Source organism: Gigantopelta aegis, chromosome 6, assembly GCF_016097555.1.
Source record: "Gigantopelta aegis isolate Gae_Host chromosome 6, Gae_host_genome, whole genome shotgun sequence".
NCBI lineage: Eukaryota > Metazoa > Mollusca > Gastropoda > Neomphalida > Peltospiridae > Gigantopelta > Gigantopelta aegis.
In genome coordinates this window covers 9,623,949-9,768,127 of record NC_054704.1, presented here as the reverse complement: position 1 = coordinate 9,768,127, position 144,179 = coordinate 9,623,949, and the positions used below count along the sequence as shown (strand labels likewise).

Below are 144,179 nucleotides of genomic sequence, written 5' to 3'. Positions count from 1 at the left end.
ATGGCGGACTTCAATTTAAAGTTGCGTATAAAGTTTACCAAAACACGCTGTATTAAGCTTGAGATTATATGATAAAGATATTACCTTCGTGTGTTTCGGTATCGTCAATGTCATATATTATAAAAATAATCTCTCTCTCTCTCTCTCTCTCTCTCTCTCTCTCTCTCTCTCTCTCTCTCTCTCTCTCTCTCTCTCTCTCTCTCTCTCTCTCTCTCACACACACACACACACACACATATTTAATTTAAAGAATTTGTGTGTTACTTTATTTCAGATGCTCAAAAGCTACATATATCCCCACCCTCAGTATTCTGCAACAGAATTTCCAGCACAAAGACCTGGTCTTTAAAGTCTCCAGTTGGATTTTTCTTCCACGGTAAATGGTTGTCCACGTACTGTTCGAGCAGTATCGAAGATTCGGTGGCAGCTTATACAAAGTGCCTTCAAAACCGCCGTATTCAGCTAATAGGAGATTCAACATCACGGCAATGGCTTATGTATCTAGAAAAAATGCTTCATTTCGTCCGAGTAGGTAAATTTCGGCAACACAGACCAATCGTGACTTTTCAAAACACTCACAACATAACAATGTTGTGGTTTACACATGGGTTACCCTTCCTGCATCCAAAAACTGCCAATAACAAAGGCTTCAGCAAGCCCGCCCATGTGTATTTAGATAAACTTCCAAAAGGATGTAACGATATCATCATTATCAATTTATATGTTCATTTTAATGTATATAATCCTGACATACTTCAACGTCAGGCACACGCCTTGGTGAAGTCGGTGAAGAGTCCTGATGGCTCGCTCTCCAAATGTATCAATTGCATTTAAAGGATTCCATGCATTTGGCGACGGACGACCATTTGTAGATGATTACTGGGCATCCGTCTATGAATTAATTATTAAAAAGGAATTTACGTCAATACAAGATAAAGTTATGTATCTTAATTGTTGGGATATAACTTTGTCATCTGAAAATAAAGATTTTCATAATTCACAAGCAATTGACAAAGAAATGGTGTACAATGTATTTAGTCACATATGCAAATAGACATACTTAAATGCGTTTTATATGCAACTGTTGATCTTTCGAACCTGGTCAAATCTGTAATACATTGTATCTACAAAGATTGTATTTATATGACTATAGGCTATCGGCATACCTAATTATAAAATAATGGGAAAACAAGTTATGCAAATGTACAGCTGGAAAATAACTGAGTCCTTTGAAATTAAAAATGTTCATAGTTCAGAAGAAACTAACAAAGAAATCGTCCTTAGCGTTTTGTATCGTGTATACCCGAAGATATAATTTAAAGGTATGGTCAACTCAAACAAGAGCCTTATGTGTTGGAAAGATGCATACCCGGACCACCAACACATACTGACACTTTAACAAATAAAAAACGCGTAATTTTAGAGTTAATAAAAAAAACATGATTATCCTGCTAACTGGGGGGCAGCCATTTTGTTTCGTTTTTGTGACGACCGGTGGTATAGCATGGGGCGAAGTGACGTCAGCTCCGTTCATCTCCTCTATGCACAGTGTAAACAAACGCTCTAATTTACAAGGCGCTTCGCTTTCATCAACCTGACTTGTAAAACAACATAAATGACTTGGTAGTATAATAAACTATTTAACTAAATATATTTCAATTTGCATCAATAGAACGAAATCGAGACACAGCATTTTTCTTCTTTTTTTTTAAATCAAAAGAAAAAAATGCATATTATTAGACCTATTGGTAGGGTACGTTCGAGCAAAAACGACCACTCACAAAAAGAAACCCAAGTGATACTTTTCTTTTCTTTGAGACGACGTAATTGGTCGGTTTTGTGATTTTAGATGGGAAAGTCTACTTAATCAAGGGTTTTACAAAATTACTTACAGTAATAAAGCAGGACGGCTGGATAATGCCCATTACGATTTGAGGGATATCCGTGCGGTTACCACACAATACCCTATGATCTCAATAAAAGAGGCACGTCTTTTTAGTGTGTCTAGACACAGTATCTGGGGACAGTCTAAATATACACCTGCCAATCAGGAACCACAGGTACAGGCCACGGAAAGAAAAGACCAATTAACCAAGAAAACACTCCGATTATTATTTCAGTACATGGATTAATTTATATACAAAACATAATACAGTTATTTCAACCTTTGACAATTGTGGTTTATTTTGTATTGGAAAATAATATATAATTGTTGCTGGCTTACTGGAATGGCTATTATTACAGAACATTGCGATGCATTCGCAAAAATCAGGTATGTTTCGTTTCTTCAGTTCGAAGACTAATTCCTGACGTGACACGTTAGGTATTACGTAACCACCAGCTCACCAGAGGGCGTATTCACTGGGATGGTACAAAATGGCTGCGCCCGTTATATATAATAGCCGTCACATTTAACCGTTTTATTAATTAATTATACGATTATACTTGTTAATATTAAGCTATAATGTGCATTATATATCGTTGAATATGCATACCAGGCCAAATTTCCATAATTGTCCCCTTCTTTAAGGTTCCGTGTTTTCCTAAATTTTCAGTCAGGTAATTTATGCAGATCATAAATCTGACATATTTTACTTTTAAAGTACTATAACATTAGCTATATTGTGCTTACACTGAACTTTATGTTTGTGTTTTCAATTAAAAATGGCCGAAAGGTATTCACGATTGCTTTTCATGCTGAATTTCTGCGAATAACTGGCCTAATACTAGTCTAAAATGTCAAGAGGCACGTGCATTCTGTGTAGTCCAGTTAAGCAAATGTTGTCTCTTCTCTGGATATCCTGTCGAGACTGCATGGGACGCACCATTGATGGACATTTGGTGAGGAACGGATTGTTTTTGTTTATTTATTGCTTTTTAAAAAAATGTAACTCCTTACATAAATTATTTAATTTAGTTTAATTATCCTGTTTGTATAGTATAATTATATACATATAGATAACAGCCACCTGTCTTAAACGGCCGCCCTAAATCCCGCCCAATGCATTTCTTTATTTATTTCACCTGTAGGTAACAACCACCTTCGGAAACAATATTTTACGGAAATGAATGGTATAACCTGCTGTGACGGCCACAAGATACACTGACCACAAATTTTTGGTTTAAAATGGACAGCCGAACTAGCCATAACGACAAAACATATACACATATATATGTATGTATTGGTCTGTCCTTAAAAAATCAATGTGCTCTAGTGGCGTCGTTAAATAAACAAACTTTAGTCTCTTTTTTTTTTGGTCTGTCCCAGTTGCAATATAAAGTCATTGTTTTACTTAGTTGAAACAAAACAAGAACATGCTGCAGTGCATCATTAATCGTATTTGCATCACAGCCTATATCTGTGTTATGGTGTTGGCCATTTGCAAGGTGACTTCTCATTAGTTGAAGTAACGTTTGCACCAAAAATACATATACACCCGACTCATCAACATTGAAAGATAATGTATTCCAAGATGTGTGATTGCTGCTAGTCAGACATGACACAAGCAGTTTGCAGAAGGTTTCCACGATGCTTGTTCAGCCATTACACATTGGCAAACTTGCCCTTCTGTGAATGTATAATGATTTCTTACCTGCAACCTGTTTTGCGTCTCGTGGACTAGTTTAATAGGTAACAGAATGCAGCGAAAAGCAGTCAAAGATAAATGACTGTTACAAAAAGTGAATAATAGAATGCCTTTCAACAGAACGTGTTCAATGTATGCTTTCAATAAATGTAGTAAACATTATTTGTTATTTTTTCTCCTTTCTTATTTTATAATTTTGTGACGACTGTTGATACGTTCATGCATTCCAGTTTAGTAGTAGCTTTTATAGTAAAGTATTTCATATCAGTTTTTAATTTACCGTTATACAACAACCACCTGTCCATAACGGCCATATTTTCCGGGTCCATTGAGTGGCCATTATATATTATACAAAACGAATAACTGTTGATACTTAAAACGATATTGCCAAGCACAATGCATACGTGCTCCGTGGTCTAGTGGATAAGCTGATGGACAGTCTAGCTGACGACAGTGATTCAAATCCCGTCAAAGCTGGCTCACACATTCATACATCTTTCTCATCTATCACCCTCTGCCTATCATTATCGTTATCTTAATATACAAACAACTTTCCAATTTCTCCCATGATTTCAATCTGTTTCCTCCGACAACGTCTTCTGAGCTGTTCACATTATCGCCTTTGTCTTTGTGTACTTCCCTGCATCCACCTGGCATCCTAATCCCCTGCAGATAATAAAGATGGTCTGACCCAGGGACACTGACTACCGCTGGTAAAACTACATCCTATTTAAAACCAGTTGTTTTTATTGAAAAATCATTCGAACTTAGAAAAGCGACGTTAAATTTGAGGTTTTGTATTGAATACTATGCAAATCGAAATTTTAAAGCCACATTTTGTCTAATTCAGTGTGTTGTTTGTGTTTATAAGTAGTCCCACATACTAAAAGTTATGGCTATGAAGATAATATTTATGAAGAAAAAAACTCCAACTTTTTTCTTTAAATTTGTACCATCTTGACCTTTAATGACCTCTGGTGCTCCACTTTTCAAAACTGACCTCCGCTGGAATATGATGCAGTACATCATCCTACATGGAATAGGGGAGATTTGGGTAATTGCGGACATCGGCAAAATGCGGACAATCTCGATCATAGTGCCGTTACATTCCATTTTCGTACATTAAACGTTTCATTTTATTGTCAGTAAATTGATAATGAGACTACAGATAGTTCTTGAAAATCCATTTTTCAATTTTTATCCCGGTGTCACTTTAAAAACAAAAACAAACAGCATTCACAAACATAGTATGTCACGTCACATGCACAATGGCATCGGTCACGTGATAGTTTATTTCTTGAAACGTTTTCATTGGATATGTCTACCAAATTTCGAGTAAAACGTTTCAGAATGAGAGAATACATTTGTGATTTTAAGAATCTTTTATAATATGATATATAACTTAATTTTGAAAAACCAAAAACAATCGTATTAATAACAATAACTGTTTGATAAAATTAACAGAATAAACTCGTCCGGAGTTGAACGACTACATAAACCGCAGTAGTTAGTTTAATTGCGGACAACATAATAAGTACATTGCAGGGATGATCTATTCTAAATAAATATTTGTTTTATACAATAATAAACTCATTTTTATTTCATTTCAATTGTGTTTAAAATAGCAACATTTGGATCAATGCGGTTTGAATGGCACAAGAGACAAAAACTTGGGTTCGGAAAATAACTTTAACCCAATTGCATATAATTACTGTTTTACTCGGTTTATTTCTTCAGAAGATGATAAAAGATAATTTTAGAGATTTACGAGTTTAATTATTTATATTTTGTAACAAAATAAATGTTTAAAATGCTGTGGATTAAAAGAAAATTGTATCCAATGACCACGTCCACATTTTGCCGACGTATGTCCGTATTTCGCCTCCTCTTACCAGTCGTACTTTATTATAATTTACGGTAACAAAACAGAATCTACCCAATGGCTGATTGTGATATATAGTGACAGGAGAAACAGCCAATCAAGTTCATTTAAATTTGGGTAGGCGTTATCGTGCAGTGTTCTGTTGCCATGTGACAAATACAGCGGATACCAGAGTGTCCGCAATTACCCGAATCTCCCCATGCCATGGTGGTTGCTTTGGCTCTCTCAAGTAGAACGAAATCCTAAAATGTGGACTCTGCCTCCTGTAGAGTCATGATATATGTTTGGTTAATAGTATGACCAAGAACGGTAACTCTGTTTAGTTGGTTTTGAGTTGGCAATAAACGCCTTGTGCACAAGTCAGTGTGGTCTCCAAATTTGAATCCATAAACACAACATGATGGCAGCGGTAAAAACTCGGTAAGCCCAACAAAATCCCCAAACTACAATATTCCAGAATGAAGGTAATTTGGCCGGTGAAACTGTTCACCGCCATACAAACCTTCCGTTACCCAAACCGTTAGACGGCGTTCCGGCAAATTGGCCAAAATGGCGCCAACGTTTTGATAGATACCGAACTGGATCGGGTCTCGCAACAAAAGGCAGGGAAGAACAGGTTAGCACCTTTCTTTACGCAATGGGAGAATCAGCCGATGATATTCTATACACACTGACTACAGACGAAAACAGAGCAACTTACGATGAAATTAAAGGTGCACTCAACAATTATTTTTGCGCCAGGAAAAACATTATTTTTGAGCGAGCTAAGTTTAACAAAAGAAATCAAAAACCAGGAGAAAACATTGATAGCTTTATACAAGACTTGTATAGGAAGGCAGATGACTGTGATTATGGAAATCTGAAAGAAGAGTTAATTCGAGACAGAATTGTTGTAGGTGTATTAGATGACACACTTTCTGAAAATCTGCAGTCACGACCGGCACTTACCTTGACAGATGCAGTTCAGTTAAGCCGCCAAGCTGAAACCAGAAAAGAAAGTCAACCTTTTGTAAGGGACAAAACTCATGTTGGAACAGAGATCCAATATGTTAAACGTCACGGTCACTCGGGGTCAGCCTCTCCCTCTAATCCATCGAAAAGATACACGGGTTCGCATGCGCATTAAAGTCCTCAGTCTGAGGCAACCAATTACAGAAGAAATTGCAAATACAGTGGTAGAGTACCACATGATAGAGATAGATGCCCGGCTAAGAATGCAGTTTGCAACAATTGCAAGAAGAGGGGCCACTTCAAAGTTGTCTGCAGAAGTAGCAGAATAAATGGTAGAAAATCTGTAAATCAGTTAGATTACAATTTCTCAGAAAACCCAGATGGTTCGGACTCTAATGAAGACGTCCTTGGTTATATTAATACTGTCCAAGAAGATGACCTTTGGACTGCAGAAATAAAAGTTGATGGGGAACACATCACAGTCATAAAGTGAAAAAGGAAATTGACCGAATGCTGAAAGAAGGAGTTATCTCACCTGTTACAGAACCTACCAGTTGGTGCTCAGGCATAGTTGTCGTTCCCAAACCTAGTGGATCGGTAGGATCTGCGTTGATTTAACTCAGTTGAATAAAGCTGTTCAACGGGAAGTACATCCGATGTTCTCAGTGGACGAGAGCTTGGCAAAATTGGCAGGAAGTACCATCTTTTCAAAACTTGATGCTAAAAGTGGATTTTGGCAGATACCCTTAAGTGAAGATTCTCGACTCCTCACTACGTTTATCAGACCATTTGGACGATACTGCTTTAATCGTTTTCCCTTCGGCATTAGTTCGGCAAGTGAAGTGTTCCAACGAACTATGTTAGAAATTCTGGTGGATCTCGAGGGTGTCATTTGTCACATTGACGACATTCTTATTCATGCAGCTGATCAAGATACTCATGATCATCGTGTCCGGTTGGTCTTGCAACGACTGCAGGAAGCAGGAATTACACTCAACGAAAAGTGTGAGTTTTCAAAGTCATCAGTGACTTTTCTTGGACATTTAATTGACGAAATTCCCTGAGCCGACGACGGTAACTGAACTACGGCGATTTATGGGGATGGTATATCAACTCGCAAAATTCACTCCGGATCTGGCCGATATCAATGAACGATTGAGACATTTACTACACAAGGACATCTCGGAATTACAAAATGTCGAGCCTTGGCACGCTCATTGGTTTGGTGGCCGTACATTTCCGCAGAAGTTGAGGAAATGGTGAACAATTGCTGGACGTGTGCAAAATACAGACCAGAACGAAAGGAACCTCTTCTCCCTTCCTCCTTTCCAGAACGACCATGGGCTAGAGTAGGTATCGATCTCTTTGATTTTAAGGGGAAAACTTATGTTGTGTTAGTGGACTACTACTCCAGATGGGTTGAATTTCGACACCTGAAAACACAAACAGTGCAGTGACGATTGCTAAATTAAAAAGCATATTTGCTGTCCATGGAATACCAGATGTTGTCGTCTCAGACAATGGGCCGCAATTCTCCAGCCAGGAATTTCAAGAATTTGCAGTGCAGTACAATTTCACACACACAACAAGTTCACCTAGGTATCCTCAAGCTAACGGAGAAGCAGAAAGAGCTGTTCAGACAGTGAAGAAACTTCTCAAAAAGGCCAAAGATCCCCACTTAACACTGTTGATGTATAGAGCAACACCGCTAGACAACGGCTTATCCCCAAGCGAAATGTTAATGGGTAGAAAACTAAAAAGTAAAGTCCCAGTCCTTCCAAGCAATCTGTACCCATGACACAAATAAGAAACAAGGAAGAAAATAACAGGGAAAAACAACGTCAACACTACAACCATCGACATGGCGTTCGAGAAGCGACACCACTAGAATGCGGTCAAAATGTCTTCATCAAAGACATGAACAAAGCAGGGGAAGTAATTGGAAAACATCACAATCCCCTTTCTTATATCATCAAGACGGACTCTGGCAACATTCGTCGCAATCGTTGTCATAGTGTAGCTACTTCGGATCAACCATCAATGGCAATGCAAACACCATCACATCACCATTTGAACAGTGATCCAACTCCAAGCACTGAACAACAGCCACGTACTATACCTATGTCAGCACCTACCTTTGTTGACATTCCGATACCATCAACCAACTTGGAGAAAGTGTTTACTCGGTCGGATAGACGTGTGAAGAAAAATGACAAACTTAAACTATAGTATAAGTTAATGTCGCAGGTTAAAACTAACATTAACAATATAGGTATACACACTCACTATTAATGATAATTATAGTATTGTTTAGGCTTAATGTTTATTTGATGGCTTACCTTACATGTAAGTCCTTTATACAGGCAGTATAGATGGTGAAAGTGTTTATTTGAAGTCCTTTATACAGGCAGTATAGATGGTGAAAGTGTTTATTTAAACTCCTTTACATAGACAACAGACAGTTTCAATATTAGTTAGTTATTTATGACTGTCTATGGACACAGAAGACAAAAACAATGACACTGTTTTATAAGTAAATTTATTATATTTAGTAACATAAACAAATCTTAAAGGGGAGGTGTAAGATAAATATTAAAGGTGGGTATAAGTTAAACGTAAAGGGGAGGTGTAGAGTCGTGATATATGTTTGGTTAATAGTATGACCAAGAACGGTAACTCTGTTTAGTTGGTTTTTGAGTTGGCAATAAACGCCTCGTGCACAAGGCAGTGTGGTCTCCAAGTTTGAATCCATAAACACAACACCTCCAGACTATCTTATTTATATACTGACCCAATTTTTTCACAATTATTTTTTATAAAAAAATAGAACGCTTTTATTATTTTAAAAACAGGTTCCTTTTGTTTTAGGTAAAACCAAATTACCAAGGGAGACCAAAAAACAAAACAAAAAGAAACAATTTATAATTTAGCGCGTTTGTTGTTTTCCAGTGACGTCATAGGTTTTGAATTGTACACGACGTCACAGATTGTTCAGCTGTATAATGATTCCATGTGCCTCCTGGTCGGAAAGGTATAGTTATACTTAAATAGCAAGCGTGGATCCGGGATGTTTTAATAGAGGGGTCCAAAACCCGTTATTGTTTTTGTAAATATAATTTAAAAGTTCTTGACAGGTGGACGGGATATTTTGATCAAAAATAGGTGTGTGTGTGGTGGTGGTGTGTGTGTGTGTGTGGGGGGGGGGGGGGGGCACCCATGGGCCCCGCCTGAATCCGCGCCTTCATAGATTGATAAACCTATTACGTCATTCGCACACTAGTCTTAGCATATTTCAAGTTATCATAGCACTAGAAAAATGCAGATTTACTTATGCAGACCCGTAGAACTGGGGTGGGTGAGTATGAAGATATATCGTCTCGGTATGTAGGCCTATCCTGGACCTATCGAATTCCGTCCTATTAACAGGAAATCGCTACTGCGCATATTCAATCCAACAATCGGATAAATTTAACGACATCATTGTTTACCTTAATCAATACAAAGTAAAATAACAATACAAATTGTGTAATTACTTACCTTTGTTGTCAAGGAATGTAAAATTCCAACCAGGAAGTGAATATTTGTTTTGTTTTTTAACCCCATCGAAATCCGTCCCACATGAACGTCACAAACGCTGATTGTATGGAAGACTACATTCGTCATAAAACTGAGGTAACAACAACACAACTGATTGACAACGAAGCCAATGTAATTGAATTATGAAGATATATAAGTTTGTCAAGATTATAACATAATTATTCTTCGTGTAATTGGCAGTGTGGGCAGAAAAACGTGGTCTGGCATCTCACAACATTTTGGGGAACACAACTTCAGATGAACAAGCTGGGCACATGACATATTCTTTAACTGGACTGGCTCAAACACTCCACAGACACAACATTTTTTTCTGAATCAGCAATTTCAATGTCATCACTGCCATCGCTGTCACATGCCACATCCATACTTGTTTCTTTACAAGAGGGAGGGTTTATCTTGCTGGTACTTGGAACTGCATCACATACATCTTCTATAAGTTCTGCTATCTTACTAACTTACTTTGAAAGGTGGATTAAATCTTGGCAGCTTTTTCAATTTGTTAAATAATGGACTTTCGCTAATAGCCGTACCTGCTATTTTCATAGGTTCTTTGGTTGTTTCCTTCTGGGTATTCTCTGTAGCCTTGTTCATTGGATCCTTTTCTTTTCAAAAAATGCATCTGTGTTGCTACCTGAAGGCCAGTCTTGTGGATGGTGTCCTGTGAAGACCGACGACACGGAAAGTTGGCTTCTGTCAATACCTGACTTATTTAATGGGTATATCCCTGCCTTCTTGAAACGTGAAATTAAGTTCTTTGATGAAAGAGCAGTAGGATAAAAAAAGAGAGTAAAGTTTGTTTTATTTAACGACGCCACTAGGGCACATTGATTTATTTTATCTTATCATCGGCTGTTGGATGTTCAACATATGGTCATTCTGACTGGTTTTTTAGAGGAAACCCGCTGTCGCCACATAGGCTACTCTTTTACGACAGGCAGCAAGGGATCTTTGTTGAACCAAGTATGGATCACTGGTCGGTGCAAGTGGTTTACACCTACCCATTGAGCCTTGCGGAACACTCATTCAGGGTTTGAAGTCGGTATCTGCCTGTAGACCGATGGCCTAACCACGACGCCACCGAGGCTGATGAGCAGTAGGATACACTTTGCATACAAGTTCTCCCAGATCGTACTGTGTGATGGTCTGTGTGGTATTTGTCCTCATGAACGCAGCACATTCTGCGTATAGGTGTCTTTTGAATGGCTAGTATAGGTGGAAGAACAAACAAAACAATATTGTGTTCCCTGGCCCACTCTATCATTCCAATGTTGATAAGACTTGCATGCCCATCACAAAGTAGCAATTTGTAATCAGCATCACTTCCTATACTAAATTTCAGAAAATGGTTTTCCTAAAAGTCCTTAAACAGTTCGGTGTTAGACCACCCAGTTTCTGACATTCTGATTTCAGTTCCTGCCGTACATTGTTCAGATAATTCTGTTTACTTTCTCTTACCCTTGAATATGATGAAAGGTGACATGCATATACCCACTGCATTCCCACAAGCAATTACAGTGATTGTGGAAGATATGGATGACGTGATAGCAGCAGGCCTGCTACCCTCCAATGCAAGGACCTTGCCAGGTTTGTGATCAGTGTTAATGCCGGTTTCATCGACATTATAGATGCAATGTGGTTTTTCATGAAAGCTGTATTTGTCCATGACTGTTTTCAGTTCTGAGAAATATGATTGTATAGCCTCATGAGTCGCACACTTTGCTCGACACAGTTCCATACTTCTTGGTCTAATAAGTTTCAGTTCAGGTCATCTTTTAAAGAATCTGACCACCACCCCTCTGTGAGATCCTTGTTGTGTGGTAAAATTCCTAAAAAGTGAGCATAATCTGTAGCTACATGTAACTTCACAACTTCCACCCTCGAATAACCATATTCTAATGTAGCCAAGTAGGACATTTTTTGTGAACATTGGTTGCCGACCAGCACCACTGTGTTCAGGATTTGATAGTTTCCTTTGCTTCCTGTCCTTTAGAGTTTGTTTTGGAATTTTAAATAGTTTTTATGCTTTATAAACTGTCATACCACCCTTGACAGCTTTCCTGGCTGTCAGTAAATTGGCATGACTGTAGGAAACTGGTGTTCTTGAGTTACTAACTTTTATAGGTGGCTGTAAAAAACAACAACAACAACAAAAATAATAATTTAAAAAAAATAATACACCCCCCCCCCCCAAAAAAAAAAAAAAAAAAAAAAAACCCAGTAAAGCAAATATACTAATGTTATATTGCTCAATGAAAATTGTGGATCTGACTCAAACGGCCTTCCATAAATTTTCCCCCTTTAACAGTGTCAGTCACGTGACTAAATATAGACAAAACTCGTGCAGACGACATTCGCTACTGATCTGTCAAATCTAAGTCTCTTATATGTAATAAACCATGGGAATTTGGTCCTGTATGCAATAATTGAATTACCGCTACTCTACAATGCAGAGGAAAACAAATCTTACAAATTTTTTCTCCTCATTTTCTATTTCGATCGTCCGATGCTTGTTTACTTGGCACATACGTAGTGGCACCAAAGTTCGCGCTTGCGCAATGCAATTAAAAAGAATGCGGAAGTGACATGGGACGGAATTCGATAGTTTAGGATATTGTGACGCGGTATGTATTTTGGCGCACTATCTTTAAATAGCAATAATTTGTGCGTCATCAACAAAAAAGCTATGACGTCAAAGGCAGAAGTTTTTGTTGACGGAAGTATGTTTTATTGATAAGAATGAAGCCATGCTTACAATTTGCCAGTTTGCGGCAAGTATAAACAAGTAAAAATACCATATAACTAAAAGTACTATTTTCCGTAATACACTTTTTTAACATGCATAAACATCAGTCAAGGCAATTAGAGCACGCCTACGTCAATCTATTTTTATGGACGTTCGAATGAGTCCCCTGTCCTTATTTTATATGCACTGCATACGATTATATTGGGTCAGGATTAAACGACGTTCAAGTGCATATTACATTTTAAAATAATATCTATTTCACATAAAATGTATAGTGGACATAATTTTGAATAAAAGTAATAATAAATAAACAAACAAAAAACTCGAAGGGTTGCCAAATTTACCTCACCCTATCAACGTACAAATACACTGGTGGCACCTAAGTCTGCGCACCTAAGCATTTGTGTTATATTTTAAAGTTAAAATATTTCTTTAAAAATATTTGTTTCACCGCCACAGTAGAATGGAACAATAAACGTGTTACAACTAAAGTTATTTTAATTTTAATGTTTTTTAAACTCGAGTAATGAGCACATTTTTTGTGGGACCCCCCTGCATTTACTGGCCTGCATGACGGCACATAAGTCTGCGCAGCAAACATTAAAACAACCACTTCTGTCGCTAATGTTTACATAAAACAGCAACAAACAATGGATCCGACTTTTTAAAGTTATAAATAACAAACACTTCCTGTTATAGTCTTTTTCAGAAACATTTAGATTGTGCAAATGAGATAAATATAAATGGTGTTCCATGCTCCTTAGTTTGGACAACACAAAATGACAATATATATAAAAAAAAAGCCAATGTAAAGATATTTGATCATTATTCAACAAAAGTTGTCTGTTATTAACTGTGTAAATGAGCACAAATATTGTTCGTTAGACATATAGGACAATCAATGATAATTTTGAAACAGACTATAGCTAAAATAGGCCATGCTGTAAGTGCAATCTTCAAACTCTGTGTGCAGCCATTTTGCATTGTGTCACTCGGAAGGGAATTCAAGGTATGCTTGGATGTTTACGTCAACAGATAAAATAAGACATTCATTTCATTTATGGATTCATAAATTATAATACGGTATGTACTGAAGGTTCTATTTAAATTTATGTAAGTTGATATGCAAGGTTGATCATTACAACGTTGACAGACACGTGTTGACAGGTGATAGAAAAACACGTTGATCGAGGCTGGCAAAAGTATATTTTTAGTGCATTAATTCAGAGGTTTTTTTCAATAAAAGTGTTATCGACCAGTTTTATACATATATTCACAATCAAGATGTGATGTTTTAACAATGGTTTTGTGAATTAAATTAAAGTTCTTTGTTTGTTTACAAACATACCCCAACACTTGTTTCAAGACGTAATGTAACGTCATTAACGTGCGCAGACATTTGTGCCGCTCAGACTAAGGTGACATGAGTGTAGTGACTATGTTTGCACTGGGCTATATGGTTTTACATGTGACGATAGGGTTAAAATATATTTTAATTGTTCTTTTTTACGTTTATTATTAATATGGAATTTATGGACCACCACACATCGCTTCCAGTTGTTTGGAGGTAGTGTTCTTGAATATTGGTCATTCAGAAGTTATTTGGATGTTCCGCTTCAAAATACATACCGCACCAAAAAGGTTAGAATATTACAGTATACACAAGTAAACTAAAACTAAAAATCTCATGTTTATATTTTAATGATAACAAGAAAAACATTGTTATTTTTACACTACGCGAGATCGTTGCTTATTCGCGCCAAAACCCATACCGCGAGGATACAGTGGGTTTTTTTAATCTATATACGCAGGCGCGGATCCGGGATTTTTTTTAAATAGAGGTGGCCCAAAACCCGCTGTTATTTTTTAAAATATAATTTAAAGATCCTTGACAGGTGGAAGATATATGTAGAGGGGCGGCAAGGAGCAGAAAAGTGCTCCAGAAAATGGACATACCCCTACCGGAGATATAACAAGTTGAAAATGGAAATCAAAATGAAGCTTATGCTCTCTAGTTTCAGGAAATGATGTTGTACTTGGCAAAATTGGTGCACAACATGCTCGTTTAACCCCTTTAGTCCCAAAACGCACTTAAAAAATGTACATCCATGAATCTTCAAATTGTTTGATCCTAGTGACAGGAAATCACAATTAAGCCCCATATGCTGCAATTTTCTTGTTCAGAATAACATGTAGAAATAATATATAGTTGTTTGAGGGGTTGCATGCATTATCCGGGGGGTCTGCCACCCCCTACCACCCGCAAAAATGACATTTTGGACCCTTTTTCAGATTTGTTCTCAAAGTTCCCATCCTGATTATCTGTAAATGGGGTATAACAACATGGATGTAGAATTAAAATAACACTATTGGTGTTCACTTTCTAGAAAAATAAGATTTTGAATAAAGGTGCCACAATTAACATGGTTTTAACCCCTTATTACCGAAACACCAAAATCGCGTGATTGCGCATATTTCGTCATTTTGTGACTTTTATAGATGGATTGTCTCTCGTAACACCAATTTGATTTGCATTGCTGAGTTTCTTTGATGATGCATTTTTCCTATGGTGTAGTTGAGCTGGGGCACCTGGGGGACGGGGGGGGGGGGGGCAGCGTGGGGAGGGGAGGGAGGGGGCCATACCCCGATAAATAATGCCAATCCATTGCCTCAATACACTTAAGGAAGAGTTTGATGAATGTTAGCTACAACAAAGGAGGAAGGAGAGATCTGCCAGTGTTTTCAACATATTTGCTAATTCAAAGGGTTCTTTGGGATATTATTTTGAGCACTTTATCCATTTCTATTTCCGCTGGCGGTTTGTTGCAATTGGTGTGAATATTAGTTTTGTGTATGTGTCTGTGTGTGTCTGTGTGTGTGTGTGTGTGTCTGTGTGTCTATGTGTGTGTGTGTGTCTGTGTGTGTGTGTATATTGTGTGTGCGTGTGTCTGTGTTGTGTGTGCGTGCGTGTGTGTGTGTGTGTGTGTGTATTCTGTAATATAATTTATATTGTTTATAGCAAAAATAGGGGGGGGGGGGGGGGACAGGGCCCTCTTGAATCCGCGCCTGCCATATCTTAACAGTAAAATTTGGATTCCACACGAGAAACGTTTACTCCCGTGATTCCTGCAAATCCAATTAGAAAAGAAATGTAGCGTCAAGCACTCAGTTTTATAGTCATTAAAAACAGCTATTTTACGAAAATCGCACGAAAATACCCCCCCCCCCCCCAAAAAAAAAAAAAAAAATACAAGAAAGAAAACAACTTTTTTTTTTAAGGGGCCCATATTAAATCTGGCTTGTGCCCACCCACACCCCCACCCCAATTCAGACATTTTTCTTAAGAGTCATATGTGTCGGGAGCTGAACACTAGGGGAGGGGAGGGGTGTGTGTGTGTGTGTGTGTGTGTGTGTGTGTGTGTGTGTGAATGTTACATGTACTGTTTAGGTCTCCACGAGTACTCGAGTACTCGGGCACGGGCCGAGTCTAGCAAGACTTGAGTCCGTTCACAAGACTCGAGTACTCGGGCACGGGCCGAGTCTAGCAAGACTTGAGTCCGTTCACAAGACTCGAGGACTCGGGCACGGGTCGAGTCTAGCAAGACTTGAGTCCATTCACAAGACTCGAGTACTCGGGCACGGGTCGAGTCTAGCAATACTTGAGTCCATTCACAAGTACTCGAGTACTCGGGCACAGGCCGAGTCTAGCAAGACTTGAGTCCGTTCACAAGACTCGAGTACTCGGGCACGGGACGAGTCTAGCAAGACTTGAGTCCATTCACAAGTACTCGAGTACTCGGGCACAGGCCGAGTCTAGCAAGACTTGAGTCCGTTCACAAGACTCGAGTACTCGGGCACGGGTCGAGTCTAGCAAGACTTGAGTCCATTCACAAGTACTCGAGTACTCGGGCACAGGCCGAGTCTAGCAAGACTTGAGTCCGTTCACAAGACTCGAGTACTCGGGCACGGGTCGAGTCTAGCAAGACTTGAGTCCGTTCACAAGACTCGAGTACTCGGGCACGGGTCGAGTCTAGCAAGACTTGAGTCCGTTCACAAGACTCGAGTACTCGGGCACGGGTCGAGTCTAGCAAGACTTGAGTCCGTTCACAAGACTCGAGTACTCGGGCATAGGCCGAGTCTAGCAAGACTTGAGTCCGTTCACAAGACTCGAGTACTCGGGCACGGGTCGAGTCTAGCAAGACTTGAGTCCGTTCACAAGACTCGAGTACTCGGGCACGGGTCGAGTCTAGCAAGACTTGAGTCCGTTCACAAGACTCGAGTACTCGGGCACAGGTCGAGTCTAGCAAGACTTGAGTCCGTTCACAAGACTCGAGTACTCGGGCACGGGTCGAGTCTAGCAAGACTTGAGTCCATTCACAAGTACTCGAGTACTCGGGCACAGGCCGAGTCTAGCAAGACTTGAGTCCGTTCACAAGACTCGAGTACTCGGGCACGGGTCGAGTCTAGCAAGACTTGAGTCCATTCACAAGTACTCGAGTACTCGGGCACAGGCCGAGTCTAGCAAGACTTGAGTCCGTTCACAAGACTCGAGTACTCGGGCACGGGTCGAGTCTAGCAAGACTTGAGTCCATTCACAAGTACTCGAGTACTCGGGCACAGGCCGAGTCTAGCAAGACTTGAGTCCGTTCACAAGACTCGAGTACTCGGGCACGGGTCGAGTCTAGCAAGACTTGAGTCCATTCACAAGTACTCGAGTACTCGGGCACAGGCCGAGTCTAGCAAGACTTGAGTCCGTTCACAAGACTCGAGTACTCGGGCACGGGTCGAGTCTAGCAAGACTTGAGTCCATTCACAAGACTCGAGTACTCGGGCACAGGTCGAGTCTAGCAATACTTGAGTCCATTCACAAGTACTCGAGTACTCGGGCACAGGCCGAGTCTAGCAAGACTTGAGTCCGTTCACAAGACTCGAGTACTCGGGCACGGGACGAGTCTAGCAAGACTTGAGTCCATTCACAAGTACTCGAGTACTCGGGCACAGGCCGAGTCTAGCAAGACTTGAGTCCGTTCACAAGACTCGAGTACTCGGGCACGGGTCGAGTCTAGCAAGACTTGAGTCCATTCACAAGTACTCGAGTACTCGGGCACAGGCCGAGTCTATCAAGACTTGAGTCCGTTCACAAGACTCGAGTACTCGGGCACGGGTCGAGTCTAGCAAGACTTGAGTCCGTTCACAAGACTCGAGTACTCGGGCACGGGTCGAGTCTAGCAAGACTTGAGTCCGTTCACAAGACTCGAGTACTCGGGCACGGGTCGAGTCTAGCAAGACTTGAGTCCATTCACAAGTACTCGAGTACTCGGGCATAGGCCGAGTCTAGCAAGACTTGAGTCCGTTCACAAGACTCGAGTACTCGGGCACGGGTCGAGTCTAGCAAGACTTGAGTCCGTTCACAAGACTCGAGTACTCGGGCACGGGTCGAGTCTAGCAAGACTTGAGTCCATTCACAAGTACTCGAGTACTCGGGCATAGGCCGAGTCTAGCAAGACTTGAGTCCGTTCATAAGACTCGAGTACTCGGGCACGGGTCGAGTCTAGCAAGACTTGAGTCCGTTCACAAGACTCGAGTACTCGGGCACGGGTCGAGTCTAGCAAGACTTGAGTCCGTTCACAAGACTCGAGTACTCGGGCACGGGTCGAGTCTAGCAAGACTTGAGTCCATTCACAAGACTCGAGTACTCGGGCACGGGTCGAGTCTAGCAAGACTTGAGTCCGTTCACAAGACTCGAGTACTCGGGCACGGGTCGAGTCTAGCAAGACTTGAGTCCGTTCACAAGACTCGAGTACTCGGGCACGGGTCGAGTCTAGCATAGACTCGAGTCCATTCACAGGACTCGAGTACTCGTACAAGTAAGACAATGTAGAGCAACTAGTTCAGCAGTAATTAATCAACGACACAAGTTACAACTGGCAACTAGAAGAAATAATGCAGTAGCGCAGAGTCCTTCGGGTTTCTTCGTGTGGCGGTGGTAGTGCTCAACAACATGCTAGTTTAGATTCATGATTTAACTCGAGAATAACCAAACTAAATTATTGAATGTGTGTTTCGTCTGATTTAGGAAACAATGTTTATTCTAGACACAAATTTGAATATTTGGCGACCATTTGCTTGTGGAACATTCTTAATCTATCAGACAGATCGCTATCTAGCCCTAAGCATGTGCGTGTGCAGGAAGCTTAGCGTGTGTGTGTATGTGTGTGTGGGGGGGGGGGGGGGCGGCACACGAGCAAGGGGAAGGGGTTCGATCCCCACCTCCACCCCTTGCTAATCCAAAAAATACAAACAACATATTACTAAGGGGAAGAGCGGACTATTGTCTATCTATCTATGTAATGTGTAGTTATTTTCGACCTGCAAGTCAAACGGAAAACAATTCTATTATGACATCAGTGTCTAGCGATGACCAACCAGTGTGCTAAATCTGCTTTCACAATGTGTGGGTTTTTTTAAAATTATTATTATTTTTTTATATATATTAGTATGCAAACTGGCCGGTATATTATCGGCACTGAATTAATTGTTGACAGTCATTGGTCTAGGAATGGGACTATTTCACAAACATCGTAAGTTTGCAACTAGCAGTTATACCGGGCATACATTTCACGCAGCAAGTTACATCATTACGAAAGATGGAGTATTTTAAGGACAAAAGAAAATGAAATATGTGTACTTCAAACTATATTTCTTGTACTATAATAATAATAAGAAGAATTGTGGTTTAGTCGTAAATTTACGTTTACGTGCAAAACTAGGCTAACGATGTTTGTGAAATTGGGCCCAGGTTAAATGTATATTCATATGACTCGATTACTAGTTTTTCGTCAATACCAGATAGTGTTACTGTTGTTCTTGTTCTTATTTTTATTATGTTTTAAATAAAATAAAATAAAATAAGCTGTATTGAATGTCGACTGTCATTGGCCTAGGAGTCGGGTTAAATGAATATTCATGACCCGGTTACCAGTGTTTCGTCAATACGAGATATTATTACTTTTGTTGTTGTTATTGTTGTCGTTGTTGTTGTCAGTATTATCGTTGTTATTATTTTGTTTTAAATAAAAAAGAAATATAATAGGAAACATTTACATCACGAAACGAGGACATGTGTGATGCACCAGGACAAACACCATCCCAGCCCGATGGGAGTCCCGCCACGCCGGCCCATGGACATCCTCCCACGCCTTATGTACCCACTCCACAGGCTTCGGGACCACCTCCTCGCACAGTTTATCAACAACCTCCGAACACAGATCAACCTCCTTACCTAGATTATGAACCTCCCTATATCATTAATGAAGAATCCCAACCTATTCACACGGATCAATTATCTCGGCTAGCTAATGGACAACCTCATCCAGCTAATGGACAACCTCATCCAGCTAATGGACAATCTCCTCCAGCTTATGAACAATCTCCTCCAGCTTATGAACAACCTCCAGCAAACGAACAACCTCGTTCAGCTTATGAACAACCTCAAGGACAACTTTATGAACAACCACATCAACAGCTTTATGGACAACGTCCTGGCCTTGTTTATGAACAACCTCATCCAGCTTCTGAACAACCCCCTCGCAAAACCTATGGACAACCTCCCCAAGAACACTGTGAATTTCGCCAGTCTCATGGACAACTTCGTCACCCAACTTACGAACAACCTTCTCGCCAGGCGTACGAACAACCTCCTCGCCAGGCGTTCGAACACCCTCCTCAGCAAGCACGTGAACAACTTTGCCAGACTTGTGAACAACCTCCTGGTCATCCTGTTTATACACAGCTTCCTCCAGCCTATGAAGAGTGTTCTCGACCAGGTGAAAAACACCCTGCCTATCGACATCCGGTGTATGGGCAACTGGCACCAGTCTACGCAACAACGGTAACAGTGTACGAGCCGCCACCACACGTAAGTGCTGACCTATATATATGCATACTTAGGAAAAAGTATATACACTAATGAAACTAAACCCGTTCTCATAAAATGTTTTTAATTCCCAGATAAGATATGAGCTTCCTGACTTCATCGGAAACACGAATACGTTTATTGTTAGGACTTCTCTTCTTGACCTGTTGAAGGCGGGATTTAGCTCAGTCGGTTGAGTGTTCGCTTGAGGTGCTTGCGTCGCAGGATCGAACCATCTGAGTGGATCCATTCAACTGATTGGGGTCTTGTTTTCGTTCCAACCAGTGCACCACAACTGGTCAAAGGACGTGGTATGTGCTGTCTTGTCTGTGGGAAAGTGTATATAAAAGATGCTTTGCTGCATTAGAAAAAATGTAGCGGGTTTCCTTTGAATTATCGAATGTTTGACATCCAGTAGCCGATGAATAATTAATCAATGTGGTGTCGTTAAACAACACAAACAAACATTGATCAGTTGAAAAACCCAGGGCCCCGTTTTAGGAAGCGATCTTAGCGCTACTATCGCCTTAAGTGCCTAAGGTAGCGACCGTAACCTTTTCCTACAAGCGACAGTCCGGTTTACGACCTTGGCTTACAATCACCTTAAGTTACTATTAATAATTTTACAATAGGTCTGCACCTATTATAAGCTCTAACGTTGCGATCTTAAATTAACGCCGAGGAAGAAAAACAGGCGAATGGAACGGTTTATTTTGCGACAGAAGCATGACGTTAGACACAATCAACTACGAGGAACTGATATGAAAGGTGTCGGATGCCTCGGCATGCTATTTCGTAACTGTTGCAAGTGTTTCGAGCGGATTTGAAATCGACGGCCTCTTTCACCATTAAGGTCAACGACGACAAAGGTACCCCAAACAGAAACACCAAATATAAATACTATAGTTACATATATAGAGTAAAGATAAGACACTTCGGACGAGAATTTACGATGTCCATGTATTGAAAATACACAAAGCACATACCAAACGCATCGCCAAAAGCTTTTTTATATACATAGCAATGAAATATTTTTATCTACGGCAAACATAAAAGTGATATCCGGTGAAAAGTCATATTTTCACTGTAGTTTAGCTACAGTGAAAATATAGAATTCGTATTTACTTGTTTGTAAAAGTTCATGATTAAATTATATCCCTTTGTCTCGTTTCTTCGTATTTTAAGTTTGATGATTACCAATGCATCTGATCGTATTTGAAAAATAATAATAAAAAGAATATTAAATGCAATTACGATAAAATATCTAAAACCAACTGAATACGAAGCTAAATAATGATGACACAATGCACTGAGTATATAAGTGTATGAATTTAACGGCGTTCGATTGGATATGTTTTTGTGAGGTTTTTTGGAGCATCGCTTTGTCAGGTATGTTTGCACAGCAGTATTATTAAATAAATGTTAATTTAATAATTAAATAAAGATAATTTTAATTCAAATTTCTTTTAAAAAGTCCATGGTCAAGTAAATTTTCTAGAAAAGTTCCATCGGAAGAAATATATTAAGGTGTTAGTGTTTTCGATAGGATAAGCGAAAGATTAATAAAAAGCGAAAGATATTGTAAAAAATTGGGAAAGATGTATAAATTAAATAGCCCATTTCATAGTAGCTAAGATCGCTTCGTAACACGGGGCCCAGAATCATTGAAATTCTGCTGCAAGTCAAACTGTCTCATGAAGACAATACCTTCAGCTGCTAAAGACATTGGGGCAGCATGAACACATAGCAGACAAACAGCTGTTTTATTAAAGTCTCATCCATATATATATATATATATATATATATATATATATATATATATATATATATATATATATATATATATACAGTCAAATACACGAGAAACATTTTTAATAAACAATTTAAAGGAGAAATCGCATTATCAATAGTAAAACATACATGCATAATAATTATAGGTAATGTATATACACAATAAAATAAATAAGAAACATTCTTATTAAACAATATAAAGGTCACTCATCATGGAGTTATGAAGAGACTAAAATACATTTAAATGGTAAAACAAATACGGACATATTATACGTAGGCGTAATGAACATTTAAAGTATCGAAGTTTGAAATAAATACAAATGACCAACAAGCAGGATACTGTAATGGCCCGATCACACTGGCCCGAATGCCATTCCGTTTGTTTTCCGAATAGGAATTTGGGTGTTCGGGGAGCGAACGGATCATATTCGGGAAGCATTCGGTGTGTTCTAGAAGCATACTGGCTGTTCGGCTCCGTACGGATGCATACGGAACGGCATTCGGTAGCTCCAAACATTTGTTGTGCATGTTCAAAATAATTTTCATCGACCATCCGAATGTGGCGTCCATGTGTATTCGGGAAGTATTCGGGAAGCATTCTAGGAGCATACGGCATGTACGGAAAACGTTCGGGAAGCATGCGTCTAGTTCTTGGTGCATTCGGAATGATAATTTGGAGGTGCTGGGTTCCGTATGCTTTCCGAACACCCCGAATGGACCTAGAACATGACGAATGCTTTCCGAACGTTTTCAGTAACCTTTCCGGATTTTTTTTGCATTTATGCCGCCGAATGTATAACGAATAGCCAGAACCCTTCCAGTATTTTTTCAGAACATTTTCCGAACTGTTCGTACACTTCCAGAATGCACAGTATGTTCCGTATGCTTTCCGAACACCCCGAATGGACATAGAACACGACGAACCCTTTCCGAACGCTTTCCGAACCCTTGCGGAAAGCATGCGGAAAGAGTTCGGTCCATTCTAGGTCTATTCGCCGTGTTCTGAAAGCATTCGGAAAGCATACGGAAAGCGTTCGGAAAGGAAACCTTTCGAAGTCAACATGCGGGAAGTATTCGGTCTATTCTGAAAGCATTCTGAAACCATACTGAAAACATTCGGAAAACAAACGGAAAGCATTCGGTGATACACTGGGGAAAACACATTCGGAGGGACATTCGGCCAGTTTACAAAATCACACCACTTTCGTATACGGAAAACAAACGGAAGCTCATTCGGGCCAGTGTGATCGCCCCATAAGCCTAATCGAGAAGTAGTATTCACTGAACAACAAAAGAGACGCAAATATTTAGTTTTCCTTTAATTTCTTAATTTAAAATTAGTCATTTTAAATCCCATTATTTTTTAATTGTCAGTGTTTCAAAACAATTATGGTCCAATTTTGACAGTCTATTTACCGACTGAATTGTATGGAAAACCCCCATTTATGTAATATAATATTAGCATTTCTTTTCTTATTCAGTATTCATTGTCTAACATATTCCTGTAAAGATGCTATTTTCTATAGTCCGTCCCACAGGGATCGCATTTTGTTTTCATACTATGTAAATTACTACAAATTATTTATTTCCGAGCCGTTTGATTTGTAAATTGCACACATAAATTGTATTTCAGAACACTTTTATTTTTCTTCTTACGTCAAACCAAACTGAAATTATTTACAAAAAACATTTTAACAGAATGATGGGACGGACTATAGTGGAGTATTTACGTTAGGTATTCCCTCGTTGCAGCGTGTCTCAGTCAGCCGGCCGTATGACTATTTCTTTCTGTCGGCCATCTCGTGCCTGTTCTGCTGGCCCCTGGCAATATGTGCCTGTGTAGCCTCGGCACACGTACGTACCTTTCCTTTATTATTCCAGTAAACGGTTTATTGGCCGTCCAACACGTGCAGCGTTGATACCCAACAGACATCTCAAGTTATAATGCTATTAAAGCGGCATTCTCATTACGCGATTTGTCGCACCAACTTGTCGCATGCAATTTGTCGTGAGAAATAGGACATGTTCTAATCGGCCCGACTTCGACAAGTCTTCTCCAGGCATCCAGTAGTTTCCGGTCATAACTTGTCAAGGCTATTCCTAGCCAGGGTGTGTATATGTGTGGGGGTGGGGGTAGGAGTGGGGGGAGGTTGTTCGTGAACATGTTAAAAATTTGAACGCCCACTCTTAAATCTATGTTAAGCGCAAATTCCATTTGTCCGTAAACCGTATGCGCATGTATGCGTATATGCAATCTATATTGTAAAAGAGTATTTCGGATACGCGTACGCAGACGCATAGATAGCATATACTGAAAATATTTGCTCAGAAATGTATTCTTGCGGATTACGTTTACGCATACGGACAAATGGAATTTGTATCTAAGAGTTTGAGCCCTCTGGGCCAAATTCCATTTTGTCAGTAATCTGTATACGTATACATAATTTCGAAATGGATAGTGATAGGATACACACGCGCACACGCGTACGGTGACGCATAAATGGAATCTACACAACTATTTGTGATTGTTATGGATTTTCGACGAATGTAATTTGCGCCTTACTTTGTCACTGAAATAACATTACCCAGGGAAGCATGCTATCGGATTCTTGAACACTTTTGGATAAATGTTCTCTTATGCGAGAATACTCTGTGTTAGACGACATTGGAACATAGTCTTTTTAAAATGGTTTTCGTGTCGTTCTTTCCACGTACGTGGGGCACGACGTAGCCCAGTGATAAAGCTCTCGACTGATGCGCGGTCGGTTTGGGATCGATCTCCGTCGCTGGGCTCATTGGACCATTTCTCGTTCCAACCAGTGCACAGCGACTAGTATACCAAAGGCCGTGGTATGTGCTATCATGTCTGTAGGATGGTGCATACAAAATATTCCTTGCTACTAATAGAAATATGTAGGGTTTCCTCTCTAAAAGACTATATGTCATAATGACCAAATGTTTCACATCCAACAGTCGATGATTAATGAATCAATGACTCTAGTGATGTCGTTAAACAAACAAACATACCAAATAAAAGATCTCTTGCTACTAATGGAAATATGTAGCGGGTTTCCTCTCTAAAAGACTATATTTCAAAATTACCAAATGTTTTACATCCAACAGGCGATGATTAATTAATCAATGTGCTCTAGTGATGCGCGGTCGGTCAGGGGTCGATCCCCGTTGGTGGGCCCATTGGGATAGTTCTCGTTCCAGCCAGTGCACCACGACTGGTACATCAAAGGCCATGGTATGTACTACCTACCCTGTCTGTGGGATGGTGCATATAAAAGATCCCTTGCTGCTAATCAAAAAAGAGTAGCCCATGAAGTGGCGACAGCGGGTTTCCTCTCTCAGTATCTGTGTGGTCTTTAACCATATGTCTGACCGTAAATAAAATGTGTTGAGTGCGTCGTTAAATGAAACATTTTTCTTTCTTGTGTTTCAGTCTCAGCGAGCGGCGGCGGCGCGCCACTACAAGGAGGCGAGGCTGCACGGGGAGAACGCCCGGAGAATCGCGCTGTCCGCCATCGTGCTGGGAATCATCTGGCTCCTCATGCTCACCATCCTGGACGCGCTTCGCAGATTACACTAGACAAATAAAACTAACCAACCTGGCACTCGTTCTCTTTGTCATCAAGTCGGACTTAGTCAGTAGCGACCGACCAACCAAAACTCTATTTACGTACCTATATCCACTGCAGGTCCAGGCATGTCCACCCCAATCGCTACCTCCGACAAATGTGAGGCAATGGAAGAAAGGTTTTGTTTAATGGCGCACTCAACACATTTTAGTTACGGTTATAATGGCGTCGGACATGTAGTTAAGGGCTACACAGATAGTGAGAGAGGAAACCCGCTGCTAATATGCGATGGGCTACTATTTTTCGATGACAGCAAAGGATCTTTTACATGCACCACCTCACAGACAGGATAGTACATAACCCGATGGGCCCACCGACGTGGATCGATCCTTGACTGACCGCGCATAAATAGAGCGCTTTTCCACTGGGCTACACGCATAAAGAAAGTGCTTTACCACTGGGCTATGCGCTTTACCACTGGGCTACACACATAAAGAGAGCGCTTTACCACTGGGCTACGCGCATAAAGAAAGCACTTTACCACTGGGCTACGCGCATAAAAAAGTGCTTTACCACTGGACTACGTTCCGCCCCATAGCGGAATGGAACTCAGTGTAAGATACTTTGTCTGATGCTTCGAGTTTCTAGCTGTCCCAACCAGTAATCTATTAAACAGGTCAATATATGACAGAAATTATAGCACAGACCTACCCACCCATCCCTCAAACAAAAAAACCCAACCCCTCCATCCCAACCCCCCAAAATCCCCCAAATAAACCAACAACCCCCCCCCCCCCCCCCCCCCCCCCCCCCCGCCGCAAAAACACAAAACCCCAACCCACCCAGCAACAAAAGGTTTCTACATGGTTTTAAATATAATAATAATAATCATAATAATAAACCTAGTCATATTCAAGATGACGTCATATGGCGTTGAAGAAAACACATTCTAGTAATATTTAATTAATTACTCAGGCAAGTCAATTGATTTTAAAGCCTAATATGATGTTCACAATATATTTCATAAATGAATACTTTCTTTGGATCAGGCCACAATTTGACTTGCCTAATAAGTCCGCAACATTATCTAACATCCGCCATTTGGGATTTCACATATATTTACATTGTTCCTATGGAACATTTTTGGTAGTCTTTTAGTACAATATATATTACAATGAAAAATAAAAAGTGATTGCAACAGGCATTAACCCATGATCGCAAACATATTGGATATACACCCTGCTATGAAAATGTATATAATTTTAGTCGCCAAAAAAGCGACTGTTGGTGGAAAACATCTTGACTGCAACCTGAGGACAATCCCTTTAAAGTAACAGGCCCTGGTTTTCAAACACTACGACGTACTTTTTACTATTAAATCCGTTGTTTTTTTATAAATTGTCATACAGATATATAACCAAGTAGCTGGTGGTGTAACAGAACTCTTTTTGGGAGAGTATAAATACAGGACCGAATTTACGAAGCCTGTTTTAATAAAACGCAGGTGTTTAAGCATTGTAAATGCATGTACTTACATAGAGAATAATACATGAGTGGCCTTCAGATACCATTTATCTCACGAGTTGTTTTGTTTTAAAATGTATCTTACGAGCGAAAGCGAGTTTGATACGTTTTTAAACAACGAGTTGTAGAATAAATGGTATCTAACGGACACGAATGTATTGTTCTATTTCTTACATATCTTCAAAACATTTTAACATCTTTTTTCGTCTAATAGTTATTTACAGCCGTTGCACTTGTAGCTGACTTACGCATCACAGGCACATGATTGTCAGGTTACCTATACATTACAGGTTTTTTTATTGGACGTATGACATTGGTGATGTTCAGATCGACGATCCAGCCAGTCGACGATCGTTTGTTTTGACATTGTTAACACACATACATGTATAAACAACCATGTGTTACAAAAAATAACGCATGGTGTTCTCACCAACGAGTGTGTAAGAAAAGCGTGTAACACACGTACATGTGTAAACAACCATGTGTTACAAAAAATAACGCATGGTGTTCTCACCAACGAGTGTGTAAGAAAAGCGTGTAACAAACGTACATGTGTAAACAACCATGTGCTACACAAAACAACGCATGGTGTTCTCACCAACGAGTGTGTAAGAAAAGCGTGTAACACACGTACATGTGTAAACAACCATGTGCTACACAAAACAACGCATGGTGTTCTCACCAACGAGTGTGTAAGAAAAGCGTGTAACACACGTACATGGGTAAACAACCATGTGTTACACAACACAACGCATGGTGTTCTCACCAACGAGTGTGTAAGAAAAGCGTGTAACACACGTACATGGGTAAACAACCATGTGGTACAGAAAACAACGCATAATGTTCTCACCAACGAGTGTGTAAGAAAAGCGTGTAACACACGTACATGTGTAAACAACCATGTTCTACACAAAACAACGCATGGTGTTCTCACCAACGAGTGTGTAAGAAAAAAAAACGCATGGTGTTATCACCACACGGGTAAACAACCATGTGCTACACAAAACAACGCATGGTGTTCTCACCAACGAGTGTGTAAGAAAAACGTGTAACACACGTACATGGTGTAACCAACGGGTGTGTAAGAAAAAAAATAACGCATGGTGTTCTCACCAACGAGTGTGTAAGAAAAGCGTGTAACACACGTACATGGGTAAACAACCATGTGTTACACAAAACAACGCATGATGTTCTCACCAACGGGTGTGTAAGAAAAACAAACAACACATGGTGGGTAACCAACATGTGTACACAAAACAACGCATGGTGTTCTCACCAACGAGTGTGTAAGAAAAGCGTTGTCACCAACGGGTGTGTAAACAACCATGTGCTACACAAAACAACGCATGGTGTTCTCACCAACGAGTGTGTAAGAAAAGCGTGTAACACACGGTGTTCTCACCAACCATGTGTTAGAATAACAAACAACGCATGGTGTTCTCACCAACGAGTGTGTAAGAATAGCGTAAACACACGCATGGTGTTCTCACCCATGTGGTAAGAATAACAAACAACGCATGGTGTTCTCACCAACGAGTGTGTAAGAAAAGCGTGTAACACACGTACATTGTAAACAACCATGTGTCTACACAAAATAACGCATGGTGTTCTCACCAACGAGTGTGTAAGAATAACGTGTAACACACGTACATGGGTTCTAACCAACGGGTGTGCTAGAATAACAAACAACGCATGGTGTTCTCACCAACGAGTGTGTAAGAAAAGCGTGTAACACACGCATGGGTAACCAACGGGTGTGTTACAAAACATAACGCATGGTGTTCTCACCAACGGGTGTGTAAGAAAATCGTGTAACGCATGGTGTTCTCACCAACGGGTGTGTAAGAATAAAAACAACGCATGGTGTTCTCACCAACGAGTGTGTAAGAAAAGCGTGTAACTCGCATGGTGGGTAAACAACGGGTGTGTTATAACAAAACAACGCATGGTGTTCTCACCAACGAGTGTGTAAGAAAAGCGTGTAACACACGTACATGTGTAAACAACCATGTGTAACTACACAAAACAACGCATGGTGTTCTCACCAACGAGTGTGTAAGAAAAGCGTGTAACACACGTACATGAGTAAACAACCATGTGCTACACAAAATAACGCATGGTGTTCTCACCAACGAGTGTGTAAGAAAAGCGTGTAACACACGTACATGGGTAAACAACCATGTGCTACACAAAACAACGCATGGTGTTCTCACCAACGAGTGTGTAAGACAAGCGTGTAACACGTACATGTGTAAACAACCATGTGCTACACAAAACAAGGCATGGTGTTCTCACCAACGAGTGTGTAAGAAAAGCGTGTAACACGTACATGTGTAAACAACCATGTGCTACACAAAACAAGGCATGGTGTTCTCACCAACGAGTGTGTAAGAAAAGCGTGTAAGTCATAAAAAGGCTTTGTAAATTCGGCCCACACACTTTAGCTTCTCTCTATTTTCCACGGGCTGAAACTAGGGTCTACGCCTTTAAAGTTGACAGGCACTGAATCGCACCACGGTACCGACAACCACCCAGAGTTGGTTCTAACGGCTCATCTTGGAGGTGTGAGGCCACCCCCCCCCCCCCCCCCTCTCTCTCTCTCTCTCTCTCTCTCTCTCTCTCTCTCTCTCTCTCTCTCTCTCTCTCTCTCTCTCTCTCTCTCTCTGTCTCTCTCTCGGGGATTCTATAATACCTGTAACTGAATGAAACACGATTGTCCAAATATCTCTCCTAACTGTATATCTATTAGATCTCTCTGTAACAGGCAGTATATACCCGCGTTGGCTCGTCTCTAGGTATGATCAGAGATATGATCTTATATAAGGTATACATTATTATAGCACGTTTAGTTCACTAGAAAACACAACAAAAACACAATACACTTTGGAATCTGTATTAACCTACGCTGACAAATGTACTGCCGCAGTAGTTAATTAATAACAACAATAATAACAACCCAGAACTGATCACTTAATTAGTTAATCTCTAGGTGCCTAGTTTACACAATATGCTAATCACTTCACCGTGACACAACACCCACACGTGTGATAATTGAGAAACGCTAACACACACACGTGTGATAATGGAGAAACGCTTCTAGGAGAACTTAATTAATAAAGGAATTACAACACTATTCCTAACTGGTTAATTTTTAATTAACCCTTAACTACTCATTCAGTAACCTTGTAACAGAGAATTAATACTAGTACCTATCACAATAAAGACAATAACCTACAGTTTACCTAGGTCTTCTAGGATGACTGGCTAAGCTTTATATTACCAAATACTCGTATAAATATAGAACAGTAAGACTACGATTTACTTCGTCAGATGACCGAAGACACTGTCTAAAGAATATTGGTATAATACAGTATTAAAATATGTAAAGTCACATCAATCACATCAAGGTTATACAACAGAGCAGAAATAATATATTTACCCAAAGTCCAAACGGACTAACGTTCCCTGGGAGCCGTCCTTTTTGCTTCCGAGATATCTCTAAACCCTAGCTATTTATTCAAAACTCTCAGAGACAGCGAATATTGCCTGGGGGTACAACGCGGTACCTCACCTATCATCTGATATTCCACCTCTCCCAGAGTCGGTATATTTTTCTCTGATCGTCAGACTGGCTGTCGCCATTCCGCGAGCAATCCCCTGGCCATAAACAGCACTACCGGAGATATTACGTAACTACTAGCCACATGGCCTCCACAACTGCTCTGGGTGTGTATTAGAAGGTACGGTCGCGCGGAGGTATTACGTAACCAAGTGTCCACCTGGGCTTAAGTGCTTATTGGACTGCACACGGCCCTCTAACACAATTAATATCGCCACAGGCAAAAACAAAAATTAAGAGCATGTACCGTCACACACCCCCACCTCAAAAAGGATATTTCCTCTACTTTAGGAATAGGGAAATATACTACATTAAAACAAAAAGGTGCGTTAACCGACGCATACGGGCATTATAACACATGTAATAATAAGGTGACTACCAGTAATCACACTGAGTCTCTGAGTCCCTGGTATACAAATAAAATATATAAAAATAAAACAGAGATCAAGAATGTCAACACATTATCATAATGTTCAACTTCGGGACAGGGCATCAGCGATTACATTGGATGTGCCCTTGATATGTTCAATGGTAATTGGGTATTCTTGCAGAAGAAGACTCCACCTCAAAACTCTCTGGTTGGTGGCTTTCATTCTGTGAATGAAGGTAAGCGGATTATGATCAGTAAAGACCACCACTTGGTGCACTGCCGATTTCACGTAGATCTGAAAATGCTTCAGAGCTTGTACCATGGCCAAAGCTTCCTTCTCTATAGTGGAATAGTTCACCTGGTGTTTGTCAAACTTTTTGTTTTGGAGAAGAAACTTACAGGATGGTCCAGTCCATTTTCATCTTCCTGGAACAACACAGCTCCAGCTCCCACGTCACTGGCATCCACAGCTAGCTTGAACGGCATTCGGTAGTCTGGTGCTGCCATCACGGGAGACGAGGAGCGCATCTGCTTGAGACGGTTGAATGACTTCTCGCATTCATCTGACCACTGGAACTTCGGTTCCTTCTTTCTCAGTGTCGCACGTTTTCCAGGTTTTTTCCGATAGGCATGCTGTCGAATCGGTGTAGCGTTGGGTTCCAAGCGCACATCTTGGCTTAAGGTATTGGTAACCGTTGGAAGGTTCTGACAAATGGAAACATTGTCTTGTTTCAACGTAGTCAACTTTGCTCGCCGGGGCCTCAAGTCTGCTAGAATCTGGCTGTTGGTTAATTTTCTCTCTGCAGTCTTGACGTCATCACAGGAAATTGAGTGACTCTCAATTTGGACAGGCAACACTGGAACTATCAGCAGTCTGTCAAAATAACCTTTTAGCAAATTGATGTGACAATACCTACTTTTCCTAACCCTATCAGGAGTGTTTATCACATACCCTGTCTCATTAACCCGTTTGTGCACAACATAGGGCCCGAAATACCTGTTCTGCACAGAACCCCGTTTAATGGGAAGGTACAGCAGCACCTTATCACCTGGTTTAAATTCCCGACTCCTAGCCTTCCTACCAAACACTGATTTTATTTTGCTCTGATCATGGCTCAGTTGCTTCCTAGCTAGTTCGGTCGCCGGCAACCTCCTATCTCTACCTCTTTTATTCATCAATACTCTCTCAGTTAACAATGTAGTGCGAACTGCCAACAAATTTGGATCAGCCCCCTGCTCTAGGATTAACTCTTGTCTATTACAAGGTGAGTCCCCTCTATCAAACACAACTGGTTCAATTCCCCTCTGCTGGAGATCAACAGGTTCCACCACATTTAATTCCTCAGTTGACTTATCTACCATTTTACTGATAACCTCATCCACTCCAATTTCATGGCTCACACACGTATCAGACAAATCACAAATATCCTCTGGGTCTCGTTTTACCCTTCTGGCCATAGCCCTAGTCTTTACACACGCAGGATAACTAATCTTATGAACCTCACTCTCTTCTATTGGTAAAGGGCTGTCTTTAATTAACAATTGGTCACATTTCGGCTGACAACATTGACTAGTCAAATCATTACCCAACAAAACTCCTATGTTTTCAACAGGCAGGTCCTTCACAACACCCATAATGACTGGTCCCGTCACAAACTTCGAACACAAGAAAACGTTATGTAACCTGACAACAAAATTTTCTCCAATAACCGAGGTTAAAGCCAAACTACGTCCTGAATCTGAATTTTCAATACCAGCTAAACACTCTTGCGTGATCAAACTCTGACTACACCCGGTATCTCTACAGACTGATATAGCCTTAGGACTCAATTCTTGTTTCACATCACAAACCATACAAGTGGACACATACGGGTTTACTTTCTCTGCCATGTGACTAACCATTAACTCTCTCGCTAACGGAGCTGACCTCACTAAACCGACCACGTGCGCATTATCGCGTTTCCTTTTAAAACAGTCCCCGACAAGATGGTTATCCTTTTTATAGTAACTGCAAAGTGGACGAAAAGTTCGTGTATTGGCTGATAATGCAGGTTTATCCTTACTTTGCCCACCAGGTGCATTCCTTGCCTGACTAGCTGACCAACTAGAAGACTCTCCCCGATAGTTACTTTCCCGGGAAAAACCTGGCTGAAATTTCTTCTTATCACCCTGTTGTAAAGAGCTACCCTGTACTGCCTGAGCTTTGTGTATTAACACGTAATCATCTGCCACTATGCCTGCCTCCTCTATCTTTTTGACATCACGATCCTCTAAATGAATACGTAAGCTAACTGGTAATCCATTTTTAATGTCCTGTAAGATCAACAACTCCCGTAACTCGGTATATGACTCTACCTGATGAGACACCACCCATTTATCAAACATCCCTGCCTTCTTAGCCACAAACTCACTATAAGACTGACCCTGCGTTTTTCTCAACTCGCTATACCGTAAACGATAATCCTCAGGTCGTAATTCATACGCCCTCAACACTGCTGCCTTAACTAGGTCGTACTGACTTGCTCGCTCATCTCTCATTGAATTATAAGCTACACTAGCCTTCCCCTTAAACTTAGACACGGCTAACAATGTCCACTTAGACTGCGGCCAATTTAGCTGCTTAGCGGCCCGTTCAAAAAGTTGGAAGAACATCTACCTCCTGGTCATCAAATACAGGCACTGATCTATAAGCCTCCGACATGTTAAAACCATTTCCGGCTTCCCGTCTAACTTCTTCAGTATTCAACTTTAACTCATGTTCCACTTTTAATTTTGCTAACTGGAATTCTTTATCCCTATCTCTCTCTTCTCTCTCTCTCTCTATCTCTCTCTCTCTTCTCTATCCCTTCCTTCTCTTTCTCTCTCTCTCTCTCTCTCTCTCTCTCTCTCTCTCTCTCTCTCTCTCTCTCTCTCTCTCTCTCTCTCTCTCTCTCTCTCTCTATCTTCTTTTTCTCCCTCTCTCTCTCTCTCTATCCCGCTCTCTCTCTCTCTTCTCTCTCTCTATCTAATGCACGTTCTTCTCTTTCATACTCAAGCTTTTTAAAAGCTAATTGTTGTTCCACACTTAACTCATTTATCTCTATCTCTGGAACAATCTCACTGTCTTCCATAACAGGACTATCACCAAAAACTTCCTGGATAATAATTGATCTTATATCTCCTAAGGTTTTAGCTGATGTTAAATCAATTTCTCGCTCACCCGCGATTTCAACTAACTCGGCCTTACGTGCTCGCTTAATCTCCACTACACTGAGCGTAGGCCTATCCAGCAAATTCTTATCCATGTTTAGATATGACGCACTCAATATTAATTAATTTTCTAGTGAACAACGTTGCTACTTCTAGTTAATTTGTAAAATTAATTTATAAAGCCCCCATTTACAAACAATACTTTTTTAAATATGCATGTCCCGTTTCAGATCCGGGACGAGCGCCCCAATTTTCTACTCCTGTCACGGGGATTCTATAATACCCGTAACTGAATGAAACACGATTGTCCAAATATCTCTCCTAACTGTATATCTATTAGATCTCTCTGTAACAGGCAGTATATACCCGCGTTGGCTCGTCTCTAGGTATGATCAGAGATATGATCTTATATAAGGTATACATTATTATAGCACGTTTAGTTCACTAGAAAACACAACAAAAACACAATACACTTTGGAATCTGTATTAACCTACGCTGACAAATGTACTGCCGCAGTAGTTAATTAATAACAACAATAATAACAACCCAGAACTGATCACTTAATTAGTTAATCTCTAGGTGTCTAGTTTACACAATATGCACATCACTTCACCGTGACACAACACCCACACGTGTGATAATTGAGAAACGCTAACACACACACGTGTGATAATGGAGAAACGCTTCTAGGAGAACTTAATTAATAAAGGAATTACAACACTATTCCTAACTGGTTAATTTTTAATTAACCCTTAACTACTCATTCAGTAACCTTGCAACAGAGAATTAATACTGGTACCTATCACAATAAAGACAATAACCTACAGTTTACCTAGGTCTTCTAGGATGACTGGCTAAGCTTTATATTACCAAATACTCGTATAAATATAGAACAGTAAGACTACGATTTACTTCGTCAGATGACCGAAGACACTGTCTAAAGAATATTGATATAATACAGTATTAAAATATGTAAAGTCACATCAATCACATCAAGGTTATACAACAGAGCAGAAATAATATATTTACCCAAAGTCCAAACGGACTAACGTTCCCTGGGAGCCGTCCTTTTTGCTTCCGAGATATCTCTAAACCCTAGCTATTTATTCAAAACTCTCAGAGACAGCGAATATTGCCTGGGGGTACAACGCGGTACCTCACCTATCATCTGATATTCCACCTCTCCCAGAGTCGGTATATTTTTCTCTGATCGTCAGACTGGCTGTCGCCATTCCGCGAACAATCCCCTGGCCATAAACAGCACTACCGGAGATATTACGTAACTACTAGCCACATGGCCTCCACACCTGCTCTGGGTGTGTATTAGAAGGTACGGTCGCGCGGAGGTATTACGTAACCAAGTGTCCACCTGGGCTTAAGTGCTTATTGGACTGCACACGGCCCTCTAACACAATTAATATCGCCACAGGCGAAAACAAAAATTAAGGGCATGTACCGTCACAAGCAGCCACTGTGATATGTTTTCGCGCTCTGATACTGATTGCGTTTATGAAGATATGGGAAGCGCTCCAAACGGTTATAAAGCACGAACTTCACGACTGATTTCGTCTGCAACGTTTTCGATTCCTCACTGTGCGTGGCTCAAACGACCACTCGTACTTGCTAGAATTCTGTCCCTTTATGTGTGCCAAACATTAGACGCAATATAAAAAAAGAAAAAAAGAAAGTGTTTCCATAGTCTGAGAAAGTGTCATCTCTAATTTACGAGTTTGCGTTCATCGCGAACATGAAGTTTGAAACAGCTGTGTGTGAGCGCAAATATGAACTTGTGCACGGAAATGCTTGAGTGTGCGTATGTATGTACGTGACGCGTGAGTGTGCACGCGTATATTTGTGTAAAATGGTGTTACCTGTCATTCCTGCAATAAAAATATTTATAAATTGAACCGCATGCATGCTCTCTCTCTCTCTCTCTCTCTCTCTCTCTCTCTCTCTGTATGATAGCAAATAGAAACATACATACGCAGACATAGTCATCGCACGCACACGCACGTATACGCACAAAATACATAACTATTAGTTATATATGTACTTCGTATATAAATACAATACAACCAAGAGAATACCAACAAGGGAAATAAATTAAAGTAACATTGCAAAAAGTAATTTATTTATTTTTTAAACATTATTCCTCAAGTCAAAGAAAATTATGATCAGCAAGTGTCGTGTTTCAGTGATCAGGCGACAAGTCGCACCAACACGCACAGCTGTACGCACTGACTGTCAAACAATGGGAGGTATGTTTTAGAAAAGGAAGGAATGTTATCCCAGTCATCAGTTGATAACACGCACCAACACGCACACATGTACTCACTGACTGTCAACAACCACCCCACCCGAAAACCCCTCAATTAAAACAGAACCAACAACCACCCCTCCCCCAAAAAAATCACAACAAAAATCACCACCACCCACAACACCCACAACACCCCCCCCCCCCCCCTCCGAACAAACAAACAACAAAAATGGTATTATGGTGTAATATAAAGACAATTTTGTAATATATTTATTTCAGTTTTGAACAAGATAAATAAATAGCTTTTAGTTTTATTTATTATTTCAGACAAAGCAACTAAACAAAATATTTTTGTCCTACATAAACCCATAAATCCATAGGACCAATATTGATATATCTTTGTAATTATTTATTACAACGCAGTATTGTTAATACAACTTAATACATTTATGATATTTACAATAATAATAATATAAATGTATAATATTTTTATGTTTCTGACATACACACAGACACACATAGAGAGAGAGAGAGAGAGAGAGAGAGAGAGAGAGAGAGAGAGAGAGAGAGAGAGAGAGAGAGAGAGAGAGAGAGAGAGAGAGAGAGAGAGAGAGAGAGAGAGAGAGAGAGAGAGAGTAAAACAAATACATTTTATTAAAAATGTAATGTTGGTATAGCAAAGACAATAAATGCAACAAGCATTTTGAGAGTACTGTTAAGGCAATACATGTCCCTTACGGGCCCAAAACATTTTCGTATCTCCTAAATTCAAGGGGCGATAACTCTGTGAATAGTTTGTAAACTTGATCAATAACAGTATATGATAAAGCCAAAACAAAAAACCCACACTAAAAAACAAAGTTTCATATATCCTAATTTCAAGGTCCAAACAAATGAGTAAATCGCAAAACAAATGTTCGTACCTCCTAAGTTCTTGGGCCATAACTTGCACTGTAACGGTACAAATAAAGCTACACACAAAATGTCAGCTCAGTATCTCAAACTATATGTGGGACAGACAGACAGACAGACAGACAGACAGAAGTACGGAGATAAAATCTATTGTCCCCTCTGGTTAGACCGGCAGGGGACTCTAAATACGAACTTTGTGCCGAAATTAAATTATTAAATTTTGCAGATATTAAAATGACCATGATTATATAATACCTGCACATGTCTATTTACACTCTACATCAATTCATACTTTTTTGGCGTTAATTAAGACGGAAAAAATTGTAGTTACTATAAACAGTGAATATATATAAACGTTTCTTTAACAACTCCCCCCCCCCCCCCCCCCCCCCACACACACACACTTCAGTAAATTGAAGAGTCGTCAACAAACAAGAAACACAACATTCAAGACTAAATGTTAAAGCGACTTGCTCTGCGGTGGACTAGGTGTTAGCGTATTCGTGTCGGAAGTGTATGACGGGGTGGCTGTAGCCCACAATCCTGACAATGATGAAGATGCAGAACAACACGACGCCGCACACGATGGCGGATATGGCGATGTTCTTTGCCAACTCCCCGTGACGTCGTGCCTTGTCGTAGTCACAAGAATCAGACGCGTTCCTGGACTGGAACAAATAAGAAGAAAAGCTTAGGCCCTAACCACACCGGGTCTGGGTTTCGGCCTGGGTCTGGCGAGTTTGGTGCCAGTCCAAAATGAAACGTATTGAATCGAATGTGACAAAACACAACGCGTCTGTGCTGACGTCAACTACAGATCTGGCAACAGACGTCCTAAAACATGCGTTATGTTTCTACACCGCCAGACTGGCAGCTGCGCAATGTTCGAACCTTACTCATTATTTTTTCTTAATAACCAACAGCACACTCGCCAGACCCAGACCCAGACCCAGACTCGGTGTGTTTTGGGTCTTAGTAATTTTTTAAATTATTTACACAGTACACGTTTATTAGTTATAATGTACACTTATATTATTTAATATCCATCATGGACAAATGTGTGTTTTTAATGATTAAAAAAAATGCCATTTTGCATTTAAGACATCTATTAGAAAATATTTTTGAAATAGGAACATTGGAGATTTATTCTGTGATTGTTGTCGCAGCTATTTTTTTAAATAGCCACTTCGGCTGTCATGAAAGCCAGTGTAGCTGTCGTAACTGAACACATTTATTGGTATTTACACACTTAATTACACAGATTTACATATATAAGTACATTACACATCTTGTAGTTTACTGCTTAATGACAATTTCATGTTGTAGTGTTTTAATAGCTAACATATATGTTCACAGTTTTTACTAGACTAGTATGGCTTCTATTTAATAAATATTTTAAGGGCAGCATCGGAATTAATGTCAAACGCGGTTCTTTGGAGAAGGGTTATGACCACCTTGTCTCTTTGGTAACGTGATTTACATATTTAATTGTTGCAAACATTCACAGGATTCAAATTAAATTGGTTAGTACATATGCCCAATGCACATATTGCAGGCATGAACCTTGTAGGGCATACGAGTCACATGCGCCTGGAATAAAAAATTTGAATGGTGTGTGATGGGGACGAAAGTGAGATTATTTCGTGGTCTGTATTCCATGATAACCATTAACCAGTCAGTACCACCCATGAGAAGAATGCGACAACAAGTTCTCTTGTATGCTGAGGTTTTTTTTTTTTTTTGTAATGCAGCCTATTCATCACTCAATGTGTGGTGAAGATGGAAGTTAATTGGCATTCTGAATCCCACTACCAAATGTTCATCCTGGACAACCTTTTGTATGCCTATGACAGACCGATCGAATGTATATTATGTCCATTAAGTTATAGTGAATATCACTTAATTGTGCTTCAATATGAATATGGCGGCTCTCAATGTGGTAGCAAATCTTCTTGAAGATAGTGGATGTCCTAGTATATATAGGCTGAAGTTGCCTCTTCAGGATTCCTTTCCCCAGAACCGCTAATGTGAAACATCTCCACCATCCTACAGTAGAAGGTATGTATAATTTATATTTCATGTTGGTCAAAGACTGTTGCAATCACAGAGCTAAATCACGAACTCCGTTCCAGTTTTGTTTTCCAGTTCTTCAGCTGGAAATAAAAGTAATGCTCCGTCTCTGAACATTTGAAAAGCAAACTTCTTTTTGTATGTAGTATTTTATCATTATTGGTTTCTTGAAACAACACAAACTAGGTGACTTTTGGTCCATTTGCAAGATTTGAGAACACATAATGAATACAACGTTGTTGTATATGCTGGAATTTTACAGGGTGCTTCACAGTGAAAATAAAACAACATGATAATCATTCTCTGTTGTTGCTATTGACCAGGAATATGAGCCAAATAATGCTTCTGTGAAAGGTGGCAGTATAGCTGGAGTCATCTATGAAGATCGGTAAAAAGTTGGAAAATCTCAGAACCATGAACAGACCAAATACACCCAAAAGACATTTCTGCGAGATATAAAGTTGGGACGTATGGAAAATATATTTAGACAAAGCAGCAAATACACGAGGTATTGAAGAGGCATTGAAGTCCAAGTTTTCAATGATATAATGAATAGACTTATTAAGATGGGCAATGAACAGTATGATATATACATATGGACATTTATTAAGCAACACCCTATTTGCTCAGACTGAGCAACTTTAATGAACTGGTGCATGAAATGTGTCAAAGATTTCCATACCATATGAAATTTTCAGTGAACAAAAAGAGATGAGGAGAAACATAGCCAATAATACCATGACATAATGTGGTATATTTGAAGATGGTACAGATTTGGAAAATGATTTCATTTCATTCGAAAACATTACGAATTTCACTGTTGTTGCACAGACTTAACTGTCAGTACCATACATACATCTGGTTCACGGAATTGAAGAATAATGTCTGGCAAGTCCAAATATTGACTTTCCATCAGTATCTGGTATAACCTCCCTGCACGCGAACAACTGCTTCAAGACACCTCCTCATCCCTTGGATCAATTTCTGGATTTGATTTTGAGGAATCCTGTTCCAATCCTCATGCAAAGCAGCAGTCAATTCATTGAGAGTCTGAACAGGTGGGTCTCTCTGTCGGACACGACGGCCTAAAATGTCCCACAGATACTCAATGGAATTGAGATCTGGACTCATGGCTGGCCATGGAATGGTCTCAACAGTATTCTGTTGCAAGAACTGGGTGACAGCACGTGCTCTGTGAGACCTTCATTGTCATGCATGAAGATGGGTCTTGTAGCTAGAGGATGATTATCAAAATGGGGGACAACAGCTCTCTCAAGGATCTCCTGTTAAGGATCTCCCATTAAGGTTACCATGAATGGTGATGAGGTCCATCTTGCAACCCAAGGAAATGCATCCCCATACCATGACTGACCCTCCCCAAAAGGGAACCGTCTCCTGGATTTTGCGGGGAACCATGGCTGTGTTCCTTTGTGTCGAGACACGTGTACGACCATCCACCATATGCAATAAGAAACGACTCTCATTGGAAAAGTGAACCCTCCGCCATGATGCAATGTTCCAGCGAACACGTTGATTACACCAGGCAAGTTGTGCTGCTTTGTGAGTTGGAGACAGTTTTATACGCTTGATGGGTCTTCTGACCCTGTATCCTGCTGCTTTCAGCCGATTCCTGACGGTCCTGTAGGAAATGGCTCTCTCTGGTAACCACTGTTGTTTTAAAGATGTGATTGAGTACCATGAACGGCGCCTAACAAGTCTCAAAAATGCTCTATCCTCTCTTATTGTTGTCTTACGGGGTCTGCCAGGTCTTGGACGATCTTTAACATCATTGGTAGCCCTGTGTTTGTTCAACAGTTTTCAAATGATGGAAATATTGCGCCCAAGTTGACGTCCAATTTGTCTGAGGGACATTCCTGCATTTCTCATGCCAATAATTTTCCACCTTGTAGCCTCTGACAATTTACGACGTGCCATGATAATTATGGTACTGAATATTCAATGCAAACTGACAGGAGAGAGTGTGACATGTAACCATTACAAACTTGATTTCAACACGGTTGAGGGTATGACATTTCACGTGCATTGTTCATCATTGCACGTGCATTGAATATCTCCACAAAAGTCATGCTATTCAGCAAGATGCCACATGTTAATATATCATTCAGGAAAATGCTCTGTTTTCTTAATTCACAGAATTATAGGTCTGTGAATTGGGTGTTGCTTAATTTATTTCCATATGTATATTTATGAAGGGATGGTTTGTTTCTCAGATCGTTTCAAGATGAATAATCTCTTCTTCAAATGACCTCGTGCTCATAATAAATCCGAACAACATCTTTCTTGAAGTACTTTAAAGTTCCAGGCTTTATTACATTTCTTGTCAAGTACAGACATTTTGCTTTAAGTAGGTGATGCTGTCGGTGAAAGACGTTCTAAGATCCAAATATGGTTCTGGCAAGCGCAACAACATCTGTAAAACTGAATAGTTGTATAGCCATGGTTTGTTTTTGATGCTGGAAACACTTTTCAATAATTGGATGCCCATGTGATGTCTTGAAATCTAGGACCTGGCAGGTGTCTTTCATTGCACATGTTACTTTGGCTGCTGTGACGAAATGTTTTTGTTCATTGATAGGAGCAAGAAAACATACTGGGCCACTGCGGAGGCAATAATTAATACAGATATCTGTGCTTTAACTAGACCAGCATCCTCAGAGCACTGAGCTAGATCCAGCCCAACGGAGAGCTACAAGTCAGTGTGTACAATTCTACCATAGGCCATTAATGCATGTAAAAAATTCCATTTATGTCGCTGCAAGAAATCGTGTTGAAATGTTTCAGGTTTTTCTATTATGCATAGACACGTCAGTATGTTACACAGGCAGATCCTGGGGGTACAAGAGGTGATACCCTTTTTGTGGCATACTAGTATTTGCTCTATTGTTACAGTTTGTCGGGTGGAAAACTATTTGTTATTGACTATTTTTTATAATGCAGCAAGGGGCCATTCATAACGTACATTGGCCCATTGGGAGGGGGAAGGTTCGGGCATTACAAGAGGAGGGGGTATATACGACAAAATTCATTCTTTTATTCGTGTCAGATGAATGCAAACTATGCTCCTAATTGTATCCGATGTACTTTTCAGTTTGGGGGGGGGGGGGGGGGGCTAATGATCAAATGTACAAAAATTGTACATGGTGCTAAAAGAATCCTTGATTTTGAAAAATAAATACTTTATGGATGGTCTCCAAATACTAGTCTGAAATCCCTTCTACCTACATTGTTTGTTACACTGACAAGATTGCGCACATCTCTCAGCAAACGTACTTGTGCTTTAGTCAATGTCCACGTTGTACACACTACCAGAAAGATGTGTGCGCCTCCTACTTTGAGTTACACTGCACAGACCCTTTTTGACAGACACAATATCACTTTTTAAAACAGAAACTGTGCAACTTTGTGGTGCATTTGACCAAATAGTAGTAGTTAAACTATTTCACGCCCCTCCCCCTTTCAAATTTCTATATCCGCCCCTAAGAACAATAAAACAAAGAAAAAAAAAATGAAAAAAAAAATGAAATGAAAACGAAAGTAACTTACGCTGAATGACGCCACGACAGCAGCCAGTGCTAAGGGCCAGCAGAAACAGCACGATATCAAAGACAGGATCAAGTAGTCTGGCGGCTGGCCCACCGGGCAGGTCTGAAACACAGTATGTATCGCTAGTTCGTGAAAACCGCCTGAAACACAGTATGTATCCTAGTTCGTGAAAACCGCCTGAAACACAGTATGTATCGCTAGTTCGGGAAAACCGCCTGAAACACAGCATGTATCGCTAGTTCGGAAAACCGCCTAAAACACATTATGTATCGCTAGTTCGGGAAAACCGCCTGAAACACGGTATGTATCGCTAGTTCTTGAAAACCGCCTGAAACACAGTATGTATCGCTAGTTCTAAAAAACAGCCTGAAACACAGTATGTATCGTTAGTTCTTGAAAACCGCCAGAAACACAGTATATATCGCTAGTTCTTGAAAACCGCCCGAAACACAGTAAGTATCGCTAGTTCTTGAAAACCGCCTGAAACACAGTATGTATCGCTAGTTCGTGAAAACCGCCATGAAACACATTATGTATCGCTAGTTCGTGAAAACCGCCTGAAACACAGTATGTATCGCTAGTTCTTGAAAACCGCCTGAAACACAGTATGTATCGCTAGATCTTGAAGACCGCCTGAAACACAGTATGTATCGCTAGTTCTTGAAAACCGCCTGAAACACAGTATGTATCGCTAGTTCGGGAAAACCGCCATGAAACACAGTATGTATCGCTAGTTCGGGAAAACCGCCTGAAACACAGTATGTATCGCTAGTTCGGGAAAACCGCCTGAAACACAGTATGTATCGCTAGTTCGGGAAAACCGCCTAAAACACAGTATGTATCGCTAGTTCGTGAAAATCGCCATGAAACACATTATGTATCGCTAGTTCTTGAAAACCGCCTGAAACACAGTATGTATCGCTAGTTCGTGAAAACCGCCTGAAACACCGTATATATCGCTAGTTCGTGAAAACCGCCTGAAACACAGTATGTTTCGTAGTTCGCGAAAACCGCCTGAAACACAGTATGTATCGCTAGTAGGTCCTTCATTCAAGCGATGTTCAATAATCGATATGAAAAAATAATAAAGGAGAGGCCTATTTGTTCAACGGCACATCAGCACATTATAAACGACAACTGTTTCGTGTCTCTAACAGGTGGTTATTAGGATAAATGGTCAACAGAGACCTCTAGGAAAGTAGCTGCCGTTGTTACCCTTTTTGGTAAAGCAAAAAATGGATCTTTTATACGCACCCGCCCATAGTCATGACACTATATATCAGGACCCTCAACATACCAGGACCCTTAACATACCAGGTCCCTTAATATACCAGGACCCTTAAAATGCCAGGACCCTTAACGTACCAGAGGCATAATTCACTAAACTCTCGCAACTTTGCGACCTCGCAGTGCAATGCTAAAAGACTTGCAAAGAGGATGCTTTGTTGTTTAACAGAGCCTAAGAGACCTTTATGAATTAGGCCACAGGACCCTTAACATGCCAGTTGTGGGACACGGGTTGACACGAAACTAAACTATCGTGATCCTGCGACCTATCGCGCCCCAGGCGACCTACCGCGCTCCAGGCGACCTATCGCGCCCCAGGCGACCTATGGCGCTCCAGGCGACCTATCGTGATCCTGCGACCTATCGCACCCCAGGCGACCTACCGCGGTCCAGGCGACCTACCACGGTCCAGGCGACCTATCGCGCCCCAGGCGACCTATCGTGATCCTGCGACCTGTCGCGCCACAGGCGACCTACCGCGCTCCAGTCGACCTATCGCGCTCCAGGCGACCTATCGCGCCCCAGGCGACCTATCGTGATCCTACGACCTATTGCGCCCCAGGCGACCTACCGCGCCACAGGCGACCTATCGTGATCCTGCGACCTATTGCTCCCCAGGCGACCTACCGCGCTCCAGGCGACCTATCGCGCCCCAGGCGACCTATCATGATCCTGCGACCTATTGCTCCTCAGGCGACCTACTGCGTTCCAGGCGACCTATCGCGCCCCAGGCGACCTATCGTGACCCTGCGACGTATCGCGCCCAGGCGACCTATTGTGACCCTGCGACGTATCGCGCCCCAGCGACCTATCATTTTACTGCGACCTATCGCGCCCCAGGTGACCTATCGTGACCATGCGACCTATCGCGCCCCAGGAGACCTATCGTGACCCTGCGACCTATCGCACCCCTGGCGAGTGTTCTACCGCTGGGCGATACCACGCCCACAATAACTGACTGGATTGAAAGTTAGTTTGTTTTGTTTAACGACACCACTAGAACACATTCATTCATTAATCATCGGATATTGAATGTCAACCATTTGGTACTTTTCACATTTAAGGATTGTTAACTATTGTCCGAACCAAATTGTTAACAACTACAAAAAATTACTCTCCCACCTTTAATTGCCGTTAGATTTCCTCCAAAGTTTGTCCAGACACAAATCGCAAAAAACCCACTACAAATATACAGATTCCACACACGAGACTGCAACGATGTCGCCGATATTGTCTTTGCTGAGATTGCATAGGGAAAAATACATGCAGTTTTCTGCCGTCTGCCATGTTGCTTGTTTATGGAATACTCTTCAAGAGGGGTGAAAGCCTCCAAAGTATGTGACACAATTACTATGAAATCGATGATCTCTAGTGGTATCATTAAAATAATAATAATAGTAATAATAATTAAAAAAAAAAATAATAATATGACGTCATCACGTTTGCTTTTATATCATAACATGTTATGACGTTGTTAGATTAAGTCCTATCCTTTCACCCCTCTTGAAGAATATTCCATAAAAAGTCAAAATGGCAGCTGATACAAAATTACATGCTTTTTTCCCTATGCGCTCTCAGCGACGTCGATATAGGTGACATGGTTATCATCTGGTATGTGGAATCTGTGTCATTGTAATGTTTTTTTTCAAGATTTGTGTCTGGACAAACTTTGGAGGATATCTAACGGCAATTAAAGGTAGGAGAGTAATTTTTCGTAGTTGTTAACAATTTGGTTCGGACAATAGTTATTTTATGTTCATCAGGGTAACAAAAGAAAACAAAATCATCCGCAAACTGTAACAGAAATAACAGACAATACTTATAATTAAATTTGAATCATGCAGGCTAATAATAACAAAAACGTCATACTTTATTTATTTTTTTATTTTTTTTATCCATAAATAATAATGCGAATAAGACAACTTGCCCATATAAAATAACGTCATCAGATATGACGTTCCCTGACGACGTTTGTTTTTTTTTTTTTTTTTTTTTTTTTTTTTTTTTTTTTTACATTCATCGAAAAATTAACAAACTGCCGTTTCTACGTCTGGACCAATGGGATGGGTCGTTACGTTGTAATGAATGTAACAGAAATTTGATTATTTAAGAATTGAACGTTATATTTTTGACGATCATGCGATGATAAACAAAACCGTTTTACACACTGTATTAATGGCGTAGCGCGTTAGCGCAAAGCTGTTCTATCATCGCATGAACGTCAAAAATATAACGTTCAATTCTTATAATTCCAAATGCATTAATATTGCCATTATACAAAACTATATTAAAAAACCCAATCGAACTCTATTCCACAATGATTTACAACTGTATTAATACCTTAGAAAGTTACATTCGGGTTTTTTCCCGTCAAATTTCCGATTTATTATAATGATTTAGGTTTTATAAATTTTAATTAAAGTTTAATTAGTAAAAAGTGAAGGTGAACACTGACTTCAAAGGGGAAAAGTGTCAGTGTTACTGTGTGTGTGGACTTCAGAGGAATTTTGTGATTGTGTGCACGGAGTATGTGTTTTCGCGCGTGTAAGTTATCGATTTGGTGTTTTTGTCAAATGTGACAGAGGTGCGCTCATGTCTCTCTTTTGATTTGTTGAGCATTCTCTGCTATAACTTCTAATAGAAGCTTCGTTTTTTTGTGGCCTATCATATACATTAGGGCCTATGTGTCTCAGTTCAAAACCGGAATCGTTTAAAGCCTGAATTGTCACCTTCACTAACAGTGCAGACGAAATTGTGATAAAAATAGAAACGATGGAATCCTCGGGGATTCCCTTGTTTACCGAAAAAGTGCAATTTTCAGGTTCATGGAAGAATGAACGTTGGGTTTTTTAGATTACGTGGTAGCATTTTAACCAATCAAGACGCCTAATACAAAACAGTAATTATAAAATGGAATTATATTGCTATGAATGCAACGGAAATTTAATATATGGACTTAGAGAGGAAACCCTCTACATCTTCCCTTTAGTAATAAGTAATATTTTATATGGACCATCCTACAGACATTATAGCACATGCCACGGCCTTAGATGTGCCAGCCATGGTACCCTGGCGAGAACGAGAAATAAACTGACTGGATGAGGTTATTATAACGCAAACATGAACACCCACTGGAGGAAATATGTGCTCTTCGTAAACAGTATGCGTGTGTTCATAGCCCCGCGGTGGCGGTCCGTATCCTTGATGCGTTGGCGGTCCGTATCCATGGTGTGCCCCGTAGCCAGGCTGTTGTGTGTAGGGTTGTTGCGGCTAATTAGAGAGAAAAAAGGAAATATATATATATATATATATATATATATATATATATATATATATATTCCACACATATATTTTGGTACTGGTCAGATATGAGTAATGTTTGTAGTCTGAATAATCAAATTCCTCTGACCAAATCTTAGTTCCGCTTCACTAATACGAGGCATGATACTATACTTGTTAATAATTTAGAAAGTTAAATTAGTTACCTAATCTATGTTTTAATTTTACTAGGATGTTTTGGTGTTGTTGTTTTTTTGTTTTTTTTTGTGGGTTTTTTTACCTAATATCGATATATCCTTGTATCTACCGGTTAACTTGAAGTTACAACTAAACCTAGCAACCTCTCTACAAATTCCTGCTGAAATGGAAATTTTTGGTTTACGGACTGGAATGGAGTCGCAAAAAATATTTTTGGGTTTGGCTGCCGGGTGTATTTGTGACTAAGTCATTTCATATTTAAGCCTGCGTCAAACAATTTTCTTTTAATTATTTTTTCATTTTTTAAATTCTAATTGTAAATTTAGTTATTGATGCATTAAAAAACTAAAAAAATTCTAATTAAAATTGTACATTCCACTGCCTTATTACCCCACCAACCCCCTGTCTTGGACACATCCACACCGGACACATCGTTACCCCACCAACCCCCGGTCTTGGACACATCCACACCGACACATCGTGTTTGAACCTTCAGTGGCTGTAAACACGAGTTAAATGTTTAGCTGGTATTACTGTGTGAGCCGCTCTCTGTGTATCCAAGCTATATAATAATGATCGTAACATCTTACATCCAGTAATGACCGGCCTTCGCTGACGTGAAATGTGTCTGAAACGGCAAAAATAATTTACGTACATGTATATTTAAAACATCAAGAACGTTATTCTGGGTTGTTGTTTTTTGTTACGAGATGCTCATTTGAAGTTCCGTTTTTGCCCCACTGTTTTGTGTGTTTGTATCTGTGTGGAGTAGGGTCTCCACGAGTGGTCGAGTACTCGGGCACGGGCCGAGTCTAGCAAGATTCGAGTCTGTTCACATGACTCGAGTACCCGTGCAAGGACGAGCACTCTCATTTAATAGAGTTTTTACGTCATTTTGACATGTGCTTGCAGCGGGTTACATTATGAACATGTTTGGCATGCAATACAATGACATGATTTGGCATCCATGCGCTGGAATTAAGATGAAAATAACCAAAAAATACTATTTTTGTGTCCAATATAGAAAACAATCGGCTCAGAAATAGATAACTTGTAGTAAATTACATAGCATGAAAAAGAGCGTTTCCTGTGGGACGAGATATAGTGTAAGTGTCGGGTACTCGGGTCCGCGCCGAGTTTGACTGTCGAGTACTCGAGTCCAATAGTTTGTACTCGTGGAGGCCCTAGTGTGGAAGTAAGAAAACGTCGAAATACAGTGCATTCATCTTTGTTTCTTTCTTTTCCATTTGGAAAGGATATTATTTGTAATAGGTTGGCTTGTACTAATATGTTTGTTTCAGTATTGTTATTGTACTTAACGTGTGTAAAAAATGGTTTTCATACTTACTAGTATATCCGACTAAGATTCAAGCACACTGTCCTCCAACATGGTGTGCAGATAGAATGTCAACGGACAAAATGTCATACTTACTAGTATATCCGACTAAGATTCAAGCACACTGTCCTCCAACACGGTGTGCAGATAGAATGTCAACGGACAAAATGTCATACTTACTAGTATATCCGACTAAGATTCAAGCACACTGTCCTCCAACACGGTGTGCAGATAGAATGTCAACGGACAAAATGTCATACTTACTAGTATATCTGACTAAGATTCAAGCACACTGTCCTCCAACACGGTGTGCACATAGAATGTCAACGGAAAAAATGTCATACTTACTAGTATATCCGACTAAGATTCAAGCACACTGTCCTCCAACACGGTGTCAACGGACAAAATGTCAGTGGACAAAGTGTCTACCATCAATGTGGTATCTCGGTCAAAATGTCAATCTGTGTGTGTGTGTGTGTGTGTGTGTGTGTGTGTGTGTGTGTGTGTATGAGAGAGAGAGAGAGAGAGAGAGAGAGAGAGAGAGAGAGAGAGAGAGAGAGAGAGAGAGAGATAGATGAACAGAGACAGATAGAAAAAGACACACAGAGAGAGAGAGAGAGAGAGAGAGAGAGAGAGAGAGAGAGAGAGAGAGAGATGAACAGAGACAGATAGAGACAGACACACACACAGAGACAGACAGAGAGAGACAGATGAACAGAGACAGATAGAGACAGACACACACAGAGAGAGAGAGAGAGAGAGAGAGAGAGAGAGAGAGAGAGAGAGAGAGAAAGAGAGATGAACAGAGACAGATAGAGACAAACAGACACACACACACAGAGAGAGAGAGAGAGAGAGAGAGAGAGAGAGAGAGAGAGAGAGAGAGACAGATAGACAGACTGACAGACAGAGACAGAAACAAATGCAGGGTGAGAAATTCGAGTTCCTTTCTCACTGCACAATTTGGAATATTCAAAGGATACTCCATTGTCGGTTGCCTCATTAGCCAGCCTGTCTTTAATAAACATTTATTACTGGCATTTAAAAACAAAATTCCATAACCCATGTTGTTCTGTTATTGACAAAATCATATACAAGTTTACTGCTGTCAAATGTATGCAAGTAGTGTTTTGATGGGTCAAATACAATTTATATAATAGTAATGGCTTTTTAGTGGGTTTTTTTTTTTTTTTTTTTTTTTTCACAAATTATGTATAATCTGAAAGTTGACTTTTTGACCTGGGTACCACTTTAATAGCTGACATTTGTTCCACTGACATTTTGTCCGTTGGCATTTTGTCTATTGACATAATTTTTATTTGTTTTCATCCCTGAAACAAACCTCAGCTGCTGTCTGTCCAGGACCCTGGTTTATTTGTATCTTACAGTTGACGGACGGCAAAACGTTTGTTTCATCTTATTAGCTTTTAGCTTTCTATACATATAAACAAGGTCAGGTCAGGTGATTGGGCTTAACGTGCACATTCAGAGCAAGCTGTTGTAGCGTACGCCTGTCGATTGTCCAAATGTCCGTCTAGCTCTCTTACCGTCAGAGTACTCAGGCTAAGGTCTCACTACACAGATGTAATCTGGCATTGAAATCCATGTTAAATTGTCCAACTTCAAATGAAGATTGCCAACAGAACGGGTTCTTGTTGGCACTAACAACATACACCATTGCGAACATACATTATACATAAGCCTTTATTTTCACTCCGAAATTGGGAACCTTTCCGTCTCAGTTTTTTACTATATGATCGCATCTATAGTACCGGTCCGAACAGGTGGTTCATTAACCGATTCACTCCGGCTGTCACTTGCGCTATAAAACTCATGTCCCAAAAAGTCAATGCACAATATTACAAAATAACACGGGCAAAATACAGCCAGAAGGCTTACCATTAAACATACTTATTGTTTTAAGTCTTCCCCAATTCCTAGAAGTGAATATGTGAACCACAACATGTGTCACAATGAGAAACTGTGTAGTGAGACCTAATATTAAACGTGTCTCCACTAATTCTCATCACTGAATGGTCCGGTTGTCATGTCATCTCGCCCATAATAATAATAATAATAATAATAATAATAACAATAACAATCATAATAATAATAATAATGATGATAATAATAAAAGCTTGTTCAAACACGTCTTTCCATGACCGGGGCCCCCATTTCACAAACCACTGAATCCGCGTCTATATAAGATTTAACATGCGCTTTTAAACATTATTAACAGTTAACGTCTGTAACAAAAAAATTCAAACCTTGGGACAACTTTATTTACGTATCGTTAATGGCATTCCCTGTAACATTGTGCTATAACTAGTTGCGGCTGTAGTCCGGAGGGACGTAGTAAGTGTGGTTTTTACTGATAGTTAAGAAAAGTATTGCCTTAATGTACCCCTTATTGCGGCTGTTGAGTTGAATATGGTAAAGTATATTAGATGTTGATATTCGGGACTATATTTACATAGTACGTATTATTGAATATGTAATACAATTAATTATTATCCATGTGGTTTAACATAACCGAGTTAATAAATAAAAAAAACCCCATATGAAGCACACGTGTAATAACAAGTGTAATGGCGTAATTTTGGGAAACGACGTCATAACATGACGTTGTTTTCCGACTCCTAGTTCGGATTTTGCGTCGTCTCCTTCTAGTTTTGGTTCAAAGATTTTGAGACGGTCCTTGTTACTCATAAAAAACAAAAAAAGAAACAATACTAACATGGATAATAAAGAAATTATTACACTCGCGTGTGAGTTGAACTGGTTTTACGAAACTCGTGTCCGGATTCATGTATTACCTTCGCTTTCGCTCAACCAATACAAGAATCCGGACACTCGTTTTGTAATATCAGTCAGCTCGTATAATAACAGCTCTCGATTTAAGAACATATTGCAGTGTTACAAACCTGTGTTATATGACTCTGCCATTGGATTTCATTATGCCATTAGTCCATTCAATCGTCATGCGATGAATGACGTCGAATAAACACTATGACGTCAGCGAACGACAGCTGGGTTGAGTTCAACCAGACCGAACAAAAACACCCACACAAACGTTTGCTACCCTGGCTTTTGCACTGTACCTTATAACATCACACACACACACACGCACACACACACACACACACACACACACACACACACACACACACACACACACACACACCAGGCCCGTAGCAGAGTGTGTGTGGCTAAGGGGGCCCGCCCCACCAATAATGTTTGGCTTTTTTTTTTTTATAACCTTTACATCTCGACTGAATGTAAAAGTTGTATCGAGACTAACGGATCGAGATTAACGGCGAGAGTTACAGTAACGAGCAGATAACCTTTGAATCATGACCCCGGACCCCACAAATACCTCGCGCCTTCGGCGCTCGTTCAATTGCCCCCCCCCCCCCCCCATAATGTCCACCATGCTACGTGCCTGCACACACACACACACACACACACACACTCTCTCTCACTCACACACACACATACATACATACATATATTCATACATACATACATACATACATACACATACATACATATATACATACATACATGCATACTGTTGTGGCCGCGTCCCAAGAATATTAACAAAGTCCAGAGAATACAAATAACATCCACAGATGTCAAAGACGAAGTGTTCCAGTTTTCAGAATTATAAATTTATTTAAAGGTGATGAGTAAATGGAAATAAAGTTAATGTTCACAGGTAAGTTTCCAACATATAGATAGATAGATCTCTTCCTTTCAGATGTGGTTATATTAAACCAGTGAGGACTGCATCTCCAATAAATGTAAAACGCTTGCAGCTGCTTATAAATATTGCTTCCATAAAACAAGTTATTTAAATAAAGATGGTAAAGATAATAAAATTTGACTTTAAAAATATAAGTAAAAGTTATTCCTGTGTCAAATTAAATGTATGAAATGTAATAAAGTTGGAAAGTTGGTCAAGGGGATATGTCTTTAATGTTTGCTTGTCAGACCGCGAACGAGTGAGAAAACAACCGTTGACGTCAGTAGTATTAGGGCCTGTTGAGAGTCATGATTGACCTACTTTCCCGTGATCATGTGACCTTGGTAGGAGACAATGGGCTTTGTGTAGGAAACAATGACCTTTGTATAGGTGGGTGCAGGTGTCTGACCTTGGTAGGAGACAATGGCCTTTGTGTAGGAGACAATGGGCTTGGTACAGGTGTCTGACCTTGGTAGGAGACACTGGGATTTGTGTAGGAAACAATGGCCTTTGTATAGGTGGGTGCAGGTGTCTGACCTTGGTAGGAGACAATGGCCTTTGTGTAGGAGACAATGGGCTTGGTACAGGTGTCTGACCTTGGTAGGAAACAATGGCCTTTGTGTAGGAAACAATGGCCTTTGTATAGGGGGTGCAGGTGTATGGTCTCGGTAGGAAAACAATGGCCTTTGTGTAGCAAACAATGACACAATGGCTTTTGTGTAGGAAACAATGGCCTTTGTATAGGGGGGTGCAGGTGTCTGGTCTCGGTAGGAAACAATGGCTTTTGTGTATGAGACAATGGCACAATGGCCTTTGTGTAGGAAACAATGGTCTTTGTGTATGAGACAATGGCCTGGGTACAGGTGTGCGTCCTTGGACTGAGATGGGGGTACCTCCCTCGGGTATAAAAAGGGTGCTTTTGGCTTCATTGTCATTCGTTCGCCGAAAAGTCCACAGACAAGATCTACGTCTAGTTTTGTTTTAGAGGTTGATGATATTCACATTTTTGTGTTTTGTTGCTTTTTTTATTTTGAAAGAAGAAGATGGCATCGGGACATTCATCAAGTACTACTCAATGCCCTGAACAGGGTGAAAGATCGCGATGCCAACTAGAAATTGGACAAAATGTATACGTTATGGCCCAACCATGGAAGCAAGAACTTTTGATACATATCCGGAAATTCGATAGTGATAAGGGGAAAATATTCCCCACCAAACGAGGTATCGCTCTAAATCTAAAGCAGTGGGTTGAACTGTGTGGATGTAAGAGTCAGATAGACGAAACGATTTCAGCCTTGAAACAAGGGAAGGATGAAACATTGGTCAAACACCTTGGAGCCAATGTTCATGCTAGTATGGACAAGAACTTTACTGGGGTGGACCTGCGTCAGTGGTGGTGGTGTGATGAAACGAAATCTGTGAAACCTTCGAAGAAAGGAATATTCCTTTCTCTACAACAATGGGAGAAATTGAAAGGCTGTTTCACAGTCATGTGTGATTTTGTACCAGAGCTGAACTCGAGTGTGCCCTGCGCCATGCAAGATGACCATCAAAACCAGATGGCATTTCTTCAGTGCTCCGTCTGCACCCCCAACGGGTACCATCAATAGAATGATTCCAACTAAACTGACTTATATATAAGGCTTTGTTTTCTCTCCCAAGGGCTCATTCGTGCTTGAGAACTCGAAGAGAGCAGACGTGTTTGCTGATGATTTTGACATTTTTGTATCTTGTTGCACTCTATCTGGAACGAAGACGATGGCATCGGGATATTCGAGCAGTGTTAGCAGCTCCAGCAGCGACGAAGGCGACGTCTTGATCTGTAAATGTTCAGAAAGACACACGATCAAAAGAGTGACTACCAAACCTGAAGAAAATGACACAGATCAAACGGACGCTGCACGTGAACCCGGTGAAATTGTGGATGAAGACCCCATGAATATCCGTGAACCTGTCGAAATCGTGAACGAAGAACCCATGGATCAGACGGATGCTGCTCGAGAATATAAAACGGATGCTGCTCCCTACGATGATGATGCCTACGACGCCGATGACGAATGGGATGGCCTTTCGAGACATTACTTGTTCTGTCATCGACCCGAAATGAGAGGATTCTATACACGAATGCAGACATTTGGGTGATGGCCCAAAAACACTGACACATTGAATACTTTTAATATCTACACAATCCAGATACTGCAAGTTGACTCCGTGAAGCATTGGTAATTCTGGTGATTTGACTTCAGTGCCTATTTGACTAGAAAAGTTTTTAAGCCATCCAGAATTAGAATTATTATGAATCAATTTTTCTCGAAAACGGGTTACATTAACGGTGCATTTTTGTTTTGGACTGTTTGTGTTCTGCACATTCTTTTCAATACCTCCATGATTATCTTTATCTGATACATGCTGTCTGAAAACAATCTGGCTGGACCTTTTGGGGCTAAGTTTCCTTTTTCTTGGGTTGTTCCATTTACATTTGATGGATGTTGGAGCCAGTGTTCCATCTTGTTTTTTGCTGCTGATATCAACTACAGCGTATAAAAGTGCAGCTATGTGATTACATGCCTCACCTTCACTAAAATAAAGAAAAAAGAAAAACAATTACTATTATGTAATACATAAATAATTATAGCATTAAAGATTGCATAATAAAGTTTCATCAGCTGTGGCCCATTAAATTTGCAATCTAATAACATTTATGGTCATAATTCAGTAGTTATATGAATAAATCTGACACCAAATGAGTGCATTTAGCATGAAATTGGTGACTCAACAACAAAAAAGTAAATTCAGGACAACAATGTAATTTTTAACAAGTTTTTGTTGGTTTTCAGAATTTTTATAAAACATTAAAAAATTGCTAATAGACCTCTTTCACATTCCACTGCGCGTATGTCCGTTGCGGGGTAACCCGAGGATGCAAACCGCAAACTCACGCGAGATCTCGCGAAAATAGACCTGTGGATAAGTTGGGGGGCATAGACAATGGGAGGCCACGCGATAGGAATGTGAATATCTCCATGATTAATTATTATATCAGTAGGGAAGCCGAAAATTCTGTCAACATCCAACAAGACTTATTGGGAGACATTTCTGAATTAATGCTTATCATAAAATACAATATATTTGGTTGTTAACGCACGCCAAACCATCGGTTCGGATTCGTATGCAATAAATATCGGATATGTGCTGAAATAATATTACTGTATGCGCGCATGTAAGTATGCAGATATTTATTGTATTTAACATCAGTGTTTCTTCCAGAAAAATATATTTGGGTATGGCTCAATGGAACTGAATGCAACCACAGTCACCAGGGGGTATGGGAGGCCTCCCCCAGAAAGAAAATGGGTTAAGTGTAAGGTTTGGGTTAAGAAAATCATACATTAATGATAAGAGTAATTGATTTTGTCAAAAGGTTAACTTTTAGAAACATCTGCCAAAAAATCTGAGTATGGCGCCATACCCATTTTACCCTCTGGCAGAAACCCTGAACATGATTTAAATATTTATAAAGCATTATACAGATAAATACATTCAGGATTCTTGTCGGGACTTCTTTTCACCAAATTATTTTAAATTTTGTTCGGTATTTGGAATAAAATTAAATGATACATATGAAATTTGAGCTAGGGTACTATAAAACATTACAATCAGGCCCGTAGGAACGATATCTGGACTTTGGGAGGGGTGGGGGCACAATCTGTAGTGGAGGGACACAGTCTAGCTGGTGAGGGGGAGCCATATTTTAAACCGGGTTAATAAAAGTGGGGCTACAGTCCCCCCCCCCCCCCCCCCCCCGACTTCTTGGTTGCCACCGAAGAAATGTAACTGTACTGCATATACAGCCATTTAAATAACCTAAGAAACATGTACAGGCCTAATAAATAAATAGTTTTAAAACTTCGTAAATACTAGATATTTCATATATAGTTGTCGTATATGACTAATATAACTGATGGTAAAGTGAAAAATAAAGAAACAATCAAACAAAGAAAATAAACTGAATAATAAATAAATACATGTAGATAATAAAACAATGTTAACCTTCGTAAATACCAGATATTTCTAATGAAGTTGTATGTGACTGCTATAAGTGATAGTAAAAAGTAAATAAAAGAAAGAAAGAAATATAATAAAATAAATAAATAAATAAATAAAGATAAGAAAAAAAGAAGAACAAAAAAAGAAGGAAGAAATGTTTTATTTAATGACGCACTCAACACATTTTATTTACGGTTATATGGCGTCAGACATATGGTTACGGACCACACAGATATTGAGAGGAAACCCGCTGTTGCCACTTCATGGGCTACACTTTTCGATTAGCAGCAAGGGATCTTTTATATGCACCATCCCACAGACAGGGTAGTACATATCACGGCCTTTGATATACCAGTCGTGGTGCACTGTCCTAAACTTTCCCCGGCCATTACTGTTATAATTACACCGTCTCTTTACTTAACTTCTTGCTTTTAAAAATGTTTGATGGATTCATAATGGTTATAACAGAATTTAACATTAAATAACCGATCAATGAAAATAGTTTTAAAAAGCCTAAGAACACCAATGAAAAGTAATTTTAAACTTACCCTGCTGTACAGTTGCATTCAGCAGCATTCACATTCCCTGTGATCTTTGACACCATAATCCAAACTGAATAATCAGGAGAGTCTTTTGCCTTTGCAGATGGGAATGATGGCAACACTTTACATCGAATGTAACAGTGACTTGTTTCTTCGCTGACTGAATGCATCATGACGCTGTGCACATGCCCGTTTTCGTAATATATCTTTGACTTCAGCTGACGTTGTGCATTCATTTTTGAAACAAAATAATTATAAATATCTTTTTCTGTAAAGTCTGGAACTTGTGTAAAGTCCGTGTGCCACTTTGTCAACACAGTAGGATGCGACAATTTTTCTCCCAAAGGTGTGGTTAACTTGTCAACTTTCCTTTGTTCTTTCAACCGCTTGTCTGCTTCTTTTATCCCATTCAAATTGCATTTCCCCAAAGTTTTGACCCCTCTCACTAGATCAATCAGCTATTGCTTGTTTCCTGATAAAGGCTCGCCTTGGCTTCTAAGGTATTTCTTTAACTGGATAATTGTAAAGGCACTTAAATCGTCACACGCTTCGATACTCCCATTGTTATCCGCCATTTTATTTTTTTCAACGCAAACGATAGCCCCCGGAAATGGAGCTCGTGTTAAAGGGACACACCCTAGTTACGGCTAGTTGTTAACCATTACGGCGTTGTTTTTCGCTATTAAACCCATTTTTCACAAATAAAATTGCACTTTACTTACCGTTTATTATTTAGAATATACATTTCCATTCACCTGAAGTGTGTGTTTTTTTGGTAATCCTGGTAATCCTGGTTTTTGTAATACCACAAAATGCATTTTTCGTATTTCTTAAAAACGGTCGCACGTTTGAGAAAAAACCGTTGAGCAGACAAGGTCTAATCTATTTTTAGACGGGATATTTCCATTTCAATGTCACAGACGTTGGTATACCACGTGATTGTTATCATTTTGGTTCGGTTTGTTTTCTCGTGCACGGTTCGCGCAATCAACATCCGATTTGTTGTTGTTCATTTGTGAGATTTTTCTTCACAGTTCGTGAACATTTTCAGTAACAAGTTCAGACAAGTAAGTGTCTCAACACAAAACGTTACAAACCCTTAAAACCAATAATTTTGCTAAGTCTTACGATATCTGGAGAGGGGATACAACCAGGACAGAACAGATGGAACATGTCCAGGAGAGGTGAAAAGAACGCACCCCAAGTCTGTGCGCACTCTGTGAAATTTGTCGTGACGTAGGCATTGTTGTGCTTCGAGCGACATCTACCGGTGACATCAGAATACTAACTTTCAAAATTATTTCAAGCAATTGGGACATGGGGATTCCCATGGTATTTATCGATATAAAACCTGCTTTTTCACTCCATTTGATAAAAACGTGATCTAAGTGTGTTACAGGTTTGTAGATTAACCAAATTATAATTTATTTTCGCTGGATGGAACTAGGGTGTGCGGCTTTAAAGAGTTCTAAAGAGTAAAGGGAGCTAACCTATTTTTGGTTTCGTCCTATAGTACCACGTGACGTCATAACAGCCAATCAGAAATTACGTCACGCTAGGAAGAGATCTACCTTTACAAAATAAATATCATTTCATTTAATAATTACTTTATGCACACAATTTGCTCAATAAATAAAGTAATTGCGTTTTGGTCCAGCTTCCGTTTGCAGTTTACAGTTTGTAAATGCACACTCTAAATCCTAAGAAACTTCAACTTTTGTAAATACGTCAGTTTAGCCCATAGCAAAAGCATTACCAACTTGAAATAATTAATTCTGCGAATTTCTAAAGTGCATAAAGATAAAACTAACATTTCTTAATTGCTTTTTCAGTCTAAAATTTGCGTAACCAGGCACAAAACACGTTCATTTTGCATAGCAAATACATTGGGAATTCAAGCTAATAATACAAACAAATTCTAATGTGCATAAATATGAGACTATTATTACACAATTGCTTTTTTGGTCTAATTTCAATATAAAACAGTTTTAATGAAAAAGCCTTTGGGATTATTGTGAAAACGACAATATTCACTAGGCACAAAGACACGCTAAAGTGCATTGCAAATACATTGGGAATTCGAGCTAATAATACAAACAAATTCTAATGTGCATAAAAACGATCCTATCACTACACAATTGCTTTTTTGGTCTAATTTCAATATAAAATAGTTTTAATGAAAAAGCCTTTGGGAATATTATAAAAACAGCATTTTTATAATGTTGTTTACAAACATTGTGTACCGATATATCAGACCTTAGCAACCAGTATGTGTAAATAGGTTCTCAGCGTACAAGGATATAGTTCCTAAAAGCACTAATATTACAGTAATCAGTTTTACATTTATTACCTCACTTAATTAATAAAATGATTTGCCATAATGTACAAACAATATTAGGATACGTTTAACTAAGAAAATAGCTAATCGATCGTACAGGTTTTGGAGGAAAATAAACTTTACTAAAGGGCAAGGTCAATCCCGGCAGCCATGTCAAAACAGTCGGTCAAACGGAAATGTATCCCAAGTTTATTTATGAGCCCATGGGATGTTTTCAGTGTGTAAGTACACACACTTTGCAGTTATGGAAATATTTACATGAATAATATTAATGTCAACGTTGTGTCATAGTTTTTATATACACAGGAATTTGGGAATTAAATAAAGTCGAAGACCGCAAGACCAAAACACGGACGTCAAACATTAAATTAACACATTTAGCGATCGTAATATACTAATATCCCATAAATAAATTACGGAAACTATTTACAAACATAATTTCATACACTATAAACATATTATTATGAAATACAACTAAATGTAGCTCGCATTGTACATCCAAACGATCACTAATAACAGTTGCGCAATTTCGTTTTTGCCTATAGTGCGCGACACTACAAACGGCACTACTAAGAATTTCATTAAACAATAACTATAATAAATGGCATAGTTCCAGACATTACATAATACAAGCAACTATGCAAATAATTACTACTAAATGTAAAAATAAACGTCACAGCACAGTTACGAAAATTGTTGGGACAACCATGACAATACACACATACACACACACACACATACATCCATACATATATGCCTACATACATACATACATCAATACATACATAGGCTACATACATACACACATACATACACACACACACACACACACACACACACACACACCCATACATACATACATAGTGTGGATTGCCCCCTCCCCCAAAAGTGGGTGGCCTCCCTCCCCTCTCCCCATATAAAATCCTCGTCGCTCGCTTTCGCTGAACACATAACTGGAAACCAGCGTGCGATACCGGCCTCGTGTTCAGCGACAGTGAACGACGCTAACGTTCGCGAACTATTTGACTGGTCCGCAGTGTAGTTATTTGGTTTAATGTGAAGTACATACACTAGTCTCGGTAACATGTTTTTTCTGCTAGGTCTGGCTGAATTCGGCCTTTATCTTATGAAAAGGTGAAAATAATCTGTAGAGACTGAGTTTCTATATGATGGGAATGAAACTTTTGTCAAAATTTTCTTAACAAAAGTGAAATCGTGTTAAAATCGGAGTAAATGGGTAACTGATCTGCGATGAATGTAGACAAAGGTCAATTAATCTTACTTTCATAAATACCTTATGATCGGGGTCGGGTTGATATAGGCCAATACTAACGGGAAAAAACAAACAAAGTGCAGTTTTGGTAAACACATTTTTTTTTATCCGTATTCCAAATGTAGTAACATTTGACACATATCTACCTCATTTTACTGTCTAAAAAATCACACACGCTATTGAAAGAAAGAAATGTTTTATTTTACGACGCACTCAAGACATTTTATTTACGGTTATATGGTGTCAGACATACATATGGTCAAGGACCCAGTACCTACCAGCCTGTAGACCGATGGCCTAACCACAACGCCACCAAGGCCGGGGGAGAGGGGGAGAGAGGAGAGAGAGAGAGAGAGAGAGAGAGAGAGAGAGAGAGAGAGAGAGAGAGAGAGAGAGAGAGAGAGAGAGAGAGAGAGAGAGAGAGAGAGAGAGAGACAGAGAGAGAGAGAGAGAGAGAGAGAGACAGACTTGCTAATGACAGGATATCGGCTCGATACTGTGATGGTAAGAATGGGAAATTGCGCGAGGGTTCCCATTCGGCCAGTGGTATTAGGGTATCCATTACCGCAGGACAGTTGCTTGACCGATGGCCTAACCACGACGCCACCGAGGCCGGTCTACACGCTATTGATTTGGATCAGGAAATAGCGTATGCTACCCACATTTCAACGTTATTCATGCAAACGCCGTTTGTGATAACACAACAAAACTTATTCAGTAATGAAGATATAACCTACAAATCCAAACTGTGAAATAATCATCAATAAAACATTTGAAATATTTACCACCGAAAAAAAACACCTTGCGTTTGTTTTTTCCATCAATATACAAAAACGATCTTTGGTATTTCAAATGAATGTAATTTTCATTTATAATGCATATTTAGAGAAATAAATCCGTGACTGACTGCCTTTAATGAAGGAAAAGTAGGGTCGTTTTTGTGGAATCGTTGATCACTGATAAATATTGTGGTGTGATCTGCCCACTCGTGGGTCACTCGTAAACATTGTCGAGTGATCTGCCCGTTCGTAGGTCACTCGTAAACATTGTCGAGTGATCTGCCCACGCGTGGGTCACTCGTAAACATCGTGGAGTGATCTGCCTGTTCGTGGGTCACTCGTAAACATTGTGGAGTGATCTGCCCTTCATGGGTCACTTGTAAACATTGCGGGGTGATCTGCCCACTCGTAGGTCACTCGTAAACATTGCGGGGTGATCTGCCCACTTGTGGGTCATCCGTAAACATTGTGGGGTGATCTGACCATTCGTGGGCCGCTCGTAAACAGTGTGGGGTGATCTGCCCACTCGTGGGTCACCCGCAAACATTGTGAAGTGATCTGCCCACTCGTGAATGAATGAATGAATGTTTAACGACACCCCAGCACGAAAAATACATCGGCTATTGGGTGTCAAACTATGGTTAATGCAAAACTAAAGTGATGATCTGCCCACTCGTGGGTCATTCGTAAACATTGTGGAGTGACCTGTACATTTGTGGGTAACTCGTAAACATTCAGGAGTGACCTGCACATTCGTGGGTCAGTCGTTAACATTGTAGAGTGATCTGCCCACTTGAGACGATGTTGTTATCTTGTTGAGTTTCTACCTTTTAAAATCATGCAAGTTCGTTTGGGACCTTTTTTAACTTCTTACACATGAACTTGTCCTCGATAGTATATATGCGTGTGTGTGTTATAAAAGTACTGTTCTATCTGTTTTGAAGTATAGAAAAAATATATTAATTTTAAAAAATCAAAAACTGCATGAACGTGTAAATTATTATTATTATTATTTTAAATCAAGTCAGAGTGAAAATAGTCTTACCTGTAAAACATAATATATTATATTCCCGAAAGAGAATATCAACAATCACAAATAGCAAGGATATGAATATGTGTTTCTTTCTCATGGACATTTTCATGTTAAGACGAGGTTCTGTATAATTGTTTGTCCTGCGGTATGCTTAAACATTAATGTATTCCCACGTGTGTTAGGAATCACGGCTAGGTTAACTCTTCGATCACTATTCTTGGTAAAGTCGACTTTCCTTTCAATAAACGGACATCGACGAAAGTCCACACGTATGTTTCGTAACGTTGCAAGTTCCCAACACCGTAGCGGATCCGGACCCCTGGACACCCCCCCCCCCCCTTTTTACAAATCGACCATAGCCTTTAAGGGGAAACCTGATTATATTAACTGTTCTGTGTAAAAGGAGAGATCAGTCATCACATTTGGACCCCCCCCCCCCCACCCTCCCCTTTCAGACATCCTGCATCCGCGCCTGCAACACATAATGAACGAGGAGAAGCTGTTGCGTGCACTGAATCGATCTGTAACAGTTTCACAAGGGGCGGGACGTAGCGTTCGCTTGATGCACGGTCGGTCTAGGATCGATCCCCGTCGGTGGACCCATTGGGTTATTTCTCGTTCTAGCCAGTGCTCCACAACTGGTGTAACAAAGGCCGTGGTATGTACTATCCTGTCTGTGGGATGGTGCATATAAAAGATCCCTTGCTGCTAATCGAAAATAGTAGCCCATGAAGTGGCGACAGCGGGTTTCCTCTCTCGATATTTGTGTGGTCCTAAACCATATGTCTGACGCCATAAATAATAAACGTAAATAAATAACTGTAAATAAAATGTGTTGAGTGCGTCGTAAAATAAAACATTTCCTTTCTTTCGTTTCACAAACAAGTAAAACCTGAATCGTCGCAATATTCATACAGCAACACTGTATGTAGCACTGTGTAGCACTGTGTGTAGGCTACCCGGGTTTCATTTCAGAATTAACGGCAATTATATTTTGGTTCATGCAAGAATGAATGGAAAAAAAGTCGGTCATCCTGTTTAGTTGCTTTTGTCAGTAGATTGAGATGGTATTTAAAGACATCGCTTAGATGTGGCTAAATGGTATTATGTTTCGAATATGTTTGCTTTATCGCCTTTCACCGCCAATTAGCTGCCCCGGTTATTGTGGTTTTGTACGTTTCTTGTGTTTATCTACGATTCTATGTGGTTTATACGGGTTTCATGTGGTTTGTACGGGTTCCATGTGGTTTGTACGATTCCATGTGGTTTCTACGGGTTCCATGTGGTTTCTACGGTTCCGTGTGGTTTCTACGGTTCCGTGTGGTTTGTACGGGTTCCATGTGGTGTGTACGGTTCCATGTGGTTTGTACGATTTCATGTGGTTTATACGGGTTCCATGTGGTTTGTACGGTTCCATGTGGTTTGTACGGGTTCCATGTGGTTTTGTACGGTTCCATGTGGTTTGTACGGGTTCCATGTGGTTTGTACGGGTTCCATGTGGTACGTTCCATGTGGTTTGTACGGGTTCCATGTGGTTTGTACGGTTCCATGTGGTTTGTACGGGTTCCATGTGGTTTGTACGAGTTCCACTAGGTTTGTATGGTTCCATGTGATTTGTACGGGTTCCATGTGGTTTATATGGTTCCGTTTGGTTTGTACGAGTTTCATGTGGTTTGTACGGGTTCCATGTGGTTTGTACGGTACGATTTTCATGTGGTTTGTACGATTCCATGTGGTTTGTTCGGGTTCCATGTACGGGTTCCATGTGGTTTGTACGGTTCCATATGGTTTGTACGGGTTCCATGTGGTTTGTACGGGTTCCATGTGGTTTGTACGGTTCCATATGGTTTGTACAGGTTCCAGGTGGTTTGTACGGGTTACGGTTCCAGGTGGTTTGTACGGTTCCAGGTGGTTTGTACGGGTTCCATGTGGTTTGTACGGTTTCATGTTTTTTTTTCGGTACGATTCCATGTGGTTTGTACGGGTTCCATGTGGTTTGTACGGTTTCATGTGTTTTTTTACGGGTTTCATGTGGTTTGTATGGGTTCCATGTGGTTTGTACGAGTTCCATGTGGTTTGTACGGGTTCCATGTGGTTTCTATGGTTCCGTGTGGTTTGTACGAGTTTCATGTGGTTTGTACGGGTTCCATGTGGTTTGTACTGTACGATTTCATGTGGTTTGTACGATTCCATGTGGTTTGTACGGGTTACGGTTCCAGGTGGTTTGTACGGTTCCAGGTGGTTTGTACGGGTTCCATGTGGTTTGTACGGTTTCATGGGGTTTTTTCGGTACGATTCCATGTGGTTTGTACGGGTTCCATGTGGATTGTACGGTTTCATGTGTTTTTTACGGGTTTCATGTGGTTTGTACGGTTCCATGTGGTTTGTATGGGTTCCATGTGGTTTGTACGAGTTCCATGTGGTTTGTACGGGTTCCAGGTGGTTTGTACGGTTCCATGTGGTTTGTACGGGTTCCAAGTGGTTTGTACGGTTCCGTGTTGTTATTAAAAATAAATAAAATAATAATTAAAAATATTATCGCAGATAATTTATTTCACAAACTGTGTAATAGTGTGACAACAGTTCTCACCGTAACAATGATAACGTGGCAATTGCAAGTATACTAGTATGACATATATTCACAGCATTCCAATAACGACAAAAAATTGCTGATACTGTATCACAGTACTTTAATTTAAAAGTACACCACCCAAATTATCAATGAACCAATGACAAATGACCCAACACAGTCGAATTTTCATCATAAATAAAATAAAACACGCACAAGCACAAATGATACCCCGAATGTAATCCTAAAACAAAACACATAAAAAATAACAAACAACAAGCAAACAAACAAAACAACCGTAGCTACTATCCTGTGCGGATAGGCCTACCCTTCCTAACTTCGTTGTTAAAGAAAACACGGATCATACGACAATGAAGAACATGCAAATCATTTAGACCCTTCTACTTCCTGGGACATTTATTATTCGTCTTACCGGTTCTACCCAAAATAGGATTTTCTCATTCGCAGGTCCGACACCTTTGAGGACACAGGGACATGTTCAGGAATTGTATGCCATTAAAGGAAGAGGGTGATAGGAAAGCTGAATGAATGTGTCAGGCTGCTTTGGCGGGATTTGAACAGCTGGATTGTCCAGCAGCTTATCCACTAGACCAGCGGGACTCTTTGAGAAATGTAACCACCGATGCGCATTTAAAAATTATGAATCAAGATTATAAGAACATTTATAATATATTTCAGAATACTAGGATGGTTGAAGATTACAATTCCTCGTTCCAGTTTAAAATAAATCAAAGAATGAATTGCACACAAAAAAGCAAATCGATGGAATCTAATTTATATATGAAACGAAACAATTAACATTTTGTACAATATGATTTAAATCAGCCCCTTATCCTTAAGTGCATAACCACTTGATGCACTTAAGGTGATCTTAGCGGTAAGATCGCTTCGTGGAACGGGCACCTGTTCTATAACTGGTAGACCAGTAGAGCTGATTTCACCTGGCGTGTACAGAACTCTGGCGAAGTTAGAGGTTGTGCCCATGACTTGAACAGTTCTCTGATGGAAACATGCCAAGAATTACCCACACCCACCTACACCCACACCCACATCTAAGTTCAATCAGATTGCTTTTGTGGAAACAAACTGATGCAGTAATTCATTTGTTGGCACAATGTCAGTGTGTTGAAACGGTGTTTTTTAGTTTGCCCTCTACCTCAATTAATCACTGTGTCCGTCCTTGAGACCACCTAAGATTAAGTTCTCATAATGAAGTTGCGGCTTGCTAGTTTTAAATCTATTATTTTAATATAAAATAGTGATGTGTTTCCATTCATTTGCCCATCCACCCATCAATCAATCCGTGACCTGCGTATTTATCACAAACGACAATGGTGAGACAGAACTACGTTAAGGCACATATCAACTCAACTGTTACGAAACAACTGTGTGAAACAAATCAACGTAATCTTATAAAGCAAGAAAAACAAAATATATAGCATTAGTGTCTTGGCCAACATATAGTCCAGGAGCCAGTTCTGAAAAGGCCCCCCAGAAAATGGCTGAGCAGAACACCCACTACACAGTTGGTTTGTCACTTCGTGCTACTTGGAGGATGCCTCTGGAACACTCCCAGCCCTGATGTAGAGTTGGATTGTGGCAGCAACAATAGGTGACAACCTATGTTTTAACAGGGTGGGTGGCTTGGGTTGGGGTGGCTTAGGTGCAAATCTCAACAATAGGTTACAGTCATTCCATTTTGGCGGAGATCATCTTGCCGAAAATGACGCCGGCGATCAGGATAACGATGCAGGTCACGATAGACGCTATGGCCCACCTCTTCGCAGTCTGGCCCAGCCGTCTGGCGTCTTCAACACGGCCTTCGTTGGCGGCTCTGCGAGACTGAAACAATATGAAAATGATGACTTAATTGTTTATCAAAGTGCCAAATGACAACACCAGGCGCCCCGTGCTTATAAACCTTAAAGTTTAGACTTTATTAAAGTCCAGACTTTAACGTCATGGCAACGCCATTCAAATAGCATTACGTTAAAGTCTGGACTTTATTAAAGTCTAGACTTTAAGTTTTATAAGCACGGGCCCAGGTGCTTATCAAACTTCAGAGTCTAGACTCGAGACTAATAGAGTCTGAGACACTAATGTCACGACAACGCCATACAAACTGTATACGTGTGACGTCATTAGCGACTGAGTCTGGACTCTAAACGTTTTACAACCACGGGCCTAGGGCTCGAAATAGCGTTCTGCGAAATGCAGTCCATTTTCGGACCTAGCAGGTGAAATAAACTTTCACCTGATAACATTACCAAAGCATTGCAGGTAACTTTTCAAGAGACCGAAGTATGTACGATCATCTCATCTTCTACTTAGTCGAGGCTGAGCTCGTGATTCTGTTATATTTTTATAATACTTAAAAGTACATCACAGAGGTGCTAATGTTCCACACACGATCCCAAACCCTTCCCTCATAGACCTGCAGGAGATGGCCCAAAAGCGCTATAAAAATTACAATCAGTGGCAACTATCGTACTACCAGCTAATTTTGGTGTTTTATGAAAGAATGGGTCCTGACTACCTCCTGGGTAACATTATCCAAAACACCCGCGCGCGCGCGTGTGTGTGTGTGTGTGTGTGCGTATGCGTGCGTGTGTGTGTGTGTGTGTGTGTGTGATCAAATTACGTCATCAATATGGCCCCTCTATTTTGATATTTTTGCATCTAGTTCCGATGGTCTTCATTCTATTTAGTTGTTTGACACTTTAAGCCTTTACTAAGGTTGGTAATGCTATAATACAGTTTAAGAACAACATTTATTAATTTTGGGGTATTAATAAATACTTAAACAGCAGCGAGCGCTTCCAATATGGCTGTCTCCAGGTCAATAATGCTGTACTTACGATGATGAAGTAACATACTAAATTTAAGCCGTAGTATCTTGTCAGATTGTAGCTACTACAATGCATTTGTTACTAACACAAATTCATTTTAAAACATTGCTTCATATTTTGGATCCTGATATTTAGTGTCTGATTGTATCCTCACAAGAAATATGTTGGTGTTATTTTCGTCTAAAGTGTACTTTTTAAAATATCTAGCTATGTATGTAAATAACTTTGTTTCAAACACACCCACATATGCAAACATATAATATTACCACACACACACACACACACACACACACACACACACACACACACACTGCCACCATCTCTAGTATGCTAGTTTCATCGTGACACTGTAAGAGGTCTTACTCTGATGTATGAAGACCTCATAGAGATCTTTATTACAAGTGGTTGGAAGTTCCACATCATCTTCAGGATGAATTAACAACTATTATTAAGTAGCTGTGTGATGTACAGAACACATTCCCCGTGTAATACAAAGAGTACTGGTGTCTGTAAAGTTGCAATATTTCCCATGAGTCTTGTCAGTTTCTTGAGTTGGTATCATTCTGTTCTTTAAGTACAGAGCACAAGGCAATCAATTTATTCATAATGAATACAATGTAGTCACGGCATAGATCAACCCTATTAAGAATTGCTTATATAATTCAAAATCCGTTACTGATTCCATAGACTAGTGAAGATGCGTGGAGTTTCGAACGAATGTTTTACTTCTCACAATGACAAATACATAGTTTAGTGCACTTCCATCGGGCTTATTTTGACATGTACATCTAGTGCCACATCCATTTACTCTCTTGTAACAACACTGCAGTCTTTGAGAGTCACAGGTGTGGTACTGCGAATAGGAACTCAGGACTGACTTTATCAAAAGATCATCCCACCTCCTCTGAAGTAGATTCAATTTATTTAGTCTGTCCACTCGTGAACCATATTCCAGCTTGATAGGACACATACATCATGAACAGCAATCAAAACATCCACAGAAGAAAGCAAAGAAAATATATTCAAGGAAGCAGGCATCTTGGCTAAAGTGAAATTCCTGGCGCTGCCTTTCAACTTCAGAGCATGTTACACCACTTTGCTTTCCTCTTGGAAAAAAGTAGACGGACAGGCTGGTGTGCATGGAACTGTTACCCTGGTGTGACCAGTGTCTTTACCAACATGGCGCTCAACCCTTACACCAAAGCAGACACGTCTCCAGCTACTGAAATATTTTACAGTTATTTTGTATGATAAGTTCAGCGACCTAAAAATTGTCAATGAAGCAAGGGGAAGATAATAGAAACCATTTCATTTACACCAGGGTGCCCGATCGCAGCACTCAAAACAGGCTGCCCAACAAGCTGAAATATGGCTCACAGAGTTAACAAAATGCACCCACTCTAGAGAGGTGTGGATGGACTTCTAGTAAATATAGGCTTTCTACGTGTAGCCTCCATGGTCTGCATTAAGTTAAGTGTGTGTCGTCCCATTACGTCTACGTCTCGATTGCAATTAGTCTAAAATACCAGACTATAGCAATACCTGCGTCATAATGGACACTTCGGCGGGTACAATCTTTACTAAGGAAGTTTGGGATGGATTTGTTTAAAATTACATGACTAAGCTTCTATTTGTTTGGGTCTGTTAGTAATAATAGTATAACAGGTGAAGTGTTTAATTGTATTAACTAATATACTAAATGAGATGTATAATTTATGTTGCATTTGTTTAAAAATGTCTTGTGACGGATTAATAATAATGTTAGGCAAGCTGTATTCCGGTACTATATTAACTCATATTAATATCAAACTCGGGTAACATTGACACTAATCACACAATGGCATTTAAACTTTCAAACTATTCCTCAAGTATTATTAATTAAAATGTCCATTAAAATGTGACATTTTCTAATAGTTTAATAAAATGTAATTGCTATATTATATTTCTTGTTATTCTGTTAACGAAATATGGACTGGTCCAACTGGATATAACAGTTAACATGATTAGCAAACGTGTTCATTTCTACAATGTATTTTGTTTGGCCAAATGGCATTTTAACCAAATGGATGTGAACCGTTAATTGTAGTTTCAAATCTGAAGATACGGCAATGGGTGTGCTGCACCGGAATGTACTGAAATTTATTTGCTACTGTGAGAATTAAAGTTTCAATAAAAATTACATGTGTGTGCAGTGACGTACGAAATCAGCAAAACATCTTTAATAATATACCATTCAACATATTAAAATTCTTAATTGTGTTAATCTGTGCAGTGACTACAGTATATTCTCTATTTGCAAGTACGTTCTCATGAATTATTTGACTGCACATCGAAAAGGGTAGCCGATGTAGAGCCGGCAGCAGGTTTCCTCTCTAATTATCTCTGTGGTTCTTAACCATATCATGTCCGACGCCATGTTTTGCGCATCGTTAAATAAAACCTATCTTTCTTTGTACGTTTTCTTCTTAAAGACTATCTAAAGCACAACGATAATAAAGCGAGAAGCTGGTGATGCACAATATACGTTGGTTTCCCTCAATAATATTTCTCTGTATTTCGTTCCTTCTACAAAACTCTAGCTAGTAATATTTGTACTTATATAATAGCATTCCTTGCCCATAAAATGGTAGGTTAAACCAAAATATTACGATCCTAGGTGGCATGGGTGTTGACATATTGGCACTACTAGGTTTTTATATGGCGACCATCTTAAAAATCCTATTTAGCCACCATAATGTAATTTGGGCAAGTGGTTCATATTAAAAGTTGAAAATAAAGGGAATGGGTAACTTGTGGACGAAATTTTATACTTTTATCTGGAACTTCCATATCATTTTACTGGGCTGCTTGAAAATATACTAAATACAGTCGCCATTTTGATGACGTCATTTGAGCATGTTTTTTCCCCCACAGGAACTGTGGGTAATTTTTACCTGTGAGTTAGTCGGGACATATACTATCAAGAAATGCCAAAATTGACTGGTAGTACGGTAGTTGCCACTTGACTATCAAAATGAGCACCAATCTGCATGTCTATCACCCGAGCCGTGCTGTCTTATTTTCAGCAGGCCATATATATTGTGTTCCTAGCTGGCCATATTTCTTTCGGCCTGTTATGTTAAAAGATAACAGTTCAGGCAATATTTTACTTCCTGTCTGGAGGCCTGACAAGACATACGATTAAACAATACAGACGTAACATATATTAGCGCCTGGCCTAAATAGGCTTATTAGACACCTGATACATTTTGTTAGATGAATCTAAAAATAACTTTACATGATATAAAACTATTAAGAAAGTTTGTTTTCATTAACGACACCATTAGAGCACATTGATTTATCAATCATCGGATATTGGATGTCAGACATTTGGTAATTTTGACATAGTCTTAGAGAGGAAACTCGCTACATTTTTCCATTAATAGCAAGGGATCTTTTATATGCACCATTCAACAGACATGATAGCACATACCACGGTCTTTGATATACCGGTACCAGTCGTGGTTCACCGGTTGGAACGAGAAATAGCCCAATGGTCCGTCCGACGGGGATCGATCCCAAACCGACCGCGTATCAAGTGAGCGCTTTATCACTGGGCTATGTCCAACCCGAGATTATTATTAAAACAAATAGTCAGCAACTGAAGGTGCACAATAATTATACAGTGAAAAAACGGGGCCAGCTCTATGTTCCCACAGGGTTAGGGTTTGGGTTCGGGTTCCTCGGCTCTATGTTCCCTCGGGGTTAGGGTTTGGGTTCGGGTTCCTCGGCTCTATGTTCCCTCGGGGTTAGGGTTTGGGTTCGGGTTCCTCGGCTCTATGTTCCCTCGGGGTTAGGGTTTGGGTTCGGGTTCCTCGGCTCTATGTTCCCTCGGGGTTAGGGTTAGGGTTCGGGTTCCTCGGCTCTATGTTCCCTCGGGGTTAGGGTTAGGGTTAGGGTTCGGGTTCCTCGGCTCTATGTTCCCTCGGGGTTAGGGTTTGGGTTCGGGTTCCTCGGCTCTATGTTCCCTCGGGGTTAGGGTTAGGGTTTGGGTTCGGGTTCCTCGGCTCTATGTTCCCTCGGGGTTAGGGTTTGGGTTCGGGTTCCTCGGCTCTATGTTCCCTCGGGGTTAGGGTTTGGGTTAGCTGAGGAAACACAGAGCTGAGAGAACATAGTCATGCTCCCATAAAAATGACGTACTTTGCACGAATAGATGACAGCAACTATTGATAAGGGGCAGAAACAACAACACAGGGATACCATGGTCAGGATGCCATAATCGGGGGCCCGGGTAACCGGACGCATTTCTTCAGGATAATTCATCTGAAACAAACAGACTTAGTAAATTAAATAATTAACTTTTTTTAAAAACCTCCTACGGTATTTACGAAAGTAAGATTAATTAGCCTTTTACTACATTCATCGCAGGCTACTCTTTTACTCCGATTTAACAAACAAAACAAAAAATTAACGCGATTTCACAACGTTTTATGCCCATCATATATGGACTCAGTCTATGTAAGTTATTTTGACAAGAGCACGCTTGCGCTGTCTATTACCAAACCGAACAAGCATAAAATTGTAATACAAACGGAAAATGCAATAATATTGGTAAAATTACGTCATAATGATAGGGCAAAGGTGGATATTGACGAATGTCACGTAATGTTACGAAGGTCTTAGCACTACAAATGGGCGGAGGGAGAGGGTATAATCATGTGAAATGTATCGTTATGCTAAGGTATGACGAAGTTGGCCAACTTGACGTTTGCGTTGTAATTTCCGCAACTTCCGACTACGACGGGTGCGCTCATGGGTTATAGCAAGAAAATCGAGTTGTAATAGTGTTCAGTCTAGAAACTGGACAGTCATAGAAGTCGTCACTGCAGAAAGTTGTCCAACTTTCTGCTGGCAGTTGGTAGTCTGATACTAGCATTACGTAATTGTGGAACGGGCTTTCGTAGGCAACATTCATATTGAAATAATCACAGGCAACAATCCGTACTGGAATTATTGTAGACAAAACTCCATACTGAAAGTATTTTAGGTATAAACTCATATAGTCCTGCAGCAGAGGCTGAAAAAGAGCCTTAGTTTTTGAGTAAGCGGGGCCGGAAGTATAACATTTGTCACTGTGGCTGAAATTAATCTCTAGGGTGTGGAGATCATGAAAATATAACATGACATTTTCTAAAGGTCTCAATACACAGATGTCATCTGCCATTGAAACCCATGTTGAATTGCCCAACTTCAAATGAAGATTGCCAATAGAACGGGTTCTCATTGGCACTAACAACATACACCATTGTGAACATACATTATAAAAGGTCAATGCACAATATTACAAACTAACATGGACAAAATACAGCCAGAAGACTTGCCATTAAACATACACATTGATTTAATTGTTCATCATTTCCTAGAAGTGAATATGTTAACCATAAGATGTGTCACAATTAGGAACTATAGTGGTTAATGAACTCTCACCCGGAAGTGAACTGTGTAGTGAGACCAAAGTTGGTGCGAACAAGATGGCGGTCGTTTTTCAAAATGGCCGCAAGTCATCATAAAAATTGTTTGTCTTCAGAACAAAATCAAAATAGATGTTTATGGGCTGAGTGAGTTTACAGTGTTGCATACGCTTTAGCTGGTCATACATAGCAAGTGCTGGTTTATACAGGTATGACTGGAATATGTTCTTTCATTGCATGTGAGGAGATATACAAGTATTTTCTTACTCTAACTATACTCGTATTACGATAATACAGAAGCAATACGAGATCATCACTGCTTGTTACAATGTGTTGTGTTCACTTTCCTCAAGTATATTTTACAGGTAGCACAGTTCTGATGCCAGCCTAATTCGTGTTGGAATACTCGTATATTGACTTCACAACTGCCAAATTTTGTAATATTTGCTTGTTTTGTCCTGTTGAACACTGAGACACAGCATCTTCGTTCACTGACAAATCATGCACATAAATGAAATGTATAATGATTTCACTTTCTGAAACAAACATAGTGTTCAGTTCATTTTTAAAATGGCTTACTAGAATACTGACAAACAATATACATCACAAAAACGTTTTATGGTTTTGTAGGGATAGCATCTCGTCAGTCACATGTTTGTGTCCCATCAGTTACACTAGAAAATTAAGCAGTATTAAAAGTGAAAGAGATATTTCTCTCAAAACTGATCTTACTGCAGAATTGCAATATGTAGCTAGTAAAATGGTTGTATACAAAAATCTCTCTTTGAAGCTGAAATAGTAAATTCTGTGAAAAGACGTGGTCCGTCAGCCATTTTAACTCTTTGACAACCAATTATCTGACTGTATAATTAAAAAAAATAATTGATGAACTTATTGACTTCATAAACACCAGTTTTGACACCAAGATCACCTTTCGAAGTGTTGTAGTTCTAAAGATATACGAATTTATTGATGGACTGGCGGCCAATTTGAAAAATCTTGTTCGCACCAACTTTAGAAAATGTCATCTTATATTTTGATGAACTCTGTACTCCAGAGATTAATTTCCACCATGGTAACAAATGTTATACTTCCGGCCCCGGTACACTTCACTTTATGGGGCTTCTGCTGCAGGACTAATACTGAAATTATTATAGGCAAAACTCTATACTGAAATTATTGTAGACATAATCCAAACTGAAAGTATTATATGCACAAATCCATACTGAAATTATTGTAGGCAAAAAATCCGTGCTGAAATATTAATGTAGGTAAAATTAATTTTTACATTATTGTAGGCAAAAACTCATATTCATATTAGTGTAGGCAAAAATGCATATTTAGATTATTGTAGGAAAACTTCTGTATTAAAATTATTGTAGGCAAAATTCCATATTAAAATTAATATAACAAAATATCCATACTGAAAATTTAATGTAGGTAAAATCCATATTGTAATTATTGTAGGCAAAAACTCATATTCAACTTATTGGAGGCAAAAACTCACATTAAAATTATTATAGACAACAATCCATGCTTAAATTATTATAGGCAAACATCCATGCAGAGGTACTACAAATATTGATTTATAAATCCTAAACAAACACATATATAAGCATACTTATTCTTTTAATACTTGAAAAAAATAAGTCTCTAAAGCAAAAAAAAAACAAAAACAAACAAAAAACAAAAACAAAAACCCTCAAAATGTAATGGCTACTAACTCAGGATAGTTTATCAACTTACAATTGGTGATTATACATAGAACATCCGTGGCGTCCTATTTGTCGTAGTCTATGACCTTGTTGCTGTGGTAATTTGCTGTAGAGAGATAATGACTAAAATCAAATTCCATTTATAAATCACAATGTACTTCAGGCCCGTAGCAAGGGGGTGGTGGGGTGGCCAGTGGGGCCCGGACCCCCCAATAATTTTGGCTTTTTTTATAACCTTTACATCTCGGCTGAATGTAAAAGTTGTATCGAGACTAACAGGTCGAGATTAACAACATAGGTACAATCTGATTTTTGAACTCATGAAACTTAAGAAACAAAATTCTGTTCACAAAGCAACTACCAAACATATATACTCTAAATACACTAACTTTAATTGTATATATTTCCCTAATAAAGCAGTGTATAGTTCTGAGGTATGTGTGTAAATACCATTCATAAATGTTGATATAGTTTTCAGTGCATTAGTGTGTGTGTGTGTGTGTGTGTGTGTGTGTGTGTGTGTGTGTGTGTGTGTGTGTGTGTGTGTGTATGCTGCTACATGACTGATGTATATATATATATGTAAGTGTACCCTACAGAGATGTTGAAATACTGAATATTCTGCACAAGACTATGAGCCGGCAGAGATGTTGATACACTCCGTATTCTATACACGACTGTGAGCCTACAGAGATGTTGAAATACTGAATATTCTGCACAAGACTATGAGCCGGCAGAGGTGTTGATACACTCAGTATTCTATACACGACTGTGAGCCTACAGAGATGTTGAAATACTGAATATTCTGCACAAGACTATGAGCCGGCAGAGGTGTTGATACACTCAGTATTCTATACACGACTGTGAGCCTACAGAGATGTTGAAATACTGAATATTCTGCACAAGACTATGAGCCGGCAGAGATGTTGATATACTCAGTATTCTATACACGACTGTGAGCCTACAGAGATGTTGAAATACTGAATATTCTGCACGAGACTATGAGCCGGCAGAGATGTTGATATACTCAGTATTCTATACACGACTGTGAGCCTACAGAGATGTTGAAATATTGAATATTCTGCACGAGACTATGAGAGATGTTGATATACTTCGTATTCTATACACGACTGTGAGCCTACAGAGATGTTGAAATACTGAATATTCTGCACGAGACTATGAGAGATGTTGATATACTCCGTATTCTATACACGACTGTGAGCCTACAGAGATGTTGAAATACTGAATATTCTGCACGAGACTATGAGAGATGTTGATATACTCCGTATTCTATACACGACTGTGAGCCTACAGAGATGTTGAAATACTGAATATTCTGCACGAGACTATGAGAGATGTTGATATACTCCGTATTCTATACACGACTGTGAGCCTACAGAGATGTTGAAATACTGAATATTCTGCACGAGACTATGAGAGATGTTGATATACTCCGTATTCTATACACGACTGTGAGCATAGAAGTGTAAAGAGCAGCGTGTGTGCGTGTATGTATCAAGCTATGTTGTAAAATATTTACTAGTATAGATACACACGGGTGTATACTACCTACGTAGTGCACGAGTTTGTACTAAATGTATTGCGAGAGGATACTTCATACTAGAAATGCGGACTGAGTGTGTACCTTCAGTGCGTATCAAAATAAATACTTGTTTTCGTTTTTGACCCATTGTTGTAAAGTAAATGTAGCTGCGAATCAATTGGCTCATTGGTTGTAATCAGTGTCACATTCTATGGCTGCAGTAGCGTTAATGATTTCTGATTGGCTAGGGCAGATTCATGTTGTTACTTGGTGAAGTCAAGTTGTTTTTCTTTGGAACCGGCCTCGGTGGCGTAGTGGTTAAGCCATCGGTCTACAGGCTGGTAGGTACTGGGTTCGGATCCCAGTCGAGGCATGGGATTTTTAATCCAGATACCGACTCCAAACCCTGAGTGAGTGCTCCGCAAGGCTCAATGGGTAGGTGTAAACCACTTGGACCGTCCAGTGATCCATAACTGGTTCAACAAAGGCCATGGTTTGTGCTATCCTGCCTGCGGGAAGCGCAAATAAAAGATCCCTTGCTGCTAATCGGAAAGAGTAGCCCATGTAGTGGCGACAGCGAGTTTCCTCTCAAAAATCTGTGTGGTCTTTAACCATATGTCTGACGCCATATAACCGTAAATAAAATGTGTCGAGTGCGTCGTTAAATAAAACATTTCTTTCTTTTTTCTTTTTTTTTCATTGGTTAAAGAATGGAAGGTCTGCACTCAGTAGGTAATCCATGGAAGAATACGAATTTCTACAAATATAATATATATCAATACAATTTTTACCATAAAACGTGTACAAATTTTTTATATTTATAGTTTGTAAATATGTTGTGTATATGAAATGGAAAGTGTGTGCGTGTGCGCGTGTTTATGTGTGTGTTATAACCCAAATATGAATTTCATGTTATGTATACCTTCAGTATCTGTCTCATTATTACTATTCAATAATTGTACTAAATATAAAATACACCCGTTAAAGCCAGTATACATTTCGGAAATGTTCCTTTCCATAGGATGTGCATTTTTGTTACTTTCGTTTTATTCTGTACGTTTCTCTCATCCCTTTGTTGTTTATCTTCTTTTCTACAGACATGTAGAAGGCAGCATCCGTTATTTGATATTAACATTGAATGGCTCAATCGAATATGTAATAGTCTACATATATCCAAATGGATAACAATATTCAGATGTAAAGAGTGTCGATTGGGCTTTTCAATTTTTAACTAAGACGAGGTATCACGGTCGATTAATCTTTAACTTTTACGGTGAATTTGGAGAGTACAATTACCTAATATTCTCAGTATTATTTGCTTCATTTTTAATTACTAGCCTGTATACCTTTCAAATGTTGACACCAAAAGGAAATACTGTTATATTCTTCTTGTTGATTTTGCTTAGTAACATCGAAAAAAATCCGGGTCCTAATAAAAATGAAATTAACATTTTTGAAAACTTATCTATTTTACACTTAAATATTCGTAGCATATGTAATAAATTAATTATCCCCGAACTTTCAGATATATTTGACGATTATCACATCCTTTGTTTTACCGAAACACATCTAGATGACATTGTACCTAATGATGAAATAATGATTGAAAATTATGACGCACTTTACAGACGAGATAGGACAAATCACAGTTAGCTCACAAAAGACGGTATGATTTAGAATCGCCATTGGATGAAATTATCTGGTTAGAAATCATCTTGAAGCATAAATCGTTATTTATCTCTGTAGTATACCGCCCAAACACAATTCCTGTATCGTTTTGGGACAGATTTGAACACTCGATCGATCAAGCACTCAACCTGTGTGACAAAATAGTCATTACTGGTGACCTAAATAAAGATTTACTCTCTGTACAACAACACGCTCTGCACGAACTCATGCGTAAAAATCTGTCAAATGTAATAAACACGAATTAAGGCCTATAGTGCTACATTAATAGATCCTATTCTTATTTCAAAAACATGTGAAACTAAAGAAAGTGGGGTGGTTCAATTTAAAGAGAATATTAGCGACCATAAAGCTACGTACATTATATTAAATGATATTTAATGCAATAACAAAGCATTCGAAAAGAAAATTTGTTTGTACGATAAAGGTGATTTTGTAAAACTCAATAATTTAATACTGAAAGAACCATGGCAAGAACTAATAAATTCCGCACAAAACGTTGATATCGTTTGCAAACATTTTGAATCTATAATTAAACAGCATGTTGACAACTGTATACCTAATCAGACAGTTACTATTCGACCGAATGATAAACCATGTTTTAACAGTAATCTCAGAAAAGCACTACGAATCGGAGATAGATTACGGAAAAAGGCATTGCAGTCGAAAAGACCCACCGATGAAAGGAAATATAAAAACCAAAGGAACAAAGTAGATAATATGAAAATAATAGCTAAAGAGGAATTTGCAAATACGTTAGACAGTAAACTGATATAATTGTGTTCAGAAAGTAAAAATACATATTGGCAATATTTAAAATATATTTTAAATAAACACAGTAGTGAGACGCTAATTCCCCCATTAAAAGACCCAACAACACATTTATCAGTTGCATCCAGTGATTTTGAAAAAGCGGAAACATTAAACAAATATTTTCGTTCTATTGCTTCAGTAGATGATACAAATAAAGAACTCCCTCCTTGGCAACCACGGTGTAAAGATAGATTTGAGTCATTAGTAATAAATGCAGAAGAAATATTGGATATCATAAATATACTAGCACCAAATAAGGCAATGGGTCCAGATGAGATCAGTCACAAACTACTTAAACGTATCATCCATTCAATCAAAGTTCCTCTTCAGTTTCTTTTTAACAAATCTTTACGTGCAAAGATTTCAGCCAATAGATTTACAACTAGTTTTAAATGGTAAAAATACGCTAAGTGAAGAAGACAATAAAGAAATATGTTTTCATGTACATAAGTATATAAATGAAACAAAACGTTTCCCTTAAGTAGTAAATAAAGTATGGATCTTTAAAATTAATACTATTTATTTATTTTATTGCTATTATTATTATTTGTGTAGCCATTATGTAATCATTGCGATGCCTTGTTTGTGTTTTGTGTTTTCTTTTATCAAACATGCCGTCTAATTATCGAACACATAGAACACTTTATTGCGTCCCTTTTTTTCTGTTTCCTTTATTCTTTCTTTTCTCAATAATATTTATTTCTGTTCATATTTAAATTGCAAAAATATATTACTGTCGTAATATGTATGTATTTTGGAGAAGGCCTAGTAAGTTGTATAACTTGTGCCTAATCCATTTGTTCTTTAAAAAGCAATAAAATATGTTTCAATTCGGGTAAATAGCCTTTGAATCATGCCCCCGGATCCCCCAGATGTCCACCATGCTACGGGCCTAGTACTTGCAAAGTGATGACATTTTGGTTATACAAGTAGCATACTTTATCTATAACCGAAGTAAAACGAATTGCATAGAAAAGCGCTTAAAGTTAAATTAACTATAATATTGTACATTTGAAATCTTCTTGGGATTTCGACTTGTTATACCTACGTGAAGAAAACAGTTATGGAATAGGTGTAAAAGGTATAATTATCGAAAATTATTATTTTCATCTGCTCCACACTACTGTAGTACTTTTTTAAACTTATTTATTGTACACTATTACATTATGTTTCACATCACACGCTCGGAATCAGGGGTGACTTGAGGTGTGCATTGGCAGGCTGGCTATCTGTCTCTGTCGGTCTCTCTCCGTCTGTATCTGTCTCTCTCTTTGTCTCTCTGTCTCTCTCTCTCTCTCTCTCTCTCTCTCTCTCTCTCTATATATATATATATATATATATATATATATATATATATATATACACACACACACACACACACGCACGCACGCACGCGTATTTATAGAGTGTACTTAATTTTTGTCACTTGCGCTCGCTTTTAGTTTTACCTATAGTCCGTCTCATCCTCCTATAAATATGTTTTTGTTTTGTAAATAATTTCAGTTTGGTTAGACGTAAGAAAATCGGTAACAGTGTTTTGGAAATAACAAAATAATACTATTTTTGTGTACAATTTTGAAAACAATCGGCTGAGAAATAAATAACTTGTTAATAGTGTTCTTAGTTACTGAGCGGAAGTGTGGGATTTTCACCCTGCTCAAGACGTTGAAAAGATCCGTTTACAATTTTTTGTAAAATAATTTTTACTAGGGTTACGAAAAGGCCGCGTAAATTTAGAATTGGGTACATACAAAAAGATTGAAAGATCTCAATGAATATGCACACTTTGTAACAAACATAAAATAGAAGATGAGTATCAATTTATTCTCCAATGTCCTAGATTCAATAATATAAGAACCAAATTTATAAAACATTATTACTAAAGACAATCAAGCGTTTTTAAACATATTCAACGTCTAAATACTGGTAATATTAAAGAACTTAATAACCTCGGGAAATATTTAGTACGAGCAAATGATGTAAGAAATAAATTAATGGAATAAATTATATATGTATGTATGTATGCATTATGTATTCTATAAGGTAAACCACTCTCCACTAGTATCCTGTACAGTATTTATTTTATCTTTATGTTTGTAGAATGTTGATACGGTGTAAAAACTTAAAGCAATAAATAATTTGAATTTGAAGTAAATTCCATAGTATGAAACAAGGCGTTCCCTACGAAATATTATATAATGCAATACTATTATGTAATAGGCCTAAGGTGGACGGCAATCACTTTTAACATCCTTGTTTTGGCTTCTTTCACAAATTATATAGCATATCTCAGCGTAATTTTACTTAAAATCCAAATTTCGTAAATGGTACAATTATTTAATTACAAGATTTTCTTCAAACACATGCAGGTGCATTAATAATGTTCAAACAAAAACAGTTCAATAGCAATTTTGCATTGGAATTTTTCCAGCGTTATTAAACAATATGTATGTTTAATTGTAAGCCTTCTGGCTGTATTTTGCCCATGTTATTTTGTATTATTACCTTTTAGATACATTTCATGCGTTTTCATTGGTCAATAGCTAATCCATACCACAGGTACACCGTGTCATTTCCGGGTCAATACAGAATTTGGGCACCAATACAAAATTTGCCAGGGTGTACGAAAGTGTCACGTGACTTTCGCTTTGTAAGTTCGGCAGAATTGACCCCTCCGTACGGCGTGATTGACAACCGCTCTGGACCAATCATGTTTCGCGGTTCAAAAACCGCGGGCCCAAATTTGCTTGGACGCCATTAGGTTAGACAACATACTTTTTTTCGATGTGTAACGTTTTTGTATAGTTAGCATTAAAATTAGTTAAAATAATTGTCTCCTCCAACTGAATTATAATCATAGTAAACATATACTTCTGCTGACAAGTGTTAATAGCGATGACAACTATGCGGAGCCTACGATTGACGTAAAATCAGTGTTTTCCTGCGAAACCGTCACATGGTATTGAAAGTGAAGTTTTGCCGAATCCATCAAAATTCATCTGATCTATAAATTCTACGAAGGTAAGATTTTAAGAATCACTTTCCCTCCAATGTAATGGAATTTACTGACTCATTTAATCAGTCTTCGATGTATATATTGTCGTTAAGAATCCGTCGTTAAACAATACACAGTCAGACGAATGGCCAAAATAAAAGTTTTGGCAAGACTTCCGATCGTTCCAGCATTCAGTTAATTTAGGCGTAAGTTAGGTTTAGGGTTAGTGATAGTATTAACAAGCATGCTGGAACGTTTGAAAGTTAGCATTTTTTCTTTTGTCTTTTTGTTTGCATGTGTGTAGGCGTGAGTCTGTGTATGTTCTTTTGTGTGTGGGGTGTTGGGGGAGGGGAGTGAGGGAGTAACCCATATGGTTGTGAGCTTTAGGGGGATAAGGAAGTATTGTCTGGAAAGTTATAAATTAGGCAAATTTTATGTAGGGATCCTGAAATGTTTTGAAGCCAAAAAATAATAATAATAATAAAAAAATCTTGGAAATTAATAGATATATTTTTTAATGTTCAGATAAATGATAGTAAAAGAACTGCTGTTTATAAATGGTCATGTGCTTGAAATATGTTCTAACCCTAATTTCAAAACATTTCAAACCCATAACCACCTAGATGAGGCACTTACATCTGTTTTGTTTTTATTACCTACCCTAAATATAATTTTCTTTTGGAGACAGTAGTTTTGTTTTTCATCATTATTTTATACCCCAAATTTTAGCAAAGCATAGGGCATTTTTCTTCTTCCACATGCCATCTTATATGTAGCTTTGTGCAACTTTCTAATAGAAATCAAATAACATCATCAACGTTAAATACATTGTTCACTACTTTTCTTAATTTACTGCTATACTTTTTAATTTTATACTTTGTTTAGTAACATTGATTTTGTTTCCTGTTAAAAAAATGTTTTCCTAAAATTAAATTAAACTTTAAATTAATACAATGATATGTAATTAAGTTACAGACTAATGTACTTCTTCAAATGGATGTGAAATACTTAACATGTTTGTTTTTATATATTTCAGCAACTGGACCAATGGATGTGGAGTCATTGCTTAGATGTCGAAAATGAGATTCTGAAGACAAACTATTAAACAAATTACATTGCATCTTGATATTGAGAACAGAATGACAGAAATAATAGAACAGTTTCAACTGATATGTGAAAGAAAAACTGGGGCAGGGGGTGAAATTGCTGCTGAAAATGAAACACTTTCAACAATTTATTTTAATACAATATTTAAAAAAAAAAATTGTGTTTGACATATTGCTGCTAAGGAGTAATTCAGACTTCCAAGACTTGGGATTCAGTTTGACACCACCCATCAAATGGTAATCCTTAATTGCTCAGTTTCGAGGATAATGATTTGGAGATGGATGCCACAGAAAGATACATTTTTGAATAGATATATTTACCTGTACCAGATTGCATGGGGATTAATACGTAAAGACCCTCTCTTTGAGAAAAAAGAAAATGTTAGGAAGTATTCTCATAATAAATATTAAACAAATTGTGCGAACTGCAATCTGTGGTTTAGTTTTATGCTATATATATATATACAGTGTTTCTGCCAGAAATAATTTTTTGTGTATGGCGCTATGTTATTGAATGCAACCACGGCTATAGGGGGTCTCCTCCACAAATAAAATGGGTTACATTTAGGGTTAGGCGTAAGAAAATCATACAATAATGATAAGAGTCATTAATTTTGTCAAAATGTTAACTTAAAAAAAATAAAAATTTGGGTATGGCGCCATACCCATTTGACCCTCTGGCAGAAACCCCTCTCTCTCTCTCTCTCTCTCTCTCTCTCTCTCTCTCTCTCTCTCTAAAAATATAATTTTGCCTCTTTTTTTTTTTTTTTTTATATATATCTATAAATGTTTTTAATTAAATTTTTATTTTGTATTATTATTATTGTTCTGTAGGCATGGGTTGTCTTGTATTTATTACTATTTTTTATCTGCCTATGCCTCTAGAACAGATAAAGCTTTTTGAGTACATTTTGTGTGACAGTAGGATAATTAATGGGCGGGTTGTGTGAGATTGGGGGGGGGGGGGTTGCAGAAGCGTCAAGTTTGATTCACAACACATGAGTTTATAATTTATTTAAGCACTGTTGTACTGGCTTAATTGGTAAATATGTTACAGACTGTCCAGCTACTTTTTCGTACTTTTTGTCCTATTTTTCCTACTTTTTCTTCAGAATACTTAGTTTTTCGTACTTTTTGGTTTGAAAATGCCACGAATTGCTGTTAAAGTGTGCATATTCCTTGTAATATTATAAAAGTCATCAGTTACGGGAATTATTTTAATTTTTCTTGGCAGCTATATACATCTCCCAATTTGTGGCACCATATAATCTCAACATATTAAAATTACACCCTCAAAGCCAACATATTTTCCAATGATTAATATGATTATAATGTACAATGTGTATGTATGACTTCAGAATCTAATACATTATGGAAAACTTAAATTAATCATGTTAACTCTGTTTTACTGTGCATCAGCATTCCTATGCATGCAAATATGTATATTGATTAATATAGTGTACAGTAATTTGAAATAACTATAACGTGACCGTTACATAAGATACACATTATTTTTGATAGAACACAAAATACATGTACAAACTAAGCACTACATAAAACGGTGTTTCGAGCATGAATAATGTCGCTACGTACTGTTTCAGTGCTACTTTTGTTCTACGTTTTCCTACTTTTGTCCTACATTTTCTATATTTTCATTTCTAATTGTGTCCAACTTTTTCAAAAGGGTGTGCTGGACAGCCTGATTTTATAAAGAAGGGATGGGGCACCCAAACGTAAACAGCCCTAATATATCTTGTCTCCGTTCTTCAGTATACATAACTGGAGGGCCAAAGATGTGGTCCCCACCAACCCACCCTCTGGCTACGCCAGTTGTGAATTTTTTTTTTTTTTTTTTTTTTCGTGTATGGCTTTGGTTTCATAAATAGGGCAAGTGCCGTATATCGGTTGATTCAAGCAGTGCAGCTATGTAAGAATACACCCCCATAAATATCGCAATCCCACAATCTAAACCACTGCCTGCATAATTTTGGCACAGGCGACTGTATCCTGCTATAGTTTTGTAACCTTTCGTGCATAAAATTTTGGTACACTGATAGCATTCCCACACGCCTTGTATTTTAATGTTACTGCTCACGTCCCTCCCTTTTGTTTTTTTAAACAAAACATTTAACGCAACCCGACCAAAAATAAAGACGCCACGGTTTTAAACGGGTCGAGGCCGGGTCGTCGCCGCGCATTCTATTTTCTTGTTCCTCGGCATATCGGGATTCCATTAATATAAAAGTCGAACAACAACAACAACAACAACAAAAATTAAGATGAAAAAGAAGAAGAAAAAACAACAAAAAACAAGACATTTTAATTTATCAGTTCTGACAAGAAAAACGAGCATAGGATGTTTTAAATGTTCTTTTGGTTCGACGTTCACTTCCGGGTTCTTGTGCTTCGATAAAATTTACTGAAGTAAAAATGGTTTCGTCGATTTAAATCACGTTGTCATCGTAAATGTACCCTGTAGTGAAATACTTGAATGTCTCCTCTTGTCGGCTTTTTATTTAAACAACGATATTTGTAAATAAATTAAGGCAAAAACGTAATCGGCAGATCGGTTGATTTTGCTATCGACCTTGGCTTCAGATCACAGTTATCTTCCCATTTGGTTGTCCAAAATCCGGAAGTTTGACCGCGCAAGTAGTCTGCTGTTTGACTGTGATTATTTCATGGCAGACAGCTATGAAGTGGCAACTATTTGACTGAAGTGACAGGGGATAGCATGTAGTTTGTAAACCATTGGCAGCCATTATTGAATGTTTGTCTAACCTTGCATCACGTGTCACGGGGGGCGTGGTTAACTCGTCATACGGAGAGGTCAATTGTTAATCGTTTTGTTTTTTCACTCTCGCGCCTCAGCTCTTAAACTAGGAAATACGTATTGAATTCTGTTTGAAAGAGATTGCGATTTATGGTAAGTGGTTTTTTTATTACTTTATTATTTTTAAATACATACTTTCTTGAACATGTTATAACCAAAAAATATAGAAATTTTTTGCATACTCATGCTACTGCATTGTAAATTTAATGGCGGGAACTATCACTGTGTAGGCGATCGAACTATAACAAAACTATTTCTTTGAAAAACGCATGACATGCATTCTTTGGAATGTTATACGGGTAAGTATAGTTTGATAAATATCTATGTGCCCGAGTGTAATCAGTTGTTTGGTAGTTTTCCGTGTAATAATTTTTATTTATAAATTGACAAGACCCGTGTCATTAAGGTGATAAGAGTTGCCCCCCTTTGTTTACAAATCGTCTGCGTTTGACAGCTCGCTACAATGGCTAATAATAATAAAAAAAATGTTCTGCTAATTATTAACATTTTCTGCATTAATAACAGAAGTTGAACATTTCATACATATTAAATCAACTTGGATAATTCACTTAAATTAATAATTAAAGTTAAAAATGTTTGTTGTTAAATCTAGATTAGTGATTTGTTATTACCCTGATAAAAGTAGAAATATTTTCAGTTACTGTTATAGCATTTTAATTTCTATAGTATTATCTGGTAAATGGCATATCTTAGTGTATAAATAGTTTTTAAAAAATGTTAGTATTTTTCTAAAATTCATATAAAGCTGCATTCCTTTAAAAAATTATATTTTTGCGTTTTATTTGAAATTTTATCTTATAAAAATATTTTAAACCTTAAAAATCTTTGTGTGATTTGTTCAAAATGTTTGAAAAAGATCTAAAAGGTAATAAATTCGTTACGCGGTTTTTGCCAGGGCGTACGGGATTGTACGCCCCTTCAAATTCTGTATTTCCTGAGGCGAAGCATTTCAAGGGGCGTACAATCCCGTACGCCCTGGCAAAAACTTCGGCTTCGCCTCAGGAAATACAGAATTTGAAGGGGCGTACAATCCCGTACGCCCTGGCAAAAACCGCGTAACTAATAATATTGTGTATTGACCTTTTTGGACGTGGGTGTATAGCACAAGAGACGGCTAACGAATTACAACTAGATGCGGTCATATAGTAAAAAAACCCTGAGATGGACATAAATGCTTATATAATGTATGTTCGCAGTGGTGTATATTGTTAGTGCGAACGAGAACCCGTTGTATTGGCAATCTTCGTTTGAAGTTGAGCAATTTAACATGGGTTTCAATGGCAGATGACATCTGTGTAGTGAGACCTTGACCCCTGTTAAAATTCTATAACCAGCAGACGACGTTATTTTTAGGTCGGTATGCTTTTATTTTTCCTAATTCCTGACGAAATATTAAGTTTAAATTTTAATAGATGAAAGAAATAAAAAGTACCTTTTTTCAAATATATTATATAAACAAATTACCATTGAATATGTTATATGTATTGTGTACGAAGCCAAAAAAGGGTGTGAAGAGTGACTGTCGTCGACCTTAATAATAACATCATGGGCGTACATGGGGGGGGGGGGGGTTCGATGGGTTCGACCGGACCCCCCCCCCCCCCCGAAATCGCGACCCCCCCCCCCCGAAATCGCTTTTTTTATAATTTAATATATCTGACCTTGATATCTGACATTATTATATTTACTCAACATAGAAATATATGCCCAGTATCTCTGCAATCTATTTTGGAAACCCCCTTTTCAAAACTCGACATAGAAATATATGCCCAATATCTCTGCATCTATTTTAGAACACCCCCCCCCCCCCCCTTTAAACATCCTGTGTACGCCCATGAACATACAGACCAAACGGAGACACACAATGTCTTTATAAAATACCTGAAATAGACTACAATTTCGGAATGGTTAAAGTAGGTTTACCTGTAGGACTACATATATGAAAACAGGCTAATCAATCAACTGGTGCAGAATCTCATGATGCTAATAATCCACTGAATAATAATGTAACGAAGTAAACTATGACGTCATTTTAAACTGTGACGTCAGTGTATCTTTGTAATTCATAGCAAGTTAGGGCGTGCAGGCGCGGGTCTACACCCCGGAAATTCCCCCTACCTCTTAAACGAAAGAAATTAATTACGTTGCGTCTTCTATTAGGCCTGCACAATTAAACTTTAAATTTTTTTTAGACAGAAAACTGTTAAAGATTCTCCTTTTGAACAGATACATAACCTGAGCCGGTTTAAGGATCAGCGGGGCCTGTAGCACAAATAACAGTGAGTCCACCTTCCCAGGATATATATTTTGCAACCCTCTCGGGGAGAGAGGAAAAATTACCTGTGAAAAATAAATGTACACATCACCATTGGGCCCCCTGAAGCGCGGGGTCCGTAGCACGTGTGTGACGGAACATGCTCTTAATTTTGTTTTCGCCTGTGGCGATATTAATTGTTTTAGAGGGCCGTGTGCAGTTCCAAATTGCACTTAAGCCCAGATGGGCAACTTGTTACGTGATACCCTTGCGCGACGGTCATCGAGCTTTTCTAATACACACCCAGCGCAGGTGTGGAGGCCATGTGGCTAGTAGTTACGTAATATCTCCGGTAGTGCTGTTTATGGCCAGGGGATTGCTCGCGGATGGCGATAGCCAGTCTGACGATCAGAGAAAAATATGCCGGCATGGTGGCTGTGGAAAATCCACATGATACGTGAGGTACCGCCTTGTACCCCCAGGCGATATTCGCTGTCTCTGAGAGTTTTGAATAAATAGCTAGGATTTTAGAGATATCGAGGAGAACGATAGGAAGGCTCCAGGGGATCGCTGTCCGTCCACTGAACGATCTATATTAGTTCAGACGGGACTTTGGTAAATATATATTTTCTGCTCTGTGTATAACCTTGATGTGATTGATGTGACTTTAAATATTTTAATACTGTATTATACCAATATTATTTAGACGGTGCTGCCGGTCATCTGACGCAGTAATCTGTAGGCTCACTGTCCTAAATAATTATATAAAGCTTAGCCAGTCATCCTAGAGGACCTAGGTAAACTGTAGGTTATTGTCTTTATTGTGATAGGTACCAGTATTAATTCTGTATTACAAGGTTATTGAATGAGTAGTTAGGGTTAATTAAAAATTAACCAGTTAGGAATAGTGTTGTAATTCCGTTATTAATTAAGTTCCCCTGGAAGCGTTTCTCCATTATCGCACGTGTGTGTGTTAGCGTTTCTCAATTATCACACGTGTAGGTGTTGTGTCATGGTGAAGTGATTAGCATATTGTGTCAACTAGACACCTAGAGATTAACTAATTAAGTGATCAGTTCTGGGTTGTTATTACTGTTGTTATTAATTAACTACTGCGGCAGTACATTTGTAGGTTAATACAGATTCCAAAGTGTATTGTGTTTTTGTTGTGTTTTCTAGTGAACTAAACGTGCTATACTATATATACTTTATATAAGATCGTATCTCTGATCATACCTAGAGACGAGCCACAGCGGGTATAACCGCCCGTTACAGAGAGATCTAATAGATATACAGTTATATTTGGACAATCGTGTGATAGGATCCCCGTAACAACGTGCTACATGTACTACTAACATAAATCGGCTCTGGGCATAAGCAGGATTTTAGGCTATATTGGAGGGTCTCCCATAGCTATATTTATAAGTGTTTTAGGTCCCACTTTTATATATATTAAAAAACCCACCCCAAAAAACTAAAACAAAACAAAACAACAAACAGCAAATAAACAAACAAACAAAATTCAAACTTTACTTGATTAATACTTGATTTAAATTGCATAAAACGGCAAGACGAGCGGAATATGTAAGTCAGTTAATGGAGTGGATTTATTTTTATTTATTTTTGTTTTGTTATTTTTGACCATGGCGTTAAAGGGATATACCAAAAAAACACAAAAATAATAATAAAAAAATTAAATTAAAAAAACACAATTAAAACGCGCGCACGACTTATTAAAGGATACGCACGCTTTATTAAAGCGTGCACACGACTTATTAAAGCGTGCGAACGTTTTCTTAAAGCCTGCTCACGAAATATTAAGGCATGCGCACGAGATATTAAAGCGTGCGCACGAGATATTAAAGCGAATATTCTACGATTTCTTGTTACACATGCACATACAGTATTAAATAGATCTGCGACTGACTAATCCAGCGGGTATAGAGGGTTGATGATATGGAAAGAAGATGCGATCTCATTCGTGGATACTTCAGTCTCGGTTTCACCTATGTAGACATAAGGTCATGGCATTGTACTTTCGGTTCGCCATTTAAAGCGACTGTTGAGAGACTGCCACAGACCACAATATGTTTCTATATAGCGTTAGTGACTATAACATTTTTAGAAATTTTTAGAAATATCAGCAGGCCCATGGATTTTTGTATGTACCTTTGCCTGCCTGGAGGAAATATACCCTGAAAAGGACAACCCCTCTTGTCCAGCTCTTTCTCCCAGTATATTGGTTTAAAAAACCCACTAAACCTGGCCGGAATACACACATTTTACACAAAAAGCACTACTTTTCCATTTGCCGGAATTACCACAAACAAATCTTCAATGTCAACACACATGTTTACAAACTACATGCTACATGCAATCCCCTGTCAAGTTTAATCAAATAGTTGCCACTTCAAAGCTGTCTGCCATGAAATAATCACAGTCAAACAGCCAACCAAATGGGAAGATAAATGTGATCTGTGGCCAGACCTCTCACTCTTTCACATAAAAGAATACAGTCAAATCGTCCTTGTCTTCGACTTTATTAGAAACCAACGTGGACTATCAAGACATAGACATGGTTATCGGTGGATGCATCAAAAATGTATCCATTCCAGCTTGGTCGTGAAACAAGAAACAGTACGGTCGATGCTGGCAGTACTGGACCCTGCTGGTGTTCAGCTTCGATCAGCGCGTCGTATACGACGGCGTGTGTACTCTAGTAGGCAACCAAACTTCATGTGGCACATTGATTCCATATACAATTTATATCAATGGCTGCATTGACGGGTTCTCTGGAAAGTTAATATGGCTGGAGGCTGTCAAAACCAGCAGCGATCCATGTGTTGTTGCTGGATATTTTGTAGAAGCATGTGGAAAGTTGAAGGGACGGTCGGGTATGTGTACGAACAGACATGGGTACAGAACACGTAAGAGTTGGCCGCATGCAGCAGTTTCTCAGTGAAACGGCACCATATCGTTACCCATGTTACCTTACTGCAACAATTCAACAAATCAAAGAATAGAATGTTGGTGGGGAATGCTAAGGCGAGAGAATGTTCAGTTTTGGATGTCGTTGTTTCAAGACATACAAACGACGGTTACTTCTCCGGAGATTTCTTGGACAAGAGCCTAATCCAATTTTGTTTTCTACATATTATCAAGGTAATATATTTACCAGCAAGGCAATCATAATAACTATGCATATGTGTGTTATATAGTCGCTTAACCTTATGATGCATATCCAATTGAATTAAAATTAAATCTTAGTTTGTTTCTGCCAGCAAAAACACCTAAAATCATCTCATGGTCTTCGTCCCATTGATCCTTGATGCATTCTGAGGCAATATAACGCTAAGAGGTAGTCTAGGCAATGAAATAAATAAGCAGTTCAGCTTATGTCCCATCCTCTGAAAGACATGACCGAAGACCCTAGGTAATACGGACCACTTTGCTCCAGGATGAATACAAATTAAAAGGTCAGCCAATCATATAGCTCCTCTTAAGTTTAAAAACTGGACTGCATTGTTAACATGGCATGATCGAGTGAAAATGCCCGCCCACGTTAAATAACACGGGCTTTGACTAGTCTATATTTGTAAACCACACAACATTGCGTTTGCTACAGAACGGACGCTTAGATAAGTCCATACAGGTAGACCATCACAAAACGGTATTACAACTCATACCATACAGGTAAGCCATCATAAGACGATATTACACCTCGTACCGTACAGGTAGACCATCACAAGGCGATATTACACCTCGTACCGTACAGGTAGACCATCACAAGGCGATATTACAACTCGTACCGTACAGGTAGAGCATCACAATACGATATTGCACCTCGTACCGTACAGGTAGGCCATCTCAAAACGGTATTACATCTCGTACCGTACAGGTAGAGCATCACAAGACGATATTGCATCTCGTACCCTACAGGTAGGCCCTCACAAAACGATATTACACGTCATACCGTACAGGTAGGTCATCACGAGGCGATATTACACCTCGTACCGTACAGGTAGAGGATCACAAGACGATATTACACCTCGTACCGTACAGGTAGAGCATCACAAGACGATATTACACCACGTACCATACAGGTAGGCAATCACAAAGTGATATTACACCTCGTACCATACAGGTAGGCAATCACAAAGTGATATTACACCTCGTACCATACAGGTAGAGCATCACAAGACAATATTACACCTCGTACCGTACAGGTAGGCCATCTCAAAACGGTATTACACCACGTACCGTACAGGTAGACCATCTCAAAACGGTATTACACCTCGTACCGTACAGGTAGAGCATCACAATGCGATATTACACCTCGTACCTTACAGGTAGTGCATCACAAGACGATATTACACCTCGTACCGTACAGGTAGAGCATCACAAGGCGACATTACACCTCGTACCATACAGGTAGAGCGTCATAAGGCGATATTACACCTCGTACCCTACAGGTAGAGCATCACAAGGCGATATTACACCTCGTACCGTTCAGGTAGACAACCGCAAGGCGATATTACACCTCGTACCGTACAGGTAGAGCATCACAAGGCGATATTACACCTCGTACCATACAGGTAGAGCATCACAAGGCGATATTACACCTCGTACCATACAGGTAGAGCATCACAAGGCGATATTACACCTCGTACCTTACAGGTAGTGCATCACAAGACGATATTACACCTCGTACCGTACAGGTAGAGCATCACAAGGCGATATTACACCTCGTACCATACAGGTAGAGCATCACAAGGCGATATTACACCTCGTACCATACAGGTAGAGCACCACAAGGCGATATTACACCTCGTACCATACAGGAGACCACCGCAAGGCGATATTACACCTCGTACCGTACAGGTAGACAACCGCAAGGCGATATTACACCTCGTACCATACAGGTAGACCATCACAAGGCGATATTACACCTCGTACCATACAGGTAGAGCATCACAAGGCGATATTACACCTCGTACCGTACAGGAGACCACCACAAGGCGATATTACACCTCGTACCATACAGGTAGACCATCCAAAGGCGATATTACACCTCGTACCATACAGGTAGAGCATCACAAGGCGATATTACACCTCGTACCATACAGGTAGAGCATCACAAGGCGATATTACACCTCGTACCATACAGGTAGAGCATCACAAGGCGATATTACACCTCGTACCATACAGGTAGAGCACCACAAGGCGATATTACACCTCGTACCATACAGGAGACCACCGCAAGGCGATATTACACCTCGTACCGTAGAGGTAGACAACCGCAAGGCGATATTACACCTCGTACCATACAGGTAGACCATCACAAGGCGATATTACACCTCGTACCATACAGGTAGAGCATCACAAGGCGATATTACACCTCGTACCGTACAGGAGACCACCACAAGGCGATATTACACCTCGTACCATACAGGTAGACCATCCAAAGGCGATATTACACCTCGTACCATACAGGTAGGCCATCACAAGGCGATATTACACCTCGTACCCTACAGGTAGAGCATCACAAGGCGATATTACACCTCATACCGTACAGGTAGACAACCGGAAGGCGATATTACACCTCGTACCCTACAGGTAGAGCATCACAAGGCGATATTACACCTCATACCGTACAGGTAGACAACCGGAAGGCGATATTACAGCTCGTACCATACAGGTAGACCATCACAAGGCGATATTACACCTCGTACCCTACAGGTAGAGCATCACAAGGCGATATTACACCTCGTACCGTACAGGTAGAGCATCACAAGGCGATATTACACCTCGTACCGTACAGGTAGACAACCGGAAGGCGATATTACAGCTCGTACCATACAGGTAGACCACCACAAGGCAATATTACACCTCGTACCGTATAGGTAGACCACCACAAGGCGATATTACACCTCGTACTGTGCAGGTAGACCATCACAAGGCGATATTACACCTCGTACCGTAGCTAAAAAGACTATCACGAATCGATGGAGCTAACATGTTGATGTATTGTTAGTAACAGAACTTGATGAAAATGCTTAGTGTTTTGGATCATCTGTTTATTGATATATGAATAACATATCTATAAAAGACAACAACTATTTGTATTCAGCTAGCGTTATCGTATGTATATTTGGTAATCTCAGATGAATGTTACTAAGATGCTAAAATAGTTTTGCAACCGTTATTAAAACACTTCTTGCATGCATATATTTCAAGCCAAGTTTTATTACAGATCATGGCCCCATTTTTTGAAGTTATCTTATTGCTAAGATCAGTTATCTTATTCACTAAGATCACCCTAGTTGCATAAGGTAGTTTTGCACTTATGGCGATCTTAACTCTAAGGTCGCTTCGAAAAACGGGGCCCTGATATAGTTTAGATAATGTAAAAATGTCGGAACGGCCAGTGTCGGGTGTGGGGGTGAAGACTCCACACGTAATTGTTCATAAACAATTATTACTTTTAAATAGAAATATCAAAAAATTAGGATTGATTTTAAGTATAATAAGAAATAAGTATGTATATAGGAACAACCAAGTAAGCACATTTACATAAAAATATTCAATATAAATATAATAAAACACATGTATGTATATATGCAGAGTATCTTGTTTCTATCTGTGTATATGTGTACTTTCATACAAACATACATATGTGCACTGTGTGTGTCTATGTATTATGTTTATATAGGTACATGTATGTACCTGTGTACGTACGTATTTTTGCATGCATGTGTGTGTGTATATATATGCATGTATGTATGTGTGTGTATGTATATTTGAGTATGTTTGTGTGTGTGTGTGTGTATGTATGTATGTATGTACATGTGGTGTGTGTGTGTGTGCGTGCGTGCATGCATGTATGTATGTAAATACTAGTATTTACTAGTGTTTATATATGTACATTACTTACTTATGATTATGCGTGTGTGTGCACAAAACTGTTTGAAAAAATAAAAACTATATTACAAAAGGCAACGTCTGACAAGAATACATCGTTACATATAACGTCATATAACGTCATTTTAACGCATCAGCTGTAAACGGCCACCATATTAATATAATATATGTATATACAACTGTATCACAATTTAATAGAACTGGCATTTCTGTTTGGTTTTCATGATAAAAAATTACCTTAAAAACGTATATAATTATCAATGTTCTACTCAACAGTCACTCAGATAAGAGTTGTGTTGGGGTTTTTTTAAAAACAAAAGGAACAAATTTATGAATCCTGTTGTTGTTTTCTAAGTACGCGTGTTTAAAGGCGCTATGTTAAAGTTGCAATAAAGACGGTTCCCGCCAAAAATACTTTAATGCTTTGAAACATAAAATTTATACCTTCAGCTATATACCTATACAACTTCACAAACAAATAATTCCATTTACCATTAGAAAAAAAAATTAATTAAGAGACAAATCTTGAAAGTGCGTCACAGTGACGTCACTTTTTATGCGTACATATTCATCACACTAAGTTAACCGAGAATTCTTTGCAGAAAGCTAACAAAAGAAACAAAGATGGTGACCATGCCGTATTTAGCCAAAATTTACTTGGGAAACCATCATGTCGTACAGTGCAAGAATTTTTAAAACTATTATTCCAGAGTTACTTATGGTGAGGTTGATTAATTTTTAGTTATTTATTTTACAAATAAATGTGAAAATAACGAAATATTGTAGATTCAACTTTGACATAGGACCTTTAAGCATTGTAAATGTATTTAGCAGCACACGTGTAAGAGAAACACTAGGCTCTGTAAACTGGGCCCCAGCAGTTGATTAGTGTTGAGCTGACAGGCGTCGTGTTATCCGTAGTAGTGGTAAGTCCTCGTGCTGAACACGACGACACGCAGGACGACGATGACGATGATTATGATGATGCCGAAGATTATTGCGCCGATGGCCACTTTCTTGGCCGTCTCTCCTTTCTGCCTCGCCAGTTCGAAATCCCCGGTGTCTGACGCATTACGTGACTAAAAGAAAAATTGCAACACAATCGATTAATATGGTCAAAGAAAAATCACAGGACAAGGAAAGCTGGGTCCGTGCTTATAAAAGGTTCAAGATTCCAGACTCGATCTTTAATGACGTCACATTCCAGTTTTGACTTGAGATGAAGCAAGACGTTGTGACCTGCTTTCTCGATTAGCCGCCCCCTCCCCCCCACCCCCTCCCCCCTCCTCTCAATCTAGGGGGACGTATCCAGTTTTATGGAGTTTCGCTTCAGTACTACATCGCCTACTCCAGGTCACGGGCAACCGTGACCTTGGTGTATGGCGACCGGGAAAAAAAGAAAGGAAGATAGAAGAAGAGGAGACGTGTTTATTTATTTATTTTTGTTTGTTTATTTTCGTCTAAATGGCTCCAATCACCTTCAACTTTGGCTGAGCAGTCCAATCTTTTGTTTGGCCTCAATGTTTGACCAGATATGGTTTTTCTCAACCTTACTAAATTTTTCCAAATTCCGCCCACGTCAAACTCCCTCTCCCCCTCCTGCCCAGGAATTGGTCACTGGCGAAGTCAGATGCTAAGTCCGGAGTGGGCGTGCCTGAACCTTTTGGATCCTGTCTTTTGGATGGTGCATATAAAAGATCCTCTGCTACTAATGAGAAAATGTTGCGGTTTCCTCTCTAAGACTATATGTCAAAATTACCCACTGTTTCACATGCAATAGCCGATGATTAATACATCAATGTGCTCTAATGGTGTTGTTAAACAAAAACAAACTTTAAAATGTCGTTAAATGTCATTAACAACACTTAGGAATATTTTGTACTAAAGCTATTTGCTGTTTAATACATGCTTATAATTCGACACTGCTGTTAGGGAAAAAAACAGGATATTATATGCCACGGCCTTTAATGTACCAAATGGCTGAAACGAAACAAAAAAAATACACCTAGGGTGATCGAACTTGTGTCTTACAGCATCTCAGAGGAGCACTGTGCCACTGAGCTACTTACAATAAATTAAAATCAGTCATTAAGGGTTTGGTTACAGTCATTAACATTTTCAAGAGGTTAAAAACCGTACGATGGGGTAAGAGGTGATGTAGTAAATACATTGATATCAAACACAATTGTTGGGGGAGAAAAAGGTACAAACACCTTGCTAACTGTGAACTGCTAATAATCTAGGATCTGTTTGTTTGATTTTGTTTCTGTTTAACACCACTACAGCACGTGGACTTATTAATCATCAGCTACTGGATGTCAACATTTTTGTAATTCCGACATGCAGTCTTAGAGAGGAAACCCGCTACATTTTTCATTTTAGTGGCAAGTAGATGGGATACCACATAGAACGGCCTTTGACATACTAGTGATGCAATTGCTTGGATGGGGAAAAACATTCAGAAAATGTGTCCACTGAGGTGATTCAATCTTACGATGCAAGCACCTCAGGCGAGCGCTCTAGCGACTGAGCTAGATCTCGCCTCAGTGTATGATCTGTGACACCTTGGATACTTCCTACAATGGTTATAAAACAAACAAAAAAACGTGTTTTCTTTTGTCATAACGGGGTAATTACAGGTATTGATAACTACAAAATGAAGTATAAAATCTGCTAGACTTTGATAACCATTTAGCACCATAAATAAATAAATAAATAATTCGTTAATTAAATATCTGGAACAGGCATCAGTAATAATCAGGTGGTGACATCTGGTGAATGCTAGGCCTTTCAAACCATCCTGCACTATATTAAATAATCGCAATATAGGATTATTATAATAATAATAATAGTAATATAGGATTATTTAATAAATACGACTTGTCTCACACTTGAAAGTAGATATACTTACACTGCAACAAGTACATCAATTCTCTGTTTTTAAGAAGAAAGTATTTATTATAAACATAGTGTAAAGTAGACTTTCTACTACTATAATACCAATAACATTGCATGCAAAAGGTCAAGCAAGATCTCTGATGACGTCACTAACTTGTATATTACTTGACAGTACAATTTTAATGTTTATCATCTAATTTTAATATTCATGATCTAATTTTAATATTCATCAACAATTTCTATATTCATTAACATCGGAAATGACGTACGCTATTTGAAGAGATGAGGGCACAGATCGCCATTGGCCAGCAGAAAAAGCAAGATACGATGGACAGGATGAGGTAATCAGGTGGTCGGACGACCGGCTGGACAACAAATGTTCCCATCTGAGGCTGGACAATCTGAAACAAAGGGTCGCTTATAATCAGAACAGAACAGAACAGAACAGAAGAAACCTTTACTTTAACTCAGATTACATAAATTGATACATGAGCAAACAACTACTTCTGCATGTACAAGGCATATTATTACAGCTCTACGTAATAAATAAAATAAATAAAATAAAATAAATAAATAAATAAATTTGCATAGTGAATTAAATGTTTTTTAAAACACCGTTAAGAAATTTATAGATATTATTTAGTAACTTCATATCACAGTATTTAACAATGTTTTGTCTAGTAAAGAAATACTTTGGTATATACATGCATCTTGCTTTAGTAACAAAAAAACGAAATGCATTGAAATAAATAATGATATTCTTCACCAACGACATCGAGTGTTGGAATTTCATCATTGCACCACATAACGATACAATCAGCTAAAAGGCACAGACGCCGAGAGAGAGGAAGGCATAGGAGTCATTGATCCGCCCCTATTCTGGAGACTATGCATACCCCCATCCATCCCTAATATGATAAAAGACAAAGTAATCTACAACGGGATCATCCATCTTTCGACGCCTATGAAGGATTTGAATTATTATATGTATAATTTACACCTGTTTTTACATTGACTTGGACAGACCCAAAATCTTGCACACCATCGCAGGTGTGAATATTACTTCCACAAGCGAATATAGATCATGGCGTAAACGTGCTTTTCTACAGTTCTTACTATCGTAGTGTCCCAGACGGAATATATACATGTAGATTGGCTTTTGTGTTTTTTATATTATATCTGCGTTCCATTTACATGTATATTTGAAAGCATCTAATACCATTACTACCAAAATGACCCGGCTAAATGTCGTATTGCTCTTTTATAGAGTTTCGATAAATTCATTATCTCACCACTGTTTCTTGACAGCCGGCGCCTGGTGGCGGCCCATACCCTGGCTGGGGTGGTCCGTACCCCGGTGGTGGTTGTCCGTAACCTGGTTGAGGTTGTCCGTAACCTGGTTGAGGTTGTCCATAGCCTTGTGGTGGTCCGTAGCCCGGTTGTTGCTGGCCGTACGTAGGGGGTGGCTAAAATTAGAATTCGGTTATCAATGTACTTGTAGAATGATAACAGTTTAATATTTATATTAAGAACTTAAAAACTGTTTTTAGTACTTAGAAAGTGATAAAGGATTAACATTTATATTGGTTTCTTAGTAATTCAGAGAGAGAGAGAGAGAGAGAGAGAGAGAGAGAGAGAGAGAGAGAGAGAGAGAGAGAAAGAGAGAGAGAGAGAATGTGTAGGACCCTAAATGTAGTAACTAGTATATACTATGTGGAACGACTGCAGTCCGGACAAAATGTATGTTTGACGAAACGGTTACGCTATGTGTTCTACGTGTCGATCAACAGGTTTCGAAAAGAAGAAAAAACTCACATTCTGTGGTGGGTATCCGTCAGGTCCTTGGGCTGCCTCTGAAAGAAACAAAGGAAGAAGTGTTAGTATCCTTATCGGTCCTGGCGGTGGGACACAAACACACAGGCAGTCGACATGACTATGAGTGCACAGAGGACGTCTGGGACACGATCAACTGACACGTATTACACCCCATCTCCCTTGGGACACGATTAACTGACACGTATTACACCCCATCACCCCTGGGACACGATCAACTGACACGTATTACACCTCCATCTCCCTTGGGACACGATCAACTGACACGTATTACACCCCCATCTCCCATGGGACACGATCAACTGACACGTATTACACCTCCATCTATCTCCCTTGGGACACGATCAACTGACACGTATTACACCTCCATCACCCTTGGGACACGATCAACTGACACGTATTACACCTCCATCTCCCCAGGGACACGATCAACTGACACGTATTACACCCCATCTCCCTTGGGACACGATCAACTGACACGTATTACACCTCCATCACCCTTGGGACTCGATCAACTAACACGTATTACACCTCCATCTCCCTTGGGACACGATCAACTGACACGTATTACACCCCATCACACTTGGAACACGATCAACTGACACGTATTACACCTCCATCTCCCTTGGGACACGATCAACTGACACGTATTATACCTCCATCTCCCTTGGGACACGATCAACTGACACGTATTACACCCCATCACCCTTGGAACACGATCAACTGACACGTATTACACCCCATCACCCTTGGAACACGATCAACTGACACGTATTACACCCCATCTCCCTTGGGACACGATTAACTGACACGTATTACACCCCATCACCCTTGGGACACGATCAACTGACACGTATTACACCTCCATCTCCCTTGGGACACGATCAACTGACACGTATTACACCCCCATCTCCCATGGGACACGATCAACTGACACGTATTACACCTCCATCACCCTTGGGACACGATCAACTGACACGTATTACACCTCCATCTCCCTAGGGACACGATCAACTGACACGTATTACACCTCCATCACCCTTGGGACACGATCAACTGACACGTATTACACCTTCATCTCCCTTGGGACACGATCAACTGACACGTATTATACCCCATCACCCTTGGAACACGATCAACTGACACGTATTACACCTGCATCTCCCTTGGGACACGATCAACTGACACGTATTATACCTCTATCACCCTTGGGACACGATCAACTGACACGTATTACACCTGCATCTCCATTGGGACACGATCAACTGACACGTATTACACCTCCATCTCCCTTGGGACACGATCAACTGACACGTATTACACCTCCATCACCCTTGGGACAAGATCAACTGACACGTATTACACCTCCATCTCCGTAGGGACACGATCAACTGACACGTATTACACCCCATCTCCCTTGGGACACGATCAACTGACACGTATTACACCTCCATCACCCTTGGGACACGATCAACTGACACGTATTACACCCCCATCTCCCTTGGAACACGATCAACTGACACGTATGACACCCCATCTCCCTTGGGACACGATCAACTGACACGTAAGACACCTCCATCTCCCTTGGGACACGATCAAATGACACGTGTTACACACCCATCTCCCTTGGAACACGATCAACTGACACGTATGACACCCCATCTCCTTTGGGACACGATCAACTGACACGTATGACACCCCATCTCCCTTGGAACACGATCAACTGACACGTATGACACCCCATCTCCCTTGTGACACGATCAACTGACACGTATGACACCCCATCTCCCTTGGGACACGATCAACTGACACGTATGACATCCCATCTCCCTTGGGACACGATCAACTGACACGTATGACACCCCATCTCCCTTGGGACACGATCAAGTGACACGTATGACACCCCATCTCCCTTGGGACACGATCAACTGACACGTGTTACACATCCATCTCCCTTGGAACACGTTCAACTGACACGTATGACACTCCATCTCCCTTGGGACACGATCAACTGACACGTATGACGCCTCATCTCCCTTGGGACACGATCAACTGACACGTATGACATCCCATCTCCCTTGGGACACGATCAACTGACACGAATGACACCCCATCTCCCTTGGGACACGATCAACTGACACGTATGACACCCCATCTCCCTTGAGACACGATCAACTGACACGTATGACACCCCATCTCCCTTGGGACACGATCAACTGACACGTATGACACCTCCATCTCCCTTGGGACACGATCAACTGACACGTGTTACACCTCCATCTCCCTTGGGACACGATCAACTGACATGTGTTACACATCCATCTCCCTTGGGACACGATCAACTGACACGTATGCCACCCCATTTCCCTTGGGACACGATCAACTGACACGTGTTACACATCCATCTCCCTTGGGACACGATCAACTGACACGTATTACACTCGCGCACTGTAGCCCTCTCAGTAGCCTGTCTAAGCTTCACCTCCAAAAAGAATGAAAGAAAGAACATTTAACAACACCCCAGCAAGAAAAATACATCGACTACTGAGTGTCAAACTACGGCGAAGGTGTAAAGGAAGTGACAATTAACACGAATATAAAAACTCAAAGTCAAACTAAAACACAGTGTCAAGTATAATTACAATTGATGGATTGTGTTTGAACACGCACATATCTAACAATACTGTACAGAGGCGGATCAGAGGACCCGCCCCAACCCAAATATAGACAAGTGCCTTATCTCTGTTGTTTTCTTTTCTTTCAGGTAGTACTAAACCAAATAACTTCCGGCTGGGTCAAAGTTCGAGGTGCACCTAACTTTTGATAGAGAAGTGAACACCACAAGTCCTGTGATTGGTTATAAATGTGAGTGTGTTGGTTGTAAAAAACATTACTTTCATCTGGGCTAAAAATGTATGCAATTTTATTTCATCTAGTACCACTGTGTCAAATAGCCTTGTGCTTGGAACATGTATGGGGTACCTGTAAAAAAAAGTACTCAAATTTTGTGCGGAACTAGGGTTGTCGTAGACGCTACCCGTTATCTCAGAAATGAGCAGCTTGACACCCACTTTTTTGTGATTCACTTTAAGGGTGAGGGGTGGTAGTATTTATATCCGTGGCGTTTATGTCGATTGATACGTTGCAGGTAGGAGTTTTAGCCACATGTTACTATTGTCGTCTATGGGATTTGATTTGGTAGTATACACCCTTCAACTCTTTTAATAAAGAATTTACTTCCAAATGTATTGAATCCACCAAAACAAATTAAACCAGAAACTGACAAAGCGGTACTGCCCTTTGTAAGGGCCATTGAAGTTACGATTTTAAGGGTTTTTTTAATTTATTTTTTACTACATTCTAACTGAATTTATTTTTCTCTTGTTTTAACTACTAGTATTATAACTGTTTTAATACAGTATAGTGTATATTTGTGTGTTGTATATATTACAGTACACCTGGCTCTGTTTTAACTACTAGTATTATAACTGTTTTAATACCGTATAGTGTATATTTGTGTGTTGTATATATTACAGTATATACAGTACACCTGGTTCTGTTTTAACTCCATCTCTGGCAGGTTGATTGTGTTATCACGTGCTCGTATGTATATTTATGTAGTTTATATCTGTGTTGTCGTGTTTAGGTTTTATTTGATTTTAGTTATCATCTGATGTTCAATATCTCTATAAAAGTTTTTAATTTTAAATTATGTTTTGATTTAACCTAATCTATGTTTTAATCTTACTTGGATTTTAACCTAATATCCCGGGATCTACCTGTTATTAACTTGAAGTTACAACTATCACTGTCATGCTCTCTACAAACTGCTGCTGAAATGGCAATTTTGGGTTTAACGACTGGAATGGAGTCCAAAAATATATATTTTGGTTTTGGCTGCCGCTCTATTTGTGACTAATTCATTTCATATTTAGACTGAAGCAAAGAATTATGTTTTATTATATTTGTAAATTTGGTTATTATGCATTATTTTTTTCTTTCTCTTCTAATTCAAATTGTGAATTCCATAGCCTTATTACCCCACCAACTCCCTATCTAGGACACATCCACCGAGGAATGTCGGAGAATGTGCCCAAGACAGTCGTGCTTGAACCTTCAGTGGATGTAACCACGAGTCAAATGACTGACTGATTTATTGATTGATTGTTTTCGTTTTTGTTTTTTAATTAATTAGGTTGCCTTTTTACGAGTTGGTCCATATACCCCCTACCGGTCTCGGTGGCGTCGTCGTTAAGCCATCGGACATAAGGCTGGTAGGTACAGGGTTCGCGACCCGGTACCGGCTGCCACCCAGAGCGAGGTTTAACGACTCAATGGGTAGGTATAAGGCCACTACACCCTCTTGTCTCTCACTAACCACTAACAATTAACAACTAACCCACTGTCAGCCCAGATAGCTGAGGTGTGTGCCCAGGACAGCATGCTTGAACCTTACTTGGATATAAGCACGAAAATAAGTTGAAATGAAATGTGCCCCCTTTCCGTTATTCACATCCCAAAAATAAATATTCCATGTATCCGCCGCCCTTGCTAGGTCTTTGATGCACTTAATACTTTCACAAATCACCACACAATAATTAAACGTTCAGCATAGATGTATAATGACATTCATGATCGATGTAAACCGTATTTCTCCCGCGTATTAGATGGACCTGTGTAGCTAACGTTGAACTTGATCACATTCTGTAGAGGTCGTCAAACATGCCTTCAGCCGATATTGATAACGATGCGTTTGAGACATTTGTTTTTCACAAAGTGACAACACATTCCGAGGAAAGAAAGAAAGAATAAAAATGAAAGAAAGCCTTCAGCTGATTTTGACGATGATACGTTTGAGATATTTATTTTTCACAAAGTGACAACACATTCCGAGAAAAGAAAGAAAGAATAAAAACGAAAGAAAGGAAAGAAATAAGATAACGCCTTTATAGTCTGAGTATCTGATCATTGCTTGTTCTCCACACAATCTAGTCGCATATTGCCACTCACATTCCATCAATAATTCTATTTCAACAGATGTTACCTAGCCCACTTACAAGCATAACTGTTTAAACGTTCACCGATATTTTGTCATGATCTGCATTATACATATGCCTCCAGTAGGCGTTATATATATATATATATATATATATATATATATATATATATATATATACATTGTATACATTTTAATATATTATAAATTCCAGTTAGCATCACGTTATTTTTCCATTAGTAGCCAGGGATCTTTTATATGCGCAGTCTCAGACAGGATAGCACATACCACGGTCTTTGAAGTTTGATATACCAGTCGTGATGCAATGACTGGCACGAGAAATAGCCCAATGCCAGTATGCCTTAAAAGTAAGGCACCAGACATCAACAGCTTGTTAGAACACGTCAGTCAACCATAGGTCAATACAATGCGCAATAATGTATTTCGTTTAAACAATATGTATTGATCAAATTGTATTCTAATGGATTCGGCTTACACTGGAACGAATTTTGTTTCAGCCAGTATCAACATGTACAGTATTTCCTTAAAATTGGTTCAAAAGTGCAAAACAAATATGTTAGACAAAAACTAAATGTTGTAGTCACTTTGTATAAAAATTAGCAACTGGTATACCAAAGGCCGTGGTATGTGCTATCCTATCTATGGGGTGAGGTATATAAAAGATCCCTTGCTACTAAATGGAAAAAATGTAGTGGGTTCCCCTCGAAGACTATATGTCAAATTACCAAATGTTTGACATCCAATAGCCGATGATTAATACATATATGTGCTCTGGTGGTGTAGTTAAACAAACTTTATTTATTTTCGACAGTCGCAACAGACACAACAGCCGGACCTAGCATGCATGAATTACATTTATCTGCAATCTTTTTTCTTTTTTTCTTAGTTTCAAACTCTCTTTCACGATGTAACATACTAAAGTATAAGCAAAAACATCCTTGCGAAGTGCACCATCGGGTAAGTACAAAGAAGACAGTCGGCAGATGAAAAGTAAAGAAGCGATCAGAACAATAGGAAACTGTTTCATTTAGTTCAACTTAATTTCTTGTTTATAATCCAATTAAGGTTCAAGCACGCTGTCCTGGGCACACACCTCAGCTATCTGGGCTGTCTGTCCTGGGCAGGGGGTTAGTTGTCAATTGTTAGTGGTTAGTGAGAGAGTGTAGTGGCCTTACAACTACCCACTGAGTCATTAAAACTCGCTCTGGGTGGGAGCCGGTACCTGGCTGCGAACCCTGTTCCTACCAGCCTTATGTCCGATGGCTTAACCACGAGGCCACCGAGGCCGGTGGGAAACTGTTAGAAAGGCTTTGCGTATTACACAATAGATAAGAGCCTCGGATTGATGGTGAGGTTTATGGTGTTGGCCGCCTCTTCACCCACAACTATTCCTTTTGGAAATATTATTTTGCATTTCATAATTATACTATTATTATATTATTTCGGATTTATTTATATTATATTATTACGGATTATACCATTTCAAAGTAAAATGTATAGCACGTCCGCGTTTCCTCGTTAGTAAACATTCCAAATCCGTCATTGCGACACTGTGTACTAAAGATTCGAGACATGGCGCAATATGCCAGTGACTCGCTAAATCTGAATGACAAAACCGTAAAAGGTGACGAAGGCGCAAACGGATCTTAATGTATGTTGATTTCGCAATCCTGGTCTATGTTAGTCAGGACGATGAAAGGAACATTCACTTAATGTGCGCCTTGAACTAGATATGTGTACCACACATACGTCATCTTTAGAAATTCTCTTTGGACCTGCTGACAAAAGAAAACCTCATAGCAAAATAAGACGACACGCCAAACGACAAAATACCGTGTTTTGATGCACGATGACAAAAACACGCCTGTGTGTGACCCTATTACTGTCTAGAAGCACGACGTTTCTATTTATAAGACCACCACAAACACTTGAAACAGGTAAGAATGCTAGTCTACTGAACAACATACACTGTAATTCAAAAGTTAATGTTTGTTTAGTTTAACAACACCACTAGAGCACACTGATTAATTAATTAATCTTTAATTGCACCATCAATCAAAGGTGATTGATGATTAATAAAACATATATTTCCGGGCAGCATTTAGCTCAGTCGGTTGAGTGCTCGCCTGAGTTGCTTGCGTCGCAGGATCGAACCTCCTCAGTGGATTCATTCAGCTGATTTTTCTCGTTCCAACCAGTATACCACGACTGGTCAAAGGCTGTGGTATGTGCTTTCCTGTCTGTGGGAAAGTGCATATAAAATATCCCTTGCTGTTATTGGAAACATTTACCAGTCGTGATGCACAGGCTGGCACGAGAAATAGCTCAAATGGGTCCACCGTCGGGGATCGATCCTAGACTGACTGGGCAGCAGGCGAGAGCTTTAGCATTAGACTATGGCTTGTGCCTCCCCCACTAGAGGATGTACCGCTTTTATATACCAATCGTGGTGCACTGGCTGGAACGAGAAATAACCCAATGGGCCCACGCATCGGGCTATGTCCAGCCCCCTCACTGTGTACACGCCAGAACGACAATGGGTCCTGTCTAGGTAAACTTGTAAGAAACGAACACTCATCCCCTCGCTTTAAACGAGTACAAATTGCTAGGGACAGTTTAAATGACGCTATCACTCAGGCCAGCCCCCTCACTTTGTACACGCCAGAACGACAATGGGTCCTGTCTAGGTAAACTTGTAAGAAACGAACACTCATCCCCTCGCTTTAAACGAGTACAAATTGCTAGGGACAGTTTAAATGACGCTATCACTCAGGCCAGCCCCCTCACTGTGTACACGCCAGAACGACAATGGGTCCTGTCTAGGTATACTTGTAAGAAACGAACACTCATCCCCTCGCTTTAAACGAGTACAAATTGCTAGGGACAGTTTAAATGACGCTATCACTCAGGCCAGCCCCCTCACTGTGTACACGCCAGAACGACAATGGGTCCTGTCTAGGTATACTTGTAAGAAACGAACACTCATCCCCTCGCTTTAAACGAGTACAAATTGCTAGGGACAGTTTAAATGACGCTATCACTCAGGCCAGCCCCCTCACTGTGTACACGCCAGAACGACAATGGGTCCTGTCTAGGTAAACTTGTAAGAAACGAACACTCATCCCCTCGCTTTAAATGAGTAAAAATTGCTAGGGACAGTTTAAATGACGCTATCACTCAGGCCAGCCCCCTCACTGTGTACACGCCAGAACGACAATGGGTCCTGTCTAGGTATACTTGTAAGAAACGAACACTCATCCCCTCGCTTTAAACAGAGTACAAATTGCTAGGGACAGTTTAAATGACGCTATCACTCAGGCCAGCCCCCTCACTGTGTACACGCCAGAACGACAATGGGTCCTGTCTAGGTATACTTGTAAGAAACGAACACTCATCCCCTCGCTTTAAACGAGTACAAATTGCTAGGGACAGTTTAAATGACGCTATCACTCAGGCCAGCCTCCTCACTGTGTACACGCCAGAACGACAATGGGTCCTGTCTAGGTATACTTGTAAGAAACGAACACTCATCCCCTCGCTTTAAATGAGTAAAAATTGCTAGGGACAGTTTAAATGACGCTATCACTCAGGCCAGCCCCCTCACTGTGTACACGCCAGAACGACAATGGGTCCTGTCTAGGTATACTTGTAAGAAACGAACACTCATCCCCTCGCTTTAAATGAGTAAAAATTGCTAGGGACAGTTTAAATGACACTATCACTGAGGCCAGATATTCAGACAGTCATATAGGATATATTATGTTTCCGTGTTGTTATTATGCAGGGCACTGTGCATGTGTGTGCGTGCGTGCGCGCGTGTGTTCATGTCTGTGTGTGTGTTCGTGGGTATGCGTGTGTGTGCTCTCTCTCTCTCTCTCTCTCTCTCTCTCTCTCTCTCTCTCTCTCTCTCTCTCTCTCTCTCTCTCTCTCTCTCTCTCTCTCTCTGTGTGTGTGTGTGTGTGTGTGTATGTCACAAATGTTGCACATAATGTATCAGTCACATGGTTTCAAACCACAACAGAGAACTAATGATGTTCCATTGATGCTAATAACTTGTTTAGTTTACTACATCCCGTTTGCGTCAAAGGGATTGACATGTAATTCCGTAATGAATAACGTTGTAATTCATATAAAAACATTAAGTTTTAAACCTATTCTAACCCGTATAACATTTTTTGCCAAAAAAAAGATAAAGAAACAAAATATTAATAAAAATCTCAGTATGAACTGCAAACATCTACAGCAGCTGAGGGACACTACCTGGACAACTACAGCAACACTCAAGAAGAAGCTGTACGGTACGAAAAGTGATCAAGAGAGAACAGTCACAGCTGGACTCAACGTGTAGTCGTCAAGAGATGGAAAGAGGAAGAAAGAAATAAAGGTTTCTTGACAAATTGCCGTCAAATTCCTTAGGTTAAATCTTACTTCTCTATAAAGGGATGAAAGAAAGTAATTACAACGTCGGGTACAGCGCGTGCAAGTGTTCCTCCAGACTCTGTCTATTGTATTATCGAACACTAACAACAATTCTGCCTACCTTCGCTATTCTAACATTTGTCTTTACCCCTTTATTAAAAATGAGATTTAATCTATACAATTTGGTGGTAATTTGTTAAGAAACGTTATTACTGACATAGATTTTGAAAAAATAAATATTATAGGAGTTGTTATGGGTGTAAAAGTTAATAATGGTTTCATATTAATTATAAAATTATTCATTATAATCTTTATATGCCAATTCATTGTACCCCTTTTAACGCAAACGGACCTTTTTATAGTCACTCAGGGCGATGGAATATTTTTCTTCATTTCTAACCCTGCATTATAGTGGGGAAATTCCACTAACGTGTATTTACACTGTAAGATTACAATATTGACAAAATGACATGAATATAATCCGACCGGTGACCCCATTTTACGAACTTCACCTTGATTGACCTTATTATGTTGATATAGCCGAGTTTGTTCGATATAACGACATGATACGGACATGTTGTTCAGGTTTGTAATACTGGTGGTTCTGCATGTAGGTATGTTACAGTATTAGTATGTGTAGTATAATTATTACCTAACTGTAATCCCTAGAAATTTGGCAAGGCAAATAGATTTATAGATTTATGGTAATTTTTACCATTTCGGGGCACTCTTTTCCATTTAAGACACACACAAAAAAAGAGCGATCAAGAGAGAGAGAGAGAGAGAGAGAGAGAGAGAGAGAGAGAGAGAGAGAGAGAGAGAGAGAGATAGATAGATAGGGGTGCCCAGGACAGGCGTGCGCTACAACAGCTTGTTCTGAATATACAGGTTAAACTCTGACCCGGCCTGACCATCCGTCAACACACAATTACTTTCACTATGCTGTTGCAGTGACGCGAAACTTGTACAATGGGTTTGGCCTAATGAAAAAACGCGGTTATCGGTGCATGTCGCCGCCAATTACGTTAAATGTTAATGTTCTTTGTTTACGTGTGAAAATGGGTTTGGTGTGTAATTTGTGTCAAAAACTCATTCGAATAATATTATGCACACAATTTACTGAATATGATATCATAGTTTCATCATTTAGAGTTTTACTACGCCACTTCTATAAACTGTTGAGTTACAACACTTCTATAAACTGTTGAGTTACAACACTTCTATCCATTGTTGAGTTACTACTCCACTTCTATAAACTGTTGAGTTACTGCTCCACTAATATAAAATGTCGAGTGGGTAGGACTTTCTTTTGGCACTGTCACGTAAAAAGAACATTATAAATATTTACCATAAATAGTTAGGGTTAGTGACAGTGGCAAAGGAAATCTTCCGTTGAGTGTTCCAGGTGAAGGGAGAGCGCTCGCTTAAAAGACTGGCTATTATGCCAAATGTGATAAGATAAAACACGATGGTACCAGTTAAATTGTTCGCGAGCGCTCACCCACCATAACGAATTACACAGCAATAAACAATAGACCTGTACAATGAACTTGCAGAAAAACATAGAGAATCGGTGTATCGCAATAAATGTAAACAACCGACTCTTGTTTGGTCTAAGTAACCCTGACCTCATTCGCCATCCCGCAGTAGAAGCATTGAACACTAATTGATACTCGTAAACACATCGTGGATACATATTCTTAAAATAAACACCGAAACACTCGCAAAGGTGAAAAGATGTCCCCCATTACTATTAGGCTTAGCTACCGACAAGGTAGCAGCTATAAATAAAAACATTTGACGTTAAGGGCCCAAGAATCGCGCGTTGCCAGCAAATTGCTAGTGTTCGAGTGGTGTATAGTACAGGCCGTGTTGGCGTGGTATTAACGGGTTCTTACCATATTTTTTCTCCATGTTCTCGGTGTGGTTTCCCGGCTAGTCCGTACAAACGATGGCTTGTTTGTGATCCGCTGAATACTCCTCCTACTTGACGCTACTATCCCTGATACGTAGTAAACAAGGCCCCGCCTTTCCTTAATCCTGCGACGGATTTTACGCAATATCCGGATTGAAATCTGAGTCAGTAGCAAATGTGTGTACAGTGAAGGTTCCACAGTACTAAATAGAGTCGCAGGCGCTACAAAGTACAATCGCATTAATATTGTCAGTGATGCTCAGTTTGGTTTTCATCCAGGAAGACTGCTATTCGTATTGATTGATGGCTTCCTTTTGGAATATTTTATTAATAACTTAGGTTTGCCGATAAAATTTGATGGTTGCAAGAGCTAGCTCCGAGACTTACAATTTCATTTTAAGACTGTAGTGGAAACTGATTATGACAAATTGACCAAAATTTTATAATTACAAGTGGAAAAGCAATTGCCTCAGTAATATAATACTAATCTGACAACTCTTATTGGATCCAGTTTAAACCAGGCACATAAGCACTCAAAGGACTTTTAAATATTAAGTGTTTAATAACAAGAACAATTACATTAACATGATTGTTGTTTCTAGTTTTAAAGCCATTTTTTTTTAAATTCATAATTGTACCTGGGGTTTTTTAATCCAGTTTTTAATTTCTGTCCAAATAGAGTTTAGAGTACATTCCCAAAACATATGAATAATTGTGCCTAGTTCTAAATTGCAAAAGCTACAAAGTGGAGAAGCAATATACCCTATCTTGTGTAGGTAGGTATTAACAGGAAGTATACAGTGAATGTTTTTGTACTGAAACCACCTTAGTTTCACCTGTACAATAAAATGGCATTACATTAATGGCTCTCCAATCAGCATCAAAATAGTTACAATTTAATGATTCTTCCCATTTTAGATTATAGTTCGATTTACAAAAAGAAAGAATTTATCAAAATATTATGAAAATGCTTACTTCTCTTAACATTTATCTTAGGATTTCTAACATTGTATGGTAAAAACGGGGATTGTAACTTTTTTTAATTTCTTTAATATTACATCTATTAAATTACTGCTTTATAGCATTAATTATACCTTGATAAATTAAAAAAAATTTATTCAAATTATATTTCATTATAAACTGGTCATAGTTAATAAATTACCGGCGTCGGTGGCGTCCAGATACCGACTCCAAACACTGAGTGAGTGCTCCGCAAGGCTCAGTGGGTAGGTGTAAACCACTTGCACCGACCAGTGATCCATAACTGGTTCAACAAAGGCCATGGTTTGTGCTATCCTGCCTGTGGGAAGCGCAAATAAAAGATCCCTTGCTGCCTGTCGTAAAAGAGTAGCCTATGTGGCGACAGCGGGTTTCCTCTAAAAAACGGTGTCAGAATGACCATATGTTTGACGTTCAGTAGCCGATGATAAGATAAAAAATCAATGTGCTCTAGTGGCGTCGTTAAATAAAACAAACTTTACTTTTAGTTAATAAATTTACCATTGTCGCTTATTAAATCATCAATAAATTTAATACCTACATCATACTAATCTCTATAAAATACTGATTTTTACATTTGTTTTAGATATAAACTCCAAGCCATTAATGTATCTTTCAAAAAAGTATTTTCAATGTTTTTTGCATATTCATAGGATTTTTTTTTCAGCATCAAAAAATGTAATATTTTAGAAATTATACCGATTTATAATAAGGGTTTTCCACGTAGATTCTGTTTTATTTAATCTCTTTAGCCAAACAATCTTTTGTGCTTTAATAAACTATTTTATGACTGGAACTTTAAAACCACCATTGTATATTGTCTTGGCGTAACTTATTAGCTTTATAGCTTAAAGTCAATAGAGAGCGAATTAAGAGACACACGTAGCAGACACCTAACTGAAGACGCTGAACACTTCTTATGCTTCTGTACACGATATAACGTAGTTCGAAATAACCAAAGTCGGCCTTGGTGGGTGTCGTGGTTAAGCTATCGGACATAAGGCTGGTAGGTACAGGGTTCGTAGGCCGGTATCGGCTCCCTCCCAGAGCGAGTTTTAACGACTCATTGGGTGGATGTAAGGCCACTACGCCCTCTTCTCTCTCACTAACCACTAACAATTAACAACTAACCCCCTGTCCTGGACAGGCAGCCCAGATAGCTGAGGTGTGCCCAGGACAGCGTGCTTAACCTTAATTGGATATAAGCACGAAAATAAGTTGACATGAAATGAAACCCAAAGCCTCATCCATTCATAGTCCCCCGACGACTACTAGGCCAACAGGTTGATTAATGCTTATTTTTGGGCTGGCCTTCCAAAATGGCGTGCAATTCAATAGTAGTTACCGGCCTCGATGGCGTCGTGGTAGGCCATCGGTCTACAGGCTGGTAGGTACTGGGTTCGGATCCCAGTCGAGGCATGGGATTTTTAATCCAGATACTGACTCCAAACTCTGAGTGAGTGCTCCGCAAGGCTCAGTGGGTAGGTGTAAACCACTTGCACCGACCAGTGATCCATAACTGGTTCAACAAAGGCCATGGTTTGTGCTATCCTGCCTGTGGGAAGCAAATAAAAGATCCCTTGCTGCTAATCGGAAGAGTAGCTCATATAGTGGCGACAGCGGGTTTCCTCTCAAAATCTGTGTGGTCCTTAACCATATGTCTGATGCCATATAACCGTAAATAAAATGTGTTGAGTGCGACGTTAAATAAAACATTTCTTTCTTTCAATAGTAGTTATATTCGTACTACGCAAGTAATTTAAATAACACCCACCTCCATATTTTGGCTTAAATTACAAAAATATATTTTTAATTTACTAATTTATTCCAAATTAAATGTATCCCTTCAATATACATGTAAATTCATAATTTCCCAATTTCTGGACAGATATACAATGTGTATATATATATATATATCTGTCTATGTCCGTCTCTCTCTCTCTCTCTCTCTCTCTGTGTCTCTCGCTCTCTGTCTCTCTATCAATATATCCGTCTTTCGCCCTGTGTCTCTTGCTCTGTGTCTCTCTCTGTCTCTCTCTGTGTGTGTCTCTCGCTCTCTGTCTCTCTATCAATATATCCGTCTTTCGCCCTGTGTTTCTGTCTCTCTGTCTGTCTCTGTCTGTCTGTCTGTCTCTCTCTCTGTCTCTCTCTCTCTCTCTCTCTCTCTCTCTCTCTCTCTCTCTCTCTCTCTCTCTCTCTCTCTCTCTCTCTCTCTCTCTCTCATTCCATCTGTGTGTTGTTAGTTTTATAATCGTGGGTACATTCCTTTATAATTATAGTGTTTATTATAGTTTGTTGGGGCGTACCACTTTACTATATTCGAAACATCCCCTATAATATCGTGCATTTTTTATAGGCCGAAATCTATTAAGCAGAAACAGTGAAATATCACAGGTCATATATGTTTTTGCACTCTGAACATTTGATTGAAATCACAATTCCAGCATTTATCGGGGAGTCACAATAGTATAAAGGCGGTCACACAGAGAGCGAGATGTGAAAAGGTTGAGGTAATACTAACTGGATATTTTGAACTAAAGATTCGTAGACGCGCCTTTTCAGTGCTATTTAGTGTTGTATATTGTGGATGATGAATTTGGAAAAACCCCAAAAGGTCTTTTAAAAGGGCACTTCAATGGCCAGGAGATGGGGGCCACGTTAATTTATATTCGTATGACCTACTGCACTTTTGAACAACTCTTTGTTATATTATAGTCGTTGCATGTTTAGTTTCAGAATTGTGGGTAGAATATGCATACTGAGCTGGACTCGTAATGTAGACATTATGATTTAATTGGATGTCACGTTAATATACGCTATTGAGCCACCCCAAGTTTGTCATATTTCACTTGGTGACAGATCTGCCAAATTTCACCAACTCTGTGCTGAATTGACAAAATATTGTTTATGACTTACACGCGTGTAACTACATGCATTTGCAATGCTTAAACACCTGTATTAAAAACAAAAACAGGCTTCGTCTATGTTTAGTTCCAAAATGCTGTGCCTGTTAATTTCAGTGCCGTGTAGTTATACTGAGTTCCATAGATATCTGACAGGACGGTACGTTGAGTTATACTGAGTTCCATAGATGTCTGACAGGACGTTACGTTGAGTTATACTGAGTTCCATAGATATCTGACAGGACGTTACGTTGAGTTATACCGAGTTCCATAGATATCTGACAGGACGTTACGTTGAGTTATACCGAGTTCCATAGATATCTGACAGGACGTTACGTTGAGTTATACCGAGTTCCATTGATATTTGACAGGACGTTACGTTGATTTATACCGAGTACCACAGATATTTGACAGGACGTTACGTGGAGTGATACCGAGTTCCACAGATATTTGACAAGACGTTACGTTGAGTTATACTGAGTTCCACATATATTTGACAAGACGTTACGTTGAGTTATACTGAGTTCCACAGATATTTGATAGGACGTTACGTTGAGTTATACAGAGTTCCATATATATATATATATATATATATATATATATATATATATATATATATATATATATATATTTGACAAAATGTTACGTTGAGTTATACTGAGTTCCATAGAGATTTGAAAGGACGTTACGTTGAGTGATACTGAGTTCCATAGATATTTTACAAAACGTTACGTTGAGTTGTACTGAGTTCCATAGATATTTGACAGGACGTTACGTTGAGTTATACTGAATTCCACATATATTTGACAGGACGTTACGTTGAGTTATACTGAGTTCCATAGATATTTGACAGGACGTTACGTTGAGTTATACTGAATTCCACATATATTTGACAGGACGTTTCGTTGAGTTATACTGAGTTCCATAGATATTTGACAGGACGTTACGTTGAGTTGTATTGATTTTCATACATATTTGACGTGGCATTACATTGACTTGTACTGAGTTCCATAGATATTTGACAGGACGTTACGCCCCACATCATCTTGCTATTATATTCCTAAGCCACCCGAGATTCGTCGTATTTCCATAAGACATACACTTAAATTTGACGTCCTATATATCCAAGGTATTGTCAGTTGTCTGTGTTTGCGGCCATTATGGGCCCATTCTCACCCCTGGATTCTCAGCCAGTGTCCTCCGTAAAAACTACAAGACAAGATATGTATTCAGTTGTTGAGGTCACATGACCAAGATAACTATTTTTAAAACAAATAAATTGTGCGCTGTGTGTACAAATTACAATACACTTTCAATTTAAACTGGCGGATTTCTCTTTAAAAGGCTATTCATTTAATGCACTTCATATTTTGGATTGAAATCAATAAATTAAATGTTTCTTTGGAAGAATTTACTATAAAATATTCTGATACGAAATATCTCCTGCTTAAACCATACCATGGGCATACGAAAATAAAATGATATTCACCTTCAACCTGACAGATTACACTTTGTACAGATAGTCTCAGTTCTTTCTATAACTGGGTTATATCTGCTTTTTCGTACTTTTAACTTATGAGACAAACACCTAAATTTAGAAAACAATTCACAAAGAACAACTGAGGATACCAAATTGCAATGTTTTGTGCTGTGTCCGCCCAACTATTAGATTCCACACGCCATGCCGGGTTAGACCCCCGCAGTTCAAATGACTGTAGCTCGTTAGTGATATTACAACGTGAAGTACTACCGGTTCCTAGGACCATGTTCAAATTAAACCAAGCATCATCGTTTCTGGATACTCGCGAGGCTACGTCAAATGTTTTGATCTGATGCCAGGTCCTGGTCTACACAAGGTGTTTTGTATGATGAGAAGAGGCGAAGTAGGCTCGAATCCACCCAGTAGACACGTTGAGTCATCAAAAAATGCATAGTGTTTTAGATGATCTGTGTATTCAAATATGTATAAAATATCTGTAAAAGACAAAACTGTTCATGTTCAAACGGTTGTTATCGTAACTACACTTTGTTAATCAGATAAATGTTATTCAAAAATGGTTGTGAACATTATTTTTAAAACTTGACATGAATACACGTTTCATGTAACACAATTGGTTGTGAAGATTATTTGTAAAACTTGACATGAATACACGTTTCATGTAACAGAATTGGTTATTATTATATACCAGGGACCAGTTGTCTAAAGCATAAATAAACTAACCCTGGGTTAGTCTAATATTTTCCCTTTAATTATTTTTGCATACATTTTCGAAACTTTTGATTTGATCATGTATGGATACCATTAGTTGCCCTAAATCGAGCTTCAACATATGTTTTAATTTTTTATTTGTATTCAGTCATTGATTTTCAAACTTTCTATTAACCACTGCTTAAGCTAACTAACGATTGAACAACTGGCCCCTGGATATTATTCTGTAAGAGAACTAAACAACCAAAGCCAATCAGAATGGAGGTTAGAAGGTCGTGTGACGTCAGAAGGGCCATGCGTCCCAAGGCCAAAGAGACGTCACGCCGTAACAGTGTTAGAAGTGGCCAAGCCTAGTTTCTGGTACATACGTATCTTTCTTCATTCTCGTGCAATTAGAGAGCTGGTACAAACACGGGATTTTCCCACATTTACAATTTAAGGGGAATTTGTGTGTAATATGTACGGTAATGTTTAGAATAAACTCCAACTATTTTGCCGAAACTATTTTGTACAGCATAATAAGTAGGGTTGTTGGCTTTAAAGTGGCATACCCTAGTTTCTAAACACTACGGCACATTTTTCACAGAGTTGTGGATTTTGTTTCGATTTTGATAATTATATGTTATTGTTTGAAATATTCAGTTTTGTACATCCGAAGTTCTTCAGGTCATCCTGGTGTTCGTAATACCATGGAATGCATGTTGTTGTTTTTTAATATAATTCTAAAATTGCACCTACCTCTGAGAATGATTTTAATTTTAACAAAGAAAACCTACATCATTGTTAGTGTTCTAGCCAACAGTAACTCAGATGTGAGTTGTGTTTTTGTTTAACAGAAGAAAAACGTTTATCCGAACTGAGCCAACACGCGCCATGTTATCCGAAATAGCTATCGTCGTTGACCAAGACGATCACAGCGATGATGATGATGATGATGGAGCCGCACACGATCGCTCCATTGGCGATGTTCTTTGCTTTCAGACCATCGCTCTTCGCCTCTTCAAAATGACCCTCATCAGATGCGTTACGTGACTGAAAACAACAAAACCATCCAAACATCTGGGGGGTGTTTTATCGCCAAAGGAAAATCAGAGGAAACCAAAAGCAGTATTCTTTAACGACTCTTCAGAACAACTACAGCTATTTGTTGTATCTCAAGGCCTTCGGGAAAAAAAAGGTTCGGAAAACTAATTTTCACATCTTCTAAGTTCAAGGGTCATAACTCTGTCAAAAATGGGTACAGTACATGATAAAGCTATACACACAAGTTCAGCTCAATATCTCAAAGTATTTTTTAAAAAACCCACACACATCAGAAACATATGTGGGACAGACGGACGGACGGATGGACAGAAGGACAGAGTTGAAACCTATAGTCCCCTCCGGTTAAACCGGTAGGGGACTACTAATTCGCTTCTAGTCAAGTATCATATCTACATTACAGTACTGGTACTGTATCATAGGCGCATGTGTAGGATTGTTATAAATGGAAATTAAACCAATGTGTCGATCCATCGAGTTAGCCGCTATATATGAAGTTTTGTCAATGGAAACCGTTCGTAAATTTTGAATCAGTAATTAAACAGCATATTAACAATTGTATATCTAGTCAGACAATTACTGTTCCACCAAATGACAAACCATGGTTTAACACTACAAAAGAAATACGAATTAGAGATAGATTACGGAAAAGGGCATCGTGATCAAAAAGACCCGCTGATGAAAGCAGGTAGAAGGTCAATAATATGATAAAGAATAGCTAAAGAGGAATGTGTAGGTACGCTAGACAGTAAATTAATATAATTGTTTTCAGAAAGTAAAAATACATATGGGCAATATGTAAAATACATTTTAAATAAACACAATATTCAGACGGTAATTCCCCCATTAAAAGACACACCACATTTATTAGTTGTATTCAGTGATTTCGAAAAGGCTAACACATTAAATAAATATTTTCTTTCTATTGCTTCAAACAACTTTCTCTCTTTGTCAGCTATGTTGTAAAGACAGATTGGAGTCATTAGTAATAACTAAGTTTCATGGAATGAGTATTTGAAATGATTGTAGTCAAACATTTATATATTATGTATGTATGTATTTATGTGTGTGTGTGTGTGTGTGTGTGTGTGTGTGTGTGTGTGTGTGTGTGTGTGTGTGTGTGTGTGTGTGTGTGTGTGTGTGTGTGTGTGTATATATATATATAAATATCAGTGCGCTTATCATCCTAAACATCGTGCTGTTCATCAATTATTAGAACTATACACCCAAATTTGTGAATATTTGGACAGAAAGGAATACTTTTGTGCCGTGTTCTTTCATTCATTTCAACTTATTTGCGTGCTTATATCCAATTAAGGTTCAAGCACGCTGTCCTGGGCACACACACCTCAGTTATCTGTGTTTTCTGTCCAGGACAGTGGGTTAGTTGTTAGTTATTGGTGGTTAGTCAGAGAGAACGGGGTGTAGTGATCTCACACCTATTTACTGAGTCATTAAAACTCGCTCTGGGTGGGAGCCAGTACCGGGTTGAGAACCCAGTACCTACCAGCCTTACGTCCGATGGCTTAACCACGACACCACCGAGGCCAGTGCCGTGTTTTGTGATGCGTCGAAGACATTTGATAGAGTACGGTACAAAGGATTAATCCATGAATCCGGACGATAAAATATTCCATTATCAAAATCGAATGTCTTCAATAGACAGTAAAGTAAATTTGTTTTATTTAACGACGCCTCTAGAGCACATTGATTTTTTATCTTGTCATCGGCTATTGGACGTCAAACATATCATCATTCTGACACTGTTTTTTTTTAGAGGAAACCCGCTGTTGCCACATAGGCTACTCTTTTACAACAGGCAACAAGGGATCTTTTATTTGCGCTTCCCACAGGCAGGATAGCACAAACCATGGCCTTTGTTGAACCAGTTATGGATTACTGATCGGAGCAAGTGGTTTACATCTACCCACTGAGCCTTGCGGAGCACTCACTCAGGGTTTGAAGTCGGTATTTGGATTAAAAATCCTATGTTTCGACTGGGATCCGAACCCAGTACCTACCAGCCTGTAGACCGATGGCCTAACCACGACGCCATCGAGGCCGGTCAAAAGACAGAGTCGAAAGGAAGTTTGGCAAAGTCGTGATTGCTTCCGTGATTAAGTGGTCGTCTTTAGGAGGACAGCCACCCCACTAGGAGATCCGTAATAGGAGTTGCATCTCTCCTGCACCTGTGTCTTTGACACTTTATATTTATGCATGGATTCCAATGTTAGTCATTACTCCTGGTAAAACGTTGAAAACATAACAATTAACACACCAAAATATCAAATGGGTTTATAACATGGATATTATGGGTACGTTATAGGATACACTTATAAAAAAAAACGTATTAACATATTTTATATTATATTGTTAGATGGAGCATATTGAAAACATAGTTTATCTTGTATTGTTAGATGGATCAAATTGAAAACATAGTTTATCTTGTATTGTTAGATGGATCAAATTGAACTTGAAGGCATACAGTGCAACTTTTATTTAGAAAATTCACTAGAACACACACGCACGCACGCACACACGCACACACATACATACATACATACACACACACACATACATATATATACACATATACATACATACATGCGTAGATGTCTGTATAGCTCAGAACGTATCGTAGCATATCTGCAAGTTGCGGGAGATTTGGTGCCATAGGTTCGCGTCCCAGCAACGGCATATGAGAATTTGTGATGCCAGAAAGGATTTAATTATCCCCTGTGTCAGTGCGTTAATATGAATGTATATAATCGTCAACCTCGACATACATATATTACAATATATAGATATTCATACATGTATACATACATACATACATACTTACAATTACATACATGTATACATACATCATGGGCGTACATGGGGGGGGGGGGGGGTCGATGGGTTCGACCGAACCCCACTGAAATCGCTTTTTTTATAATTTAATATATCTGACATTGATATCTGACATTATTATATTTACTCAACATAGAAATATATGCCCAATATCTCTGCAATCTATTTTGGAACCCCCCTTTTCAAAATCCTATGTATTGGAACCCCCCTTTTCAAAATCCTATGTACGCCCATGTACATACATGCATACATACATACATACATACATACATACATACATACATACATTATACACACACACACATACACACACACACACACACACACACACACACACATACATACATACATAAATACATACATGCATACATACATATAAGGTTCATCGAAATATGAACGCAAAAAATCGGGCGCCGATCAGTTAACCAGACTGCCATAAAGTTTATAGCCACAAACAAAATTCAGTTATATAAACAATTAAAATGAAGAGACAGTAGAGTGTTTAGTGGACTTTCTGCCATTATAATACAAACAACACTACTTGCAAAAGGTTAAAAAAAAAAGGCATCTGGTGACGTCCTTAAGTGGGAGACCGTAAGATTTTAATATTCCTAAACAGATTTTAATATTCCTCAACGCTTTCAATAATCATACGATGATTTTAATTATGAATTGAACGTGAACATTTTTGCGTTTCATGCTAGTATGAAATGCAAAACCGCTTTACTGGCGTTCAATTCTTATAATTCCAAACACATAACCATGTCATTAATGTAAAGCTCTTTGAAATAAAAAGTGAACTCTATTTTCCAACTATTTACTATTTTATTAACACGAAATTCATACTCAACATTAGCGGAATCCCTATGGTGGTTATAGCCAATAGCCGAATGAGAGAATGTCAATGTTACAATCATTAACACAATTCATATTATTTTTTTTGCATTAAATGCCAACTAGAAACATTTTGAATTCACTATAAACATATAACGTAAGTAATTTCAATAACTTTTAATCTGTAATAAAAATGTCTGAAGCGACCTATTTTGTATGGTATAATTTATATGTGAAGCGGTTGGTATATGAATATTTAACTACGAACTGCATGGGCGCCATTTTTTTTATTACTGTCCAGATTTACCAATGGCAATTACGACGTTGAAATTACAGTTATCAAATTTTGAGTGCGTGAAAATTCCATATGTTGATAGATTTGACATGGAGAAAGTGGTTTCAGTGTTTCCGGAAATGGATGAAACAGGTGTGTCGCGAGTTTCTGTGTTTACTGGGCTTGTAATTGTGGAAGTGGCGACTACGCAGGATGGTTTTGGCGTGTGTGTGACTTCAAGTGGTGCGACACAAGTATTCGTGAGATTTAACGTCTTTAAATTAAAATCTCCAAAAAATTGTATAGGAACATCTGAGATGTTACGATGTCTAACGCTGACACTTGGAAGTTTGACAGCAGACGATTACTGTTTGATGTCTAAAAACAGAATCTCAAAGAAATTCCTCGGGGATTCCTTTGTTGACATAATTCATAAAGTAGTTCCGGCTATAAGCCAAAAATAGCGCTAAACTGAGATTCATGGTGCTATGAATGTAATCTAATTAAAATTAGCTCCACTATTACATGTGGATCTAACACCAGCCAGTTGGAGCTCATGTCCACCAATCAAAACCTTACTTGCAGAATCCTGCCAGTGATTTAAAAATAATTTGAAAACATTCCGAATTATCCTGAGGGTATACGACATGTTTCGTGTGAATTACGAATGCCTTAAAACATGTTTTATTTTTATAAAATAAATAATTTGTAATGTAAAACTGAAGACTGATTTAGTTGTTTTTTTTATAAATAAATAAATAATTTTTAATGTAAAATTGAAGACTGATAACCCACCCCGTATGTATTGGTATGGTTCGCTGTACTGCGGCCACTAAAATAGACTCGCCCAATATTTTTAGAATTTGTATGCTCCCAAATAACGTTATAAAAGGCGAAGTGTGATTGGTCAATATTTAAATTATTATTTACAGACGAAATGTTACCTGGACATTGGGGACTACGCAGTGTTGTTAGTTTTAAATCACTGGCAGGATTCTGCAAGTAAGGTTTTGATTGGTGGACATGAGCTCCAACTGGCTGGTGTTAGATCCACATGTAATAGTGGAGCTAATTTTAATTAGATTGCTATGAATGTCAGTTTTTATCATCATGTGATACGAATTTGACCAGTCCAAGGTTTTATAACAAAGCCATTTTTAGAGATTGGAATTATTACTTATTAACAGCGGAAATGACGTACCAGGTATGCAAAGACGAGGGCAATGATCGCTAGGGGCCATCAACAAAAGCAAGACAAGCAGGACAGGAGTAGGTAATCAGGTGGTCGGACATGCGGCTGGATGATCTGTAACAAAGAGATGTTTATATAGAGAGGTAGGTAATCAGGTGGTCGGACATGCGGCTGAACGAGCTGTAACAAAGAGATGTTTATATAGAGAGGTAGGTAATCAGGTGGTCGGACATGCGGCTGGACGATCTGTAACAAAGAGATGTTTATATAGAGAGGTAGGTAATCAGGTGGTCGGACATGCGGCTGAACGAGCTGTAACAAAGAGATGTTTATATAGAGAGGTAGGTAATCAGGTGGTCGGACATGCGGCTGAACGAGCTGTAACAAAGAGATGTTTATATAGAGAGGTAGGTAATCAGGTGGTCGGACATGCGGCTGAACGAGCTGTAACAAAGAGATGTTTATATAGAGAGGTAGGTAATCAGGTGGTCGGACATGCGGCTGGATGATCTGTAACAAAGAGATGTTTATATAGAGAGGTAGGTAATCAGGTGGTCGGACATGCGGCTGGATGATCTGTAACAAAGAGATGTTTATATAGAGAGGTAGGTAATCAGGTGGTCGGACATGCGGCTGAACGAGCTGTAACAAAGAGATGTTTATATAGAGAGGTAGGTAATCAGGTGGTCGGACATGCGGCTGAACGAGCTGTAACAAAGAGATGTTTATATAGAGAGGTAGGTAATCAGGTGGTCGGACATGCGGCTGGATGATCTGTAACAAAGAGATGTTTATATAGAGAGGTAGGTAATCAGGTGGTCGGACATGCGGCTGAACGAGCTGTAACAAAGAGATGTTTATATAGAGAGGTAGGTAATCAGGTGGTCGGACATGCGGCTGGATGATCTGTAACAAAGAGATGTTTATATAGAGAGGTAGGTAATCAGGTGGTCGGACATGCAGCTGAACGAGCTGTAACAAAGAGATGTTTATATAGAGAGGTAGGTAATCAGGTGGTCGGACATGCGGCTGAACGAGCTGTAACAAAGAGATGTTTATATAGAGAGGTAGGTAATCAGGTGGTCGGACATGCGGCTGAACGAGCTGTAACAAAGAGATGTTTATATAGAGAGGTAGGTAATCAGGTGGTCGGACATGCGGCTGGATGATCTGTAACAAAGAGATGTTTATATAGAGAGGTAGGTAATCAGGTGGTCGGACATGCGGCTGGACGAGCTGTAACAAAGAGATGTTTATATAGAGAGGTAGGTAATCAGGTGGTCGGACATGCGGCTGAACGAGCTGTAACAAAGAGATGTTTATATAGAGAGGTAGGTAATCAGGTGGTCGGACATGCGGCTGAACGAGCTGTAACAAAGAGATGTTTATATAGAGAGGTAGGTAATCAGGTGGTCGGACATGCGGCTGAACGAGCTGTAACAAAGAGATGTTTATATAGAGAGGTAGGTAATCAGGTGGTCGGACATGCGGCTGGATGATCTGTAACAAAGAGATGTTTATATAGAGAGGTAGGTAATCAGGTGGTCGGACATGCGGCTGGACGATCTGTAACAAAGAGATGTTTATATAGAGAGGTAGGTAATCAGGTGGTCGGACATGCGGCTGAACGAGCTGTAACAAAGAGATGTTTATATAGAGAGGTAGGTAATCAGGTGGTCGGACATGCGGCTGAACGAGCTGTAACAAAGAGATGTTTATATAGAGAGGTAGGTAATCAGGTGGTCGGACATGCGGCTGAACGAGCTGTAACAAAGAGATGTTTATATAGAGAGGTAGGTAATCAGGTGGTCGGACATGCGGCTGGATGATCTGTAACAAAGAGATGTTTATATAGAGAGGTAGGTAATCAGGTGGTCGGACATGCGGCTGAACGAGCTGTAACAAAGAGATGTTTATATAGAGAGGTAGGTAATCAGGTGGTCGGACATGCGGCTGGATGATCTGTAACAAAGAGATGTTTATATAGAGAGGTAGGTAATCAGGTGGTCGGACATGCGGCTGGATGATCTGTAACAAAGAGATGTTTATATAGAGAGGTAGGTAATCAGGTGGTCGGACATGCGGCTGAACGAGCTGTAACAAAGAGATGTTTATATAGAGAGGTAGGTAATCAGGTGGTCGGACATGCGGCTGAACGAGCTGTAACAAAGAGATGTTTATATAGAGAGGTAGGTAATCAGGTGGTCGGACATGCGGCTGAACGAGCTGTAACAAAGAGATGTTTATATAGAGAGGTAGGTAATCAGGTGGTCGGACATGCGGCTGAACGAGCTGTAACAAAGAGATGTTTATATAGAGAGGTAGGTAATCAGGTGGTCGGACATGCGGCTGAACGAGCTGTAACAAAGAGATGTTTATATAGAGAGGTAGGTAATCAGGTGGTCGGACATGCGGCTGAACGAGCTGTAACAAAGAGATGTTTATATAGAGAGGTAGGTAATCAGGTGGTCGGACATGCGGCTGGACGAGCTGTAACAAAGAGATGTTTATATAGAGAGGTAGGTAATCAGGTGGTCGGACATGCGGCTGAACGAGCTGTAACAAAGAGAGATGTTTATATAGAGAGGTAGGTAATCAGGTGGTCGGACATGCGGCTGAACGAGCTGTAACAAAGAGATGTTTATATAGAGAGGTAGGTAATCAGGTGGTCGGACATGCGGCTGAACGAGCTGTAACAAAGAGATGTTTATATAGAGAGGTAGGTAATCAGGTGGTCGGACATGCGGCTGGAACGAGCTGTAACAAAGAGATGTTTATATAGAGAGGTAGGTAATCAGGTGGTCGGACATGCGGCTGAACGAGCTGTAACAAAGAGATGTTTATATAGAGAGGTAGGTAATCAGGTGGTCGGACATGCGGCTGAACGAGCTGTAACAAAGAGATGTTTATATAGAGAGGTAGGTAATCAGGTGGTCGGACATGCGGCTGGACGATCTGTAACAAAGAGATGTTTATATAGAGAGGTAGGTAATCAGGTGGTCGGACATGCGGCTGAACGAGCTGTAACAAAGAGATGTTTATATAGAGAGGTAGGTAATCAGGTGGTCGGACATGCGGCTGAACGAGCTGTAACAAAGAGATGTTTATATAGAGAGGTAGGTAATCAGGTGGTCGGACATGCGGCTGGACGAGCTGTAACAAAGAGATGTTTATATAGAGAGGTAGGTAATCAGGTGGTCGGACATGCGGCTGAACGAGCTGTAACAAAGAGATGTTTATATAGAGAGGTAGGTAATCAGGTGGTCGGACATGCGGCTGGATGATCTGTAACAAAGAGATGTTTATATAGAGAGGTAGGTAATCAGGTGGTCGGACATGCGGCTGAACGAGCTGTAACAAAGAGATGTTTATATAGAGAGGTAGGTAATCAGGTGGTCGGACATGCGGCTGAACGAGCTGTAACAAAGAGATGTTTATATAGAGAGGTAGGTAATCAGGTGGTCGGACATGCGGCTGAACGAGCTGTAACAAAGAGATGTTTATATAGAGAGGTAGGTAATCAGGTGGTCGGACATGCGGCTGGATGATCTGTAACAAAGAGATGTTTATATAGAGAGGTAGGTAATCAGGTGGTCGGACATGCGGCTGAACGAGCTGTAACAAAGAGATGTTTATATAGAGAGGTAGGTAATCAGGTGGTCGGACATGCGGCTGGATGATCTGTAACAAAGAGATGTTTATATAGAGAGGTAGGTAATCAGGTGGTCGGACATGCGGCTGAACGAGCTGTAACAAAGAGATGTTTATATAGAGAGGTAGGTAATCAGGTGGTCGGACATGCGGCTGAACGAGCTGTAACAAAGAGATGTTTATATAGAGAGGTAGGTAATCAGGTGGTCGGACATGCGGCTGGATGATCTGTAACAAAGAGATGTTTATATAGAGAGGTAGGTAATCAGGTGGTCGGACATGCGGCTGAACGAGCTGTAACAAAGAGATGTTTATATAGAGAGGTAGGTAATCAGGTGGTCGGACATGCGGCTGGATGATCTGTAACAAAGAGATGTTTATATAGAGAGGTAGGTAATCAGGTGGTCGGACATGCGGCTGGATGATCTGTAACAAAGAGATGTTTATATAGAGAGGTAGGTAATCAGGTGGTCGGACATGCGGCTGAACGAGCTGTAACAAAGAGATGTTTATATAGAGAGGTAGGTAATCAGGTGGTCGGACATGCGGCTGAACGAGCTGTAACAAAGAGATGTTTATATAGAGAGGTAGGTAATCAGGTGGTCGGACATGCGGCTGGATGATCTGTAACAAAGAGATGTTTATATAGAGAGGTAGGTAATCAGGTGGTCGGACATGCGGCTGAACGAGCTGTAACAAAGAGATGTTTATATAGAGAGGTAGGTAATCAGGTGGTCGGACATGCGGCTGGATGATCTGTAACAAAGAGATGTTTATATAGAGTGGTAGGTAATCAGGTGGTCGGACATGCAGCTGAACGAGCTGTAACAAAGAGATGTTTATATAGAGAGGTAGGTAATCAGGTGGTCGGACATGCGGCTGAACGAGCTGTAACAAAGAGATGTTTATATAGAGAGGTAGGTAATCAGGTGGTCGGACATGCGGCTGAACGAGCTGTAACAAAGAGATGTTTATATAGAGAGGTAGGTAATCAGGTGGTCGGACATGCGGCTGGATGATCTGTAACAAAGAGATGTTTATATAGAGAGGTAGGTAATCAGGTGGTCGGACATGCGGCTGGACGAGCTGTAACAAAGAGATGTTTATATAGAGAGGTAGGTAATCAGGTGGTCGGACATGCGGCTGAACGAGCTGTAACAAAGAGATGTTTATATAGAGAGGTAGGTAATCAGGTGGTCGGACATGCGGCTGAACGAGCTGTAACAAAGAGATGTTTATATAGAGAGGTAGGTAATCAGGTGGTCGGACATGCGGCTGAACGAGCTGTAACAAAGAGATGTTTATATAGAGAGGTAGGTAATCAGGTGGTCGGACATGCGGCTGGATGATCTGTAACAAAGAGATGTTTATATAGAGAGGTAGGTAATCAGGTGGTCGGACATGCGGCTGAACGAGCTGTAACAAAGAGATGTTTATATAGAGAGGTAGGTAATCAGGTGGTCGGACATGCGGCTGAACGAGCTGTAACAAAGAGATGTTTATATAGAGAGGTAGGTAATCAGGTGGTCGGACATGCGGCTGAACGAGCTGTAACAAAGAGATGTTTATATAGAGAGGTAGGTAATCAGGTGGTCGGACATGCGGCTGGACGATCTGTAACAAAGAGATGTTTATATAGAGAGGTAGGTAATCAGGTGGTCGGACATGCGGCTGAACGAGCTGTAACAAAGAGATGTTTATATAGAGAGGTAGGTAATCAGGTGGTCGGACATGCGGCTGAACGAGCTGTAACAAAGAGATGTTTATATAGAGAGGTAGCAAATCAGGTGGTCGGACATGCGGCTGAACGAGCTGTAACAAAGAGATGTTTATATAGAGAGGTAGGTAATCAGGTGGTCGGACATGCGGCTGAACGAGCTGTAAAAAAGAGATGAGGATAATAATCGAGGTTCCAGTTGTTATCACATTTATGTCCCGAATGAAATATTTTTCAGTTGTCACGAGCTTATGCCCGAATTAAACGAAAATGCCCCAATTTAGATAACAACATTTATTCATGTTATCATTACTACCAAACGGCTATATAGGGTTGCAAACGAATTACTACGCATTTTCACATGGATTACTTCTAATTTTGAGGGTAGAATGATGGAAATATATGGCGAAAAGGTCTCAGGTTAGCACATTTTGTCCGAATAGCTGTATCATTTTTGCCCGAATTTGAGGTTTTGCTCCAGCACTAAGGGGCCAGTTGCTCCCCCCCCCCACCCTCCGCCCCCTGTCTCGTAGGCGTATGTTAAAAATCGGCTGGAATTTCATCGATTATCGGCTACAACTGATTTGCACCAAACGATTAACTTTCGATTATAGAGTCAGTTAAAATATCACAAGTGCCAAAACAAGAGGAGGGCATAGGAGTGACTACCCCAACTCTGAAAATGGCCTCTTAGTTGCTCGCATCTTATATATGTATATGAATATATATAATAGAGGCTATTTCATACGATTATTATCCGAGCAATATCCGAAAATGTTATTTTCACGAATCCTTCCCAATTGTTGACAATAGCTTTCGCTTTTTGTTGATATAGTTCGCTTGTCCTATCGAAAACACGTATAGTCAGGAGGCCAATATGAAAAAAAAATGAAAAAAAAGAGTTCCTATAAACCAAAATGTTAAAAGCTGTCAACCATGTGGGAATGGTTATTTACACATTACTGATTAAAATAAAACCGGTTGGCATTTTGAGAAATACAATTTATGGGTCATAAGGTCAAAATAAGATCAAGGTGACCCCTTTGTATGCTACTATTAAAATAAAATTATATTAACCCTAAATATTTGTTAAAAGACACTTATTTCCAGAAGTTATATACAATATTCATTAGTTAGACCAAACATCAAATTAGGATCGTATCCGGTTGCATTGGTCTACCACCTTTATTATACGTCATGATGTCATTGCATAAGCTGGTCTAGAGATTAACATGTGGAGGTATAGTAGATCAATTCTCGAAATGTTGTTTCTCCCTCAACCAATTTTATTATTATTATTATTATTATTATTATTATTGCTGTGTGTGTATGTGCGTGCGTGCGTGTGTGTGATAATTATTAAATGATTATAATATCTGTTCACTTCAATCACTTCACATCATTTGTATAGAAGGAGTTGGTTTTCTTTCCTTACAAATGTATATTTTAATTTTACAAGAGCCTGAAGTAGGCCTACTCTATTAGGCACATTTTGGAATTCAAAATAGAAGACCAAGACTAAGAACATTGGAAACAGAAGAAACAGTATCTGTATTACATGATGAGCGGGGCGTAGTCCAGTGGTAAAGCGCCCACCTAATGCGCGGTAGGTCTGGGATCGATCCCCGTAGGTGGAGTTATTGGGCTATTTCTCGTCCCATCCAGTACACAACAACTATCATATCAAAGACCGTGGTATGTATTATCCTGTCTGTGGGATGTTGCATATAAAACATCCGTTGGTACTAATAGAAAAATGTAGCGGGTTTCCTCTGTAAGACTATAGGTCAATATTACCAAATGTTTGACATCCAATAGCTGATGATTAATAAATCAATGTTCTCTAACATTAACTTTAACTGTATTGGATGAATATGATAAATACAGTCCAGTAGATGTTGACAATAATACTGAACATAGAATCAAACACTTATCTGATGATAACACCAGTGAGCAGAATGACACTGAACCTGATCCAATTAGCACAAGTTACAAAAAGGATGCAGTGGATTGTATTTTAGAAAATAATCTAAAAATCAAATTTATGACCATATTTTGAAGTTGAGGGAAATGGAAAAAGAGCAGAAGGAAATGTAGGCCTACATAATATTCTCGCTGGGTAAAAATTAAAGGAGAGCGGAAGCCCCCCTCCCCCCTCTAAAAAAAGAAACCAGAAGAGAAAAATAAAAGGGGGGGGGGGACATGATTACCGTATAGGCTAGCTCGAGTACGTGTAGGCCTGTCGTTAGGTATTGGTCGACTTTGCCAAAAGACATACCCCTTGTTTTAATATTATTTTAATAAAGATTTCAAGATATCTAAAACAATAAAGGTGATCCCCTAAATTGGGATAACATGTCTGTGTTTTTTTTTATTTCTTCATCGAATGAATCGATCGCACTGGTATAGCCAGTTTCGTTTTTTTAAAAGCGGTGTATATATAATTTGGCGCCCAAGATAAATACTTTTAATGATGACGTTATTTTTACAAGCGGTGATACCCCAAAAATGAAACATTTCTAATAGTTTATAAAGAACTGCCGAAGAAACAAATTACAGTAAGTAAAAATCATCAGTTACGAACAACTACATCTGCAATTGAGAACAAAATATTGAACTAAAGTTAGTTAACACAAAAGACTGATTGACCGAGGCTGTTAAAATAGTGTTAAATTACGTTACGATAACTATCGTAAGCTACTGAAGTTTTTCCACACCGCGGCTTGTTTTCTTTGATGTCGAGTGTGCCGACTGATCAATTTGTTTTGTTTTTTTCAGTGTGAAAAAAGTGCCCAATATGAAATAGCGGAGCTGGGTTCTGTAAAATATAGTTAGGATGCGGGGAAATAAAGAGGAATGGAGAAAAATAAAGGGGCGGCAAAACACGAAAGCGGGTCGGCAAAATGCAATAGCGGGCCGGCCGCCCCGCTTAAATGGAGCAGCGAAAACACTTGTCACAACAGAAACAAAACTAAATATAAAACCATTCGACCCTTTGTCCGCCCCAAGTGCCAGGTTACAACATGCCCACTACCAACCGAAGAATGAAACGATATCGTTCGACAGTACGACACCAACAGAATATGAAATTACTCCATAGTGGATACAGGAATCTGAATAAAGTGGGGTAGGGTGCAATATGTAACATTGGTGCATTGGTGCGAAATGTTGTAGTTCGCGAAATTTCATATCTCTCACTAATTAGGCCTAGTATTACATTCATGTATGGGATTTGTAGTTATTTAAAAAAAAAGTAAATCGGAATATATAACTTAAAATACTGGGTAAAAAGAAAAAGAAAAAAAAAGAAATACAGATTCCAAATAAATTGATTTCATTGAAATTGGGCGGGAAGTAACCTAGAATAAGATAATAACGTTGAAATTTCATTTTGACGCGTCTACTTTGATTTTGAAAACGTGACGTCATTAATGCTGTATTTTACAAGATATAACTAAGATAGAGCCCAAATATCTGAGATTTAGTTTTCTAAGGTTATTACCTGTTATTACCAAAAAATAAGACAAACTTTTTATTTGCTAAGTTGTAGGTTTTCCCATGTGATGGCTCATATGTTGTTCCAGTGCAGCTAGCATGAGTGGTCTTCTTTACATCGATTTTCTCCTGCAAACAGCTTCTTTCCGGCCTGGTTCATATCAGTACAAGAACTTGTCCAGTCATAGAGCAGTATGATAAACCTGGAATATCTCCGAGTGCAGTGACCAGATTAAGTAAGCAATGGATTAGTCACTTCTGGAAGCACGCATTGTAATCTTGCCGTGCCCAAAAAGGCTGGTACTGTGTCGCATCATATTAATTAGTGCATGGAACATGTGCATGGTTCGGGATTTATCTACTTTGACAGTGGTAGATATCTGATGAGCCAAATAACGAAAATTATTCCATGTTCCATTTGGCCAGTTATCATTAGCTGGAAATGTCTGTGCACTATTCCATCAGTGACAACAGTACATACATGTATTAAAATCTGGTGACTATGCGGTGATGAATGCGCCATAGAGTGGTGTCTGCCTTGTCGTGGCCCATCATCGTGGAGCGGGGCTGGTAACATTCTCATGGGTTTCCCCGAGGATCTCATTCGTTTTGTGTTGATAATACGGTGCAGTATATCGATTTGCTTACCACAGCTGTATACACTGTTTTTCATAGTCTAACCATAGCTTTTATTTTTTGGTGGGAGTCATTTAATGTTAATATGCTTCATTGTGACTTTCTAAATGTAACTCTTTCATAGCTGTATATATCATATTTATTAATAATTTTAAATTGATGTTGATCACAATATTATACCTTTTTTTGACACACAAAATCTGTGAATTAGTTACGTGGATGTCCCATACCATATTCACTGCCATAGCCAGGGCCCTGGGGCATGTCCCCAAATCACACACACACCTTATATATGTCCATTGCTGCACAACACATGTTTATGTTGTTTAATATTCCATATAAAAAGTGATATTTTCACATGTGTATGAAATACCCCAGGGGCAGGATCTAGCTCCCGCCTGAGGTGGTTGTGTCGTAGAGTCCAGTAGAGTTTTTCCCAGTCCCAACAAGTGCCCCACGACTAGTATATCAAAGACCGTGGTATGTGCTGTCCTGCATGTGGAAAAGTACAAACAAATCCCCCACTGCTAATGGAAAGATTTAGCGGGTTTCCACTGAAGACTATAAGTCAAAATTATCAAATGTTTAACATCCAATAGCCGATGATTAATAAATCAATGTGCTTTAGTGGTTTTGTTAAATAAAGCAAACTTTACCTTTTAACTTAAAATACACCACTGTACATTTATAACCATTCCAGCTTATGGTTAAAGTGATATTTTATCATTTAAACAATTTATATGTATATATATTTGCACATTTTGACCTAATTTGACCCTATGTGACCTCATTTTGACCTCTAAGATGATGTTTCAACATGCCAACCAGATTAAGTTTGTAGAGGAATGTGTAAGCTATCAAATTATACCAGTTGTTTGCTTTTAACAAATAGGTTTATCAAAAACATTTTTAAAAGGCCTTTTCTGGAATTGGCCTACTGACATAGTAACGTCATGATATATTTGTCCCGCTGGAACGTTTCCAGATTATTTATTTAAAACTATGAGTAGTATTAGGGCCTGTCGGGTGCCATGACCTACTTTCCCGTGATCACGTGACCTTGGTAGGAGACAATGGGCTTTGTGTAGGAAACAATGGCTTTTGTGTAGGAAACAATGACACAATGGCTTTTGTATAGGAAACAATGGCCTTTGTATAGGTGGGTGCAGGTGTATGGCCTCGGTAGGAGACAATGGGCTTTGTGTAGGAAACAATGGCCTTTGTATAGGTGGGTGCAGGTGTCTGACCTTGGTAGGAAACAATGGCCTTTGTATAGGAAACAATGGCCTTTGTATAGGGGGTGCAGGTGTCTGACCTCGGTAGGAAACAATGGTCAAGGAAACAATGTCACAATGGTCTTTGTGTAGGAAACAATGACACAATAGCTTTTGTATAGGAAACAATGGCCTTTGTATAGGGGGGTGCAGGTGTGCGTCCTTGGACTGAGCTGGGGGTGCCTCCCTCAGCGTATAAAAAGGGTGCTTTTGGCTTCATTGTCATTCGTTCGCCGAAAAGTCCACAGACAAGATCTACGTCTAGTTTGTTTTAGAGGTTGATGATATTCACATTTTTGTGTTTTGTTGCTTTTTTTTTATTTTGAAAGAAGAAGATGGCATCGGGACATTCATCAAGTACTACTCAATGCCCTGAACAAGGTGAAAGATCGCGATGCCAACTAGAAATTGGACAAAATGTATACGTTGTGGCCCAACCATGGAAGTAAGAACTTTTGATACATATCCGGAAATTCGACAGTGATAAGGGGAAAACATTCCCCACCAAACGAGGTATCGCTCTAAATCTAAAGCAGTGGGTTGAACTGTGTGGATGTAAGAGTCAGATAGACGAAACGATTTCAGCCTTGAAACAAGGGAAGGATGAAACATTGGTCAAACACCTTGGAGCCAATGTTCATGCTAGTATGGACAAGAACTTTACTGGGGTGGACCTGCGTCAGTGGTGGTGGTGTGATGAAACGAAATATGTGAAACCTTCGAAGAAAGGAATATTCCTTTCTCTACAACAATGGGAGAAATTGAAAGGCTGTTTCACAGTCATGTGTGATTTTGTACCAGAGCTGAACTCGAGTGTGCCCTGCGCCATGCAAGATGACCATCAAAACCAGATGGGATTTCTTCAGTGCTCCTTCTGCACCCCCAACGGGTACCATCAATAGAATGATTCCAACTAAACTGACTTGTATATAAGGCTGTGTTTTCTCTCCCAAGGGCTCATTCGTGCTTGAGAACTCGAAGAGAGCAGACGTGTTTGCTGATGATTTTGACATTTTTGTATCTTGTTGCACTCTATCTGGAACGAAGACGATGGCATCGGGATATTCGAGCAGTGTTAGCAGCTCCAGCAGCGACGAAGGCGACGTCTTGATCTGTAAATGTTCAGAAAGACACACGATCAAAAGAGTGACTACCAAACAAGAAGAGCAGACAGATCAAACGGACGCTGCACGTGAACCCGGTGAAATTGTGGATGAAGACCCCATGGATATCCGTGGACCCGTCGAAATCGTGAACGAAGAACCCATGGATCAGACGGATGCTGCTCGAGAATATAAAACGGATGCTGCTCCCTACGATGATGATGCCTACAACGCCAATGACGAATGGGATGGCCTTTCCGAGACATTACTTGTTCTGTCATCGACCCGAAATGAGAGGATTCTATACACGAATGCAGACATTTGGGTGGTGGCCCTTACAGTTACGCCAGAAACCGAGGGAGCTCGCCAAGGCCGGTTTCTTCTACACGGGAGACCATGATGCCGTTGTCTGTTACTGCTGTGGACTACGCGCCTACCGATGGCAGAGAATGGACGATCCAGTGATGGAACATTACAGACTGTCCCCGAGATGTCCCTATGTGAATAACGTGTTCAGACATGTGTGATACTTTTCGTTTTATAAAATAAACTCGTGAATAACACGTTTTGTTTGTTATTAATTTAAGGGTGTCCCTGTGTGTGTGTGTGTGTGTGTGTGTGTGTGTGTGTGTGTGTGTGGACCTGTGACCCTGAGTATGGCCCTGAGTGGCCATGAGTGTGGCCCTGTGTGAAGTCCTGAGTGTGGTCCCGGGAGTGGCCCTGAGCCGTGCACGAGCTATGCTTTGGGATGGGGGATGGGTCATACGTACCACACAAAATTTAATCTTTGTGTGCATGCGTGAAATTGTAGAGAGTATAAATAAAAGGGTAATGCGTAACATCGTCATTTGAGGTAGAACCTTCAGAGAAGCAACATGTCAGACCAGTACAAGTTATATGTACCCGACGTGGATAAGTGGACCCGTTTCTACAAGTTGCAAGCAGAAGGTAAACTTCAACCTCATTTTCCAGTGCAACGTGGTGGGAAAAGTCAGATGATGTACAGTGTAGATCGATGTCTAGAACTGTATGACCCTACATGGAAAAAAGAAAAAGAGGATCAGAACAAGCCCCCGGCACCCAAAGTCGTCATGGTGTCCCCAACACAACAGGTGGTAGAGCAAGCCAAGGCCGAGCAGAAACGGAAACGTGAAGAGAGTGGCGTGGAACAGAAACGACGAGAGCAGACTGGGCAAAAACGGCACAAGCATTTTTGAGAAGACTATAAAAGGGGGCATGGCAGTTTCAACATCGTCAGTTCACGTCGGACACTTCAATAGACAACATCATGAATCAGAATTGGTTTATTCCGGAACATGTCATGAACAAAATATCGTGTCCCGTATGTCCAAAGACTTTTTCAAAACCATCAAATATGCTACGTCATTGGAAGACCTTCCATTCAGCTCAACTCCAGGCTCCTATGGCTCCTATAGCTCCTGCTCCGGCTCCTATAGCTCCTGCTCCTCTGGCTCCTATAGCTCTTGCTCCCCTGGCTCCTATAGCTCCTGCTCTGGCTCCTCTGGTTCATATAGCTCCGGCTCCTAGGGCTCCTATAGCTCCTGCTCCTAGGGCTCCTATAGCTCCTGCTCCTGCTCCTCTGGCTCATATAGCTCCTCTGGCTCCTATAGCTCCGGCTCCTCTGGCTCCTGTAGCTCATATAGCTCCTGCTCCTCTGGCTCCTATAGCTCCTGCTCATAGTGCTCCTATAACTCCTGTCCGCTGCAGCAGCAGCCCCTAAGATTGTTACATCCGTTCACCATGATCGTGTCGGGACCCACGTCGTGTGGAAAAACATTTTTGTTGTACAAACTGCTAAGGGATGGTAAAATCCACCCGCCTCCTCAGCATCATCTGGCTCTACAAACGATGGCAACCTCTCTATGATACGATCAAAATGGTTGCTCGAGTAAAATTTGTTCAAGGTATACCTGCAAATTTGGAAAAGGATCGTTATTTGGATCCAGGAGTCAGAAATCTCATCGTGTTGGACGACCTGATGTCTACAGCTGGAAAAGACCCTCGCATCACCGATCTGTTCACGGAAGGAAGTCACCACAGAAACCTCTCTGTGATTGCCATTAACCAGAACCTCTATAACAGCAAGGACCCGACACAAAGAAGAAACTGTCATTACCTGGCACTGTTCAACAACCCCATCGACAAGCAGCAAGTCCTAACCTTGGCACAGCAGATGTATCCTGGAAATACTCGTCATTTCATGCAGCGGTTTGAGGAAGCTACCCACAGGCCCTACGGACATCTCTTGGTGGACTTAAAACCGACCACGCCCGAACATTGGCGCCTTCGACCTAATGGTTTAGAGACGGGGCCGTCCGGATGGTATATAAGCACGAGTGTAACGGCGAATGTCTCAGAAGTTTCAACCACCGTCGGAGAAGGAGCTCTACGAGCAAATCATGCAAAGAAACGCATTCAAGAGAAAACTACCAGGCATACCCGCCTACGAAAGTGACGACGAAGAAGAAGAAGATGAGGTAGAGTCCTATCTGAAAAAGGTCAAGAGGATGCAGTCTTACGATACGTGTGGTCTGGTCTTTAAAGACAGGAGTGACTTGCAGCGACACGTGAAAACGTGCGAGGAGGGAAATGAAGAGCCGTCGTCCGATCTGGAAAACGAAGGCGTACGTCTGATGATCGAGCGTGAATTCGACATCAGTCGTGACTATTTCGAAAGCAAGAGGAAACGCTACGAAGAAAAAAACATGTCCCAAGATGCCATCGAAAGAAACATGAAAACATTGCAATGGAAGTTATTTAAAGACACGTACTCTCGCTTTCTGACGTATATGCATTACTTTGACAAAGGCCCCAACACGAGAAAAATTCTACAGTTTGTGAATCCAGACAGAGATCTCAGACCACAGATTCGTGTGTCCATTGCATGTGTAGTTGTCTCTAGAGAGACCAGCGATTGTACTTTAGAAAAAAAAAAAAAAAAAAAAACCCAAACCATTGCGGTTTTTTTCTTTTTTTAACTCCATGACTAGATTTGTGATTGGATATTTCTACCGCTACTTTATAGTAGCAAGAGTTGTGTGCACAGGACATCACATACCACGGCCTTTGATAAACCAGACATAATGCACTGGTTGGCTATAGCCTATTTGGCCATCGATGGGGATCGATCCTAGATTGATCACTGTATTTACCCATTTGGTAATTAAAAAGTCCTGTACGAAGGTTAGTACTCTAGAGAAATTTTCTGTTTAAAAATGCAGCTATTTCCCTTTGGTTAACACGTACTACTTGTTAAACCCATGGCGTCGCGCGTGTCGCCGACTTACACTAATGGATTAATCACGTGTGACATCTCTCTCTCCCTCCCTCCCTCTCTCTCTCTCTCTCTCTCTCTCTCTCTCTCTCTCTCTCTCTCTCTCTCTCTCTCTCTCTCTCTCTCTCTCTCTCTCTCTCTCTCTCTCTCTCTCTCTCTCTCTCTCTCTCTCTCTCTCTCTCTTTCTCTAGCTGTCTCTTTCTCTGTCTCTCTGTCTCTCTCTCTCAACCATTGTGTTTGCTTTTTGTGTATTCTACTCTATAACTAGATTTGTGATTGAATATTTCTGCCGCTACTTTATAGTAGCAAGAGGTGTGTGTACAGGACAGCACATACCACGGCCTTTGATATACCAGACATAATACACTGGTTGTCTCTAAAGGCTTGTACTCTTGGGAAATACTCGTGTTTAAAATGTAGTTAAAAGAGCATAGGTTAGGTTGGAGCGTTGAGTTGCAGTCACGCGTTCTTTCTTCATAGGAATGGGATGTAGTGTTTCACACACACACGCACGCACGCACACGCATGCACGCACACGCACGCACGCACGCACAAAACGTTTGTGTTTAATTATGAAATACTGGCCCCATAAGGGGTATGAGATTGTGTATATAAAAGATCCCTTGCTACTCATGGAAAAAAATGTAGCGGGTTTCCTCTCTAAAACTGTCAAAATTAAGTTTTTCATCCAATAACCGATGATTCATAAATCAATGTCCTCTAGTGATGTCGCTAAACACAAACAAACTTTCACGGTCAGTGTGCATACCATAACAAATTTATTCTGCTACTTAAGACGGGCACGCGTCGGTATGTCTTTTGCAGTTCACCTGGTTTCATAAACACTCGGAGAGGCGTAATAAAATGCCTTTGTATGAGGGCTGATGAAGAGGTCAGATAAAGTACTCCTCTATTATAAAGCGAATGAATGAATGGCTGAATGAATGGCTGAATGACGGCAACAAAGAAAACGTCGACAATGTGCTAAAGAAATACAAATGAATGAAAATCATCACACACGCATTTTGTCTGGCGACATGAAAGCCTCACTTTAAACCAAACAGTCAGCAAACAGTTACAGTCCTTCCCCACGAGACATATTTTAACGGCTATTATTTTGGGTTTCTAGAATAAAACACTGTGAAAAAACATTCACGTCTATGTCCACTGTGAATACAAAAATACAACAACACAATAGACGTTATACAATGAAGCCAAAACCAACATCAACGTCACTTACACCTGGCCTATACATATTGTTATTATTAATTGTTGTTGTTTCTTTGCTTTTATTTGTTTGCTGACACCAGTTTGTTTGGTAATATGCAATACATCAAATTGAATACACCATGATCGCACACCTGCACCAAGGTCATTGTCTCCTACACAAAGGCCATTGTTTCCTCCATGGCCATTGTCTCCTATACAAAGGCCATTGTGCCATTGTCTCCTACACAAAGGCCATTGTTTCCTACCGAGGCCATACACCTGCACCCTCCTATACAAATGTCATTGTTTCCTATACAAAAGCCATTGTGTCATTGTTTCCTACACAAAGACCATTGTGTCATTGTTTCCTACACAAAAGCCATTGTTTCCTACCAAGGTCAGACACCTGCACCCACCTATACAAAGGCCATTGTTTCCTACACAAAGGCCATTGTTTCCTACCGAGGCCATACACCTGCACCCACCTATACAAAGGCCACTGTTTCCTACACAAAGCCCATTGTCTCCTACCAAGGTCACGTGATCACGGGAAAGTAGGTCATGGTACCCGACAGGCCCTAATACTACTAATATGGACCTTTTAAAAGAAATATGAAAAACATTATCTTTATTTAATTATTAACTTAATTATTTAATAATACTGCTGTGCAAATATACCTGACAAATCGACCATCACAACATCAACAAATCCGCACAAAAACAAAACATGAATCAAACTCAAGTTAACTTTAACTTACACTTAACGACAGGACATTGTGTCATCATTATTTAGCTTCGTACTCAATCAGTTTGTGATATTTTATCGTAATTGCATCTCATATCCAATTTTCACTGTTTAAATTACATTCTTGTTTTAATTTTTCAAATAATATCAGATGCATTGGTACTTATCCAACTTAAAACCGATGAAGCGATACTAACCTTAATATTTGTAACGTAATAATTTACAAGGAAAATAATTCAATCATGAATTTGTTCGCAAAAATATAACTATGATTACCCTAAAATACAGTGGAAATATGACTTTTCACAGAATATCACTTTTATGGTTTCAGTAGATCTATACATTTCATAGCTATGTGTATAATAAATGGTCTGAGCTAATTGTCGTTTGGATAAATCCAGTATAAATGCATACCATTGCTTGTGAACTGACGGTGCCTAGAGGTAGATCGTAACCTGGTTGCGATGGTCCATAGCCTGGATGGGATGGTCCGTAGCCTGGTTGGGGTGATCCATACGCTGGTTGGGGTGGTCCATACGCTGGTTGGGGCTGTCTGTCACCTAGTTGGGGCGGTCCATAGCCTTGTGGTGGCGGTCCATAGCCTGCTTGTGGCTGGTCATACTGCGGCGATGGTTAAGAATTGAATTCGGTTATGAACATACATGGAGAATGATAATGGTTTAACGTTTATACTAGTTTCCTCATCAACTGGTTACACACACACACACACACACACACACACACACACACACACACCACACAGAGAGAGAGACAGAGAGAGACAGACAGACAAATCCAGTATTTATGCATACCACTGCTTGTGAACTAACGGTGCCTGGAGGTGGAGCGTAACCTGGTTGAGATGGTCTATAGCCTGGTTGGGGCGATCCATACGCTGGTTGGGGTGGTCTATAGCCTGATTGGGGCGATCCATATGCTGGTTGGGGTGGTCTATAGCCTGGTTGGGGTGATCCATACGCTGGTTGGGGTGGTCCATACGCTGGTTGGAGATGTCCGTCACCTGGTTGGGAAGGTCCATAGCCTTGTGGTGGAGGTCCATGACCTGGTTGTGGCTGGTCGTAAGTTGCGGTGATGGTAAAATTAGAATTCGGTTATGAACATACTTAGGGAATTATAATGGTTTAACGTTTATACTAGTTTTCTCATCAACTGGTTATAGATAGATAGATAGATAGGGAGGGAGGGAGGGAGGGAGGGAGGGAGGGAGAGAGAGAGAGAGAGAGAGAGAGAGAGGAGAGAGAGAGAGAGAGAGAGAGAGAGAGAGAGGAGAGGGGGGGGGCAGGGAGGGGAGAGGGGAGAGAGACAGACAGACAGACAGACATAGCGAGAGAGACAGACAGACAGACAGAGCGAGAGACAGACAGACAGACAGACAGAGAGAGACAGAGATCTATATATTTCATAGCTATGTATATAATAAATGATCTGATCTAATTCATAAATCCAGTATTTATGCATACCACTGCTTGTGCGCTGACGGTACTTGGAGGTGGAGCGTCACCTGGTGATGGTTAAATTAGAATTCGGTTATGAACATACTTAGAGAATTATAATGGTTTAACGTTTATACTAGTTTTTTTTATCAACTGCTTATAGATAGATAGAGAGAGAGAGAGAGAGAGAGAGAGAGAGAGAGAGAGAGAGAGAGAGAGAGAGAGAGAGAGAGAGAGAGAGGGAGGGAGGGCGGGAGAGAGAGAGGTGGAGGAAGGGAGAGAGAGAGACAGACAGACAGAGCGAGAGGTAGACAGACAGACAGACAGAGGGAGAGAGAGACAGACAGAGCGAGAGAGACAGACAGACAGAGCGAGAGAGAGACAGACAGAGAGGGACAGAGATCTATATATTTCATAGCTATGTATATAATAAATGGCCTGATCTAATTGATAAATACAGTATTTATGCATACCACTGCTTGTGCACTGACGGTACTTGGAGGTGGAGCGTCACCTGGTTGGGACGGTCCATAGCCTTGTGGTGGCGGTCCATAGCCTTGTGGTGGCGGTCCATTGCCTGGTTGTGGCTGGTCGTAAGTTGCGGTGATAGTTAAATTAGAATTCGGTTATGAACATACTTAGGGAATTATAATGGTTTAACGTTTCTACTAGTTTTCTTATCAACTGGTTATAGAGAGAGAGAGAGAGAGAGAGAGAGAGAGAGAGAGAGAGAGAGAGAGAGAGAGAGAGAGAGAGAGAGAGAGAGAGAGCGAGAGAGAGAGAGAGAGAGAGAGAGAGACAGACAGACAGAGAGAGACAGACAGAGAGAGAGGGGGCAGGGAGGGAGAGAGAGGGGGAGGCAGGGAGAGAGAGAGAGAGGGGGGAGGCAGGGAGGGAGAGAGAGAGGTGGAGGGAGGGAGGGAGGGAGGGAGACAGAGACAGACAGACAGACAGACAGACAGAGAGCGAGAGACAGACAGAGGGAGACAGACAGACAGACAGAGAGAGACAGACAGACAGAGCG

The 144,179-nt window shown here is 39.6% G+C and overlaps 4 protein-coding genes and 1 long non-coding RNA gene across 6 annotated transcripts; 1 reads left to right on the top strand and 4 right to left on the bottom strand.

The window, feature by feature from the left end:
* The first annotated feature begins 9,295 nt into the window (after positions 1–9,295).
* LOC121375918 (extensin-like) lies at positions 9,296–26,084 on the top strand. Of its 2 annotated transcripts, XM_041503625.1 has the most exons (4): positions 9,297–9,451; positions 19,843–20,678; positions 24,219–24,320; positions 25,915–26,084. In XM_041503625.1, the coding sequence occupies exons 2-4, from the start codon at positions 19,881–19,883 to the stop codon at positions 26,059–26,061; spliced, it is 1,047 nt and encodes a 348-aa protein (XP_041359559.1). In that variant the 5' UTR covers positions 9,297–9,451; positions 19,843–19,880; the 3' UTR covers positions 26,062–26,084. The 2 variants fall into 2 exon arrangements, with proteins under 2 accessions (XP_041359560.1, XP_041359559.1); XM_041503626.1 differs by lacking the exon at positions 24,219–24,320 and having other exon boundaries at positions 9,296–9,451.
* An 11,161-nt stretch (positions 26,085–37,245) lies between these two features.
* Positions 37,246–52,674, bottom strand: LOC121376110. Its single transcript, XM_041503906.1, has 5 exons — positions 52,581–52,674; positions 48,911–48,948; positions 47,976–48,113; positions 43,557–43,658; positions 37,246–38,590 (listed from the first exon to the last, which is right to left on the bottom strand). Exons 1-5 carry the CDS (start codon positions 52,600–52,602, stop codon positions 38,408–38,410), a joined length of 483 nt encoding a protein of 160 aa, XP_041359840.1. The 5' UTR covers positions 52,603–52,674; the 3' UTR covers positions 37,246–38,407.
* A 12,122-nt stretch (positions 52,675–64,796) lies between these two features.
* On the bottom strand, positions 64,797–65,792 carry LOC121374039. The gene has a single exon (XM_041500915.1). The coding sequence runs from the start codon at positions 65,790–65,792 to the stop codon at positions 64,797–64,799; it is 996 nt and encodes a 331-aa protein (XP_041356849.1).
* Positions 65,793–65,948: 156 nt separating this feature from the next.
* On the bottom strand, positions 65,949–89,074 carry LOC121375844. Its single transcript, XR_005958361.1, has 4 exons — positions 88,938–89,074; positions 76,049–76,123; positions 73,032–73,154; positions 65,949–67,845 (listed from the first exon to the last, which is right to left on the bottom strand). It is a non-coding gene; the product is annotated as an uncharacterized LOC121375844 (long non-coding RNA).
* A 7,055-nt stretch (positions 89,075–96,129) lies between these two features.
* Positions 96,130–112,408, bottom strand: LOC121374859 (proline-rich transmembrane protein 2-like). The gene is made up of 5 exons (XM_041501966.1): positions 112,255–112,408; positions 100,903–100,940; positions 100,380–100,553; positions 99,357–99,488; positions 96,130–97,268 (listed from the first exon to the last, which is right to left on the bottom strand). Exons 1-5 carry the CDS (start codon positions 112,268–112,270, stop codon positions 97,101–97,103), a joined length of 528 nt encoding a protein of 175 aa, XP_041357900.1. The 5' UTR covers positions 112,271–112,408; the 3' UTR covers positions 96,130–97,100.
* Between the last annotated feature and the right edge of the window lie 31,771 nt (positions 112,409–144,179).

Coding starts and splice junctions, on each gene's coding strand:
- LOC121376110 (XM_041503906.1), bottom strand. CDS start 52,602: ATGGCAGAGTCATATAACACAG. Junction 48,949..52,580: donor GGCAGAGTCATATAACACAG/GTTTGTAACACT, acceptor TTGCCGTTTCAG/ACACATTTCACGTCAGCGAA. Junction 48,114..48,910: donor AAGGCCGGTCATTACTGGAT/GTAAGATGTTAC, acceptor CTCTCTAATTAG/CCGCAACAACCCTACACACA.
- LOC121375918 (XM_041503625.1), top strand. CDS start 19,881: ATGTGTGATGCACCAGGACAAACACCATCCCAGCCCGATGGGAGTCCC. Junction 20,679..24,218: donor TGTACGAGCCGCCACCACAC/GTAAGTGCTGAC, acceptor CCCTCGTTGCAG/CGTGTCTCAGTCAGCCGGCC. Junction 24,321..25,914: donor CCTGTGTAGCCTCGGCACAC/GTACGTACCTTT, acceptor CTTGTGTTTCAG/TCTCAGCGAGCGGCGGCGGC.
- LOC121374039 (XM_041500915.1), bottom strand. CDS start 65,792: ATGGAACCGTACAAACCACATGAAACCCGTAAAAAACACATGAAACCG.
- LOC121374859 (XM_041501966.1), bottom strand. Junction 100,554..100,902: donor ACGGATACCCACCACAGAAT/GTGAGTTTTTTC, acceptor TTCTAATTTTAG/CCACCCCCTACGTACGGCCA. Junction 97,269..99,356: donor CCCTCATCTCTTCAAATAGC/GTACGTCATTTC, acceptor TTTTTCTTTTAG/TCACGTAATGCGTCAGACAC.